We start from the raw sequence: 144179 nt of genomic DNA, 5'->3' as shown, positions 1-144179 counted from the left end.
GCTAGTGCGGCACAGAGTGCCGCGCTATGAGCTTGTAGATCTGCTATTTTTGAATAGCCCAAAGAAGTCTAAAAATGACACACGGATGCGGTCTTAAAGGGATAATGCTGAAGGAATATGCAGGGTCTGCCAGTCACATTTATGGTGTATAGGACTGGATCAGCGTTAAACATGCCTACGTATAGGTGAGAGGGACAATGCATGCGTTGGTTTGTGCATGTGTTAACAGAGTGCACGGCCAGTCAGAGCCACATGTCTGTGTGCGTGCCAGTATAGTGCATGTGTAAAGGACTCCCACACACACACACCACTCTCCTCCTGCACAGTGTCCTTCACTCCAGGCCCCTCCCCCCGATCTCACTTTGATTTCTTAAGTGCTTTGTTTTATCATTGTGTGTGTGTGTGTGTGTGTGTGTGTGTGTGTGTGTGTGTGTGTGTGTGTGTGTGTGTGTGTGTGTGTGTGTGTGTGTGTGTGTGTGTGTGTGTGTGTGTGTGCGTGCGCGCATTCATGCCTGTGTAATGATTGTGTGTGAGTGTACCTGAGTGGCTAAAGGCAGCTCTCCACCACACCGATTTCAAGCCGACTCAGCGGCTGCCAGATTCCGTGAGTGAAATAAGCGACCATGTCTATGAAAACAAGCCCAAAGAAGCGACCAGTTTCACCACTTTAAATCAGCTATTTTCAAAAAGAATCTTGAAAGCAAGCCGAAATAAGCAACTACTCTTCAGAAACAAGCCCAAACAAAAGCAACCTGCAACTATGAATATTTACAAGCAAACAATCCCAAAGTCGCTTATAATAAGCAGACCTGGCAAGAGGCATTAGCACAACAATGTGCGCATCGGCCGACAGTTTGTGCTGAACTAAATGCCAACTTTTGCCAACAGACTGCCAGTCTGTTGTAGTCTGTTGTAGTCTGAAGTAGTCTGTTTGGTGGAGAGTCACCTTAACACGTGTGGATTTCATTTGTGAAGTCTTGCGTATATGTGCGTTTAAGCATGTGAGCGAATCCTTGTGTGTGAGTGTATCTTTGACTGTGTGTATGTGTGTTTGTGTGCGTGCGTGCATGCATGCATGTGTGTGCGTGCGTGCATGCATGCGTACGTTTGCATGCGTGTCTGTCTTCCTGAGATTTCTATTTATGTTTTGTGTTATAGTCAGACTTTACTGTGCTGGTCACACATAGCCGCTTCCTGTTCCATGCTCAGTCACAAAGCCATTTCTATATAGTCCATCAAACTGGTTAACTTGGCAACTTACACCTTGTCTGGCCCATGTTTTATTAAATGATATATATATATACATTGTCCTAAGCCCAGAAAACACCTTTCTCTATATTCCCATGCACTTTGACAAAAGACTATACGTCTTTATGATTTACATCTCTATGAAAAATACAAACCTTTTGCCTCACTGCTTCGCTATAACTCTCTCACCACCCAAATAAGATGGAGAAATACAGCCAGAAAACAGCCTCGTCTGAGGGTAGTCATCACCTGTTTTTTTCCTCAGGCTACAGCGCTTCATTCCCCGTGCCCTCATCCGGACACAATGTTCCCCTGTCGAAAACTGCCGAACGCAGACAAAACGCTCACTTTGTCTGCCTAAGCAAATAATTACTCCGATTAATTAGCCATGCTGTGGATAGCTGGAGGCGAGCACTCAATTAAAAAGAAGTTAAACGCAGCAGAAAAACAGTCGTCACGTCACCACTGGAGGGCGCTACGCCGGTGACCTTCTCTGACAAGGGCCCAGGTAAAGTAGATAATGTATGGAAGGGATTGTTCTTTGGAAGCACACCGTGTTTCAACTCTTTGCACTTGACTTGTTGCCTCCCCCCTCCCCCCCCACCCTCTCCCACCCCACCCCCCAAACAGAGCAGAGCTCATTTAGAATGGATGGGCTTATACCGAATAGGTTCTTACCAACCCTGTCTTGTTGAGGCCCTATGTTGAACCCGTTGTTGAGGACAAGCAGATTTCTCCTGCGCTACCCACTCACAAAAGTGAAATATTGATTCTCAATATGGATTCAGCTACCATTTTTCTACCCGGCGGTATTGAATCATAAAGCTGTTTATGTGTTTTGTTTTCATTTAAGGTATTATGATTATCGTTAATGACGGCATAAGACTAGTCCATTTGACAGCAAATAACGGCAATCAAATTGGAGAGATGTTTGTACTTGTCTGTTATAAGGAGGGGCATTTTTGAAGAGAAAACCAGTAAGATAAATGACCAAATAATTATGTTTTTGCTGTGGATTTTAACTTTTTGTTGTTTTACTTTTGACTCATGGCGTTGCTAATCTCTGTCAGTGCCCCATTGCAAGTATGACGCTCTCAAACAAAACATACACATTCATTTGAATGTTGCAATCTCAGAACAAATGTTTGTTGCTGAAAGTCACTCATCTCATGGATGCACATTGCATTCTGCTTGCTTCTTCTTTTATGTAATACAAATCTGCATCGCAATTCACTGGGGAAATTGTCACTCTCTCAGCATCATCTGAAAAGCAATTTTCCACAAGAAAGCTTACTTTGGATGCAAAACACCATTAAAAGTAAACCTAATAGTGATCATCAAAAATCTATTGTCTAGGCATATTTTAACCTTTTCCGGGTGCTACCCAATTTTGAGGTTGATTTTTTTTTTGGGTGATATTATACAGATTTGTATTCATTGGCTCATTGGGTGGATATCACAAGCTTAACTGCAAAGAAAGAAGGTATTGTAAGATGAGAGCTGAACTATAAGAAACTGAGCCATGTGGCAGATAACATTATTTTCAGTGGTGAGAGCTGCTGAAATCCTGATGAATTGCAGCTGAGGTCTTTTGTCTGAATAGACTACTTTAATTATGTTGGATTTACCCAGTAGATTAGCGGCGTATAAAATGCTAAATGTTCACGGTTGTCTCTGGGCATTTCATGGGTATTGCCTCCGATGCTCATTATAGCCCCTCTAGCGGCTAAGGGTTCTAAGGATGATCATGTCGTTCAAACCGTCCCGTTCATCTGTCCATCACTTACAGTACAGTAACCCATTAAGACCGGGAACGCATCTCTGTCATTTTAGATTTCTTTGGCTATTCAAAAAAATAGCACATTTTCACGATAAAAAAAAAAGCAGATCTACAAGTTCATAGCGCGGCACACGGTGCCGCGCTATGAACTTGTAGATCTGCTTTTTTTGAATAGACAAAGAAATCTAAAAATGACTTTCCCGGTCTAAGTGGGTTAAGTCCCGAACAACAGATCTCAAAAAAACTACTGTCTGGATTGCGATGGAATTTGATTTGCACTCCATGCTCCCCAGTAGAGTAGACAGACTCCTGCCACAGAATTTTGAGACCGCATGGGGGGTCGCCCGCATATAGCTTAGAATAGGTCTGGTAAAAAAGAACGTCACTGGTCCCCATCCCGGTCTGCCCAGTATGCAGTGTCCAAGTGTCCTGAACAGACACTCACACACTTAACCCCTAACCCCCCCCCCCACCATTACGTCAAAGTGTGGGGCTCTAAGGACCAGTGGTGTAAAGTAACTTAAGTTCTTTACTCAAGTGCTGTACTTCAGTACACATTTTGAGGTACTTTTACTTTACTGGAGTATTTCCAATTGTCTATACTTTACTTTTACTCCACTACATCTCAGAGGCAAATATTGTACTTTTACTCCACTACAATTATTTGAAAACTTTAGTGACTAGTTACTTTGCAGATATAAATTATTACATTATAAAACATACATTAACCACTTTAGCGCTATTTTATACCTAGGCTATTTGAAAATAGCCAATCTACAAGCTTACAACTTCAATGGTGGCGATGCTACGCGTTGTGAAATTGTAGATCGTCTGTTTTCAAACATTTTAGTACGTTTCCTTTTGGTACTTTAAGTATATTTTGATGGCAACACTTTTGTACTTTTACTCAAGTAACATTTTGAACACAGGCATTTTACTTGTAACAGAGTATTTTCATATGGTGGTATTGCTACTTTCACTTAAGTAAAACATTTGAGTACTTTTTCCACCACCGCACGGGATTACTAAAGGTCTTTTTTCACCATTACGTCAAAGTGTGGGGCTCTAAGGACAGCAGTGTTGGTTGTTTCTAACCACTTTGGTCCGGTTATGTATAGCTATAGGTGTGTGTGTTGCTTTGTGTGAATGTGAGGGTGTGTGTGTTGCTTTGTGTGAATGTGAGAGTGTGTGTGTGTGTAAGCAGTTAATGCCCTGGTATCGTCCTTTCTCTTTTTTTCTCTACTTGGCCCTCCTGTTTTTTCTGCTGCCGTCTGGCACCATTACCCACTGAGTGACTAATGAGTCTTACAAATGTGTATTATTTGCATCAAAAGGCATGGCACATTTCAGCAGCGCGACAAGCCAGCGCCCGGCAAGGGAAGAGGCAGTTACAGGTATGGCCTGTTGATCTGCCAACAGGAGGGAAACAGAGGGGAATGAAGATACTGTAGGAAGAAGATCTGCAAATAATCATACTTAAACCCCACTTACCAAAACAAAAGATCATTTTAAACTCTAGATGTTTCTGGGTGCTTTCTCCCTCTGTCCACAGTTCTGAATGCCAATTGCGCGTGTATTGGCATTATTCATTTCAGTGAACGAACGATTTCGTTCAAGTTCAGGGCAATGATTCGCTCAAATGATTCGTTAACGTTCTCATTCAGTAGCGCTTCCGGTTTCCGGCCGGCAGCGAGTGCGCGCGCGGCGCGGTAAACAGCGTGCATGGTCCGGTGACAGGTCTAAGCTTAGCCCGCGCCCTACCGTCCTCCTGTGTGCGTGACGTGCGCGGGGGAGGTGGGGGGCATGAACGAAATCGTGAACATATCAGTTTCAGGAAGTGAACGAGTTCGTTCGCAGCAAAGAACTAGTTCTTATGAACGAATAATTGGCAGTGCTATTGGTGCCGACCACATACTGTACTAGGATGTGCAGCTTTATAACATAGCTACCTGCCTCTGAATGACGTGTATGGACATAAGGATAAGGATAATTCCTTTTAACAGGTCGTTCATGAAAGTCCTTGCGGTCTTGTTTCCAATGAGAACCTGTGAGCAATTGGGGTTAAGAGTCTTGCTCAGGGACAAATTTCATATCATCGGCACATATGCTGGGATAGCCTGGAATCGAACCAGGGGCAACCAGGGCCAGCTGGTTCCCTAGGCGGGCTCACTAACCACTCAACATTTACACTCACACACGCGTGCTTGCTAAATACATGCTCATCAGTGAGTGCATATGATCGTGCAATGATCATGCATGGCACCCTCATTCTAGTGTTTGGCATCTGTGTGTAACATGTAGCCGCTTGCCATTCCTCTCTGCTCCCTCAGTATTGTTCTTCCTTCTACCTGATGATGATTGGTGGTGGATTAGGATTGACAAACCCGGAACCAGACCATGGCCTGCACATGATTAATCCACAATCCACATCACCAAGAACTGAGAATGATAGCAGCAACTGACCCACCCCAAAACACAGCACTGATCTGGGTTCTGGGAGCGAGGGGTGTGTGTGTGTGTGTGTGTGTGTGTGTGTGTGTGTGTGTGTGTGTGTGTGTGTGTGTGTGTGTGTGTGTGTGTGTGTGTGTGTGTGTGTGTGTGTGTGTGTGTGTGTGTGTGTGTGTGTGTGTGTGTGTGTGTGTGTGTGTGTGTGTGTGTGTGTGTGTGTGTGTGTGTGTGGAATATGTGTGTTATATAGCACCAGCAGAAACAAACAAACTAGTGGCCAGTTAGAGCTGCCTGGTACACTCACTTTCTTTTCTTATTGAGTGAAAGCTAGCACTCCACCTGGTGGTTCTTGGTAGAACATCAGTCACCCTAACACACATTCACAGCTCTGTGTGTGTTTGGGGTTGGGTTAGAGCAGGGCTGTTCTTTGATCTCTGTGTGTGCCACAGTGGGTGAATGAGAGACAGGAGTTTGGGTCTGTGCAAGTCAACATCGCTGTGCTGTGCATGTGCATTTCGGTCTTTCTCTGTTTTCTGTGTGTGTGTGTGTGTGCTTGCTTTCATGTATAGTAGTGTATGTATCTGTGAATGCATGCATGTTTCTGCGAATTCACGTGTGCATATTATATGCAGAGATTGACGACACATCACATGACATTTTATTGTGTTGTGCAGAAAGACAGAAAACCCCTTCTTATCAAGTATGGCCAAATTATTTTTATATCCAGGGGGCCGAGCCAGGTTCCAGTTGGGGCCCAGTTGAACATAGTGGGCCAGCGGCCATCCGGGTGTCATGGAGGTAAAACACTGCACTGCAAAACCACCGCAGACCATTCCCAGAGGTGCCCTCTGCCTTGGCCATGCAGGCACTCGACAAACACCATTGTCCATGTTCGCCGATGGGACATCTGGGAACCCATTCTGTATTTCTATTCCCTTTTGTGTTTTGCCTCTGGGGGCACCACCTCCTTTTTTGTGTAGAAACAGGAACTCAGTTTGTCTCCTCCCCTTTCTTATTAGTCCACTTCCTCCTGGGTGCTTCTGCGTTTATTCCTACTGACAACAACTCTACATGTTTAAGGCAGTGGTGCTGACATGATTCTGCTGTTAGCCGAATCTGTCTTGAGTTGATTAGGCGATGGGAAACCAAACTGGCAGTGGACTGTGTCCTTGTCCCCTACAGGCTGGTTTGGGGACACCTGCTCAGCAGGGAGCGCACCTCCATGCACGTTAACGCCCTTCCAGCAAAAAAAAACTCGCTGTCGGGTGTAAAAGAAGCGGCATGGTGAGTCCATGTGTATCGGAGGAGACGTGGTTGTTCTACTCCCTCCTCAGGCAGTGACAGGGACCACATTATACACATGGGGGGGAATTGGCTACAACTAAATTGAGGATGGCCAGTATGTCTATAAGGCGTGATTTCAAATGAGCTACATTTTCACCATGCAGACCTGGTTGTTGTTGTTTTTTGTTCAGTAAAAAGGTTTAGGAATCACCACGATTGCCTCGCAGTAACTTGTCCACTCAATTTTCATCTAGTACAATACCCGAGATGGTCAGTTTGATAGTCGGAGAGCGGAATCAATAAGAATCCAATAAAAAAAACAGAGCATTTGTTTTGGCCGTTCAATAGATTGCAATTGCCCTTTTTTCCTTTTTTTCCCTTATTCTGTTGGTATAGACACCTACAGATCCAACCATCTATAGTAATTAGAGCCCCCGCGGCAAGTCAACGGATTTTGATGAAGTCAAATATCTTGTAGTCGTGTGTATTTGGCCGCAGACCCCCATCTGAAAATATTTTGTGCCATACAGGATTTGTGTTATATAAATATTCCAAGATTTCTTTTAAGATTTTTTTGAAAATAGCACACGCATCTGTGTCATTTTAGATTTCTTTGGCTATTGAAAAATAGCAGATATACAAGCTCATAGCGCGGCACCGAGTGCCGCGCTATGAGATTGTAGATCTGCTATTTATTTTTTTTTATCTTGAAAATGTGTGCAAATCTTTGTATAAATATATTTTTAAAGCGAACATTTGAAACTCAAATCTTTGCTTTTCCGGGCGTCTTAATGGGTTAAAGTGGTTAAAATGATTGTGCTAGTAGGCTATATTAACTCATTTGGCTGGGGACCCCGTGGAAACCCCTTCCAAGGACCCCTGGCGGGTCCCTGGACCCCACTTTGAGAACCATGCGCTGTTCCGTTGCTCTCCTGGAGAGAACACCATAAATGCCTGGCCATGGGTGGTTTGGCAATGTAACCAAATGATATGCGCTACAGTGAGATGCCTGGCAACCCTCACCACGGAGGTGGCAAAGGTAATTTAGGGCTCTAACAGGTATGACAGAACTCTCTGTGTGTGTGTGTGTGTGTGTGTGTGTGTGTGTGTGTGTGTGTGTGTGTGTGTGTGTGTGTGTGTGTGTGTGTGTGTGTGTGTGTGTGTGTGTGTGTGTGTGTGTGTGGTTGTGTGCGTGCGTGCGTGCGTAGTGGTGGAAAAAGTACCCAAATTCTTTACTTAAGTAAAAGTATCAATACTGCAATATAGAAATACTCTGTTACATTTACTTGAGTAAAAGTACAAAAGTATTGGCATCAAAATGCACTTAAAGTACCGAAAGTAAAAGTACTAAAATGTTTGAAAATAGCCGATCTACAAGCTCACAACGCGTTGCATCGCGACGCGTTGTGAGCTTGTAGATGCATAAAATGGGGTTAAAGTGGTTAATGTATGTTTCATAATATCATAATTTATATCTGAAAAGTAACTAGTAACTAACGTTTTCAAATAATTGTCGTGGAGTAAAAGTACAATATTTGCCTCTGAGATGTAGTGGAGTAAAAGTATTGGAAATTGGAAATACTCAAGTAAAGTACAAATGCCTGAAAATTTTACTCAAGTACAGCACTTGAGTAAATGTACATACAGTAGTTACTTTCCACCACACACTGTGTGTGTGTGTGTGTGTGTGTGTGTGTGTGTGTGTGTGTGTGTGTGTGTGTGTGTGTGTGTGTGTGTGTGTGCGCGTGCGTGCGTGACCATAGGAGGTGGGAAACACATTCAGTGACATTCAGTGTAATGAACTGGAGGTCCCTATTCTGCAAGCGTCCTGCAAAAATTGTATAGGTCACCTACTATATGGTATACTGGCTGGTGTGTCAGATTCTCTTATCACCCCATACATCTGTTACTGTAAAGATATAATGTTAGCCCACACACTAATTCATCATGAAAACCTATCCTGTAGCCATGCGGTACCACGATTGGATCTTTAGGTTAGGGCAGCGGTTCTCACAGAGGGGGTCCGAGGACCCCCAGGGGTCCTTTAAGGGGTCCCAGTGGGTCCCCAGCAAAATCTATTAATATAGCAGTTTTAGTTGTTTTTTTTAGCTGATCTGCTATTTTCGAAGAATTGTGATAAATATTGAAAAACATCGGAATCATTTAGAAAACGTTTTCCACAAATCTTATCTTATGGGGATCCCTGGCACAAAGTCGTTTCAGTTTGGGGTCTGCGGCCAAATACAATTTTGGGGGGTCCTTGACATGAAAATGTTTGAAAAGCAGTTGGTTAACCCATTCAATCCAGTAAACACATCCGTGTCATTTTAGATTTTAGCCATAACCATTATTTTATACTTTGGCTATTCCAAAAAATAGCAGACATACAAGCTCATAGCGCGGCACCGAGTGCCGCGCAATGAGCTTGTAGATCTGCTATTTTTTTGAAAAATCGTGAAGATGTGTGCAAATCTTTGAATATATAGTTTTTTTTTAAGCAAACATTTGTATCTCATATCTTCGCTTCTGGGGGGTCCCTGGAACAAAATATTTTGATATGGCGGTCGGCGGCCAAATACATGTCATTTTGGGGGTCCTGGACATTTTGAGCACCACTGATATAGAAACATAAGTTTTTCAGAATACTGTTGGGATTCAGAGGACATTTGTAGATGCGTTCCCGCCCGAATTGAATGGGTTAAGGGATGAGTCTGTGTGAGGCTCTCTGACCTGCACCAAACCATCACCTATATATATATTTCCTCTCCTCTGTCCTCCTCTCTATTCCTCTCAATCCATTAGCCGGAGCGCTGGATCGCTTCCCCCCCCCCCCCCCCCCCCCCCCAGCCACAGGAGGCGACGACGGCGGAGGAGGAGGAGGGCCGCCTCGATAGCATCCGCCATCTATTTTATTTTATTTTTTCTTATTCTTATTTTTCAATTTAGCGACTGGGGAAAGGTCAGGATTAGTTATCGACGCGGGCTGTGTCTAAGCCGGGAGACAGGGAACCACAGCCAACTGCCATGGGTCCCTTAAAGCCATTTTCCTCAGTCCCAGCAGTGGCCTAATCTGTGTGTGTGTGTGTGTGTGTGTGTCTCACACACACACACACACACACACACACACACACACACACACACACACACACACGCACGTGCCTTTGAGTATGCACTTGTGTGCAATCTCACACACATGCTTTTGTGTATACAGTACATAAGGGAGAGAGTTTATTTTTATGTTTGTGTACACACACACGCGCGCATGTGTACGTGCACGCGTAGTGTGCACACGCACGTACACAATGTAGCATGCAGGCTACATTGTGTTTCCCCCCAGAATTGCCGTGGAATATGTCTTCACATCTGTTGTGCCCAGCGCGTGTTCGCATGCATTTGACGAGTTATATTTGCATGAATTTGCACAGAAACTGAACTGCCGTGGAAAAGCCACACAGCATCCACAGTATGGGCAGCTTAGCGTTCCCCTATCGTCACTGTCGTTGGGCAGAAACCTTGTATCTCCATATTTCTGCCCGAAAGGCATAGCGAGAGAGTATGTTTTGCACCCTGTCCGTCCGTCCGTCCGTGTGTCCTGTCCGTCCGTTACCAGCTAATTTCCGGCACCGTTGGCCCGGTCGCTGCGAAACTGTGCACACACACTCCCTGGATGCCAATTCAGAACCTCTGTCCCAAATTCAAATTTTCACATGGGCCTGTTATAGCACCACCAGGAGGCTGATTTGTGCAAAACCCATTGTTTTACATTACTCCTACGGATTTCATCCAAACGCCATGCAAATCGGTACACAGTATCTCTATAGTCATGTGATCAACCGGGATCTGTCTGATTTTCCAGATTCCATCCTCATTGGCTAAGGTTGCCTTCCAAAGTTTGCAGGATTGGTCCGTTTTGAACAAAATGCCTCAAATCGTGATCGCAGCTTGCGATTTCCGTGAAATTTCACACGCACATTCCCACTAGGCCGAAGAAGAAATGCCACCCTTTCCACATTGCCCTGTTACAGCGCCACCAGCAGGTCTAATTTAGCAAAACACATTTTTGGAACAAAATGCCTCAAATCATGAATGCACTGTCCGATTGCCGTGAAAGGCCTAAGAAGAAATGCCACCCTTTTCACATTGGCCTGTTATAGCGCCACCAGGAGGCCACAATAACCTACCTGACCTGGCGGAGACCTGTGCTCCCAGGAGCACTTTTTCTAGTTTCCATTGTGGTCCTTTTGAGTGTAAGCATGTAAACTGAGTGCCACGTGTTGAAGGAGTTTTCGGGGGATTACATATCCCTTTCCAGTGGTTCCCAAAGGCCACCGTGTCCAATCTCAGACCGTCGGGTCAAACCCTGCTCTATACCTCAAGTCCATGGCATCTATTTTTTAAGCGGCGGTGTCTAGTCCACAAAACGGATTCCGCTCCCACCTCCCTATATATACCTTTCACTTCCGACACCCCCTTTGACACGTCTCCCCCCCATCTCGCCCCGCCTCGCTCCATCCCACCTCCCCAAATCCAGCGCAGCGGTGCTTCCCACTATGAGGGGAGAGGGGGGGATGGGGGGGGGCAGGGACGTGCACAGATAGACTCTAGGTGGTGCTAGAGCACCTGCCCTTTGCCCTCTTGACCAGAAGTGCCCTTTTGGAAAAAAAAAAAAAAAAAAAAAAGTTTATTTTTTTATTTTTTATTTTTTACAGTATGTAGCCCATGGTGACATCGATCAATTCTGGATTAAAAACTTCTAATATATTAACAATTCCCCAAAATGTGCATTGCAATTTTCTTCTCACACTACTAGGGCAGCTGGCGGTTCCGCGCGCCGCGCAAGGTGCCCTTTTTTTTTTACTTAGCACCTGCCCCTCAAAATGTCTGTGCACGCCACTGGGGGGGGGGGGGGGGCTGCCGTCTCTCCCAAGCCCCTGCCCTGTAGAAATGATGATAGAGGACGGCCGGCCCTTTACCCATCAGTCTTTATCCCCCCCCCCTACTCCATGCCCTCCCTTCAACCCCTCCCCCCCCCCCCTCCTCTCCCCCCAGTGCTATAGAATGAGCACTAGTTGTGGTCATTCTGACGGTGACTGATGCCCAGGGCCCGGGCAGAGGCTTAAGCCCCCCCTTTATCCCCCCCCCAACCTTCGCTTCACCCAAAACTCATCTCAGCCGGGCCACAGGGTTGGCCTCAGCCTATGAGCAGCCAGGGTCCCCTGAGTGGAACTCCCGGAGGTCAAAGGTCAGATGGAAGAAAGTGTTAAAAGGGGGAAAATTAGCACAGAGCAGCGATTCCCCCCACCTGTGTGTGTGTGAGCCGGGGCACACTGGTGGACCGCGAGGGTATTGCATGTGAGCCCTTCAAATAATAGGCAAAAACACTACGATTTTATTGATAATATAACCATTAATATAATGGTTATATTCATTGTGGTACCGATAAATAAGAACTGGGAGGGCTGTGGACTCCTTTGAACATTTTCAAGTGGGCCTTGATCCAGAAAAGGTTGGGAACCACTGGGCATAGAGGAAGGAAGAGGGGGGTGAGAGAGAGGGAGGAGGGATTGTTAACGGTGTAAAGACAAAGTTTGATGGCTTCCTGTAACTTCATTAAGCCATTAAGACCGGGAACGCAGCATCTGTGTCATTTTAAGATTTCTTCGGCTATTCAAAAAATAGCAGATATACAAGCTCATAACGCGGCACCGAGCTATGAGCTTGTAGATCTGCTATTTTTGAAAAATCGTTGAAAATGTGTGAAAATCTTTGAATATATATATATTTTTAAAGCTAACATTTTTAACTCCAATCTTTGCTTCTGGGGGGTCCCTGCAATAAAATATTTTGAGATGGGGGTCCACGGCCAAATGAAAAAGTTGTAGCGCCACTGATATCACAACATACTGTTAGGATTTAGATAACATTTTTAGATATGTATTTGGCCGCGGACCCCCATCGCAAACTATGTTGTTCCAGGGACCCCCCCAGAAGCAAAGATTTGAGTTAAAAATGTTCGCTTTAAAAAATATATATATATAGTCAAAGATTTGCACAAATGTTCACGCTTTCAAAAAAAATAGCAGATCTACAAGCTCATAGCGCGGCACCGAGTGCCGCGCTATGAGCTTGTAGATCTGCTTTTTTTTTAAATATTTTTAAAATATTTTTAAAATATTTTTAAAATATTTTAAAAATATTTTTTGAAAATGACACAGATGCGTTCCCGGTCTTAACGGGTTAAGCATTCTCGGCTGCCTTTGTTCCCCGCCATGCCCTCTCCTCTCCATGCAGGAAGTGGTTTTGTTTCTAAGCCGCTGGAGTGGCGTGTTATGTCCTCATGTCATCAATTTATATCCGTGTCGCGCATCACAGTATTTATACGGTGCTTATCTTAATTGCAAAATCACTACCTCGCAAGAGAGAGTGCAATGCCGGTGCATGAAATGGCATCCATATAATATCTCATCTATCTGCTCGTCAACAGCCTGTTCATTATTAACCGAAAGGGACGCGTGGGCTAGGAGAAGGTCTGGCAACGCCGATCGGATCCTCAAATATTTAATGTAGGCCGGTCCTCCTTCCTTCATCTCCTCTGATAGAGCTTTAAAAGACATTATCCACATACTGTAAGAAATAAATCAAAGGAATGGATTAGCGGGGCTAATAGTCGTCAGAGAGCCTCAGAGGCCTTATGAAGACGGATCTGCCCCTTATGGAGGCAATCAGGTATGGAACTTATGATAACACAAATTAAGAGCAAGGCCCATTCGTTATTTCACAACCCAGGGCTGCATTTCCATATAAAGTAATGGCCGAGTATATTATTCAGCCATACTGACTGGCTGCTGTGTAGGCTGACACATTATATACATTATTTTTATTTTTATATATAAGATTAATGATGTGCTGTATTTTGGGATTGCGCTGACCGCGGTAATATTTCTGGTATTTTGTGTTCAACCCTCCTAACCCCTGTATTTGCATAGAGGGGGTGAGTGATGAAGGTCCCTGGCAAAGGCAGATGTATGGGGAGTGGAACGGAGCCAGGAAACGGGAGATGTGTCTTCAACGCTATCACATTGCATAAGGCTGTCTGTTTTATGGCCTGTGAATGCAATTTTGAGGTTTATAAAAGGGGCAGATAAGGTGAGGACATGGCAGGATATTACTGTATCAGGTTAAAGCTCGTTTTTTTTCCTCGTATTGATGCGCTAAGTGTTCGTTCATTCGACATGTCAGCTGTAGATTTATTTTAGACCAGCCCTGCTTGAACTGTTGACCAGCCCTGCTTGAACCTGATGGCACACAGGGATTATTTGATCAAAACTGCCTCACTCCAGTTGGCGCCTGCTGGCAGTGTTTCCCAAATAGGGGTACCTCCTAGGGGTACGTGCAGGTAATTTTAACATTTTACTCATTGTTTAATTATAAAACACTGAAAATGTTTGTGTTAAAGGTAGGGTAAGTGATTTTTTTTCTTTTTGGTTGAAAAGGTTAAAGTACTATATTCTGATAGTAATCATTGCTACAGAGCGTTTGTTCGGTCACAGGGGTCTCTCCAGCTCTTAAGTAAAGAGAATATAGTACATTTTCAGGTAGGTGACAACATTTAAGCCAATCAGGAGAGAGCACTGAAAATGCATTTTCTGTTTAATAAAGAGCTGGAGAGACATGGGAGACTCCTTTTACTGAACAAACACTCTATAGCAATGAGTACTATCAGAATATAGACCCATTTTGCAATTATTTGAATAATCGCAAATCACTTACCCTAACCTAACGATTTGTATAGTATTGAACCAAAAAAAAAATGGACTAAAAGACCAGGGGTCATCAAAATGTCCGTACAGAGAAAATGTGTCCGTGGCAAATTCTAGATTTAGTTTTTACACACCATTGTAATGTTCTTTTGATCATAAGACCCAATTACTGAATGTCAGTCTCCAGGTTTTCTTCTGAATGTGTATGACGCCGATTTATTATGACACTGTGTATGGCACATTAGGAGTCCATAGGACAGTGGCTCTCAAACGTTGTATTTTCAAGGACCCTCTGAGAGTGTACAAATGTAACCAAATGGTCCATTTGATTACATTTGTACACTCTCAGAGTTACAGACCTGTAATGGTCATTTAATTGATTGAATACTTTATTCAGAAAAGACATGGAAACAGTACGTGGAAGCACAATTCACAATACAAGGTCCTCTAAACTGGATCGCTCATAAAAGCACAACGGCTTATTTAAAATGAGATCCCCACGCACTCAAATCATGATGACATTTAAGGAAACAGACAAATATACACTACATGCTGAACGTCATACAATCAGCTTACAGGTTACTGGTATGAAAAACAAGGAATATGTACAATAGACAGTTTGCGGAGGGGGGGGGGTGGGGGTAGGTTAAGACTTTGACAAGGGGAAGGTGTTTCTTTAGGGCAGTTTTGAAAGTGAATAGGGTTTTTACACTCCTATTATTTTTAAGAATTCCACATTTTTGTTGTATAGCATGAGAAAGAGTTCATTCCCTTGTTTTTGCCAAATCTGGGTTGAACATGATCAGTGGAGCGGCCATTTAGGGATAGCTCTGTATGTTTTTGTTGACGCATTTTGTATGTCCATGGCAAAAATAGAATTTTGACACAAATGTCCTCTACAAGCCAGCATGGTGACGACCCCTGTAAAAGACAGCAACTTGATATTGAGGTTGGCTGAACAACTTGCCATCGATATCAGGGAGTTGATGGTGCAGATGTACAGTATAGACCATATTCACACGGCGGCCATTTAGCTATTAAGTTAATGAAATGTCTCCCCGTTGCCACCCCGTTTTTTTTTTCAATGCAAAATGCCAACATGGCCGACCGTGTAAATATGGTCTATGGGTAATGGAATCAAGCCAAGAAAAGGAGATGTGTTTTCAACACTATCACATTGCATAAGACTATCAGTTTTATGGAGTGTGAATGTAATGAGGTTTATAAATGGGGCGATAAGCTGAGGACATGGCAGTTTATTACTGTATCATGTTAAGCAATTTTTTTAACATGATACATTTTATTTTTTACTGATGCGCTTCAACATGCCAGCTACAGATTTATTTTAGCCTAGTCCGACGTGAACTGTTGTCCAATATGGCCTGGCTCACAGGGGTTATTTTATCTAAACTACCTTGGGTACCCTCACTCCAGCTACCATCTGCTCTCAGTGTTTCTCAAATAGGGGTACATGTACCTCTAGGGGTACACGCAGGTACTGCAATGGGGTATGTGAGAGAACAATTGAAACATTTATTTTATTACTTATAAAATCGTATTTTCTTATTTGTAATGTCATATTCGTTCATAGCATCATGTTCATTATGCTAGCTATGGTTCTCTGTGCAATTTTCTTAGCAAAATGTCGGGTAAAGAGGGAAGGTCTTCTTGGATTCAGAAATCAAGGATAGGGAATACTGAAGAACCACTGCATAGAGTGTATAAACCTGGATATAACCACTGCACGTTGCCCTCTAGTCCACTAAAATGATCCTGAAACTAATTTGGAAAATAAAATGCTGAACCATGCTGTATAGATATTTGAGGTTGTACTGCGGCAATCTTTCAAGACAGATGAAAAGAATATGGCCGATGGGTTCCCAGATTGGTACTGCTGGTAGTATGTGAATCTTCTTTAAAATTTTAACTGGTATGTATTTATTTGAGAGGCACACAGTCCGTCCAACATTATGGTTCCAAACAACTTACCTGGATTGCCATGGAATTTGTTGTGCCCCAACGCTCCCCAGAGGATGATCACCTTTCGCAAAGATAGCTTTTTCCTGGTTTCAGCCCAATTATTACATAATTTATGACAATTATGCTTATGATAAAAGGTTGCATGCGTGATTAAAAAAACAATTGCAAATGAAAATTATGGACATCCCAATTTGACGGATAGGCCCTCTGAAAAGTAGGCGTGGCTGATTATATGGCATTGAGTCATTGTTATAAAAAAAACTAATGCATAGAATTAGATTCAGCGACCCCACAAACCCCCAATTAGACATCCCACAAGCTCATGTTGGCCAATTTATATTTGTCCAGTTTTTCACACCAGGACTTCTCAACTTTGATTGGCTCCCACGAAGTTTCCCAGATGAGTAGGTTTGGAATTAATTGAGAGGTGTTAGTGCATGATAACCCCTTCTTCCCATGTTGGTCTGCGATGAAACTTTCTGGAGGAAGAAGTCTAATGATTTGCGTGTGACCTCATGACCATTCCTTTTGTGCCCCCCTCGGGGCAAAAATGTTAACTTTTCACACAAAATATCTCATAATCTAAGGCAGCTGGACCATATGCAGGATGTACAATGCTGATGTTGGTGACCCCATGGCCCTTGGGGCTTTTACACTTGTTTTTGGCAAAGACTAAAAGTTGAATTTGCTTTCAATATCATGAAATTGACGGTCCAGAAAGTGTGTGTGTGTGTGTGTGTGTGTGTGTGTGTGTGTGTGTGTGTGTGTGTGTGTGTGTGTGTGTGTGTGTGTGTGTGTGTGTGTGTGTGTGTGTGTGTGTGTGTGTGTGTGTGTGTGTGTGTGTGTGTGTGTGTGTGGGAGTTTACAAAGTATTGGTATCAAAATGTACTTAAAGTACCGAAAGCAAAAGTACTAAAATGTTTGAAAATAGCAGATCTACAAGCTCACAAAGCGTCGCATCGCGACGCGTTGTGAGCTTGTAGAGCTTGTAGATCTGCTATTTTCAAATAGCCTAGGTATAAAATAGGGCTGAAGTGGTTAATGTATGTTTTAAAATGTAATAATGTATATCTACAAAGTAACTAGTAACAAGTTTTCAAATAATTGTAGTGGAGTAAAAGTACAATATTTGGATCCGAGATGTAGTGGAGTAGAAGTAGAAGTAGAAGTATTGGAAATTGGAAATACTCAAGTAAAGTACAAATACCTCAAATACCTTAAGTACAGTACTTAAGTAAAAGTACTTAGTTACTTTCCACCACTGTCTATTGTTCATTGAGGTACACTTTTTAAACTCACTTTTTACTCTGCTGTTGTAGCACTCTGATTCTCTCCCCAGGGGGATTAAAAACGTGTTAAGCTATGCTATCCTATTCCTATCCAAATATCCAGATTTGTATAGGTCACATACAGTATTTCATGTGATATCACTTCAGGAGGGCATTTCCCATATCTGTCCACACAGATGTGCACCTTGGTCATTCCCACAATGCAGAAACAATGATTGTTTTTGAGAGTCAAACCCGCAAAAAAAAAGGTAGACGGTTTGCATGGAGAAAATGTCATCACTGTAAAACTTCACGCGGACGCGGGGAAACCTTACGGGGTGGGTGGGTGGGTGAGGGGGGGTTGGGCACAGCAAGCCAAAAGGCCATTAAATTGTACGATCATTTATTTCTCCTACCTTCTCTAATCCATCTCTAGGGGGAATGGTTCTGTCCTTATCCACCCAAGGCTACCAATCTATTCTCCCGTCTGTCTCCATGCATCAGAATGAACCAGTGAAACAGTCAGATGAGCTTTCTTGCCCCTGTCTCGTACCCCCCCCACACACACACACACACACACACACACACACACACACACACACACACACACACACACACACACACACACACACAGAGACACCCGTCAGTCTCACAGCTGGCTTGACCCGCTTTCTCAATGTCCAAATGTCCATCTTCCTCACTTTCATACTCTCTTTCTGTTTCTCCTGTCTTTCCCTTTGGCTCTACTACCTCTCTCTCTCTCTCTCTCTCTCTCTCTCTCTCTCTCTCTCTCTCTCTCTCTCTCTCTCTCTCTCTCTCTCTCTCTCCCTGTCTCTCTATGTCTCTCTCCCCCCACATCGTTCAGAAGGAACCTGCCTAAATTAAATTCACATCATATCCACCGGGAGGAGTAGCTAACGTTACGTACGACACGACTTTGTCAATGGCAATTTGTCGCATCTCCAGCAAGGTGCGCATAGCGAGCCTGCTTATTCTGGGAAGCTGTCTGATTGCATTTGGATTTGTGCAGATCTGGATGCTGCTCACTTGAGAGGAGGAGGGAGGGAGGGGGGGGAGGGCGCCGCAGGAGACAGATGACTCATTTTTCACAATGTAGTTTGATTTTTCTTAGCTTCATCCTCTGATTTGTTTTTTAAATAAATGTTTTGTTTTTTGTTTTTCATTGCCGGGAAGGATGTTTGTTCAGCCTTTTGAAGGATTTCTTTCTAGGAAGACGGGATGTGGGCGGGGAGGGGGAGGGGGAGGGGGTGTCCTCCCCTAACCAATGGTGATAGAAGTACTCTGTTACAGTCAACAGTGTATAAAAAAAGTGTATAAAAACTCTAAAGTCCTGTATTCAAAATGTTACTTGAGCAAAAGTACAACAGTACTGGTATCAATACTTAAAGTACCAAAGTAAAAGTACTCAAAATGTTTGAAATCTTTTGAAAGTAGGCGATCTACAAGCTCACAACACGTCACGATGCGACACGTTGTGAGCTTGTAGATTGCCTATTTCCAAATAGCCGACGTGTATAAAACCTTAATTGGTTAATGTATGTTTTGTAATAAGAATCTAAATCAACTAGTAACTAACATTGTCAAGTAATCAGTGGAGTAAAAAGTACATTATTTGCCTCTGAGATGTAGTGGAGTAGAAGTATAAAGTACCTCAACATTAAGTACAGTACTTGACTTTGCACCACTGCCCCTAGCCTTGTGTTTTGGGAGGGAAATAATAAGAATGGAGGGGTATGAAGCATGGGGAGGGCATCATTCACTGCCTCACTAGATTATGGAAAAGCCAGAGAATAAAAGTAACGCCTGAAAACCAAGGTCCAGTTCCCCATCAGGCCTGTATCTATCCTCCAAGGTTAGCCACACCATCGCGTTGTCACGCGAAGGAGGGGAATAAAAACCGGCGTTGCCATGTCCGCGTATTCTAAGCGACTTTGGGCTTGTTTTTCTGTAAAGTTTTTTCATGTGTGGTGGTGGGGGGGGGGGGTTTGGTACGAGACGGGGGCAAGAAAGCTCATCTGACTGTTTCACTGGTTCATTCTGATGCATGGAGACAGACGGGGGAATAGATTGGTAGCCTTGGGTGGCTTATTGTCATGTCAAGTACCTTCAAATTAATATGTATTTGTCCTCGAACCCCCATCTGAAAATGTTTTGTGCCAGGGACCCCCATTCAAGATTTGTGTATTGTGCATTCCAAATGCGAAAATAGCAGATCTACAAGCTTGTAGATCGGCTATTTTCAAATAGCCTACGTATGTACGGTTGAAGCCGTTTAACTGATTTACTCATTTTGCTGTCATGGGGACCTCCTGTGTGTGTGATCACGCGACCTAGTCGCTTCTTTTGGCCTTGTTTTCAATAGACCTGGTTGCATGTTTCTCTTGCGGAATCAGGCAACACTGATTAAAAAAACTCCTGCCCGCCGCCTCCTCGCTGACAGCCACAAACATCTTCGGCAAATGGCTGCCTCAAAGTCCTGCTAAACACGGGGGTGAATATTTATAGACCATTAATAACCTATGTGTAAACCGCTAGTGTCACCGACCGGGTGGAGCAGATGATAGGAAATTATGGCCGGGGCATTAATATTGGCTCAGACTTTCCCAAAGGTAGATAAATGGGCAGGCTGTATCTCGGACTTGTGTGCGCATCGGGATCGGCTGCCAGGAATCCCAGACGGAGGGGTCTGTGATCCGGGCCCGTCCAAACTCCATGAACATAATTGGTGTAATCATGTGATGAATTGCAGCCATTTAGTTTTTTTTTCTTCTCCGCTCTCTCTCTCTCTCACCCATCTTCATGCAGGCTTCAGCAATTTTCCATTTTATATATAAGTTGAACTGGCTGACTTCGCCCGGGCCTCTTCATATCAGCGAGTTGGGAGAGGACCCGGGCGATGTTAAGTACGTACAATTGGGCAGGTAATTGGATTAATGAAGTCCTAAATGAGCAACAGGGCAGGAACTGTGACAAAAAATCCCTCATCCTTTGAGAGTTTGGAGTGAAACATACGAGGCTATCCGTTCAAAGTACAAATGGAGCCTGAATTAAGTTTCCATGATGTAGTTATACACTCCCTGCCCTGCCACCACTTACTCATCACTCTGTGCATCAGACCAAAGCAAGAGCTGTTCAGCAGACGTAATAATGAAGCAAAAACTTATGAAGCTCTGTGAGAACGAAAGAAGAATGAGTCCCGTACGTAGTGCTTAGCTCTGCTCAGTTACAAGATAAGATAAGATAAACTTGTATTGATCCCCGGAGGGAACTTCAGGTGTCAACAGCGGCAACAGCAGTGAGAATGAATGAATGAATGAATGCATGTATGTATGTACACGGTCTGTCAACAGAACTTGAACAGTGTGAGTATCTGGATGGTTATACTAGTACGTACAATCCATCAGTGGTGTAAAGTAACTAAGTAACTCAAGTACTGTACTTGAATTCAATTTTGAGGTATGTTTTACTTTACTGGAGTATTTCCAATTTTCAGTACTTTTACTTCTACTCCACTACATCTAAGAGGCAAATGTTGTGCTTTTACTCCACTACAATTATTTGAAAACTTTACTTACTTTTCAGAAATTTTTACATTATAAAACATACATTAACCACTTTAGCCCTACCTAGGCTATTTGAAAATAGCCTATCTACAAGCTCACGACGCGTTGTGAGCTTGCCGATCTGCTATTTTCAAACATTTTAGTACTTTTACTTTTGTTATTTTAAGTACATTTTGATACCAATACTTTTGTACTTTTACTCAAGTAAATTTTGAATTCCGGACTTTCACTTAACGGAGTACTTCTACATTGCAGTATTGGTACTTTTACTTAAATAAAAAAAACGTAGTACTTTTTTTCCACCACTGCAATCCATTAACAGTCTATGAATAAATATGAGTAGTCTCTCAATAGTTATCCTTAACAGGCATCAGTCATAGTTTGGATAGATGTACATCCTAGTAGAAGAAACAGGTTTCATGTAAGATTTAATAAATGTTTCACATTTGGTGTAATATGGATCGTCTTCTTTTCTTTTTCCTCTTTCTACTCTAAGCCTCTTCAGAATCTGATCAGTGTTGATATATGGGCAGAACAGTCCAGATATTCTACAAGAAATGGAGGAAAGTCCAGTGGGTGCATATAGACAGAAAAAAGAGTGGAGAAAAAAAACTAACATTCAAGAAAGTGAGATTCAAAAAGCCAGATGTAAAAGGGGAGTTTGGATGCTCACCCCCACCAAAAAAAAAGAACATGTCATGTGCTTCTTATTCCAGCCTCATGTTTACATTCATATCGCTTCGCTTCCCCTGTGTCACACTTTATAGAAACGAACAACATCTCTCCTCCTGCTGCTGCTGGGTCAATCAATCTGATTTGAGCTCCTTCCCTTGTAAATGATTTATTAAGCCAATCAATATCGGTATCCCCCTGTACCCATTGCGTAGTGTACTCGGATACAGTATTGTTTCTCATGGCCCTCTGCAATGCAGATTCAAGTATAAGACCAGGAGATAAGGGTGGCTCCTCTCCCCGTTCTATGCTAGCAAGAGCCCAACTGTACTTCTATTCAAGACTGTGCCCTGTTTTCCAGGTGTGATAGACAGCAGCAGCAGCCGCGATCAAGCTAATTGAAAACCTAACGCTGACGAGAATAAAACACACCTTTTCAACTCCATTACACGTACAATGTAAATTGTATGCGTTTTTCTTTTCCAAAACGCAGGTCTGTGGGTCATTTTGATTTTTGTAGAGCCCATTTAACATTACATTCCCGGTATAAGCGTTGAGCTTTTAAAATGCGTGTGTGAGAAGAATAACATTTCCACACTCCTGATTTGATGATGCTAGTAGAAAATTGGGGTTATGCGGTGGTCACATGCATATGAGCGCGGCAGCGTGCACTGTCTTTTGAAGATATATTTCCCTATCACTGATGTGAGTCTATTGTTCCTCCCCGCTTTAGAAACCCAGCTCGAGCCGTTACTGGAGAAAACGGTACAATGGGACAAATGAAGGTTTAGCAGGCATTAGCAACATGAAAGTACTATAGGAGGGGCCCCGGCTCCTTGGGGGTCCGAGATTTTCCTCGTAAATGCAAAACAATATAGCGCAGTGGGATAAAATTTTTAAAAAAAGGAAGGGATTGCATCATCAAAGGCACCCCCATACTTCAGCTCGTGTGCCTTCTTTTTCTTCTCCCTCTTTTTCTGACCTGACATGGATTAATTACAGCGCCGCACAATTTACACCCTGCTGGAACAGTGGCAGAGAATAAAGAATGGTTGAAATGTGAGCCCGGTGACAGGGCGTTAGAATGCTGAATTGCTTCGTGCTGCATGTTGCCACGCCACAATTCCCTTTTGCACTGTGCAGCGAGCATGTTTATGAGCCCCTGCTCCGAGGTGAGCTCCCGGCCTTTAACGTGACAAAACATCCTCGCTTACTTCCAAGACAGACCCGATGTTTCACATGGACCTGTCCCGATTGTGGTCCCAGCATGCATAGGCTGGGCTCATATTTCCTTGCGTTGAAAAGGCAGCATGTCTCTTTGCATCTCCCCATCACTGTCTACGCGGCTTGCCTTGGAAACTCAACTAGGGGAACGTGTGATGCGTGCCAGACGAAACGCGTGCAACGTTTGCGATCATACAGCACACGCACTGAGAGGAGGCGCGCACAGTGGGTCGAGGCAGCGGCAAGCCTCAGACAGGCATTAGCGGGCACCTCTGCCAGTGTCAGCCTGGCGCTGCCAAGGAGGTGTCAGGAACAACTGGCACAGAAGGCCCTCTGCCAGCCCAATGCCTAGCAGGCCCCTGCCTATGAATGGTGTCTTTGTCAGACGGAGGACAGTTGAGAGGGGGGGCCACAATTAACACCTGCTAAAATTAGAAAGCATTGACCCCTGTGTGTTCTCACTTCTTCTGGATTCTATAGAGGGTTTTGTTTTCTTGGAAGTCCTTCTAGAATGTACCTTTGCTCAGACTTTTTTTCTTTGCTGAGAGAAAGTGTTCGAAAAACCAATAATTCTGACAGGGTCAAGCACAGAATCATGTACATGGGAGGGAAGGGGGCTGCGGGGGGCACATCAGGGGCAACAGGCCAGAGGGGCCCGGGCAGCAGTCGCTGTGTCTGTTCAGGTTAAGTGGATGGGGCTGTGCGGGAGGAGGAGGGAAGCCATTTTGACACCAAGTGACCGATGGATCAATGCACTAAAAGGAAGAGTCAAAGGTCAAGCTGCTCAGTGGCAGTTCAGGGATTCAGAGTGACAGCCACCAAGGAGGGGAGAAAGTCACCACCTATATGCAACCACACTCACTCAGTTTATATACAGTTTATATACAGTATATATACAGTATATAATTATATATACAGTATATATATATATAGACCTAGAGAGAGAGAGCGTCGGATCATCTGATGACAGCTGTGTCCAATGTTGGATAAAGAGGGAAACAAGGAATGCTGAGTGATAATTTTTTTAGCACATACTGTAGTCATAACCTTATTTATTCACAATAACATTTGATCAACACTTTCTATGATCATAAAAAGATTAACATTACTGACAAAATTGTACAATCCTGTTGGGATTTCCCAACGTTGTGGGGAGGGAGTTGGTTGAGAACACAACAGGTGCTGCTGGCACTCGTCCTTGTTGGTACATAGCCATATTGTGAACTGTCGAAGGTTCACAATATGGCCACTCTAGAGTTTTCCACTCTATTTTGGTTCCTTAGTTTGCGCCCAGATAAACTCCAGTGTCTCCTCATCTGAGAATTCAACCACAACCATCCACAGCGACCGTGTTTAACATGGTGAGTTCCTTCACAGCAAGGTCACTTGCAGTGACAGTTCAGCTCACTTCCAGTGACACTTTAGCTTGTGTTGATTGGTCAGCTGCCGTATCAGCCCTAGAATGGATCACCCTGACCCTCCAAGTCCTTGTATATACCCTCCACTCAGGGCTGTCTGTCTGTCTGTCGACGTGGTCGTTATATACAGACGTGGTCGAAGGTATTGGTGGGTAGGGGTGCCAGGGAACATAGCAAAATCACAGGGGAGACACAGCTTACAAAGAAATCAGTATTTATTAAATAGTCTAGCAAATACACAACTCATAACCAAATAGCCTAAGGGTGAAACACAGGTGAACTATAACTAACAACAATAATACAGGGAACCGTCACAGAGATGTATATAAAGTATATTTATTTTCTGCTTTGGGATTGGCCTTGTTGGTGCATTAACGAGTTGCACAAGATTTAAGCCTTTAGGAGTCAAATGGTTCTTTAAAACAATCTCCCTGGAAGCCAGTCCCAATATCACTCATAATGATGAGTTCATAGTAATTAATTTCATGTAAAATATCTAAAAAATTGATTTGAAAGCATCCTCTAAGTCTATAGCAACAAATCACTGTGATGTAATAATCCTTTGATATGCCCTCTTTGATGGCCAAGACCTATAACTGTGTAGCGTTAGTAAATGACAGAGTTACAGAGCTAATGAGCTTGGATCAGTATTTGCTGGTGTATCTCTAAACTTCAGTGTGGTCAGAGTGAACATCCTGCCTGCACAAAATGTGGATGATATTCGTAGACAAAACATTACAAAGTCATCCAAGATAGTATTGTATGCATGAGGCAACAGGTCATCTATCTTCTCAAATCTCTCCTCCCCACAGATGCTGTGCTGTATTGGCTCGGGGGACAGAACTGCTGATATATTGGCCCGGACGCCTGCTTTGAATACATCCCACCGTTGAGTGGGATTCTTGGCACACGGTGCCCAAGGCCCCATAGCATTTCAAGTCATGGAGCCAACAAACATCCCATCCCAACAGTCACACACACTTTTTCTACCCTGAGAGAGAGAGAGAGAAAAAACAGGTGCTCTCACCTTTTCTTTCTTGACCTTTATCTTTTATTTGATTTGCCCCTATATACCACATATCTCAGTTTTTTTTCCCTCTGGTGTCTCTCTCTTCCTGTCTCTCATTTCCCCTCCTCTCCCTCAGCACTGACTATAATATCAAACTGTCTCACCGACACAACCAAATTATAGATTTTTTTTCTCTTCCTTTTTCTGTGTGATATTTTGTCTGTACGACAGACTTATGGCAGGAAATAAACAAGATCCCCCCCCCCCCCCCACACCAAACTGAAGAGTTTGACACATCCGCCCGCTGTGCATTCAAATTGGTGCGCGCCTGTTTGACAGGCACACTGTCAAGGCCCGCCTGTAGGATTAGGATAGCCCTGAGACGCTGTTTATTTGTGTCTGTTCACTCATGGATCTTGGATATCTTCACGTCTGTCTGTTGTGTTGCTTTTCATCCCTCCAGCCAACCCACCCCCATCACTGCCCGCCCGCCCACCCCTCTTATCAGTGGCTACAAAGGCTCTGTCAGGACGAAGCACTGACCCCACCACTCACTCCCTCCTTTTGAAGTCTTCCTCTCCCCTCTGCCACTGTATAGCTCCAAACAATCAGGGCCGTGTGTCATGCATCGCTGGGATTATCCATATTGCTTGACAGTTTGCGCTGTAAAGTTTGTTTAATGTCTTTGGAAATGTTGCGTGGCGGAATGTTATTGTGGGCATTTTTGGATTGCATTATTCCCCCCACTAAGTACACCACATGCTTTTTAAGCTTATAGATGCCGCACTTCCTATTTTACTTTGACGTACTGACTAGTGCGGGTTTACCGAAGTCAAGTGTGATTGTTGTATTTGCAGGATGATGAATTCATGTTCCTAAGTCTTTTTTTCATTATCTTCTATAAATCCATACGTTTTCTGGCTTTCGGCATCCGCTATGTGGCGTCTTCAATCATCAGTGCTGTATTATTGTGCTGGTCACAATCCATGCTGTAAATGATGCTGCAAAAGCATATAAGACTTTGCGCACGCACACCCCATGCAGCCCCAATTTCCCCGGGACTGCTGGATGCCGAACAGGCAGAGAAAAATGACCAGTATGCTTTCCTTGCTCCCCCGAGATGCGCGTCCTACACATAGGGATGGGGCTATTACTTATCATCATCAAAAAGTGCTTGTTTGGTGATAATAAGGGCGCTCGGATAGAGCATCTCAGCTAAAAGGGAGGGAAGGGGGGGACTACCTGGTCTACCGGAGGAGGAATCCTTCCACTGCTTAGCCAAGCGTTTTTTGCCTCCCTGCAAAATGGAGGGGCAGCTTTAAGACCCGGCTTAGCCCAGAAATAGAAGTAGATAGGAAAAGCTGTTTTTAACTATGGTTTCGGGGGGAGGAAGACATTAGATAAAGAATAACAGACAACAACTTCAAATGTGCTTACCGCGCAGGAGACAATCGCTGGGGGGATAAAGACAGAGGCAATAAAGAATTACAGTATGTCGATGATAGTGTCTTGTCTCTATCTAATACCGGGCACATCAGCAATGGCAAACGTGGAAAAGTGATACCGCTCGTGGCGGAGAAGAACGTGTCAATTTGTGCCGCCCGCTGCGTAGAGAGGGGCACGTTTTTTTTCTATCGAGGAAGCCGTGTTGTGTATTCCACCGGTGCGTATATATTCTCTTCCCCACAAGTATTCTGCCTGAACGGTCACGTCGCTAATAGCAAGCATTCAGCCCCAAGGAAAAGGCAGAGCACATACATTTCCATCCACCTTCTCTCTGCTGTGGGTCAGGCCCCCGCATGGACCCAGGGGGAAAGGCAAGACAGCTCGCAATTCAACGTGAAACATAACTCATGTCGCGCTACGTGGGGAGAAAGTTCACGCGGTACATAAATTTAGGGTCATATGTTATGGCTACAGAAAGGGTCAGGCTCGATAATAGCCCAATTGCGATGCAGGTGCGGCAGTGCCTTCCCTCCTTATCTGGTAAAAGTTCTGCTGGACTGTGTGTGTGTGTGTGTGTGTGTGTGTGTGTGTGTGTGCGCACACGCGTGCGTGACACAGCGCTTCCCTCTGCAAGCTGTTCACGTTCCTTGTTTGTTTTATCTTTCGCCATTCAGCTATTTGAGTTTGACATGAGGTTCACGACCACTCCAATTCACCTCCTACTATCTGATGATTCTGTCGCTCAGGCACCTTTAATGTATTCAGACGAGGTGGTGGTGGTGGTGGGGGTTGTTTCATGGGCGCATGCGTCCTTTGTTATTGCTTAAGCCATATTTAGACTTAGCTGCGCACTGGTGTCACACACACCGAAAATCCGATCTAAAAGCTCACAACGCATCGCGGCGCGATGCGTTGTGAGCTTGTAGATTTGCTATTTCCCTTCAGTTCGTTTTTCTTCTTTCTGATGAATCAGGCTAAAGTACATCAGACAGCTGAACCTGTTCAAGGGCTACTCCCCATCTCTGTGATGTAATTAATCAGAAAAGGGGCTTTGTGGTTGGTTAGTGAAAAGGACAAGTCTCAGACTGGATAACTGGGTTCTTACAGCGTGGAGGATGAATTCACTCTGTTTGCATACAGGAACCCTGGCTTCAGTGCTTTCTCCAGGGACTGGATAACAGTGATGAATTAATTGGAGGGTATAGATGGTCAAAGCTCATTTCCACCACAGAATGGATGTGGAATCATTTAGCGTTTTGTAAATATTTTTTTTATTTATCATCGCCTAATATTTAGGGCCCAATGCGCACTGGAAAATTATTAAAGTGGTTGCAGTAAAAAAAAGAAAAGACTGCATCTCTTTAAATGAAATATGGGTGCGGAGACAACAGAGAGAGAGAAAAACAAAGGCCTTGTAGATTAGCGGTGACAGAAAGACAAGTTGTGCCTCAGGCATTTCTCCAGTTTGTGGCAATTCCTCCAGCAGTCACAAGTGGTAAAGCTATAGGATGGAGAGAGAGAGAGAGAGAGAGAGGAGGAGGAGGAGGAGGAGGAGGAGAAATGGAGAGAATGAAATAAATATCTATTTAAAAATAGCCTCTCAGCATGGCGAGGAGAGATTTGAAGATATTATCCTCAAAGGCTTGCATTGAGTGAGGCCAGGAGAAGGAAAGGCTGTCTACGGTGAAATATGAAAGGCACATACTCGGTGACAGCCCATGGCTTTTCCTGATACTGCCAACACCAGCCATACCGGAGTGATCCATAGACTCTTTGTGGAGACTTGTGATATAAACGCTGAGGGCTAGATGTTGAAGATCCCCGACTGCCTCCTCCTCCTCCTCCCGCCTTTCCTCTGCCTCGCCTTCCCCTCGTCGTCATCCCGTGCCATCGCCTCGCCCGCCACATGGGAGAATTTGTTATGTTCCCTCTCCTCGCGTCCGCTTGGGGAAAAATATCAGGGCGCCGCGTGGCCAAGGGAGGAGTGAGGGGCACGTCGACGACTTGACTCGTCCTTGTGCTTTTCAATTTGACAAGGCAAGCAACCTTGGGGACTTTGGACTCTATTTTCAAATTGAACATTTATAATCAGTTTTCTAAAAGGAGGGTGGTGGGGAGCGTAACAGGGACGGTCCCCGTGTTGTTGTTGTTGCTGCTGCGCAGGAGAAAGGTGCGGAGGTTGGGAGCGGGGTGGTAATACAGCAGTGTGTTGTCAGATGTGTCAGCAGGTAAGATGAATGAAGAATAGTGAGGGGGTGCATGAAAGGGAATGCACCGGGTAGGGAATTGACCTCTATTCAAAGAAGAGGGGAGAGCGAGAGAGAGAGGGGGGGAAAGAGAAAGAGAGAGAGAAAAGGGAATAGAAAGAAATCTATATCCCCGAGCAAATAAAAACACGCAACCTTCCTTTGAAATATGCGGCACCTCTCTGTGAACCCACGAGCGCGGGGGGGAAGAGATGGCTCTAAAAAAAAACTTCCAGGAAGAAGATGCATCCGCGGTCCGATTTTCTATTTCTCTTCCCCTTTTTGACGCAAATGTGGCCGCATACATCAGCGCGCGCAAGGTCAGGCCGGCGTGGCGTGTGCACACGCGACGACGAGGGCCCCAGCCCAACGGGGAGGCCGATACGGTGCTCTGTCACGCTAGCCTGCCCACCAGCGCCATCACACGCTGACATTTCCACACAAGATGGCTCCCTCTGAATTATGTGGCCCGACGGAAGGTTAACCCTTTAAGACCGGGAACGCATCTGTGTCATTTTTTTAGATTGCATTGGGCTATTCAAAAATAGCAGATCTACAAGCTTGTAGCGCGGCACCGAGTGCCGTGCTACGAGCTTGTAGATCTGCAATTTTTTTTAAATACGTGGAAAAATGTGCGCAAATCTTTGAATATGTATATTCTTAAAGCGAACATTTGTAACTCAAATCTTTTGCTTCTGGGGGTCCCCTGGAACGACATATTTTGAGATGGGGGTCCGCGGCCTAATACATATAATTTTGGGGGTCTTTGACATGAAAAGTTATTATTATATTATAGCAACATACTATTTTTTTTTAACTGTTAGGATTTAGAAGACATTTGTAGAATCCCTCAAAAGAAAATATTTGAGTTACAAATGTTCGCTTTAAAAAAAGATATATATTCAAAGATTTGCACACATTTTCACGATTTTTCAAAAAATAGCAGATCTACAAGCTCATAGCGCGGCACTCGGTGCCGCGCTATGAGCTTGTAGATCTGCTATTTTTGAATAGCCCAAAGATATAAAAAAAAAATGACACGAATGCGTCCCCGGTCTTAAAGATTTAAGAAGGGAAGGCAGGGGAGAAAAAAAAAGCTCATTTTCTGGGTGTCTGCTCCTGACCTGAAACCACCACTTGTTTTTCATCAACGCCTGTTGCCACTTATGCAAAATGGCGTGCGGGGTAATGGGAGAACAATCAAGTTGGCCCGCTTGCTCCTTGCTCTCCACGCCACATGCCCGCTTCCCTCCCTCTCCATCTCTGGGGCAGAACGACACAGTGTCACCTCCACCCGCTGACCCCCATCCCTCCCAAATTAATCCCAATTTGGCCATTGAGCGTGAGGGCCATCAGAGCGGGGGGGGGGGGGGGGGGGGGGGGGGGGCGCGGTAGCCAAGTAATTGACATTCTCAGGTGCACGGGGTTTTTGTTTGTGTAGTGCTCAGTGGTGGAAAGTAACTAAGTACATTTACTTAAGTACTGTACTTAAGTACAATTTTGAGGTATTTGTACTTTACTTGAGTATTTCCAATTTTCAGTACTTTTACTTCTACTCCACTACATCTCAGAGGCAAATATTGTACTTTTTACTCTACTACAATTATTTGAAAACTTTAGTTACTAGTTACTATTCAGATATAAACTATGATATAATGAAACATACATTAACCACTTTAACCCTATTTTATACCTAGGCTATTTGAAAATATCAGATCTACAAGCTCACAACGCGTCGCATCGCGACGCGTTGTGAGCTTGTAGATCGGCTATTTTCAAATATTTAGTACTTTTACTTTTGGTACTTTAAGTACATTTTGATGCCAATACTTTTGTACTTTTACTCAAGTCATTTTTTTATTCTGGACTTTTACTTGTAACAGAGTATTTTTATATTGCAGTATTGGTACTTTTACTTAAGTAAAGAATTTGAGTACTTTTTCCACCACTGGTAGTGCTGCTGGCTGGCGAGCGAGGTTGCATTTTTTCGCCGCGGTTGGACGGCGGAGCCCCGTTTGCATACACACACCACTTGATTTGAGAGAGCGCTGCTTGCATGAGTGACTGCTCAGCCGTCCATGCCCCCCCCCCCCACCCCCCGGTGGCATTTCCAGCAGAGGACGTTTCTGTAAAGATCGCCTCAGGTGTCAAGCGCCTCGAAAGGTATACGGGGCGGCAGGCAGGCAGCTGGAGGTCGTTTGTCCGGCGCATTGATTCCGCCCGTGACCCTATCGCTCTCCTTTTAGCTATCGATCTGCTCCCCCCCCCCCCCCCCCCCCCCCCACAGGACCCCTAATGCACAATGCCCCCCCGTGTAGCATCGGGGAATTAGAGTTGCAGGTATCAACGTGGGGGCCAGCCATTTAAAAAAGAAAGCATGGCAAATCCTCAATAGGACGTCCCACGTCACTATATATGAAACGAGCATTGTGTGCCAGCCGCTTTCCCCCTAGAGGTCACTCTGAACGACGCAGGGGAGTCCATTTTGATTATTGAGATTCCATGAAACATGGAAGGATGTGATGGGGTCTGGGGGTGGTGGTGGGGGGGGGGGGGCTGTGAGTTTATCAACATGAGAGTGTGCTGGAGAGTGGGGGAATGACCGTAAGCCATTACAGGTTGTGGGGGGGGGCGGGGGGGGGGGGGGGGGGTTTGGCCAGCGTACACGGAATACCCTTTCTTAACCCATTCAAACCGGGAACGAATACTGTGTCATTTTAGATTTTTTTTTGCTATAACTGCTAGCTAGATCTGCTTCTTTTCTTTTTATCGTGAAAATATTTGCAAATATTTGAATATATATGTTTTTAAAGCGACATTTTAAACAGATTTGCTTTTTGCATTTACACATTTTAACGACTTATTTTCAAAAATAGCAGATCTACAAGCTCATAGCATTTTGAATAGCCCAACGACATCTATAAAGTGACACAGAAGATGCGTTCCCCGGGACTGAAGGGGTTAAATGCTTTACTAGGCAGATATCCTGTGCCTTTTAGCATGTCACCCAAGGCCATGAATCACCATTACAGCAGCTGCATGTTTACCTGGGCACCTCCAGGGCTTTTTCATTAGGGTAAAAGGGACCCCAGGCAGGCAAGGCAGGCACAAACGGTTGGCTGTGTGGAGCGCTGTGTGCGTGCATTGCTCGGTCGGTGGGCGGTGGGGGGAGGGTGGGTGGGGGACTCTGGGATTTGGGTTGGTTGGGTTAATTACAATAACAATGGGGGCGGCCAAAAAAAGCATCGCGGCAGGGCCGAACCGCTCTCATTTGTTTCAATAAGGTAAATTGATTCCGATGTCCTCTAGTGCCATTTGCATCGCATCCATTTAGCCGCGTGCCTCCCCCTACCCACTCCCTACCCCGTCCCATCCTCCTCATACCGTCCCCTCCTTTCTCACCCTCCCCCTCCCCTCCCATTCACTTCACGTGCAGAGGGCAAGACAACATTGATGGGGATGCATTGATCTTCTTGGACGGCGGACGGCCGCGTGACACCACCCACCACATGCGTCCACGTGTATATGCGGGCACGAGTCTTGAGCATAATATGCACACACACCTGGAACACATGCATTCTCTCTTAATGATGATATTTGACAGACATGAGATTGTGGACACACACACACACACACACACACACACAGTGGTGGAAAAAGTACTCAAATTCTTTACTTAAGTAAAAGTACCAATACTGCAATATAAAAATACTTTGTTACAAGTAAAAGTCCAGAATAAAAAAACTACTTGAGTAAAAGTACAAAAGTATTGGCATCAAAATGTACTTAAAGTACCAAAAGTAAAAGTACTAAATATTTGAAAATAGCCGATCTACAAGCTCACAACGCGTCGCGATGCGACGCGTTGTGAGCTTGTAGATCTGCTATTTTCAAATAGCATAGGTTTAAAATAGGTTTAAAGTAGTTAATGTATGTTTCATTATATCATAATTTATATCTGAAAAGTAACTAGTAACTAAAGTTTTCAAATAATTGTAGTGGAGTAAAAGTACAATATTTGCCTCTGAGATGTAGTGGAGTAGAAGTAAAAGTATTGGAAATTGGAAATACTCAAGTAAAGTACAAATACCTCAAAATTGTACTTAAGTACAGTACTTAAGTAAATGTACTTTCCACCACTGCACCCACCACATGCATCCACGTGTATATGCGGGCACGAGTCTTGAGCATAATATGCACACACACCTGGAACACATGCATTCTCTCCTAATGATGATATTTGACAGACATGAGATTGTGGACACACACACACACACACACACACACACACACACACACACATCAAAATCCATCTTTGGACGTTCACTTTACAGATGAATTGAGGTGTACTATTGTAAAAGTGACACAAAGTACAGCACTTTTCAAATGGTCCACGGGTTGGGGTGTCGCTGCTTTTGTAAGGGTTTGTGTATTGTGTTTGTGTGTCTGTTCGGAAACGGCTGAACACGTGTCCACTAGAGGGCCGCAAGTCATTGTGGTCAGAAAGGTGATCAATAAAAGCACTGTGGCAGCTGGCCTCGGGAGGACCGGAAAATTGCTGATATCTTACATGCACGCACGCACGCAAGCACACACACACACACACACACACACACACACACACACACACACACACACACACACACACACACACACACACACACACACACACACACACACACACACACACACACGCACGCACACGCGCACAGTCTTTGTGTTTTTGAACGGTATAATCGTCCTGTGTAAGCATAATCCTCAGAAGAGTATCTTGGTTTGGTTTTGAGTTATAGCGGAATGATTGTTTACCCCCCCAAGCAGCGAGACTTCCCATGTGGAAAAAGGTGTGTATGAAATGTAATGCAATCATCGGCATAGAAAACGATGAATACCTCCCAACCTCCTGGCGTATTTTTCTCCACAGACAGCGTTAAGCTCCCTCAGTTCTTTTTGTCAGCCCAGATACCCAGTACGACCAAACAATGACAAACAGAAGACACACAACGGACAACACCCCAGCCCCATCTATTTTCTAACGCCTGCTGCCCATGGAAAAAAATTGATCCATCACGTCAACACTATTGTCCTTGGTTCGGTGTGTGCCCGCTGCCCCCTCTAATACTCCTCTGGGCTATAGCCCGCCCAGCGGGGGGCGCTGCCCACTGGCCTCCAACTGAGGCTCTGTCCCGGGTGGCATCCATCTCGCCTCCCTTAACGCCTGCCTGCCTGCCTGCCATAGACCCCCTGCAGGATGACACACACTCCAGCACTAACACACACACACACACGCTCACACACACACACACACGCCGCCGTCATCAGTCACAGTCGGGGCAGATAGCAGCAGCCGTCAGGTGGATGAGTGACGACTGAACCTGTTACCTGAGTCCCCCCTGCATGACAATGGGGCCTGTGGGCAGACATGCAGAGACAAACGACACAACTCTTGCCACATACCTTACACACACATGCACAAACACGCACACGCGCACACACACACACACGCGTAGCCTTGAGACAACACAGCAAACTATCTTTATAACCTACTGTACAATTAACTGTCACCCGGTGAGATATAAGCATGTGATTTACAATACAGCCTCGCCTATTGGCATGTCTGCTAATGGTGTATGTGTGTGTGTGTGTGTGTGTGTGTGTTTGTGTCCGTGAAAAGTTTGTTCACCTCCCAGACTAGTCTACGGACAATATGTCCCTCTCGATTTTAATGGCTTTGGTCACGTATCCAAAATGGTGAAAGTACAGCGCGTTCAAATCTCAAAACCTGGCAACCATAACTGCTGCCTATCCATTCGAACAAAGCGGACAAATAGCGACAGATGTGTCCCGCATAAAAAAAGCCCTCTGCGACACAAAAAGGGACAGAATAATGATCGTGTGCATCTAATCCAGGCATTATTTCGGTTCCAGTGGAACGACTTTGACCAGCTCCCTGTAGATCTACTTAAAGTGTTGAATGTTCAGTTTAAACTGGACCGGACAAACATTCATGGCAGAATGAATTGGCAAACCAATATTACAGCCACTTTCTACTTGGCAGAGTTCGTAGCCCCCGCTAGCGGGAGGGGCACCATGTTGGTCAATCGGTTGGTCATCCTTCCAACACTCTAAAACCACTCACTGGATTCTTTTTTTAAAGATTATTTTGGCTTTTATGCCTTTATTGATAGGATAGTAGTCTGACAGGAAATGGGGAGTGACACACAACAAAGTAGGGTTGATTTTGACACATTTTTAGTTAGTTTTAGTCATAGTCTTTTGAATAAAATTCCATTTAGTTTTTTAGTCATATTTTAGTCACCTGAAATGTTTTAGTTATTGTCTAGTTTCATCGACTAAATATAATAAGATTACGGTCGACTAAATCTACAGTTGATTTAGTCGACTATAATGTATTTTGGCGGTGCCTTGATGGTATCGTAATGGCTGATTTTACACTTGAATGCTGAAAATAGCAGATCTACAAGCTCACAACGCGTCGCGCTGCGACGCGTTGTGAGCTTGTAGATCTGCTATTTTCAGAGCGCAACACCCGAGCGCAACCAGTTGAGATCTAGTTCTACTGGATCTCTTCTCTAGTCTCCACAGACGAAATTGACAATATATTTAGTCTTAGTTTTAGTCATCGTAGCTTTAGTTTTTATATGGTTTTCATTTTGTTTTGGTCAGTGAAAAACGGTAGTCGACGAACATTTTTTGTCATAGTTTTAGTCGACAAAATCAACACTGCAGCAAAGGCCTGGATTCTCACAGAATTTTCTGTGGACCTTCATAACAATCATAATAATAATAATAATAATACATTTAATTCACACACTTTACATTATTGCAAATCTGCAAGTGCTACAGGGTCTAAAAACATGGCATAAAACAGCAAAGGCAACCAAACAATTACATGGGATCCTACTAGGCTAAAGGGTCAAATAAAAAACCAGGGGAAAAAAGGCCCAAGAATAATTAACACATTGGGTGCCAGAGGTTTATTAAAATATTATACTTTGAGTGCCATGATTTTTAACCATTTTTGAACCTTTTTCAAGTAGTCACAAAATATTTTCAGTGATCACCGTCCTCACGGTGATCCCCTCATTACACACATACAGGTCTCGTACAATCGGGGGAAAAAAATTAGAAACATTCGGTAATCCGTTCCATAGTTGCAGCCAGTTGAAAATAGTTAAATTAACATTGTAAAAAAAAAAAGTACACAGGAGCCGAGATACAGGTTTTTGAAGTCATAAGTTAACCAGGAGGTGGATTGGAGTCTAAATCTTGTAGGAGTGATATCTCCTGTTGCTTTTTTTTTTTTTTTTTTTTTAAACGTATATATACGGTTTTGGCACTCAACGTTAGTATGGCCAAAACCGTATATATACGGTTTTGGCACCCAATGTGTTGAAAACGTTTTGTTAGAACGTTTTTTTGTCCATTTAAAAAAAAAGGCGGGTTTTGGGGCGAGGAGTTCTTTCATGCTCCCTGGAGGCTGAACATTACTGATTCTGATGATCCCATGGCCCTGATGGGGGGCCAGTATTTTTAGACTCTGCAGCAGTTATGTGTGGAAGGGGTTACCTACAATTAACTCTATTGTTAACTTTAAGTACTTTCATATACACATCTTTTTATTTTAGTTGTCTTTTACACTGGAAATCATGAATGTATTTATTATTGATTTGATTTGTCTGTAATACTTATCTCTGCGACCCCACTCAGAGGACCACAATGGAAATAAGTTCTGGAGCTTTGTGTTTTATATTTTGACACTTCAATCAATCAATCAGTTTAGGACTAATTTGCGGATTGCCAGGACTGTTGCTGAGTGTGTTCATGCTCCCTAGACTAGAGGACGAATCCTAAACCATTTGAGTGACCCTATGACCTTTCCTTTGGTGCCACTCTAAGCTGGAGTTTGAGTCAAACATACTGAAACACCCAGAAGATTTAGCACAATGAAAGTATGCAAACGAGTTCACAAGCATGAACTCTCCCATATCTGCTATTTGTTACCTTGGGAAAACAACATTATGGTCAATAGCCCAAACAGGTGCCAGGTGCTTGTACTGCCCAAGTTCAATGCCATCTGGCTCAGTCAAACCATCACAGCAAGCCCACTCAACAACAAATTGACAATGTTTTTTATCCAATTAGAAACACAGGCTTAGGTGTAGCATTATGAATGCTTAAATTGCTAATACCAGCAGGTAATTATTAAATTCCCCGCAACTCACCCCCAGCAGAACGTTTGTATTGCATTTTAAAACAATCGAGTCACAGGTTTGGGCGCCAAAGGATGATGATTATGGTAATCCAACAAAGCCAAAGCCCTATTGTATGTCGCCGAGTTTGTTGCAAACTCATGACCTTATTAACCTTTTTAATCCTCAACTGGGTACACATGATAAGGGGTTTATACGTAGGCCAACACGGTTACACACATGCAAACACCCCTCTCATACTTCAGCCACCCTCCTCACCTATTCCATCCCGCCCACACCTTTAGGTTCTCTTCTCAATATGACCAGAAAGGCATACCAGAGTCATCCAACGTAATTTGTGCTCCACCATTAGGCCAATAGCACAAAAAAAATGCCGTCGTTTTGGACCGAAGGGCTCTCCTGACACGGACACATGTTCAAAGCAGGTCTGATTGGTATTAACCCTTTAAGACCGGGAACGCATCTGTGTGTCATTGTTAGATTTATTTGGCTATTCAAAAATAGAAGATATACAAGCACGTAGCGTGGCACAGAGTGTCGCGCTATGAGCTTGTAGATCTTCTATTTTTGAAAAAAATGTGAAAATCTGTGCAAATCTTTGAATATATACATTTTTAAAGCGAACATTTTTAACTCTGTTACAACTTCTGGGGGTCCCTGGAACAAAACATTTTGATAAGGGGTTCCACGGCCAAATACATATAATTTTTGATAACCAATGATATTATAGCAACATATTCAAAGATTTGCACACATTTTCCAAGATTTTTCAAAAATAGCAGATCTACAAGCTCATAGCGCGGCACTCGGTGCCGCGCTATGAGCTTGTAGATCTGCTATTTTTGAATAGCCCAAATAAATCAAAAAATGACACACAGATGCGTTCCCGGTCTTAATGGGTTAAGTGGTGAGATTAAAAAGCCATCTCATAGGTCAGGTCAGCTGGTGTTCATTTGAATGCATTACGAGGGTCCGGGGCCTAGATAATTCTCTCATTAGCGCCACTCAAACCCTGAGTGACAACGTGGGTGAGACGGGGAGCATGTCGTACTACACTTGGAGTTAATTAGTCCAAGCGCACTGTTGCTGCCTCTGCCCCATGCTCCCTTACAACCAGTAGGACTGCCTGGTGGAGATGTCTTCATCGTTTACTGATTTAAAGATATGCTAGGGAGCTTTTCCTGTGTGGTGGGAGGTTAAGGGAAAGGACCTGCCCACAGAGGCTGCCATGGATGGACAATAGAGTAGCAAAGAAAAACATGTTAACATGACTTAGGGCAGTGGTTCTTTGCATGTCAAGGACCCCAAATTGCATGTATTGTATTTGGCCGCGGACCTCCACTTGAAAATATGTTGTGCCAGGGACCCCCGTAACATTTGTCTTGTTTAACATTTTCAAAATTATTAAACGTTTTTCAATATTTTTTTCTTCTTCCCCAAACTAGCAGATCTAAGCTGCTAAAGTGATTAAACTGATTTTAATGGTATATATTTTTTTTTAATACTTTTTATTGGAATTGTTAGTAACATGATAAACACAGTATAACAGCTATAAAATATAAAACAAGAAAATACAATGACAGATAATTTGGTATGAATTCAAATAAAATATACAACAACAAACAGTTATACAGATACAAACAAAAAACAGAACAACAACAGACACTCTTGCTCTCATACTCTCCCTGCACAGATCTTTTGTAAAAAAAAAAATGTAAGAAAAATAAAAACACTCCGGTTCCTTTTTTCGTTTTTTTTTCTTCTTTTTTGTAGGAGGGGTCAGCGTGCACTTATTGAAGTGGTCGATGAAGGGTTGCCAGATCTTGTAAAATTTGTCTTCCCTCCCTCTCGATTCAAACTTTTCCAATTGCAAATAGTGCATTACATCTTTCATAAGTGCAGTATGGGTTGGAGAGCCTGCACTTGCTTCCAATTCAACAATATCAGTCTGCGAGCCAGTAGATCACAAATGTTACCATGTTGTACTGAACACTAGCCAGTTTGACCGTAGGCTTTGATGGTATATTTTAAAGGTTCTATGACATTCATTTTCATAGTTTCACGTTTGAAGGACCATGACAAAGACTTTTAATGTGTTGTAAAACTGAATGTCATGAAACCTTTAAAACCATTGTTGGTTTGTCCAGTGATATGGATTTCCCCGTGGCATTCTGACGATGATAGCGTGCTCTCTGTGTGACATCATGTGGGAGGTGCCACCCTCCCTCCGGTATCGAACGGCTTCCTCCTTTTGCACCGGGCTGCCAAAACTACCCGGCAACATCTTCAAAACTAAAATACGATAGAAAAGTCCAAAAACAGAATGCGGTATGACTCCTTAACTCTTTAAGACCGTTGAACGCATCTGTGTGTCATTTTTAGATTCCGTTGGGCTTTTCAAAAATAGCAGATATACAAGCTCATAGCGTGGCACCGAGTGCCACGCTATGAGCTTGTAGATCTGCTATTTTTGAAAAATCATGAAAAGTTGTGCAAATATTTGATATTTTTTTCTTTCTTTTTTTGCGTACATTTGTAACTCAAATCTTTGCTTCTGGGGGTTTCCTGGAACTAAATATTTTACAAATGTTCGCTATATAAAAATATATAATCCAAGATTTAGCCACCAATTTTCACGATTTTTCAAAAATAGCAGATCTACAAGCTCATAGCGCGGCACTCGGTGCCGCGCTATGAGCTTGTATATCTGCTATTTTTTAATAGCCCAAAGACATCAAAAAATGACACACAGATGCGTTCCCGGTCTTAACGGGTTAAGTTGCTCCTTGCTTTCCTTTCAATGGCCGCCATCGATCATAACTGTCAAAGAATCCACTGTGTGTCTGTTAGGTATAGTGTGCTTTGGATGGGGATTTAAGAGCTGCAGCCTTTTTTCCACTAGTTCTTTGCTGAGGAAGGAGGCTGTGTTTGCATATTTAGAGCCAAAGGTTATATCCATGTCATTACTCTCTCCGCTTGGATTCAGCCCTGATAACTACATCACCATCAGCGAATATTCACCCTTGATTCAAAGCCTCTCTTGGAGAGGGCTCTGTGAACACTTCGTCTTTTTCCACTTTTCTCACTGATTTTGCCTCTCTCTCTCACGCTCAGACACACACACACACACACACACACACACACACACACACACACACACACACACACACACACACACACACACACACACACACACACACACACACACATGGCTGCAATTGTCCCCCTGAGACAGTGCCCAGCTCATTGGCCACCTTACACACACACACACACACACACACACACACACACACACACACACACACACACACACACACACACACTGGCCTGGCTGTCTCTCTCCCCACTCCCGCTGGGCCCTGCCACCATACCCAAACCCCCCCTGACTACCAATCCTGGTGTGTGCCCAGCACAAACCCCACACCCACTGTGCGCACACAGGGAAGGCAAAATATTCTTGGGGGCTTAAATTTTTCAAGCGGGGTCTATGAACCGCCTCCCATCACGCAGTGCCATCACACTCAGGGGAACTGAAACCTCACCAATCGTTAGCGGGGTCATCTTTAGTCTCTTGGGGGTGGGGGACTTGAAAGAAAAGATTTGAATAGCTTTTTTTGTTCTTTTTTTCCATTCTTTTCATTCTCTTCTCCCCCCTCTGCTGTATCTCTCTCTGTATGGGTTGCTCATAATTCCACTTCCTGTCTCCAAGGCCTTGGTAATATTAACGCCATTCAATCGTGTCTCTTGCTCCAAATTTGACAATCACAGATGAGGCCTTCTAAAGCGCCTCCCTCCCCCCCCCACCCATTTTTTTTAGCTCCGATGTCACGCTTCTTACGCCATCCGACAAAAGTGGCAACGGAGCTCCGAAGCATCACTTATATGCCACAGTAAAGCGTTTATCCACCAGAATAATGTACTGTGGCGTGCACGCGTGGGGGCTCAAATTGGGGGAAATGGCTTCCAGCTGAAAGAGAAGGCGGAGAAAGGGGGAGAGGGGGGGGGGTTGTCGAGGAGAGGGGAAAAAATGAAAACATTTCTTCCTCTGACTCTTTTACACTAATATGAATTCCCAGTGAAATGTCTGGCAAAGTAGGTCAATGGGATTTAGAAAGTTTGTGCTGTTTTTTTTTCCCCTCCCCTCCGTCCTCACACTCTGTTGTCAATGGAGAATGAACAATGCGATTATGAGAGGGGACGTTGATGAGCGAGAGACAGAGAGAGAAGACAGAGAGAAGGCATTCGACGCTTTTGTGAGCTTGTAGATCGGCTATTTTCAGCACGAGACACCGTCATACGATGGAGTGTAAATTAAGCAAGAGAGATTGAGAGATTATGAGAGAGATGGAGGGGGGACGGGGGGACGGGGGGGGACGAAAGACAGCCGGAGCGTCTCCCTTGGCCTCTCTTGAGTCCCTCACCAGCTGACAGGGTGGGAGGAGAGGAATGAGAGAGGAGAGATGTTGTGATATAGACGAACAAGTGATCTCTCATTGCTGCTGAGGAGGAGAAGGAGAAGGGGGGGGGGGTGGATGGCATCTCTTCATCTCGATACCAAAGCAACAATCTAATTACACCGTTTCCTCCGGGAATATGCATATGAAGGTGGTCGGTAAATAGAAAAGGTAATTATTTGCCATGAAGTCGCAGGCTTTGTACCTGTAAGCACTGTGTGCTGATATACCTAAAAATCTAGATTTCCCTATAATTCATTATGAAGAAGATGAAGTTTATTAGCAGTTAAATTATTCACTTAATTTATTATAAGTAAATGACTTCCTCATCTGTTGAATATTTTATTGTGCCTGTCAAAATAGAACGAGTTAAATTTGGTCAAATACAAATGGCCTCCCAGGGTAATTTGCCAGAATGTTCCCCGGCGCAAAGATCTCTGCCAGCGAATGTGATTGAATGTTACAATTAAACGTACTAATTCATTGTCAAAAGCAACTTATCTATACACATGATATATTTGGTGTTTAATTGGAAAGTGCATTTGGAAATGGTTTCTTTGGTGACTTTCTACATCACAGCCTAATCAGAATAAATTCTCGTCCCCAGTAATGAATTGAAGCTGTATATTCGTAGTTGGGGCTATTAAAAGAGAGACTGGCACAGTGAATTATTTAAATACTAATTAATGTTTCAGCTTTCCAATCTGCAATAAGCACATATTATTCCTCGCCTCTCACAAATGGCTAGACTCGATATTCGCCAATCGCGAGAGGTACTTTTTACTCATATTCCATGCAGTGAATTGCACAGCAATGGTGCCTATTTAACCACTTAAACTCGACTTTGTTTAAAAGCAACGTATGCACTGTGAACATGCAGCTCTAGACTACTATTTGTGCAGAATGTTTGCCTGTACTGTCGCCAAATGTTCACCTGTTTCCGCCTAATGTCCGGCTATGACATTCAGTAGATTTATGTGGTCGAGTCATGCATCTACCACCACACATGTCACACAGAAAAATTAACTCTGTCAATAATGAAACACAGAATTAACTTGACAGTGATTGTTCAGTTGCCATGAGTCTACGTGTCGGGTAAAAAGAAGTTTGGTGTAACTTGTGTTCGTCTTGATTTAGCTGCACACCCAGTGGTTAGAGAGCATCTCATAATGATTAACCTGAGGCGATTCTTAATTTTTTTACGTTTTTTGAAAAAAAAACAAAAAAAAAATGTTCAAGATTTTTCAAAAATAGCAGATATACAAGCTCATTGCGCGGCGCTCGGTGCCGCGCTATGAGCTTGTATATCTGCTATTTTTGAATAGCCAAAGAAATCTAAAGTGACACAGATGCGTTCCAGGTCTTAATGGGTTAAACTGATTCGGTCCCTACAAAATCCATGACAGTGTCCTTAAAGCAGGGGTCTTCAACGTCTTTCAGCCCAAGGACCCCTTAGTTGAGAGAGAGATGAAGCAGGGACCCCCACTACATATACATTGTATTACATTGTGTTGCAGATTAAACTTTTTCATAGATTTCATAGATGGCTTCATAGACTTTTTTTTAACACACATTATCTCTTCTATCAATATGTTGGATTCATGTTAATGTGTATTTTTCAGACAGTTAACCTTTTAAACCCTCAATATTTAGTCAATTTGACCATTGGCTCTGTACTTGGTCTGCTCTTTTCCCCTCTACACCAGGGTTATTCAACTAGATTAGGCAGGGGGCCACAATTGTAAAATTACTTGAAGTTGGAGCCACAAGAAAAGTTCATGGTTTTACCGGAAAACGTTAAGAAATGTGTAACTGGTTGGTTAAACGATTAATGTATTATGTTGTTTTATTTATTTTGTGGTGCAAAGGTACTTCCCCCTAAAGTGACGCCTGGAGGTAGCCGTCCAGCCGCCATGTAACAAAGCTGCTCCATGACTGCTGCCCACTTCTTCCTTGCAAGTTATACATAGATCAATAAACTGTGGTTTATAAAGTACTTGAAAGTTATACTTGAGTAAGAGAACAGATCTGACTTCAAGTCAAAGCAAAACAGCCAGAAATGTGTTTTTTGTTTCTCTCCTCGCTTTAGTAACTGGTTTTAACTTTTTTTAAATGTTAAAGGAATAAAGAGACAGCATCATTTGTCCCAGTACCCAAGTATCTTGTGACTAGATTCACTTCTTTCAGAATGATGTAGCTACAGCTACTTTTTTCACCATGTAGATGGGTAGCTTGACTAAAGATACATCCCTACATTTTCAGTGGCACATCAACAGGGAAGAAGAAGACAATGTGTGTTTTGAGTGCAGTTCGTCCATTACATGCCATCACCCTCAATTTGTAGCTACCTATTTTCGAGTTTTGAGTGAACTCCAATCACCCAGTTGTGGCCCGGGCTGAATGTCGCCGTAACCTTAACTAATGGAAGCTGTATGCTCAGGGGAACATGCTGTGTCGCAATTTTAGCATGTGCTCAGTACCGGTGAAGATTTCACTCTTTAAATCTTTTTGTACACCTCTTTATACTGCCCACCTGTGGTGTCGCTACAAGCAAGGCAGCGTCAGACGACTCACAGTGGCTTATAATGACTGTATGCGGCTGCTGCTGAGAGCTCCACGAAGCTCCAGTGCAAGCCAGATGTTTGTTAGTGTTGGGGTGCCCACCTGCTCTGCTGTGCCACGCAATCTTATGTATAGATTTATGTGTAGGGCATCTGAGTCAGTAAATTACATCATTGCTGTCATAATTAACCCCTTGCGTAGTTCTGTCAGGTTCTCATCTAGATTGTGGAACCATTGGCGCACTTGTCTGTATGTTCGAAACTGAACATGGTGGAAGTCTTTTTTATTGTATTTCTTTTTCTGTTTAATGCTGTGTTTTTATTGTGATATGGATCCCCCTAGGCTCTGAAATAAAGATTGAATTGAATTGATAATGGTTCATGAAACTGACCAATCTTAAAATGAGCATAGTGCGGACCAATTATATGAAGATAGGCTGAAAATCGGCGAAGTAGTCCTTGGTTGGTGGTCCGTGGTTAACACACCATCTCCGTCAATGTGTAGCTATTTCTGAGTTGTGGGTGGATTTTGACCATCACGTCAAAGAAATGATTCTCCATGTACATCCATTAGCTTTTAGTCGTCATAGTCATAGACATAGTGGTATGTTTCAATCACTCAAGAGCATCCGGGGCAGTTGAATATCACTGCTCTACACCAACTCTCTGAAAATAGCAGATCTACAAGCTCTACAACGGCTCGCAGCGCGAGGCGTTGTGTGCTTGTAGATCTGCTATTTTCGGCTAATGTTCCCCATCGCGCAAAGATTTGGCGGACCCCCTGTAGTTACTCTGAGGACCCCCTGGGGGGTCACGGAACCCCCTGTTGAAGACCCCTGCCTTAAAGCATGATACTGAAACCTTACCGGATACAGGTGAACTGGGCTCTAAAACTAAGTGGGCTCTGGAGAGAACAGGGCATTAAAACCAAGTGGTCACTGAAGAATACATGAAGCTGAATTATTTTATGAAACATCCTTATAAGTATAATTGTATTTATGACTATGCAGTATTTTTGAACTACGTGTCATGAGAATATTCACACAATGCGAATAGTAAGCGGCGATAAAGCTACAATGTTTATTCGGAATGTGTTTTTTGTTTGGATGAGGCATCAACTACAGTATAATGGTATCTAAAATGGAAGCGTTGAAATAAATAGTACCCAGTTCTCCCTAAAAACAGTGGCCAAATTTTGTTTTAAGCACAATCTTGGGGAAACTATGCACTATATTTCGGGAGAATATTTTAATATTTTAGAACTTATAATTATAGTTGATGCATCACTCACAAATGTACCACATTCCGAATAACAATTATCGCTTCATTGCCGTTTGATATTTGCTTCATCTGTGGGTGCTCTAATGACAGTTACAAAAAACATTGATATAGATACAATTATATAATACTTAAGGATGTTTCATAAAATAATTACGCTTAAAGGGACATTTCGCCGATTTTGCATCAAACCCCTATTTTTATCTAGGTCTAGGACCCATAAACATGATCCTGGTGTGTTTTTTGTGTTTTATCTGTATTTTTAGATTTGTATCCATATCCTCAGAGACTATGAGTAATTTGACTCATAGTCTCTTTATCTCGCCTTATTTCCTGACCACAATGTAGACCACACCCCCACGCAGTCTCCCCTCCTCACAAGGAAGGGCAGTGCCCCAAAGCATTATGGTCATTGTAGTAATGCAGCAGTCCAGTCAAACCCTAGTCAAACACACAGACTTCTATATTTTTCTGGCCATAGGGTGCAAATTTCAAATTTTGCTACTGTTATCTACTACAAATATTATTAACATTGGGTGACTGTAAGTTCTTCCAGGGGTGAAATGCTCCTTTAATGCTTAAGACTTTTCACCTGCCCAGTTCTCCAGTGCCTACTTTGTTTTAGTGTCCATCTCTCTCTAGTGCCCACTTAGTTTTAGTTCCCAGTACTCTCCACAGCCCACGTCTTTTAGTTCCCAGTCGAACTGTGTTCTTTGGGTTAGTGCCAAGTTGTAAAACAAAAAATAAAAAAGGTGCCCAATTCTCTCAAGTGCCCAGTTCTCCGGTCGACTCTCTACCTGCTTGCTTATTACATGACGCTTTAGAAAAGTATCGGCTAAATGCACAACACGTACACGCGAGTGCATCTTAAATGACATGGGAAACACTGTTCAGTAATCACAAGGCTGCGCTATTTATTTTCTTGAGCTAGAGATCTGTCAAACGTGCTAATGTTTAATGTCAGTGTGTTAGATTGTGATTGCGTTATCCTCTTGCTCGTGTTTTTTTTCTTACTCGTAATGTAATGCATTTCTATATGTGGTTACAGTGACTTGTTTTGAAGGGGATGAGATGTGTGGTTCAACTTTGTGTTTATAATAATAGTCTGCAGAGAAGTTCAGATACAGGCTGCGGTGGCATTATTCATTGCAGCACAATAGCTTGTTATTCATCATAAGACAAAAGAGAGACTCACTCAGTTTGACATAGATGGAAGAGAGCCACAAGGGCATTATTCACATCTGTTGAAAACAATATGCACAGCCAACTGGATGTCACGATACACCATGCTTATTAATGCAAACAAAGTCTCTCAACATGGAATATAAATGACATTTGCCTTCATATCGGAGCATAAATATTAATTGTGTTAAATCCGTGATATATTATGCTTAGGGAACTGCTTTACTTGCTCGTTGTTATGGCGGTAACATGCATTTTATTCATCAAATGCATTGTGTGATACAACAGTATTAAATGCTCCAGTGGTGCTCTAGTCTGGGCAATACAAAAGCTGTAGTCCCATTTCATACCACACAGTGGCACTCTAGGCTCACAAAAAAATCCAATATCATCTGAACCTGTTCATGTGTTTCCACAGTGTGTCTCATACTAATAGAAATCAAGTTCTATACACAAATGTGCACATTTCTAAAGAAAACAAATCTTTTTCTCTTACGGTATGAGCATACTGGTGTTGTTCTGCCTTACAACAAACGGCTACACCCACAAGCTTTGTAGATTTTACAGTGCATTGTTCAGCAGTTCATATTATCCACCTTAAACGACTGTTACGTACTGAGAGTCAACATGGGCCCTGAGGGAGGACTTTTCACCTTGTTCTGTCGCTCCTTTCTCACAATGGGGAGTTTGCACAGCTGTGGGCAAACACATGGCATTACCCTCTCTCTCTCTCTCTCTCTCTCTCTCTCTCTCTCTCTCTCTCTCTCTCCCTCTTCCTGCAGAATGGCATCTGTTGATCTCAGTTGGCATCCCATCTGAAGCCGGTGGAGTGTGGTTAATCCAGCCTGACAGTGTTATAATAGCTATCCGTGTAGATCATAGGACATCGTATTTCTTCTGAGATTAGAATAAAGTCGGGTCAGATACATTGATAGATGGAAATGACTCAGCAAGCTTGTGTTTTGGTAAGGCAAGGCAAGTTCACTTGTATAGCGCATTTCAACATTAAGGCAATTCAAAACGCTTTACACAAAACATTAAAAGCATTAAGATGAAGTGCAAAAGAAACACATTATAAAAGGACATTTAAAAAAAAAGTTAAAGGGAATAGAAATTTAAAGCTCAAATAAAATGAGTGAAATCTAAATATGAGAGTAAATCTAACAGACAGTGGACACAAAGAGAATCTTCCAAATGCATTTCAGAATTTGCAACATCTTTCAGGCATCTGTGAGGGCTGTTATCTATGGTTTCTTTGTTGTTGTTTGTGATTGATTTCATGCTTTGATGAGTTTGATGACATAACTGCTGCATCAACAGTCTGTAGAACGAGATGCTAAAAGTTGTTGTCAATACAACAACAATCCTAATAAATAGCCTTTTCGTTCATTTCAAATTGTTGCATCTCTTGCACTGTTCCTGACTTTATGGAATGTTTTCTTACCCTCTGCTTGACACCATCGCTGCTCTGCTGTGAAGTTTGATCAAAGCGAAAAGAACATCATTAAAACCCGACATCACTGCTGCTGTTCTTTCTGAAAATTACTCACAAACATGGCAGAATTGATTTCCCCAGTTCAGCCATGCTGACGATCAAAAAATGACCCCTTTTTCACACGCTTCTTGGATTATGTATAAGTAGCCTACATGGACGGGGCTTGAACTTTGAGTAAAGGACTTTTGTCTGGTTTCTTTTACATCTCTATGCAGTTTGATTTTATCGAGTGTGTATGTGGGCATCGAACATTTTGTTTAGATTCCCAGCAGAGTCCGCAGACATCATTGTGCATTGAACGTTTTTGATGGACAAAGGTATCTATAACCAGATCCCAGAACATAATCCATAATCCTGACACGAGAACCTCGCTGGCACCACTCCGTACCATATTACATCAAGCTACCAGTCAACCTGAACGTTTTACAAGGTACAATAGGGGGTATTGTGGTTTCAGGCCAGCATGAGGGTTCATATTGGGGGGGGGGGGGGGGGGGGTTTATGAGACATGTTATACAAGCAGGCAAACTATGTAAACACAGATATATGCATACATGCGTATTATGTACATATGGTGCACACATGCACAACTGTACAATTTAAGGACGCTAATACCACTGATGCTACTACTGACATACTGAAGCAGTGGTTCTCAAAGTTTGGGGTCCTTGAGGGGCCCCCAGCTAAATTACTTAGTATAGCATCACACTCCGTTTAACCCATTAAGACCTGGAACGCATCTGTGTCACTTTTTGATTTGAGCTAAAAAAGCATTATTTTACACTTCGGCTATTCAAAAATAGCAGATATACAAGCTCGCTATGAGCTTGTAGATCCGCTATTTTTGAAAAATCGTGAAAATGTGTGAAAATCTTTGAATATATATTGTTTTAAAGCGAAACATTTTTACTCAAATCTTTGCTTCTGGGGGTCCCTGGAACAACATATTTTGAGATGAGGGTCCGCGGCCAAATACATATCGTTTTGGGGGTCCTTGACATGAAAAAGTTTGAGCACCACTGATATAGAAACATACGTTTTTCAGAAAACTGTTGGGATTTAGAAGACATTTGTAGAATCGGCTTCAGGTCTACTGCTTGGAAATTCAAAGATAGCCTATCATCAAGCTTGTGCTTGTAGATCTGCTATTTTCTATATCAATTTGGGGGTCCTTGACATGAAAAAGCTTGAGAACCACAGTACTAAAGCATATACACACATGTGTGCACACATACATACTATTACTTCTACTTAGCCTCCACCCACCCTCTTATGCTGGCAGCAGCCAAGTGACTTGGTCTGGAAGGCTTACAGCTGGCTTGGCCCACTGTGTAGGGAATTCTCCCCTCCTCATAACCCTCCTCGTACAGATTGACTGGGAATTGGGCAGGATAGAACGCTAGTAATTTCCATTCCGTTGAATCAACTTAACACCGTTTGGCTGAGTCCTTACCTCCCCTGCCAAAGTCAGACATTCTTGCAAAAGCAACCGACTAAGCTTTCTTTGGTTTTTACACAACTTTTTTTATTCTTAAAAAAAAATCAAGTGAAGCAGCATTGTGTACTTTTTTATCATAAAAATAAATTGTGAAAAAAAAGTGAAGCAGCTTTGTGTAACAATGGTAGGGATTTAAGATAGGGATTTACAAGGAACTGACTGCCATTTGGTTTGTTGAGCTGTGTTAGGCTAGTGAATCATTCTACAAACGTATTGTACTGTATATCTGGCTCTGTATGTGTAAATGTGTTATTTATTATGAAGAATATGGAAATAAAACTAAATAGCAATTTTATATGACTTCAGACTTTATACAATAACCTTTTTGGTGCTAGCTAATATGATCTGGACTGGCCTGAGATCTGTATTTGGAGATGATCTGTGCATACTCCCGTCCAGAGCGATATATGGTACGAGTTCGTTCAGGCTCAGAGAAATCCACATGGAACAGTCCAAACCGAGTGCTGAAGCCGTCAGCCCATTCGAAGTTGTCCATGAGTGACCAGGCAAAGTATCCCCGAACGTTGACTCCATCCTTTCCAATAGCTGAGCATTGCCACGAGTGCAGAGAAGAAGAAAAAGATACACGTGACATGAGAGTTAATGCAAAAGTTCCATTTTGACTGACTGATGTTTAATTGTACTGCACACCGTCAACAATCGTTCTATTGTGTGCTGGTTGCGATCACCATCTCTTTCACCCATGACCCATGGCATGACACGCATCCTCTAGATTATCATGGTACCATAGTTGGGTTTTCTAAAGCATACCAATGGGATTAAGTACTTGAATCCTAGTGCCCCTATTCTGGGGCGGGTTAGACTAGGGTTAGATCTACAACTTTCACAACGCGTCGCATTGTTGTGATTTGGTGTAGAGGGAAATATTAGAGTATCTAGTGCAGAGCCCTGGGGCACTCCAGTCGACTAAGTATATATGGTTTAAGTGGTCAACTTATCGGCAACTTTGCTTGTTGCAGATAAATAATAGAAGTTTACAAATGATAGAAGTGCACAAATTAGATTTCAGAACCGAATCCAACTAAGAAGGACTTAATTGAGTGTGATACAAAAGAAACTATGGTGTTAACTACTGCATGGTCCGTTGACATTATTACATTCTGCTCATTAGAAGATGCCACAATTTCCGTCTATTCACTCATTGGTGGGTTATGGACAGTTCAGAAACCTGCCTACCAATGGCATCATGGATGGGGATTCAAAGCTACAGCCTTTCTCTTCCTGGAAGATTAGCATGCTAAGAGAGAAACTATTGTTCTAGCATTAATACATGTTTTAAAAAAAAGGTTTGAAAGCCCTCCACTGATATTTATGTGCGTATGTGTATGTAACAACACAATGAACAGGATTAATTGGTTGTCCACCGTGGTTGCACTGCACAAACTACTGTAAATGAACTGAGAGAAACATTGCCAGGAGGATCAATGCACAGATGGTGGGGTTTAAAATGAAACTTCTAATCAACATACCTTACTATGTTAAGAGGACATAATGCGGTTAGGTCTACATGGGTTACACAATACACACACACACACACACACACACACACACACACACACACACACACACACACACACACACACACACACACACACACACACACACATAATGTACATATAACCAGCATTTACCATTAGCCACTTCATTGATGGTGTCTTGGTAAAATCTGCAACGATCGCTGTCCTCCATTTGCAATGGCCCCATCTGGGCAAACCCATTCTCTGTAATGTAGACTTCTGGATTGTTGAAAGTTTCCTGGAAAGTGACGGGGCAGAAGATACTGTCAAACAAACTAGTGAGAGGCGGGCAAGGTCTACAGAGAGCCATAGCTGCATTTCAACCTTAGTCACAACATCAGGAAATAGTTATCAGCCAAACTCCTTCACTCGATGTGACAACAATGATTTATGAGGCATGTTTCTGGGGGTTTTAAGAGAATGATTACTGCATACAAAATCAGTGTTAAGATTAAGATACGATGTTAAACAAATATCAGAGCTCTCTCATTTGGTTGAAGCCATTTTGGCTTTTAGTTCGGCAATTCAATTTTAATACAAGTGAAAAAACATAAGAATTGTTTCGACCTGGAACTCATCTGTGTCACTTTAGATTTATTTGGCTATTCAAAAATAACAGATCTACAAGCTCATGCTATGAGCTTGTAGATCTGCTATTTTTGAAAAATCTTGAACATTTTTTCTTAAACATTTTAGATTTTTTTTCAAAAAACTGTTAGGATTTAGAAAACATTTAGAAAACATTTGTAAGAATCGTGGGTTAACAGCTAACTGAATCAACAGCAGTCTTGTTAATGACATGGATGCATCCAGTTGTTTCCTTATGATGAGGTCAATTCTGACTACATTCAGCCTATGAACTGTGAATATATCACAAATTCACAATACACATAATATACAATGTTATGGGAGCTTCACGACGTCCATCCACCCAACATGGTAATACCTGTCTATGAATTGAATACCAAGGCCCTCATTGGAAACAAGACCGCAAGGACTTTCATGAACGGACCTGTTAGACAAAGTATTTTAAATGTAACTGTGCTGTTTTACATTTAAAAAAAAAACCTTGATATAGCTGAGAAGTTTCCTCAAGCCATTTGGTACCACTGCAAGCCAGGACACCCCGGACACAGGCCAGGATGGATCCATAACGCCTTCTGCATTCTGGTCACTCTTTATACACAACGTCTGTCCACTCCCTCTTCCTGGCTTCACTTTACGAGATGTGTAGTAGTTTAACGCAAAGAAATCGGCCGAGCCAAGAATGGCGGGTTCGTCTTTTGAGAACGTGGGCAGTCTACGGCCATCGCCGTATCCCAGCTTCTTGCTTTGAGCGTCAATGGCAGCCCTCATCATTTCCGGATAATCCCCGGTAACGAATACCGGCCAAGCAAACCACCCGAGCGTAAATGCAAGATACCGCTCAGTTGCGGTGACATCTTCAGCGTTAGACGGGTCTAATGGTTCGGCCCAGTCACTGTTGATCGCTAACGACACGGCGCCTTTCTGCTTCGACCGATAGAGGGTATCGTAGCTGTGCCAGGCCATGGCGTGGGCACGCAGCATGTTGTGACCCACCAGGTAAGCGGCGGTCCCTGGTTCTTTTACGCCTGGCGCGTGGATGCCGTCCTCGTGCCCCAGTTTGGCGCACACGTACGGCTCGTTGATGGTGATCCACAGCTTCACGCGGTCCCCAAACGTTCGGAAGCAGAACCGGGCGTAGCCGTCGAAGAGGCCGGCCATATCGGACGACTTCCAGCCTCCCCGGTCCTGGAGAGCTTGAGGCAAGTCGAAGTGGTAAAGCGTGACCACGGGTGACACTTTGCAGCCCAGCAAATCGTTAATGACCTTGTTGTAGTATTGCACACCTGTTAAGACGGATAAAAAGATGGTCATAGATGGCAATGACAAGGTAATTCATATATTCTGAGACCACCCACCCAGTTTCATTGTTTAAAAGTCCACTTAACAGATGCAGTAATCTCTACTACAAGGATATGGTTTTAGAACAAATCTAGATTATTCAAAATTTTCCAAATATTTTTCAGAAACTTTCAAAAATGCTATTTCTGCTATTTTTACATGTATAGAAATTATTAAATATGTCAATAATTTCTTTGTATATTTCAGTTATTTGTCATATCTGCCCTGTGCAATTTTTGATTACAAAGCCTACAAGGCTTCATATGTACCACTGTTCAATGGCCAAACACACAATTAAAATCGTTTATCGCAATTATTTGAGTGACAATTCATCGTCAACTTAAAATGTGTAATGGTGACAGTCCTGACTGGTAGAAATAAATGGAATACCTTTCTCATTGACATTCTTCGTGGTCCCATCAGGGAGCAAGCGGGCCCAGGAGAAAGACACGCGATAGTGGGTCAGCCCGAGCTGCTGGACACAGTGCAGGTCTTTATCCCACATCTCATGGCTGCTGCAGGTCACATCTGCATTCTGCCCTCCAAACACTCTGCCTGCTTCATCACTGTGGCAAAACGTGTCCCATATACTTGGACCTTTGTTTTCGGAGTCCCAGCCACCTAAAAAAAACACACACACACACACACACACACACAAAAAAAATACTATGGTGTTTGACTGTTTGTAAATAATTTAAATGTAAATGGGTTTGCATTTACTACAAGCCTGAACTGTATTTGTATGTTGTGTCATTCTAGTTGTTTTGTTTACATAGCCTCACAATTAGAAAATAATAGCCAGCACTCCGAAGTCAAGTCGTTACAGTGGTGTAAAGTAACTAAGTACATGTACTCAAGTACAGTACTTGAGGTATTTTTTCCTTTTTTCAGAATTTACAATTTTCAATACTTTGACTTCTTCTACTCTACTACATCTGAGAGGAAAATATTATACTTTTACTCCACTGCAATTATTTGAAAACTTTAGTTCCTAGTTACTTTGTAGGTTTAGATTATTATCACAAAACATACACGAACCACTTCAGCCCTATATACATTTCGGCCATTTGAAAATAGCCGATCTACAAGCTCACAACGCGTGGCATCGCGAAGCATTGCGAACTTGTAGATCTGCTATTTTCAAAAGATTTGTATACATTTTGAAAACTTGAAATGGGACATTCTGCATAATAATGAGTACTTTTGGTACTTTAAGTACATTTTGATACCAATACTTTTGTACTTTTACTCAAGTACATTTTGAATTCCGGACTTTAACCTGTAACAGAGTAGCCTCGGAAACCCATGCCTTTTTTTTTGTTACAAAAGAAAAAAAAGTAACGGAGTATCTCTACAGTGCAGTATTGATACTTTTACTTTCCCCACCACTGTACACTTGTTTACACAGCCTGAGCCTACCTTCTATCTGGTACGCTGCAGTTGCCGCTCCCCATGCGAAGTCACATGGGAACATGGTGTCTGTATGTTTCTGGAGGCCAGATCAAACAAGTAGCCTACGCTTTTGTACACTGATGATTTTTAGTTTTACAGATTACTCGTTACTACTGCCTCTGTGTCCGCAGGTTTGATCCTTGCCTCAGAACAGAACAACCCAGACCGCATGCTCTATATCAGTGTTGCCAGATTTTATGAGAGAAATAAGCAACCAGGTCCAGGTCTGTGGAAACAAGCCCAAAAGAAGATTGAATACTTTTAACAGTTATTTTTTTAAAGCACAGAAAGTCCAGTTCAATACAAAAGGATTAAGCCCAAGAGAGAGCGCTCTTCGCCCTTTAAACATACATTGGCTATTTGAAAATAGCGATGTGACACAAAACATTTTCAGATGGGGGTTACCGTTAGGGGACAAATACATATTAATTTCGGGGTCCATGACCTGAAAATATTTGAGAACCACTGGTTAAAATAATTTAAAAATTGTGAAGCAAGCCCAAATAAGCAACTACACTTTAGAAACAAGCCAAAAAAAAACCTGCAACTAGCAATATTTACAAGCAACTTTACAGAAGAACCAGGCCAATGTGGCTTATAATAAGCGGACATGGCAACACTGATTCTGAACAACAGGCAACAGTGTAGACTTGTGCGTTGTGACGTCACGAGGAGCGCGAGGTGTTCACGGAAGTCAGCGACGCTCTGATTTACTGTTTTGTGTCAATAAAGATGTAGTAAATCAAAAAAGAGGGGGGGTGTTAATGTCGTAAATCTACCCTCTGTGCAAATTGGCTTTTATTTTGGTGGTGAATCCTATCAAGTGGTGAATCCTATCAAGTTAACGGAAATTTTAAATAAAATAACTGGTCTAAATAAACAGTAAAATACTGTTCTTTTTCTTTTTTGAGAGTTCGGGGTCCAGATAAACAGTCAAATACTGTTATTTTTCCTTCTTTGAGGGTTCAGGGTCCAAATAAACAGTAAAATACTTTTATTTTCCCTTCTTTGAGGGTTCAGGGTCCAAATAAACAGAAAAATACTGTTATTTTTCTTTCTTTGAGAGTCCAGGGTCCAAATAAACAGTAAAATACTGTTATTTTTCTTTCTTTGAGAGTTCAGCATCCAAATAAACAGTAAAATACTGTTATTTTTCTTTCTTTGAGGGTTCAGGGTCCAGATAAACAGTAAAATACTGTTATTTTTCTTTCTTTGAGGGTTCAGGGTCCATGTTTCTTTCTCTGAGAGTTCAGGGTGCAAATAAACAGTAAAATACTGTTATTTTTCTTTCTTTGAGAGTTCAGGGGACATGTTTTGTTTGCAGACTGGCTTCATCATGAAGGCACCCACAGGTTAGCCCTAGAATGTCTGTGACAGTGATATTACATACATTTCATGTATTCAAAATACTATATTTGGATATTTTGAATACATTAATGTATGTAATATCACAGCCATTCTATGGCTATACCACAGGTGCTGTGTATTAAAATCATATCAATAATGCACAGATGATCATCTGCCCTGTGGCCAACGAGCGCTCTACTTTCCAGGACAAATACTCAGCTAGTATCATGTAACCAGTGATGGAAGAAGTAGGCTACTCACATTTTTTACTTAAGTAAAAGTAGCCTATCAATTCTATAATGCAGAAATACTCTGTTACAAGTAGGCTACAAGTCTGGTATTCAGAATTTACTTCAGTAAAAGTACAAAAGTATTAATTGGCATCAAAATCCTACTTAAAGTACAAAAAGTAAAAGTACTCATTATGCAGAAATCTTCAATTTCATGTTTTCAAAATCATTTTCAAAGGGGCTGAAGTGGTTAATGTATATTTTGTAATAACAATCAACATCTACAAAGTAACTAGTAACTAAAGTTTTCAAATCATTTTTGTGGAGTAAAAGTATATAATATTTGCCTCTGAGATGTAATGGAGGAGAAATAAAAGCATTGAAAATTGGAGTAAAGTAAAGGAGTACAGTAAAGTAAAGTAAAGTACAGTACTTGAGTAAATGTATTTAGTTACTTTACACCACTGGCATGCATCATGTAACAGGAGTACATTGTTTTGCTGCCCATATGATTCTCCCTTTTCTTCCTGTGTTCCATGGCTATTCCAAAAAGCAAGCCAGTCTGAACTTGTTTGAGGGGAGAAGGGGCTTTTGTTGTTTGCTCTGCAGAGTGCAGACATCCTCCAGCCCACAGGCTACAGAGATCCAGAGAAGAGATGGTCTCTACCTGAAACGTCCCAGCCTTTGTACTGTAGCTAATTATACAGTAGAGTGGGAGATTTGTATTCAATGAGGACGATTCCGCCGATTAACTCAAAAACGTAACTTCAATAAGTAATGTCCCCGCTTTGTTGTTAAAAATGTTACTTGAGTAAAAGTGCTAAAGCATTGGCATCAAAATATACTTAAAGTATCAAAAGTAAAAGTACTTTAATGTTTGAAAATAGCAGATCTAGAAGCTCACAAGCATCTAGTAACTAAAGTTTTCAAATAATTGTAGTGGAGTAAAAGTACAATATTTGCCTCTGAGATGCATAGTGGGGTAGAAGTAAAAGTATTGAAATGTGGAAATACTCCTGTAAAATACCTAAAAATTGTACTTAAGTACAGTACTTGACTTGAGTAAATATACTTAGTTACTTTACACCACTGCCAAGTTGTAGGCCAGAATCTTATGTCTTTATTTTTTAACACTTTTTTATTTAGTGAAAATTATGTAAACCAGTGGTAAATAAACTAAGCGATATGAAAGAGAGGCATGTCCATTGATAGCCATGGTCGTCATGACGCTTGTATACAAGCGTCATGGTGCCGAGTCCCCCTGGTTTATAGCGGTGTTCGATTTTTTTACATTGACAACTCTCACATGTACATAAACGTTCAGATTTCAAATATAAAGTGCTTACCCCTGAGCCACGGATGTTACAAGGCAACCCGGACCACGATAAGTACCCGTATCTCCCGTATTGTTAAATAAAAAGCATTTTAATCCGATCGCCGGCCATTTTCTCTAAATTTTCTCCAATACTTTCAACCATGCGACACTAATGGTTGGGAGGTGTATTGCACTCTGATACATTACCAAAAAAAAGAAAATGGCCGGTGATAGGATTACAATGCTTTTTATTTAACAATACGGGAGATACGGGTACTTATCGTGATCCGGATCGCCTTGTAACATCCGTGGCTCGGGGGTAAGCACTTTATATTTGAAATCTGAACGTTTATGTACATGTGAGAGTTGGCAATGTAAAAAAATCGAACACCGCTATAAACCGGGGGGACTCGGCACCATGACTGTCGGTATGACAGTCATGTTTCGGGGCTAGTCCATTGAGAACTTGGAGTGTAGTACAACAACCTGATAGGGCTGGCTATGTCGCGTCTGCCGTCTTGGCAAAAAAGAACAGATCTACAAGAAACCGACGCGTTGCATTGCAGCGCGTCGATAGCTTGTAGATCTGTTATTTTTATGCCAAGCGGTGACGGTGACGTCACGGGTGTAAATGCAACATGGAGCTCAGCCCGGGGCAGGTCTCTGTGTGTGTGTGGGGCACTTCTCAATGGAGAGAGAAAGAAAGGAGAGACGGATTGAAAGAATAAACGACTAGCTGAACTTTCTTTATTTTCCCTACTTTTTTTTAAACAAGATATTCATTTGCTCCACCCCTCTATCCTCTCTCTCTCTCTCAATCACTCGTGTTTTTCACAGTAAAGATCATTTACTCCTAGTCTTGTGCTAAAAAACAGTAAACCAACCAGCAGGAGCTTTACATAGAGAGCAATCGGCCAAAAAAAAAAGGGATTTTTTTTTGTTGTCTGTTCCTGAGAGATTACATAGAGAGACAAAAAAAAGTTTACTTTATTTTATTTTTTTATTATTATTTTTTAAAACACGACGACACACACGGGGCTCCTGGAAACATCCGTGGGAAAGTAGTACAAAAAAAACCCTCGATCATCAGATTTCCTGAAGTTTGTTGTGCTGGGATCTCTGGGATGTGATTGTTACCGCAGCTGTCTGTGTCCTCTCTCTCTCTGGTGGAAGGAACAGACAACATTCCCCACTTCTTGGATCCGAAACGATCCAAACAAAGAAAGAAGTCCTGCTACCACCAAAAAGGAGAACTTCTTAACAACAACAGTAGATCCTACTACTACTACTACTACTACCACGACCCCGGGCGATCATCATCACACGTTTGAGAAAGGGGAAAAAACAACCAGGAGCATTAACAACGAGGAGGAAACAGAAACATGGAATTATAAATGAGTTCTCTCTCTCTGGCTGGCAAACAAAGAAGGATCATATACATGCTGGATCTGATATACCTTACCTACTTACCGCCGAATAAAGCGAGCAAGAAAGGGAAAACGTGGGGGTCGATCGAAGGAGAAAAAAAAGGTTCATTTTGAACCAAGCCAAGCTATTCCCCCCCCAACAACAACATGGAAAGAAAATGTATTTTTCGTCTCCAACTGGATCCTTTGAGTCTGGATTGCAATTCTAAACGTGCTCAACGCAGCAGCTGACCCTTTTTTTTCATAGTAAATCTATTCCTTTTCTTTGCCAAATGCTGCAGTGGATTTGTGGATCTGCTGTGTGAGACAAAATGAGGGTGGATCATGTGTTGTTGCAGTTGTTGTTTAATAATATGTGTGTTGTTGTTGTTGTGCTGATGATACTCGGATACTCGGCGGCGTCGTCGTCCGATTGCAAGACGTACGATGCGGGGAAGAAGGTGGTCTGCAGCAACATGGAGCTCCATCAGGTGTTGCCCCCAGACTCGTTCCCCAACATCACAGTCACTTTGTGAGTACTGCTCGCCATTCATCACACTAATGTCATGTCATATGCTCTGTCCACACTGCTAAAACAGTGGTTCTCAAACTTTTTCATGTCAAGGACCCCCAATTTGACACTTATTAGCCCGCGGACCCCCATTTGAAAAGATAAGCCAGGGACCCCCATAAGAGAAGGTTTTTTACGGCTCTAGCAGTGATTCTCAACCATTTTAATTTTAAGTACCCCCAGTTTGACATGCATTAGGCTACAGACCCCCATTTAATGGCATTTCTATCTCTGGGACCCCAATTCATATTGTAAAATCAATGTTAATTTAACTCTGAGAGTGTACAAATGGAATTTGTACACTCTCAGAGTTACAGACCCATAAGGGTCCATTTGGTTCCTATCCATCATTTAGCTGGGGACCCCCTCAAGTACCCCTGGGGGTCCCCGGACCCCACTTTGAGAACCAATGTGCTAAAAGACACACCTCTCACAGCCAGTGGTGGAAAAGGTACTCACATTTGTTACTTTTTAAGTAAAAGTCTCAATGTTAGATATACTCTGTTACAAGTAAAAGTCCGGAATTCAAAATGTTCTTGAATAAAAGTACAAAAGTATTGGTATCAAGATGTACTCAAATTACCAAAAAGTAATGGTCATTACAGAATGTCCCCCACAATTTTCAAACGTATAAAATATATACAAATATTTTGAAAATGGTAGATCTACAAGCTCACAATGCAAAGTAACTAGTAACTAAAGTTTTCAAATAATTGTAGTGGAGTAAAAGTACACTATTTGCCTCTGAGATGTAGTGGAGGAGAAGTAAAGGTATTGAAAATTGTAAACACTGAAGAAAGAATAAATACCTCAAAATTGTACTGAAGTACATGTACTTAGTTACTTTACACCACTGCCTCTCACAGCAGGCCCGTTCGTCATATTTTAACCACTTTAAGCTCTTTTATATTTAGTAAAAACAGACCTGAGTTGCACTGTTGGTGACTCTTTTTCATCTTCTCTATGCCCATTCTCTTTGCCCAAACCGATCTGCTATTATAGATCTATATAATAGATACATATGCTGTTTTTATATATTCACCCCAGAATAGGGATGCCTGGCCTTGGATCAAGAGTATCATACATCATACGTGTACATCATACATGTATTTTATCGAGTCTGACTTTTACTTTCGTATCATAGATATGCACATGTAAAAATCAATCAAATACGTTTATTGTAGTCTTGATCCAAGGCTATAGGGATGCTTACACTTATCACGTTGGTTCCTCAACCAACAGTAATCCACTTCATGGACACTAGACTTATACAAATCAGTGTTGTTGCTCTTTTGTGTCTGGCATATGGCTTGATCGACCATTGCCCACTTCAAGACTTCAAGTTCATAATTTATCTTTTTATACATAGCTTTATCTGCAAATATACACAGTCAAGCTGCAGTGTATGTGACTGACAGACAGTGTTAGTTAGGATGTAATGTAGACTTTGATTTGACTGTTATTTTACTTGTCAACAAATGCGAAATTCACTTCTATATTTATCAGTCACCAGTTGTGTGTGTGCGCGTGTGTGACCCATGTACACGTTGGCCTAACCGCATTATGTCCTCTTAACATAGTAAGGTATGTTGATTAGAAGTCTTCTACTATTTCATTCTAAACCCCACCATCTGTGCATTGATCCTCCTGGCAATGTTTCTCTCATTGCATTGACTGAGAGTACATTAACAGCAGTTTGTGCAGTGCAACCACAGTGGACAACCAATTCATCCTGTTCATTGTGTTGTTACATACACATACGCACATAAATATGTGAATGAATGGGCATGAATGTCACCCACTTCTACACTTAAAATTGGCTTCAGTTGTTTTGTGAGATCCATTCCATACTGTTCTTCCAAAATGGTGTAGTTCAGTGGTTCTCAACCAGTGGTCCAGGGACCACCAGTGGTCCTTGAGGGAGTTCCAGGGGGTCCCCAGCTAAATGATGGATAGGAACCAAATGGACCCTTATGGGTCTGTAACTCTGAGAGTGTACAAATGGAACCAAATGGACCCGTTAATTGGTTCCATTTGTACACTCTCAGAGTTAAATTAACATCGATTTTATAATATAAATTGGGGTCCCAGAGATAGAAATGACATTAAATGGGGGTCCGTAGCATAATAATGCATGTCAAACTGGGGGTCCTTGAAATTAAAATGGTTGAGAATCACTGCTAGAGCCGTAAAAATCTTCTCTTATCGGGGGTCCCCTCATATCTTTTCAAATGGGGGTCCGTGGGCTAATAAGTGTCAATTTCGGTGTCCTTGATGCGAAAAAGGTTGAAAACCACTGGTGTAGTTGAAAGGATGGCCCACACAGACAGTTGAGTTACAGTTCAACATGGTCCCACATGGGGATATTGGTACAGTTGTCAGTTTGAGTCAGATGGGTGATGGGTGAGGGAAAACAACAGCCTGTGGGCAAACATTGTCCCTCCGAAGTTTTATATACTTCACGGACTGAGGTAGTAATAATTTGATGATTGATGATGAGGCACTCCTGAACTGAAGGAGTTGGGGGCGTTTGAGAGCCCTGGGGAACACGAGGGCTGTCCATGAGGAAAGACATTGGTTATCATCAGACTGTGGGGAGGATAACGGAAAGGAATGGCTTGCACACACAGCGAGAGTTAGGATATTAATGGTTCGAGTCTTGTTGACCTATTTCGCAAACCACGCTTACCACTCAGTTCTTTCCTCTGTCTTGTTATAGGTCTATCTATTGTTATTGGATTGCTAAAATCATACCAGTCAGTGACCAAAATACTTGCAGTCCGGATGTTTGCTTTGTCTGTATATCTGTGGGCTTGGAGTCTGTCATTGTTGTGACAGTGATGGATTGGAGAGGGGAAACGTGTTTCTCATGGTTTAACATTGAGCCGAAGCACTCTGATTGAGGAATGTCCTCTACTCAACAAAATATCTAATTATCCAGCCTAGGAGGCTCACAGTGGAAAATTCTCAAGCATTCCACTTGGTTCCCTCTTGCAGTTCCACTTGGTTCCCTCTTGTTGAACTCTTACTCAACATTATTGCCCCCCCCCCCCCCCCCACACACACACTCCTAAGATTCTTTTTTAGAACGGCAAGAAGTGGTTTCAAATCTCCTTCCAATGGACTCTTTGCAATTCACTGTGGAAGAAAGTGGCAATGAAATACGCAACTCCCTTTGCACCGTGGTTTTGGGGTGTTTATTTATGATCTGTAAAATGGCCTTGGCCTCCCTGGAGAGGTACTGTGGTCCAGGGGCAATTTTATGGCTCTCCTGTTGTCTCTCGATTAGGTTGAGAGCGGCCTGCCCTGGACACAGCTGGTCTGGACTATGGTGAGCTGAGGGAATGGCTCCTAATCAATGTTCTTGAGACTGAAAAACCTCTGTTTGGACAATGTCATTCAGTTTGAGAGCATCTCAAGTTCACACTGCCCTACCACGAGCTGCTGGAACTTATAAGTGCAACTGCCAGAAAGTCAGCCTATGTGACGGATTGATGGAAATTAAACCAACCCAGAAATGTTTGGATAGCATTTGGTTTTATTTGAAATTCAATAAAAATCTCATTAATTTGAGTGAGGCCAGCTTTATTTGTCTTTGACCTTTTGTAAAGAGATGTGTCAAAAAGACTGTTCTGTGATTTGGGTTTCTGAAGCCATGTTCTTTGCTCATTACATAGACCTAGGCATAATTATGTCTATATGGCCAGCATATCCATCCATCATTAGCCGGCAAACAAACATCTCTCCTTGGTTTCTGTTGGAATTTATCCACAATTTCCATTGGGCCGTTCCATATGCATAACATTTGCATTTATGAATGACTCCTCTCTAGTCCAATGTTGTGTAGTTAATATTGTGGCAGGTTTCGGTCCCTTGGTATTTGGTCGGTTTTCAAATTGTACATTGACACGCCTTCTTGTCTTCTAATTAAAGGCCCCAGCCAGACACGATAATACAAGTTAGGTGTGATTAGAGACTCATTCGTCATACCTACCCTCTCTTTGGGCCAACTACTTCCTGTTATGCATTTACACAGTCTGGAGTTTGCCTCACAGAGAGAAACTTACCAAACCAAAAATACAGTCCGTGGGATATTTTCATCAATGTTCTTGATTGTATGGTCAAAATTCCTAACCCTTAGACTGAGGCTTGGTTTGATTCCATGCGAGACAATGTATCGTAAACAAAGGCGAAACCAACCGAGAACTATGATACGTTTGGCCTTAATGTTGGCGTGTCTTGTATTTTGATTATGGTCTGTCTGCACACCAGTCGGTGACAAACATCATTTTGTCTGGCTTAGCATTGAGGGTTTTACCATCGTTTTTTGCCAGATGTGGATTTTGCCTGCAGTTGTCCATTCCAGCTCTTCTAGTTAGCCCGCTGAATGCCTCTCTGTAGAGAAAGGATGAGTGATGCATTCCCTGCATTTGTGGTCTTAAAGTGATACCGCATGCCTAAGTAATGTGAGAGGAAATGACACAAATGTGTTTACAGCTGGCCCCCACGTCAGTGTAGGACTCGGGCCGTAATGCAAGGGCTCGAACGTAACCTTTGCACTCGCAGTGGGATCAATCATTGCGTGCGTACTACACGGTGTGTAGGGGTGTGTGTGTGTACAAGTGTTTATTCCTGTGCACCTATTCATGTTTCAGCCTACATGCCATGCAGACACGAACAGGAACCGACTATATATAAGCCTGCTGTTCTTAGTCTACGGTTACCCCTGCTCATATGTCTTTTTGCAGGACTTGTTGAGTGTAATCAAGAACCATTCCCACAAGCACCTGGGCTGCACCCTGCAGTCAAGGCACACCTGGCTCTGGCCCCCGCCAAGCAGCATAGGATTAATGTCAGGAAGAGGCAGGGATTTCCTGCCCACTGCAGGAAAAAGCATGCTTCGCCTGATGACACATTGGAGTGCAGTAAACTGGCATGGTTCACTGCTGCACAAGGAACCATGAGTTAAGGTCAGATGTGCATCTGGTTTCCTGGAGCCATAATTTCCCTCATCTGCGACCGGCCACAACAGAGTTGAAATAAGCCCAGTGAAACATCTCTAGTGTAATCATAAGTAATCGAAAAAAGTGATTGCCACCATATATCGTTGTTAGGGATCGACCAATATGATTTTCTCAGGGCAGATACCAATTATTAGTGATCAAGGAGACTGATAACAGATATTAGGAGTCGATGTGCATTTTAAATTAACAAAATTTACAGCAACACAATTTTTTTTTGCAGAGAGCTACCACTTGTAGCAGCATTTCTTATAAACTGAACTGAAATTCTATAAAAATAACAAGGTAACAACAAGGTATTTTTATTATATAAATGAAAATAAATAATAATAAACATGGTTAATAAAAGTGGTTGGTGTGCCCGTAATGCACATTCCTGCACATATAAATGGCAATATTGGCCGTTTTTGTCCATCAAAACACGTTACCGATCATTAAAAAAAAAAAATTATATCGTGGCCGATAATCTGTGGCAAATCTACTATCTGTTTTCGCCGAATGATCACTCCAGAATAGGGACGGGGGACGCTATAGGGTTCATGTGGTTAAGGTATCATTGTTTTAGAAATCAGGATCCTCCCCTAGCTCGATCATCATAATTGTTTAGCTACCCGGACATGAAAAAAGTGATGCTGGCATGCTGGAAGCCTTTTAATGCTTGTGTAACTAGTACCCAGGTGTCCGCTTTCATGCATGTCCGGTGGTTACAGAAGTTTTGTTTTTGCCTTCTAGGCAAGCCTCTGGACTAAAGCAATGTATATGCGTTTTCCTTTGCGATTTTGTGATGTTTGCCAAAGAGACACCAGATCCCAAAGGCTAGACTCTTGACAGCTGGGTATTCAGTCAGTTCACAGTCTTTCATTACAGTCACAGACCGGTTGAGCTTTTGGTTTGCCAGAAATTCCAGGTGTAAGATTAAATATTGATATATTTTTGTATGGCAACATTATGTTTTGTGATACGGTATTGATTCTCAAAAACATTGTATTGACGCTTTTAAAAAAAAAGAAAGAAAAGAAGTCAAACAGGACAGGATAACACTTTATTAATGCCCCAGGGGGGAATTTCAGCATGCTACAGTAGCAAAGTAAAAACATGCACAACAATAAGCAATAAATAGTCTCTCACAGGTCCACACTCATATATGCACATGCACACCTAGCCAAAATAAATTCAACCATAAACAATTCTTGCACACAAGCACACACACACACACACACACACACACACACACACACACACACACACACACACACACACACACACACACACACACACACACACACACACACACACACACACACACACAATAGCCTACTCACTCGCCAGTACATCCAGATACTATGTGGTTTGTTCTTTATATTGTGATAGTTTCCCTAAAATTAGATCAAATAAAAAAAAGCAATATATCGCCTTGCTTACAGTATTGCAATATAGCCTATAGCTATTGAATCATAACCCCTGTATCGCAATAATACGTATAGTATTACTATATTCTTACCATTACACAGCTCCCATAGCCAAGTTGTTCATTTACGTGCAGGGCTGTGAGATAGTGGCGTTGCCTTCCAGTTTCTGTTCACTTGCTGATCTCTGCTTTTGTTATTGTGTTTGCATGCATAACAGATCATTTTCCCATTCAGTCAGAGGAAGCTACCTATGGTGAATGCATTCTATTCTGTCCGTCCTGAGACGTTGGCTCGCTGTAAGTGGAAAGGGGATATTGTTAGGCTTATGGCTATGACATCAGGAGTGATGGGGCCGAGAGAGCTTGTATGACAAGTGCCCTTTTCAGCTCGCCGCAGGCAAAGCCAATTCTCTTACAGGGCCTAGAATTTTTTCTTTCAACAGGAAGACTGCTTTGAGTTAGGTGTAAGTAGCTTAACTTGTAAGTAACTGATCAAGACAGCTAAACCGGTGATTAGGTAGTAGTATGAGAGTCAGAGGTAATTTTAATTTAGTATATTTGCGTGAGACGGCATAGCAAATGCCCATGTTCTGTGAAACGTGAGCCTTTTGTAGCCAATGTTCTTAATAAATAGGCCTACGCGGCTAAGTATCTTTGGAGACAAATTTGTTTCGGGGAAGGGGAAAGTCTTTGAACGTTACAAGAAATACCGTGGCATGTCCCAGCACCTCAGCCATGTTGTTGACCAACTCCCTTTTACCACCTGAGCTGAGCTCCACTTTGCCATTCATTAAACCAACACAGGGAGTCACTTTAGCCGAGTTTTATGAGCTCAACTGAAGTCTGAAACTGTGTTTTTTTAAAAAACCCCCTTGAAGGGTTACAGCTCCAGCTCCCCACTCTTGGGAGTTCTTTGTCTAAAGCCTCCTGAGCATAAAGAAAGTGTTGAGAGAGAGGGAGCACCAGTTGGCTTTGTCCTTTTAAAACCCTGTGTGCCTGTGAGGGGGTTGTGCAGTGGCTGGCGTTTTCTAGTTCACAACTGGTTAACGTTTAAAACCTGTAGTCTATGCTTTCAAAGGCAAGGTTCCTTGAATGGCAGGTAGGCAAGGCCTCTCTTCATGGCTGACGGCGTCAAGAATACTCCCCTTTGTAGACCATACGAAAAACACAAATAGCTCTGGTTGTAGGATTATTTTAAATGCTAATTAACCACATGAACCCTAGCATTCCTAATCTGGGGTGAACATTTGGCAAACATAGCAGAAATACAAGCTCACAATGCCTCACGACATGATGCGTTTTGAAGCTATTTTCGGCAAAGAGATTTGTTATAGACTATAGAGGGAAAAGGGAGGGAACCTACTAGTGTAGTCCCATGTGAGACTCTGGTCAACAGCGTTTAAGTGGTTAAAATAGACAGACATTTTAATGAATTTGAGAGCACTTACATTACATTGGGAGCAGAGATTCTGGGCCTGGATGACTCGCTCTTCTTTGCTGCCCTTGAGATTTTTTTTTTACCTCAGGGCACATTAATGTGAGATTTGTATGTGGATCTTCCCCACTGCAGTTTGATCCTGGCTTGAAGACAAGTGCGGGGCTTATCTTATGCATAGAGATAAGGGGCGACTCCCTCCCCCCCTGTCCCACATCATTCCAGGCGTAGCCCCGAGGAATTCCGCAGTCTTGTCGTTTTAGAGCCAGCAGGGCTTGTCGATGGAAGACAGACGCAAAGGAAGCGGACGGTCTTAACCGCAGATGTCCCCGAGGGCTTAAAGATTCTGACACTAGGCAAGCAGATGATATTTATCAGGTATTAAGTTAACTGTAAATATTGGGCTGTAAAAGCACAATACACCTACTGTAAAACAATCGAGGGAGTTTAGGATTTAGGCTATATTTGCACTCATATTTTTAAGTCTAAGTAGGACGATGGAGATCTTCAGATCAGACGGAAAATATTTGTTCTAATATTTTTCATTGTGGGGTTTCCAGTCTGTACCCTTTAGCTTGCGGAGTAACAAATCGCTGTTGGAGGCGGCGCTGTGTGTGTGTATGAGGAGTCAAGTCAATAGTTTGTTTGGTGGTGACAACGACCACACAGTTTCTTTTTAATAGTTTGTTTGGTGGCGACGACCACATTTTTATTTATTTTTATAGTTTGTTTGGTGGCGACGACCACACTTCTTTTTTTTTTGTTCTGGGCTATGATCCCATAGCATGGGAGGACGCCAGTCGTTCGGAGTATGGGGAAGTCTCTGGGAAGTCTCCCCATTGGCTTAAAGGATTGAAGGACAGCCAATGATGAAAAGGTCGCTAGAAAGAGTTTAGAAAGTGTTTAGTAGTTGATCAGTCTCTTCCTAGACCAGGCTGCAAGCAACCTGGTAAAAATCCACCGTTGTCATGTAATGAGCAACTTTCTGTGAATAAGCCCTGTGCAGTCATGATTTCTGCTACAGTAGGTGTTTGAGTTTAGAAGCTCTCCTTGTAAATCACTCAACGTTCTGCGTACGCCACCTGTTTCTAAATTGCGCATATATGCAATGTGGACTATTCTATTTCATGACTTGAGGGTATTGCAACTTAGAGATAGCATCTAAGTTGCTTGCGGCTATGCCTTTGGGCACAAGTTTGAAAACCACTGACTGAGCTAGGCTATGATGCCCATTCAAATGCCCCCAAAAAATGATTTGACAAGATGTTTCACCTATGAGAACGAAATTATCCTTTTGCCGAGACATGAATAATATTATGGGTCAGCAGTTTTTAATCTGTGCGATGGAGCAATGGATGCATGCCTCTCGAGCAGCTTCCGACACAGAGGTCACCCTGCTGTCATGTGGGAGCCGAGGCAAGGAAGGAGGGACCGAGAGTTAGAGAAGGAAGGAAGGAAGGAAGGAGGAAGGAAGAGAAGCGTGCGAACGAGAAAGGGATGGAAAGAGGGCAAGGAAAGGGGCTCATGACTCTCACAGGAGGAGTCTCTTACATAGATTTATTATGACAGTCAGTGGAGGCACATGATTTGGAAGTGTGTATATTTATGCAAGCAGGACTTGAATGGATTCTCCAAAGTTGGTGTATATTTATTCGGTTGTGGTGTTTTTTTATTTAACAATCTGTGCCCTGTAAACTTAATTATATAGATTTCTGTGAAGATAAGTGCCAATATCCTGTGTGTGTGTGTGTGTGTGTGTGTGTGTGTGTGTGTGTGTGTGTGTGTGTGTGTGTGTGTGTGTGTGTGTGTGTGTGTGTGTGTGTGTGTGTGTGTGTGTGTGTGTGTGTGTGTGTGTGTGTGTGTGTGTGTGTGTGTGTGTGTGTGTGTGTGTGTGTGTGTGTGTCAGGAAGCTGATGCTATCACAAGCTAATGGGTATCCTAATAAACTCAACAAACAATAATGGATAAACTTGCCTGCTATGCGTTGCACTGGACATAACCTAAAATGAACAAATTCCCGTAAGACTCAGTTCTTATTTATGTTAATAACCAAGTAAACCAGAGAAAATCTGAGCGGCGATTTGAATTAAGCGTCTCTCTGATTTGATTGAAACCGTGCCAAATGTCTTATAGTTCATACAAGCCTCTCTAGTAATCCGTCTTTGTTTTCATATGATAAAGTCATCATCCACGGTCCCCCAGATCTTCACCGCAGCAAATTATTTTTCAATGCAAATAAGTACTTTAGTGACCAAAGCCGCTGTGGGAGGCCCCGGCGTCTCTGCCCGATGTATCATCAGTCCTCCATGTGAGCGCAGGGCAGGCCCGGCCTGTGATCAGGGTTGCCAGATCTGCTTATTATAATTTCCCTGCAAGATTGTATTTGAAAATAGCCAATCTACAAGCTCACAACGCGTCGCATCGCGACGCGTTGTAAGCTTGTAGATCTGCTATTTTCAAATAGCTGATGTATATGCTAAAGTGCTCATGTGGCCCAATAGTCGCTTCTTTTGGGCTGGTTTTCCTAGACCTGGTTGCTTGTTTCTCTCACAGAATCTGGCAACACTGGCTGTGATAGACTTTGCAGTCCCGTGCCTCACCACGTTCTAACATCTGTTGCTTCGGCACACTGGAGCGCCCGCACAAGAGCCCGGCTGTGAAACACAGCCCCGTTTGTGTGTCTGCTTGCTCTGAGGGGTTGTGGGAGCCAAAACGGCAAATCTCCCTATGAGTCTCTCGACTGGCCAACCCTGTAGTAAAACAACCCCTTCAACACCCTATAATGATTCCAATCTGGCCCCGGGTTGTGGGTGATGTTAGCATGTATGTCACCCACAACATCCCTTCCCCTGCTGGCCAGAAACACACACCGACCGCAGTTCCCTTGCTCTATCTTCTCCTACGAGTTGACATCACTATTCATTTATTTACCAGGCCTTCTGGGAAAGGTCTCAGAAAGATGGGGCTGCATATCCCCTAGCCTAGGGACATGAGACCTGGAGCTGGAATGGTAGCTCTTAGTTTAAGTGTGTGTGTGTGTGTGTGTGTGTGTGTGTGTGTGTGTGTGTGTGTGTGTGTGTGTGTGTGTGTGTGTGTGTGTGTGTGTGTGTGTGTGTGTGTGTGTGTGTGTGTGTGTGTGTGTGTGTGTGTGTGTGTGTGTGTGTGTGTGTGTGTGTGTGTGTGTGTGTGTGTGTGTGTGTGTGTGTGTGTGAGACTGTGTAGAGATGCCAATGCTTGTGATTAAGGTCGATAAACCCCATATTACCTGGTATCCCTGGGTCAGCATTCCACATTTTGAGCCAGAAGTTGACCCACACTGTCTAATTAAAACAAATATGATTGTTAAAGTTGGAAATGGACACAATTTTCTGATACTGTAGTAGTGTCTCTTAACTCATTCAGTGCAACTGGACGTCTAAGTCCGTTGTATCATAAGCCCTGTGCCACTGGACGTATAAGACGTCCAAAAAAAATATATATATATATATATATATATATTTTGGGGGGGGGGGGGAATGTTCAGAACCCAAGATATGATGATTTGAAAATGTTCTGCTCCATTCACTTCTTGTTTAACTTCTTACTGAAAAAGGCTGTATCTCGGCTCCTAAGCACTTTTTTTTTTACAATGAATTTTGGCTCTGGCACTCAGAGCCAAACTGCCAGAAATAAGTCAGGCACTGAATGAGTTAATTTCTTGTTAAGAATAGGACTTTATTGGATCCAAAATGGTGTTCTATTCCTCTAGGGCTAGGCTCTTATTTGTCTAACACTGACTACTTTTCACACAGAATGTTGTGATGTTGATATTCAATAGTATGCTGCAGTTTTATTATTTTCCATTTTGAACTGCCGTAAAGGTTCCTCTTAAATATCAAGCTTTGAGAAAGTACTTTAAGTTTAACCCATTAAGACCTGGAACTGTCTCATTTTTAGATTTGAGCTAAAAAGCATTTTACACTTTGGGCTATTCAAAAATAGCAGATCTACGAGCTTGTAGATCTGCTATTTTTGAAAAATCGTGAAAATGTGTGCAAATCTTTGAATATATATATTTTTAAAGCAAACATTTTTAACTAAAATCGTTGCTTCTGGGGGGTCCCTGGAACAACATATTTTGATGGGGGTCGGCGGCCAAATACATATCATTTTGAGGGTCCTTGACATGAAAAAGATTGAGCACCACTGATATAGAAACACACGTTTTTCAGAAAACTGTTGAGATTTAGGAGACCTGTAGAATCGGCTTCAGGTCTCAATGGGTTAAGTCTTATGACCAGATACCCAACTAGATACCGCCTTTGATCAAGCATATCCCCATTGGCAGATTAAATGACCTCATGTGGCGGTTGGAAAAACGATCAGCAAATGTGTCACCAGTGAGTCACCACAGCTTTGGATCGAGTTATGGTACCTTTTATATGCCTCAAAGCCAAGGGGTTTCATGGAAAGAATGCATTTTTTAAAATCTCATGCTGGCTACCTGGCTGAAGGGTACATGGCTCAGATGCTACCAATTTAACATCATTTAAGAAAATAGCAGGCTGGAGATCAAGTTGCCCCGGCCCCCTGCCGCACACACACACACACAGTAACTTGAAATTAGGAAAGGTTAAGGGCTTTTAAACAGAATAAAGACATACACACAGTGTTACTTTTTGTTGACAGGCTACAAATGCTGCCATCGATTCTAAATGTTTTTTTTTTTAATGCTGCTTCTACGCTTGTTTTTCTTCACAGAACTTTAAGCAACAACAAGATTCAAGAACTGAAAAATGGATCTTTCATTGGATTGTCTACTTTGGAAAGATTGTGAGTACCACTATTCTTTTATTTGCTTTTGAACTTATTTGCGTGAATGGACAACAGACACTGCAATCATGCCTCTACTTAACATTGACATGGTTTTCAATACAGTTAGTCTGTGAATGTTCATCTATGCTGCTTTGAACATTTCACACTTGAATACGTATGGCTATTTTGATAGATTTGTAATTGCAAAATTGAATTGTGTTACATGATGTGGACACAGTTATTCATTTCTGAAATTCAAGTCACAATTTTGGGTGGAAAGAAAGGTTTGATGTTGTTGAGAGATGATTTTCTTCAGCTTCACTTCTGGGCCAAGGAATCTATATAGCATCAGAAAACATGAGCCTATTTAAAGATCCATCTGATTCGACGTTCCCTCGTCTGTTAAAAGTCGCAGGTGTGGCCGGTTGTGATTTAGAAGATAGGCAGACAGAAGTCAATATATGGGGAAGTAGCTAATCTTGGACCCAAGTTTTACCACCGTGCATTCCTCACCAGACATCCCAAAGTTATGTGTCCGTGAAAGATTGTCCATGTGTTATGTTAGCACAGTTGATCTAGATCTCAGAGTCTGACGGTGAGGCTGTATTTTCCTGTTCCACCTATACCAGTGCATTAGCAGGAACTATCTATCACGCCACAAGTGAAGTTTGTGGGGTTGGGGCCTCGTAAAATACACATTGGCCGTGTGCCAGTGGAAGGTCCAGGTCATAGAAAATGAGCGTGCATACCACCTAGCAATTAGCCTCAGTTAACCCATTAAGACCTGGGACTGTGTCATTTTTAGATTTGAGCTAAAAAGCATTATTTTACACTTTGGGCTATTCAAAAATAGCAGATCTACAAGCTCATAGCGCGGCACCGAGTGCCGCGCTATGAGCTTGTAGATCTGCTATTTTTGAAAAATCGTGAAAATGTGTGCAAATCTTTGAATATATATATATTTTTAAAGCGAACATTTTTAACTCAAATCGTTGCTTCTGGGGGTCCCTGGAACAAAATATTTTGATGCGGGTCCGCGGCCAAATACATATAATTTTGGGGGTCCTTGACATGAAAAAGATTGAGCACCACTGATATAGAAACATACGTTTTTCAGAAAACTGTTGAGATTTAGGAGACATGTAGAATCGGCTTCAGGTCTCAATGGGTTAAGAATATCGGTCAAATGGTGGAAGACCTTGGGAATGGTACTAGGAAACATTCATTATAGCGGAAGCCTTCAGGGTATAGCGTGTTGTCTACCTCGATAGATGCTCTGAACATTCTGAATGATGGGTGGATGGATGAGGCCTTCTTGCTCCATAAAGGTTCAGGGTTCAAATCTTTCTTGTCCTGCAAGGGAGATTTTATTTGCAGCTGGGGTTTAAAGTCACCCTAACCTAGACAGAAATCAATTGACTTTATGACAAAAAGTATTACTATGTAAGAGCAAGGTCAACAAAGCTACATTTCAGAATTAGATGCATGATCATTGGCAGGCGATTGTTGTTGCTGAAGATTTAATAGCTTGTGGATTTCCGCTTGGAGGGGAAACCGTTCACTTTGAGCTAGAAAGCTGTGTTACAAGGGAATAGAGGCAGGCGGAAGAGAGGGAAAAATATCAGCGCTTCGCTTCATTCCAGTGGACGGGTGAAGAAGACATTTTATTGAGCGCTGGTGCATGTTGTGGCTGGCAGCACTGCAATGCACTTTGGAAGGATCGTGTGAACCCGCGGTGAGATGTCATTCTCGCCGTGGAGCGAAGCAACTTGGACTTTGGGGTTTGGAATCTCATCACCCATGTCCCCCTCTCCTCTCTCCCCCGTCTTCCTTAGATTCCAAGGAAATGGCTCTGGGCCCGTTACGCAGGGGCCGCGGGTGATTTATTGCACTGGAATGGCTTCATGCTGATAAAATAACCAGACCATTAATAGGCAAGCTTTTACCCAAAGCTGCAATAACTCGTGACTGCATCGATGCGGAATTCTAAGGGCATATTTTCCCTGTCACTTCTCCAGGTCTTGTTAAAAAGGCCAGAAGTCTGTGGGAGGTATATTAGGCTAGGTTTTGGATATTGCCGGCCATCTGGTATCGGTTCAGCCACCACTGCCAAAGTGGTTGAATACGGAGCACAAACATGCCTTGAATGTCTCATAACTCGGTGAGAGTGGATGTTTCTGCGTCTGCTCCTTCACAGGAGAAATTACAACAGTTTTTTTTTTACAGCATGGCTCCTAAGGGGCGGTCTGTCTAGAAGAGCGTTTGTGTGTGCATGTGCATGTGCATGTGTGTGTGTGTGTGTGCGCGTGTCTCTCTGTCCGCGGCTAATCTGTCAAACCGCTGGACCAATCAGCGCCAAATTACTTGTGCACACAAGTGCATAAGGAAGAAAATGTGATTTCCCCCTTCTCCCCTCCCCCCACGAATACCTTTAACATTTTGTGAATTCATGATCTCATTCCCACCGTCCCTCCATATTTGGACAAGACAGACAGAGATCCACAGGGAATGCCATGCCGCTATTTGATCCTGTCTTTTTGTTTCTTTTTCTTCTCTATAAACAGTCAAATCTAAAGTGTGAAAGTTGAAACTCTGGATTCTACCGTGTACCACCTCCATGAATATTCTGATTATTGGTTGGATGTTTGTTTAACACCATGATGTTATGTATTTGACTACTACTGCATATTCTTGCTTATGCGTTAGCTTAGCATATACGCAATACGCATGAATTTACTTCAAATATTCACTGGTGGTGTGTTTAGTTCAGCCTGTGCCTGTCCTTGTGTTGACTCCCATATCCCATTAAGACCTGGAACGCATCTGTGTCACTTTAGATTACTTTGGCTATTCAAAAATAGCAGATATACAAGCTCATAGCGCGGCACCGAGTGCCGCGCTACGAGCTTGTATATCTGCTATTTTTGAAAATTCTTGTTTTTTTTGTTAGGATTTAGAAAACATTTTTAAGAATGGCCTCAGGTCTTAATGGGATATATTAGTAAGATATTCACCATCTCCCAGATTGATTTGTGGATCTGTAGGAAAAGCTCCCCCCTGCCTCTTGAATTGGGTCAGAGAGATGTTAGAGAGTTTTCAAAGCTCGGGCCGAGCAGTTAAACATGAGGCTGCACACCGGATTCGCAAGTGTAAAGAGAAAAGCTTTGATCTCTCTTTGCAGAGGAAGCCTTCGAGGCGCTATACTGTGCTCTCTCTCTGCCAACGGCTGGTCGTTCAGGCTGCAGGCTTCAGCTTCAGCCTGTCTGTCCATATAGGCTAGTTTTACCTCCAGAAAGCAGCTCCCATTGTGACGGCCCTAGACTCTCTCACAGCCCCACCCCAAGTTCCACCCACATCCAGGGAAGAGCGTTTGCTCTGCTTGCTTTGTTATTGTAATGAGGCCAAGCCAAGGCCAGAGGTGTCGGCAGCGTGATTCACACACACACACACACACACACACACACACACACACACACACACACACACACACACACACACACACACACACACACACACACAATGCCAGCTCGGCTACATGCTGAAGCCTCTCCCCCTTTCATTGGCTCCCTTGCACTCCCTCCCAGCATCACACTTCTTGCTTGCTTTCTTTCTTTCTTTCTTTCACAGTAAAGAAAGAGGTTTCTTTTACAGTAAAGAAAGAAGGTGATTTGGGTCCCCGGGTCTGTCTATATATATGCTCCTACGGTATCCAGGCTTTTCCTTGCCACATTCCTTTCTCCAACCGTTCTTATCTTTTCACAATTTTCTGAGTCAAACTCCGGTTGACAAAAGGAAGAAAGTCTCCCTCAAACTGCCCTGTATGCAGTTGTGAACACTGAGGCAACAGCAGCTGCTCTGAATGGCATGGGGGAGAATCAATTAACCCTCTCCGGCGCCCAGCGTGAAATCGCAGAGTAACTGTGGAGACCGCTGTTTCTTCGTCGGGGCCAGAGGTGTCGCTGAATTAAAATACGGGGCCTGCAGAAAAAGCCCATTATCACATTCTCCTCACAGAAATGTATTATGAACCACGGCTTGGACAAGAGTTGCATGCTAATTCTTTTTACCAAATTCAGTGCTTTTGGAGCAATGCTTCTAATTGAAAATGCAGCGAGGCTCTTGTGCCTGTGTTGCCCGCTGAACTGATTAGTAAACTGCACATGGATATACACCTCTGTACAATTATAAAGTCTGTGTGTGAAGTTGCCATTTGGAATGTGTGATGGGTTTTTCTGCATCGTACCGTTGAGGTGCAGCATTTTCCGTGAAGGATAGAAATGTGATGTACCTGTATATATTTATTTACTGTTGGAGCTAAGGTGAATTTCGCAGACGATAGAATGAGCGGGGGTTTAACAAGTAGCAATCCATCATGCCGTTCTGAGCCGCTAGAGTTTCTCTTTGCAGTGGGAGTTTTCCCTCTCATGCCAGATCTGGAATTCAGTCTCATGCTAGAAGAAAATCTTAAAGAGGTGGTGCCATGGTTTTGCACTTTTTCTGTTTTTCATGTGTCTATGAGGTTGATAGAACTTCATTAACACATTGTTGCCAAAAACGGTCCGGACCCATTTTTGAGAATTGTATACGTGGGGCCCACGTGGGGCGCTCTAACGAAACTTTGGGATCATCCAAGGAGTCTCTGAGAAGGAGAGGCCGGATGTGGATCCATGTCAAAAATCCTTCCGGTCGGCCTTTCCGATGTTAACTCCTTGACTAAAAGCTTAATATCTCCATTTCTTTTTAACGTGGTGGAAGCGAGCCGTTTTCGATCGGCGATCACTCTGCAATGGAGGATCGCGTTAGAAATATTATTGTTCCAGGCGTTAGTCGGGACCCTCCGCCGTCTCGCACGCACGCTTTGTTTACATGCACTTCCGCGTCGGGGCTTCTACAGCACGAAACGTATCAGCGTAAGTGGATGGAAGAATAGCAGGCACTGAACGTATAATATTTTAATAAACCTCTGGCACCCAATGTGTTAAGCCCCCTGGTGGTGTTTTTATGGTGTTTTATGTCTTCTCTGACTATTTTGAGTTTCTTCCTGGAGGCTGAAACCTTGAGGGTCAAACGTGCAAATAGAAAAACAGCATTTTATGACACAGTAAAATTATACCCTCCCCCTCATTATCATAACACAACAGGTGTGGGCATGAGGAGGGACTAGGACAGGTGGGTGGTGCTAAGGTGGTGGAGGAGGTCCTAAGGTGAGAACCAGGTATACTTAATGAACTGGAGGCGTGTCCACATAAAACATAATTTTAACACTTTCTGTACACTTTTTTGAAAAAAAAATCTTCCTCCTAGTATAACCATATTACCTGATGATTATGTTTTAGGGGGGGGGAAACATCACTGAAAATCACGGCACCCCGTCTTTAAAGATATTGTATGGGTTCATTTGCACATATCATGGATTTTTTGCCCCACTCTAATGTTGTTGTTGCTATGACACCTGAGTTTATCTCCAGGGATCAATAAAAGTTTATCTCATCCTTATCTTATCTCTTATGGCAAGGTCCATCCAGCACTTTGATCCCAAACAAGGATCGTTCCTCAATAATTGTTGTACTACTGTCTGTTCTCGTTTTCTTGTGAAACGTCATCAGACGCAGCCCAAGTATTGTCCCAATTCAAACGCAACTAGTCATGTTCAGTCCAAATGCCCAGATGTGAACTTTATCTGCCCAATTTAACCCATTAAGACCTGGAACTTTTAGCTATTAAAAAATATTTTTTGAAAAATCTTGAAAAAAAAAAGTTTAGATTTTTTTTCAAAAACTGTTAGGATTTAGAATTTTTTTTAGAATCGCCTCAGGTCTTAATGGGTTAACGAGGATGGATCCGCAGATGACTTCTGTGGAAGTGGAACAAACCATATGCCAGAATGCATTTAGCACCAACAAGGCCACAGTGGTGGAGGTCTGGAGAAAACTCAAAGCTAGTGTTTGAAATACTCCTGTTGATTTTCTTTGGCAAGAATTCAGTTGTTTTAAACTTTAAATCTGTGGTCATTTATCAAGATGTCCAGATTTATCTCTGGACAATGAACCCTAACTTCCTCTTTCCTGTGCAGTGCAACCCTCCTGACTAAAGTCAACTTTGCACATATGATATCTCACGATCTGTTAATGTTATGCCCAAAACACATCTATGTCTAATTGAGGCACTTAATACAACCTCTTGGCTTTGCGCCTAGCGCCAAGCTTTTCGCACTGATAATGTGCCATTTAAATCGTGAAATTGTACAACGCAATTGCATGCAGCATTTTAGACCATGTGTGGACCATAGTAGATCATCTCTAAATAGGGCCCTAAAGGTCCTTACACACCGGCGAATATGCGAATATACGCAAAATTGACTCGTTCCGAATAATTAAGACGCTTTTTTTTCGCTCCCCGAAACTGGTGTGGAAGCTTGCATTGACTTTATAAGGTTTAAAAAAAACCAGTATTATTCGCATGAAAAAAATCGCCCCGGTGTGTAAGGACCTTTAGTCTTGCTCTTGGAAGAAATCTCAACACAAAATATATGCAGACAGTAAAACTATAAAAAAAAAGCCAATGTAAATACGCAGATGAACCTGGCAGAGCTTTAATTTAGTTATTTTAAAAATCACAATGAAGAAAAAATCATCAAGTCACAAAATGTCACACTATAAACTATACAAGGAACAGAGACATTCACAGAATGAGCAGCCTCTCAAAATAGCTGCATTGGAAATTTGGAATCTCCAAAGCACGAGGAGATGGACAAACTCAAAACTATTTAGCCAGTAATTGTCTTTACAGAGTGTGAAATTAAGCAATCTTGACATGTTCCTTACTAATATAGTTTATAAACGTGTCAGCAGGTCAATTGTTGGGTTCAACCACAGGCTGTTACTTTCCCACAATGTTATCTGCAAGTCATTCCAACAACAACAGACAAATGACATGACATTATTCATTTCTTAATTTACTGCAAAGCTTTCATCCATTTTAGGTAATACAGCCAGACAGACTGATCGGGTGCTGTTAAATAATGGCTGAATTCTCACCAGTTGAAATCTGCCTTTCCCAAGGCTCACTACCATCAAAGGAATGGTCGGTTTGGTCACAATGGTGAATTAATCTGGTACATGTGATGTTTTGCCCTCTCTCTGAGCTCCAATACCACCAACATACTGTGGAACTTGAAGAACAAATGGGAGTGCTGCCCTGGGCTGAGAACAATAGTGTTGTAAGTAAAAAAGAAATCGGGTGCTGTTCTAGGATAGGGCAAGAAGTTAAGTAGTGTTAAAAACAAGACATGACTCAGTCATGTATACCAGCTTGCAAAGGACGCTACGCAGCGCGTATGCAGAGGTGTAAAGTAACTACGTACATTTACTCAAGTTCTTTACTTAAATTTTGTCCTATATATTACTCTGTGTCACGGCGATTTGAACCGACGGCAGGCGTGTATAGTAGCCTTAGAGGCGAGAGGCGTGTCTAGTACCATAGCTTGGGAGGACGAGACCGTCCGTTCAGAGTATGGGAAAGTATCCCCATTGGCTTAAAGGACAGCCAATGATCGAAAACATGTCGAGAATATGTCGTGGATGACTAGTGCTCAGTCTCTTTGTAGACCAACTCACTTAATGGAAGTCCATGGTAGTGGATGGCAGTCAAAAAACAACAACAATGGCACTCAGATTGTTATAAAATGGAAATCATTTCAATTCGGTGAGTCAGAGTATAGGCCTAATGTACTTTGGTGGTAGTATACACCTTATGGCAGTGGTTAGCAAACCTTTTAAATTCAAGGATCCGGCTCCTCCAGGCTTGGTGTCGAGGTGTCCCGAAGACACTGAACCGCTAATTGCTCCCAGCGTGCTCACTTGGAGCAGCACACTGCTCCATACAGGATGGGTCAAGTAATTTACCCTTGGGGATCACTAGAAACACCCTTTATCTTTTTTGGAAGGGCATTTATGATATTATTATGAATATTTATTACTTACTTCATTTATTGATTGACTGAATGCTGTCTCTGGCGAGCAGGGAAGTGTTCTTTAGCTGTGAGTGATACAGAGAATTTCAACTCATTTTCACAAACGACAAACAAATCGGCAAAACACAATATAATGAACAGCATATTAACACATTCGGTGCCAAAACCGGGATTTCTCGTGTTTTCAAAGAGTAGTGGTTGAGTGCCGAACACGGGAAATCTTGTGTTTTCAATGTTTTTTAGTTTTTAGTTTTTTTCCACAAGGGTGGGGAGGGGGGGGGCTAGCGCAACTTTGGAATCACCCACCGTGCCTCTTAAATGGAAGGGACAGATGGATCACCGTGCCAAAAAAACTGTCTTCCGTCCACTCCCATTCTATCTCCTTGATAAAAACCTCCGGATCTCCTTAGCTTTTTTACACGTGGTGAAAACGAGCCATTTTCGGCGCATGATCACTCCGCAATGGCGGCTCGTGTGAGAGATGTTATTGTTCCAGGCGTTAGCCTGGACCATCCACCATCATACACGCATCCATTGTTTACATCCGGGTGCTTGTCGTGGAGTCTACAGCTCTAAACAGCGCAGTGTTACAAACGTATCGCTGGCACTAGACGTATACACTGTTTTAATAAAACTCTGGCACCGAATACATTCCCTCTTTAACAGTATAGGCTACATTCCAACAGTATAGGCCATTCGTCTCTCAACAACCCCAGTTATGCTAGCTCACATGAAAAGCCCATGGCTAGCGATAAGCCCCCCCCCCCCATCATCTGTGAGCTATCCGAAGCCCAAACCCTCACAGTCCAGCCCCCTCATATCCTCCATTTTCAGGATGACAGCTCCTTAACATCAAACAGCCTTTAGAGTTGCCCAGAGGGGCCTTTTGTATACGGGCTCAGGTGGCGACTCGCTCAGCTCCCTGAACCCGCTCTGTAATGAGTGACTCTGCAGTGCCAGCGCAGGTGAACGCTGCAGGTATTCTGTGACCACAAAGCCTTTGAAGCTCCTCGAGGAGGAGGCTCTGCCTGGCACTGTGTGTGTGTGTGTGTGTGTGTGTGTGTGTGTGTGTGTGTGTGTGTGTGTGTGTGTGTGTGTGTGTGTGTGTGTGTGTGTGTGTGTGTGTGTGTGTGTGTGTGTGTGTGTGTGTGTGTGTGTGTGTGTGTGTGTGTGTGTGTGTGTGTGTGTGTGTGTGTGTGTGTGTGTGTGTGTGTGTGTGTAAGAGTGAGACAGACTGAGAGACAGAAGAAGCCCTCCTCTGATCCCGGGGGGCCAGGTTGTCGGCTGTGTGGTGATGATTGATTGCATTGGGGGGGGGGGGGGGGGTGGTCTTGTGCTCTTCTAACAGGTGTCTGCTTGGGGGGTCTGATGGGAGGAGAAGTGTGTGTGTGTGCACCAGGCTTTTTCTGCTGTGCTCAACAATTAACCATAGCAGTGAGTGGGTCAGTGGAGCTACTGGTGGTCTCTAGGTCACCGTTTCCCAGACAGTGGGTCGGGACCCATTTTCGTGGGTCACGAGTGAATATCCCTTTATTTTTTGTTTCCTAAATGTTGTCATTAATTACTATTATTTTTTTTTAAAAACTCAAAAGAAAATTCACAAATTTTCATGAGTTGGAAAAAAAGTTCAAAAATAATTTCATGAATAAAATAAGAAATTCCCTAAATTAGGAAGTAGCGAAAATAGCAGATCTGCAAGTAAAGTGGCACAAAGTGAGGCGTTGTGAGTTTGTAGATCTTGCTATTTTCGCTAGTCTGGGTCCCGGGCAAACGTCTGATTTCTCTTTTGGGTCTTGAGCTGAAAGGTTTAGAAAACACTGCTCTAGGTCTCTGTTTGGCTCAGGGCACCCCTGTGAACAACTTTTGTCATCCACGGCACCCCTGAATTACATTGTTACTTTATAGCTTACACCTTACATGTATGTCATATTACGGTACGTAAATATGTAAATCTTTCCCCCTAAGATACAGTAGCCTAAGTCACGACAGGAACACTTGAGAGAATGTCCGTTTCCATTATAGGATAGATTGAAAATAACTTTCTACATGACGTTTAACCCCCAGCATCCCCATTCTGAGGGGAAGCATTCGCCAAAAATAGCCGATCTACAAGCTGTGAGCTTGTAGATCTGCTATTTTTGGCGAAGAGATTTGGTGTAGACTGAAAAAGAACGCACCAAGTGGTGGAAAGTAATTAAGTACATTTACTCAAATACTGTACTTAAGTACAATTTTGAGGTATTTGTACTTTACTTGAGTATTTCCAATTTCCAATACTTTTACTTCTACTCCACTACATCTCAGAGGCAAATATTGTACTTTTACTCCACTACAATTATTTGAAAGCTTTAGTTACTAGTTACTTTCAGATATAAACTATGATATAATAAAACATACATTAACCACTTTAGCCGTATTTTATACATAGGCTATTTGAAAATAGCAGATCTACAAGCTCACAACGCGTCGCATCGCGACGCGTTGTGAGCTTGTAGATCGGCTATTTTCAAATATTTAGTACTTTTACTTTTGGTACTTTAAGTACATTTTGATGCCAATACTTTTGTACTTTTACTCAAGTAAATTTTTAATTCTGGACTTTTACTTGTAACAGAGTATTTTTATATTGCAGTATTGGTACTTTTACTTAAGTAAATAATTTGAGTACTTTTTCCACCACTGAGTACAGTGCAACTCAGGTCCGTTTTACAAAGTCAAATATGATCAAAGTGTTCCGCGGCACCCCTGGACCTGCGTCACGGCACCCACTTTGAGAAACCCTGCTCTAGGTTACTCTGGGTAGGCAAGATCTAGCTTTGTGCACTTTTCCTTGCTTGCTAAATTACAATCAAGAAGCCTTCATGTATGCCTTCCAAACTGTATAATAAAGGCAATCCCCTCCAAGAAAAGCCAAAAGCTCCATACAAGAGCAATTCTCTGAAGATGATTGGAGTTCTAATCCTAGATCGAGTTAATAAATCCTCTATTGGTGCCAGACATGGGCTGGACATGTAGGCTCCCATATCCACACTTTTTGGACTTGTCCAAGACTATTATTATTGGACCTCTCTATTTGAGAGACGTTTACTGACATATTTAGTGTACTACTCGATCCCTCTCCTCTAGCAGCAGCTTTCCTGGGTTTTTGTTCCAAAAGACTTATCTTTATCCAAACAACAGGCTGACGTAGTAGCTTTTGCTTCCTTGATTGCCAGACGCCTAGGGTCTGCTGGGTCTGTTCAGTGGATTAGGGATCTTATGCAAATCTTTCACCTAGAAAGAATTGAATACACTCTTTAGAAGCTCAACTGATCCATTTATTATTTATCTTATGTAGATAGAGTTAAATTGAATTCCTTTACCTTAAAGTTGGGGTCTAGGTTTGGCCGATTTTCTGTTGGACTGTATACAACGTTTTGATCTGGACTTATATGTCCAATATGGATGGATGTTCTCTTACTATTGCTATCTCTTTAGCCATTTTTTCGTTCTTTCTTTTTTCTATTATTATTTGTTGGTACTGTATGTCTGGTTAGATTTATCATTATCTGAATAATAATAATAATTATTATTGTATTTGTCTTGTCTTGGTTTATAAAGAAGTACTGGTGTGATATGCTTATGCACATTACGCAATATCTCTAAAATGTACAAATAAAGTTGTCAAACTAAAAACAAATGCTCCGAATTATGGAACAAAGAAGAAAAATATGCAAATGAACTCAATAAAAAAAAAAAGAAACAAAAAATATCCACCAGCATGCTTCAGGTACCTGTCTTCATGGAATGCACAGAGTCATAACTTACTTCTCTCTCTCTGTTGCGAGGGATTTTGAAATGTGCTTGAATAATGTGATCCTATTTATGTAAAAGAAGAGCAAAAAATAGAGAGGAATGAGAAATGGCAGTGTGTAGCTTGTGTTCATGGCCTAAAACCTGAGTGTTTGTTTTTCACAGGGACCTGCGGAGCAACGTGATCAGCCACATCGAACCAGGAGCATTCCTTGGCCTGCCAGCACTCAAGAAACTGTGAGTATACCACCAGCTCATGTTAGCAGCACCCCGGTGGTGTAAAGTAACTGGTGTGTAAAGTAACTGGTGTACTTTACGTTACGTAGTAACGTAAAGTACATTTACTCAAATACTGTACTCAAGTACAATTTTGAGGTACTTTTTTTTTACTTAACTGGAGTATTTCCAATTGTCTATACTTTTACTTCTACTCCACTACATCTCAGAGGCAAATGTTGTACTTTTACTCCATTACAATTATTTGAAAACTTTAGTTACTAGTTAATTTGCAGATATAAATGATTACATTATAAAACATACATTAACCACTTTAGCCCTATTTTATACCTAGGCTATTTTCAAACATTTTAGTACTTTTACTTTTGGTACTTTAAGAACATTTTGGTACCAACACTTTTGTACTTTTTATAACTTTTAATTCCGGACATTTACTTGTAACAGAGTACTTCTGCATAGCAGTGTTGATACTTTTACTTAAGTAAAACATTTCAGTACTTTTTCCACCACTGGCAGCACCTCCTCCTCTCTGTGCACGTCTGTATTGAATAAATGCTACATGCATTCCACGTTTTTACGATTGCAACTAAAAAACACTTAACTGCAAGTTCTTTCATTTGCTGGGCATTTTTACTATGGTTTGGTTTCTGTTTATGTTCCATGGTGCTTAATAAAACTTGTTGAAAGACCAGAGTTTAACAACTGGCCTGTTGACCAGTGTTTTTGTTAGATTAACAAAGTGTTAATTGTTGTTTTCTTGTTTATGTGTGGTAATTGGTCAACATTACAAGCGTGCTATTGTTTTTTTTCTTTTCTTTTTTCTTTTCGGAATTGTGGGAACCATTGGTTTGGAAATATATTTGCGACCACAAATTCCCAGAGAGGCTGCACATTGTCTGAGTTTTAATGAGGCATGTGCGTAAGCAGTGTGTGGTTATGCGTTTTGATGCGAGGCAGCCCTTAACTGTCTGTTATGTGCAAAGAAAAGTAAGATTCTTGTCACGTTTCTGTGGTGTATGAACCCAGCTGTTGATAGTGCAGGTAAAGCCGCCTGCTGTGCCCCTCCTCGCCGGTCTTGTAGTGCAGTGGTTCTCAAAGTGAAGGGGGTTCCAGGGGGTTCCCAGCAAAATGAGCTAATATAGCATCAACATTTTGAGCTATTTTAGCCACTTTAACCCTTTAAGACCGGGAGAAGCATCTGTGTCATTTTTTGATTTGAGCTAAAAAGCATTATTTTACACTTTGGCTATTCAAAAATAGCAGATATACAAGCTCATAGCGCGGCACCGAGTGCCGCGCTACGAGCTTGTAGATCTGCTATTTTTGAAAAAACTTGAACATTTGTGCAAATCTTTGAATGTATATTTTTTAAAGCAAACATTTGTAACTCAAATCTTTGCTTCTGGGGGGTCCCTGGAACAACATATATTGAGATGGGGGTCCGCGGTCAAATACATATAATTTTGAGGGTCCTTGACATGAAAAAGTTTGAGCACCACTGACATAGAAACATACGTTTTTCAGAATTCTGTTGGGATTTAGAAGACATTTTGTAGAATCGGCCTCAGGTGCTAATGGGTTAACCGTATATATGTACATCGGCTATTTGAAAATAGCCGATCTACAAGCTCACACCGCGTTCCAATGTGACGTGTTCGTCCGGGAAGCTTGTATTCTCTCAAATCTTGAAACAATTTGAAACATTTGGAATATTCTTTATTTTAACCGACATCTTGGCACGTAATATTCTCTCAAGTGGGTCTGCGGTCAAATACATCTAAATTTTTGAGGGGTCCTCCTTGACATGAGAAAGTTTTGAGAACCACTGTTGTAGTGTGTATCCTGTGTCTATAAGGGAGCGTGGTCAAGCAGCAGAGAGGGGAGCCCACCCCTACTTCTCCTCCGCTCTCTCTCTCTTTCTCTCCGGGGCCCGGCTGGGCCCCTGCCAGGGACCACTCCAGACAGCATGAGGCCCCTATCCACTTTCACACACGAAAAGGAAAAGGGGCTGGGGATGAATAAGTCTGTGTGTGTGTGTGTGTGTGTGTTAGCCCATTAAGACCTGAAGCCGATTCTACAAAATGTCTTCTAAATCCCAACAGAATTCTGAAAAACGTATGTTTCTATGTCAGCGGTGCTCAAACTTTTTCATGTCAAGGACCCCCAAGATGATATGCTTTTGGCCGTGGACCCCCCTCTCAACATTCTTTGCTTCAGGGACCCCCAGAAGCAAAGATTTCAGTTACAAATGTTTGCTTTAAAAGAATACATATTCAAAGATTTGCACACATTTTCACGATTTTTCAAAAATAGCAGATCTACAAGCTCGTAGCGCGGCACTCGGTGCCGTGCTATAAGCCTGTAGATCTGCTATTTTTGAATAGCCAAAGTGTAAAATAATGCTTTTTTAGCTCAAATAAAAAAATGACACAGATGCGTTCCAGGTCTTAATGTGTTAGACTGTGTGTGTGCCTCAAACCATAAGCCTAAGTGTGTGTGTGTGTGTGTGTGTGTGTGAGAGAGTAGTGTACCTGCCCCTGTGTGTGTGTGTGTGTGTGTGTGTGTGTGCGTGCGTGCGTGCGTGTCTCAACACAGTGTGATTTGGAATGATCCGATATGAGCCGGTGACTGCCAACATAAACTTGAGTTTGGCTGCTGGTGTGGAGACAGGAAGGCTTCAGCGTCTTGGCTCAGACACCGCTTTATTCCCCCTCCTCTCCACATATTCATGCCCATTTCTCCATGGATTCATACCAATCTATACGTCCTTTGTATTTCAAAATAAGTCCCACACACACACACACACACACACTTGCAGAGACTTTGGCATTCGTAGCATGCACGGTTCGATCCGGGGGCTTTGTGCTAAAACGTGACTCTGGTGTTATTTCTGCAAAGCGATTCTGTCCCGTTGTCTAACGCAGTGGTTCTCAAACTTTTTCATGTCGAGGACGCCCAAAATTATATGTATTTGGCCAAGGACCCCCATCTCAAAATGTTTTGTTCCAGGGACCCCCAGAAGCAAAGATTGAGTTACAAAAAAAATATATATATTCAAAGGTTTGCACAAATATAAACGATTTTAGTGCCGTGCTATGAGCTTGTAGATCTGCTATTTTTGAATAGCCAAAGTATAAAAGGTAAAAAAAAAATTGTGATGCTATATTAACACATTTTGCTGGGGACCCCCTGGACCCCACTTTGAGAACCAATGGTCTAACGGGTTAAAGAGTTGAGTCTTGCGCCCCCTATCGTGATTAATTTCCAGTGGCACTCGCTTGTCCGTTAAGCTGCCGAGGTATTTTCCACGGGTAGAAGAAAAGGAGAAAATAAGCAGGGAGGAGGAGGAGAGGATAAGCGAGGGAGCAGATGAGGTAAAGTTGGCCGTGAACCCTGTGGTCGGGGTATTATTCACCACTTGAACCCCTATAGCATCACTATTCTGGGGTGAACATCAGGTGAAAATGGTAAAGAGGTTTGGTGTAGAGGGAGAAAAGGAGCAGACTTAGTTAGTATAGAGCCCGGCGGTACCCTAAGTATACAGGATTTAAGGTGGTTAAACCTTGCGCTGAGCATTTGGCATGTTCACCTGCAATCCCCGCCCTTCCATTTTTCCTCTAAGTCTGGCACAGGGCGATGGTGTCAACTCATTCAGTGCCACTGGACGTCTAAGACGTCCGTTGTATCATAAGCCCTGTGCCACTGGACGTCTAAGACGTCCGTTGTATCATAAGCCCTGTGCCACTGGACGTCTAAGACGTCCCAAATATATATATTTTTTTTAAATGTTCAGAACCCAAGATATGATGATTTGAAAATGTTCTGCTCCATCCACTTCTTGTTTAACTTCTTACTGAAAAAGGCTGTATCTCGGCTCCAAGCACTTTTTTTTTACAATGAATTTTGGCTCTGGCACTAAACTGCCAGAAATAAGTCAGGCACTGAATGAGTTAATTGGCAGCGTAGTTCAGACTCTTAATGCTCTCTCTCGCTCTCTCGTTTGGATGTATCCTTCTCTTTCCATCTTCTCTCTCTGGCAAATATTTTAATTTCTCCTTTCATTTGCTCTACCTCTGTCTTCTTCTTCAGAGGAGCCTGATTAGATCTGTGTTTCGTTTTGAGACGTGCCACTCGGAGAGCCTTAGTCATGCTGCGACGGGTTGTGAGCTTGTAGATCTGCTATTTTCGCAGAACGTTCGCCTGTTTTCACCAAATAAATGTTAGTTTATTTATTATGACATGCCCACAATAGGGAATATGCTAGGGTTCATGTGGTTAAAGTATCAACGTCACTCCTGTTTGACAGGACAGACAAAACAGGCAACCTCTTTTGGCCCCCGATATCCTAATGGCACAATGGACAGTCTCAACATCACGTCCCGTGTTTTTATGATTCTTTGGTTTGAATTCAAAGTGGTGATATTGAAACCTATTCATAGAACAGTCACACCGTTCTTGCATTATAATAATTTTAAGTGAAATGAAGTATGGTGAAATTAAACTACTAATTTGGGTGGGGGGAAACGTGGGGATCTCTGGACCGCACTTTGAAAGCCACCTGTATGCGATCAATACATCAAATGCTAGCCTGATGTACGAATTTTCACTTTTTTCACTGACGAAAACTAAATAAAAACTATGATGACTAAAACTAAGACTATTTGTTGACAATTTCGTCAACAAATAAAAACTAGACTAAAATGTTAGTGAGGGACGAGTGGAGAAGAGATCCAATAGACTAAAAGACATTGTATGCTTGGTTGCACTCGTGTGTTCTGAAAATAGCAGATCTACAAGCTCACAACGCGTCGCAGCGCGACGCGTTGTGAGCTTGTAGCTCTGCTATTTTCAGCATGCAACCAAGTGTAAAAATCAGCCATTACGGCGCCATCAAGGCACCGCCAAAATACATTTTAGTCGACTAAATCAACTGTAGATTTAGTCGACTATAACCTTATGGTATTTAGTCGACTAAAACTAGACTAACAGTCAAACATTTCAGGTGACTAAAATATGACTAAAAACTAAATGGAATTTGATTCAAAAGGACTATGACTCAACACTACGTCGAGCTAAATTGAGCCTGGCTAGGCTGAAGCTGATGCCTCTGTGTACGCCCACCTCCCTCGTGACAGAGCTAACATCCGATCCAGGGCTAGCGAGAGATGGTGCCTGGTGGTTCCCAGTTGTCTGGGGTTCATTATTAGGGCTCGGGGGGCCCCCTCCGCGCCGGTGTAGGATATACTATAGCCTCAGGGCGAGGCCAAGTCTGAGCGCCCTTTAACCCCCCATCCCATGACCTCTTCACACTCATGAATAACTGCGGTGGTGCTCACACTAATGCATGCATATACACGCACACACGCTTTGCTTCCTCTGTGTCGCCTTTCTCTCTCTCTCTCTCTCTCTCTCTCTCTCTCTCTCTCTCTCTCTCTCTCTCTCTCTCTCTCTCTCTCTCTCTCTCTCTCTCTCTCTGTGGGTGGAAAGTAACTAAGTACGTTTCTCTCTCTCTCTGTGGTGGAAAGTAACTAAGTACATTTACTCAAGTACTGTACTTAAGTACAATTTTGGGGTATTTGTACTTTACTTGAGTATTTCCCAATTGTCTATACTTTTACTTCTACTCCGCTACCATCTCAGAGGCAAACATTGTACTTTTACTCCACTACAATTATTTTAAAAACTTTAGTTACTGGTTACTTTACAGATATAAATTGTTACACTATCAAACACACATTAACCACTTAAGCCCTATGTTTATGCATAAGCTATTTGAAAATAGCAGATCTACAAGCTCACAACGCGTCGCATCGCGACGCGTTGTGAGCTTGTAACAGAGTATTTATTTATTTATTGCAATATTGATACTTTTACTTAAGTAACGAATTTGAGTACTTTTTCCACCACTGCTCGCTCTCTCTCTCTCTCTCTCTCTCTCTCTCTCTCTCTCTCTCTCTCTCTCTCTCTCTCTCTCTCTCTCTCTCTCTCTCTCTCTCTCTTTGACTGACTCACTCTCTCTCTGTCAAACACTCACACACACACACACATCCCATAAGCATCCCACTCCGGCCACAGCCCCCCCCTGTCACCCCCCCACATTCCAGCAACAGCTGAACAGCCATTGACCGGGGGCTGGCTAATCACGTGGGGCTATTTTCTGCGTTCGCTTCTCCATATCTTTGCTGTTGTCGGGCAGAGACCTCGTATCTCCATGTTTCATCTTTTTAATTAAGTGTGCCTGCCATGTAATGGCAAAACACTTGTTGTATTCCGCCATACTTATTAATACATGTCGCCACAAAACTTTGTCCGTCCGTAACTACCGAACGGTTTACACTACCCCGGCAAACTATACATCAAAACGTGCGGCTTGGCCGGGAATAGTGTGCTCGGATAGGCCAAAACTACGTAACCACGCCCCCTTTTTGGCCCCCATCGAAACCCATGTTTAAAAAAAAAAGTGCCCGAAACGCTCCGAAAGTGGGGGTCTGCGAACAAATACATTGGGCCTCCGTTTTGGTCTCAGACGACCGGAAGTGGGTGAAACAAGCACTTGAAACCATTTCCGTAATTGTTTAAATTGTTTGTCCTTTTTTTTTTTTTATATTATTTTTTTTCTTTTTTTTGAATTTTCAAATTATTTCTTTCCTTTTTTTTTTTTTACCCTGGTACTTTGTAGTGACACTATTTTGGGTCCTCCAGCCAGCTGCAGGCACACTTAAAAATCCGTAGAAATTTGGTTTCTAGTGTTATTTGTTTTCAAAAGTGATTGACCTATTTTTTACAGTCCGGCATTCAGTGTCACGCAAAAAGTAGCGGAAAATAGCCAATCCACAGGCATTACAACGCGTCACACAATTTTCCGCTATTATTTGAAAATTAGCAAAATGTTTTGCCAGTAATGAATGACATGCCCGAAATCGGGACGGCAGGTTGAAAGTGTTTACGTCTGTGCGTGGGTTTTATAAATATTTAACCCTTTAAGACCGGGAGAAGCATCTGTGTCATTTTTTTGATTTGAGCTAAAAAAGCATTATTTTACGCTTTGGCAATTCAAAAATAGCAGATCATAGCGCGGTAGATCTGCTATTTTTGAGAAATCGGGAAAATGTGTGCAAATCTTTGAATATATATATATTTTAAAGCGAACATTTGTAACTCAAAATCTTTGCTTCTGGGGGGGTCCCTGGAACAAAATATTTTGAGATGGGGGGTCCGCGGCCAAATACATGTACATTTTGGGGGTCCTTGACATGAAAAAGATTGAGAACTACTAACAGAGTAACATTTTTTTAATATTTAATATCATATGGTGTATGTCCCTCAAACCTTTTTCAAAAGTTTGAGCCTAAATCATCACTCAGATATACTCATCCCAAGTCAATTGTGTCTGTTAATAAAAAAAAATATTTTAAAAAAATATAAAAAAAAAAGAAAATGGAAAAATTCTGCATAAAAAGAAGCATCTAAGAAAAATACAAAATCGAAAAAAAAACACTTTGAACATTTTTGAACAATTCCACCAAGTGTTTGAGGTGCCTGTTTCACCCACTTCCGGGGGGCGGAGCCAAAATCAGAGCCCGAAGTATTTGTTCGTAGACCCCCACTTAGGGGGGGTAGAAAAAGTTTCGGAGCGATTCGGGCACTTTTCATTTAACATTGGGTTTGCCATCAATAATGTTTGTGACCTCATAAACATTTCTGGAAATCCATGAAATGAGAAGGAATGACTGAATTAAAAATAAAAACATTTTTTGGGGTACAAGAGACACTGGGGACCCCAAAAAATACAAAAAAACAAGAAAAAATTGATTTTCATGGTGTAGACCCTTTAAAAAAAAACAACTGTTAGGATTTAGAAGACATTTTGTAGAATCGGAACCTCAGGTCTTAACGGGTTAACCAATGAAAAATATTAAAAAGAGCTTGTGACTAAATCATAGCTACATCATCGGATCCACTGGAACACGAGTTCTTTTTTTCTCTTCCATTTGCTGAATAGTAACTGTTTTGGACATACAAGGTTTCAGCCCCGACAGTATCGCTCACAACAACAACTGAAACCGCTGCACTCAAAAAGCTGCTCTGTGCTGCCTGTGTGCAACATGCCTGTGGCCCAGAAAGACAGTGTTGAGATTAGACTCTGGCATTGAGTACTAGTTGACTGTGAAGAAAACCAGAAGAGGAATGGAGAGAAACGACCACTAATAGCTTCATAGCATTTTTTAAAGTCAAAGTCTGTGACTGATTTATTTATATTATTGTTAAGAAAACGATGTTGTTGCCTATAGGAGGACGACCATGTTAACCACATGAACCCTGGCATTCCCATTCTGGGGCATGTCATATTAGGTGAACATTGGGGCGAAATAGGCGAGCGTTCTGTGAAAATAGCAGATCGGTTGACCAGAGTCAACTGAAGTATATAGGGTTTAGTCCGGGAACACATCTACAAATTTCTTCTAAATCCTAACTGGTTTCTGAAAAACGTATGTTGCTATATCATTATATATATTTGGCCGCGGACCCCCATCTCAAAATATTTTGTTCCAGGGACCCCCCAGAAGCAAAGATTTGAAATGTTCGCTTTAGAAAATATATATATTCAAAGATTTGCACACATTTTCACAGAAAGAAAATAGCAGATCTACAATCTCATAGTGCCGCGCTATAAGCTTGTATATCTGCTATTTTTGAATAGCCAAAGTCATCTAAAATGACACAGATGCGTTCCTGGATTGAGTAGGTTAAGTGGTTAATACAATAAGATTTACCGTCTCTGCGATAATGACAGTTCCATGTAAGGATGTTGTAAGGAACTCTCTTATTTTGCCTTGATTAGTGTAGTGCCTGTTTGAAGCTGGCCGGTTATGGAGAACCACTGATCCGATTGGACTTTACACCCAGACTGTGCTTCCTTTGGTCCTCAGCAATACATCCACCAAGTGTGAAGTTGATCAGATGAATGGTTCTAGACGAGATATGCCAAGGAAATGCATTCATTCACGCATGCATTCATTCATTCATTCATAATTCACAATTCCTTTAGCCCATTAAGACCTGGAACGCATCGGTGTCACTTTTTCATTTGAGCTAAAAAGCATTATTTTACACTTTGGCTATTCAAACATAGCAGATCTACAAGCTCGTAGTGCCGTGCTACGAGCTTGTAGATCTGCTATTTTTGGAAAATGTGTGCAAATCTTTGAATATATATTGTTTAAACTTTAAACAAAAATGTTCGCTTTAAACTTTAAAGCAAACATTTTTAACTCTATTCTTTGCTTCACATTTTGAGATGGGGGTCGGCGGCCAAATACATATCATTTTGGGGGTCCTTGACATGAAAAAGTTTGAGAACCACTGATACAGAAACATACGTTTTTTTCAGAATACTGTTGGGATTTAGAAGACATTTGTAGAATCGGCTTCAGGTCTTAATGGGTTAAAACCCAATGGTTAAATCCCAGTAATGTTGCAAGATGAAGGTTTATCCCTCCAGCTAAGGAAGTAACCCACAGCTTGTACACACACACACACACACACACACACACACACACACACACACACACACACACACACACCCCCCCACACACACCCCCCCACACACACACACACACACCGTTGCTGCCACTGTGTTATCCTCCCCCCCGACACATAATGCTAGCACAATAATTTGGCAAGCCCACAAAAGAAGGCTTTTTTTCTTCCATTCCAAGCGGAACTAATAACCTCGTACTGTAAATTCCCCAGCCGCCACCGTAAGGACCAACAACAATAATTAAGCATGTGCGCTCGGATGTTAGCGTATGCCTTATGGTTATTTTTCAGCTATCACTTTGTGTCATTTTTTTTGCACACCTGAGGCACTTCAGGATCTCGATGAGCCTCTGGGATTTGAGCAATGGTGAAAGTTACATACCAAATGTTTGTCAATGTCTGGCAACTGTCTTTCTCAAACCTTGCGTAAGCTTTGCGAGCTGTCTTTCATACGTTATTTTCTGATTCATTCACACCCGACATTGTTTTAACCCATTAAGATCTGAAGCCGATTCTACGAATGTCTTCTAAATCCCAACAGTTTTCTGAAAAACGTATGTTTCTATATCAGTGGTGCTCAAAATTTTTCATGTCAAGGACCCCAAAATGTATATGTATTGGCTGCGTACCCGCATCTCAAAATATGTTGTTCCAGGGACCCCCCAGAAGCAAAGATTTGAGTTACAAATGTTCGCTTTAAAAGAATACATATATTCAAAGATTTGCACACATTTTCACGATTTTTCAAAAATAGCAGATCTACAAGCTCGTAGCGCGGCACTCGGTGCCGCGCTACGAGCTTGTAGATCTGCTATTTTTGAATAGCCAAAGTGTAAAATAATGCTTTTTATCTCAAATAAAAAAATGACACAGATGCGTTCCAGGTCTTAATGGGTTAATAGATGTTTTCCATGTTCCCATATTTTCCATGTTTCCATATTTTTTCCCCAAAAGGCCAGAGGAAACCTGGTCTACCAAATCCCGACTGACATTTGCCAGAGACACATGTGTCAGGTCCCATTCCAGGGAGAAAACAGACACGTTTGACGTGTTTGACATTAATCAGAGGAGATTAATCGCCTCCCAGAGTGTTGCTCTCACTTTGATGTACTGACCCCGACCCCCCGAGGCAAACCTAGACATATATGAAATCAACCTAAGAAGTTGTAAATCTGACAGAACTGAATTTCTTTTGGGCTCCTTGCCTCGACCTGTCCCCGACGCTGTTGAGGCCCTGCTTTGGTGTTGAAAATCCTGTCTGGCTGTATGTTCGGCGACCTGAACATACGCTTATCTGGAATTTCAGACTTTTTTTTTCCATGCTAGAAATGACATAAATTATGTTACATAGGCCTTTCTCGAAGGTTGTCAAAGTAGGAACTTAAGAGATTGATGGCCACTCGGATCGCAGGTTTTCTAAGTGGGGGCTGCCAGGTGCCGTTATGGAAAAGGACAGTTGTGGAAAAAGTACTAAAAATGTTTACTTAAGTAAAAGTATCAATACTGCATATAATATATACTGCGGAATAAAAAATTTACTTGAGCAAAAAAGTACAAAAGTATTGGTCTCAAAATATGCTTAAAGTACAAAAGTACTCATTATGCAGAATGTCCCATTTCACAAGTATTCAAATGTATAAGAATCTTTTGAAAATAGCAGATGCAACGCGTTGTGAGCTTGTAGATCGGCTATTTTCAAATGGCCGAGATGTATATAGGGCTGAAGTGGTTAATGTATGTTTCGTAATAATTATCTAAATCTTCAAAGTAATAATCGTAGTGGAGTAAAAGTACAATATTTGCCTCTGAGATGTAGTGGAGTAGAAGTAAAAGTGCTGAAAATTGGAAATGCTCCGGTAAAGTAAAAATACCTCAAAATTGTACTTAAGTACAGTACTTGAGTAAATGTACTTAGTTACTTTACACTACTGGTAAAGGAGAGGTGCTGCCATGATGCGTTGTACTGTAGTTGATGAAACGAGTCACCACTCACCGTGTTCTTTTTTTCTTTCTGTTTGTTTGACAGAGACTTGTCCAAAAACAAAATTGGCTCGCTCAGCATTGATGTCTTCAAGGGCCTGACGAATCTGGGAAGATTGTAAGTTGTTTACATTATTAATGTTGTTGCTGTTCGCCCCTGTAACTGCATTGTCACAATGCTGCATGCTCTCCAGGAAGTTTGAATCGTAGAATTCCTAGTGTTTGCTCGTCCATTATCGTGCAGAGTGCTCAGATGTTAGCTCGTTGTCTATTGGTGATTTTGCTTTGTATCACTTTGTGTCATTTTTGCATGCCTGAGGCACTTTGGAGTTTGAACAAAAAAAAGGGAAAGTTGGATACTAAATGTTTGTCAGTCTCTGACAACTATATTTCTTATACCTTGTAGAACCGTTGCAAACTGTCTCTCTCAAATGTTATTTTCAGATTTATTCGCACCTGACACATTGTTTTAACCCATTAAGACCTGAGGCCGATTCTACAAATGTCTTCTAAATCCCAACAGTATTCTGAAAAGACGTATGTTTCTATATCAGTGGAGCTCAAACTTGTTCATGTCAAGGACCCCCAAAATTATATGTATTGGCCGCCGACCCCCATCTCAAAATGTTTTGTTCCAGGGACCCCCCAGAAGCAAAGATTTGAGTAAAAAATGTTCGCTTAAAAATATATATATATTCAAAGATTTGCACACATTTTCACGATTTTTCAAAAATAGCAGATCTACAAGCTCATAGCGCGGCACCGAGTGCCGCGCTATGAGCTTGTATATCTGCTATTTTTGAATAGCCAAAGCGTAAAATAATGCTTTTTTAGCTCAAATCAAAAAATGACACACATGCGTTCCAGGTCTCAATGGGTTAAATGCTCTGTCTAGTCAAGTACTAACAGCGTTCAGTGCAGTTCACAAATCACAACCTGCTGCTTTCCATTCAAGACGTTTTTTCCCCCCCTGCTAGTTATCTCTAAATGTATAAGCATGAGGCGTAATTTATCGAGGCAGGGTCCTGTGTTTTTTTCCACGCTCATTCCTTGGCGTCCGTGGACGGTTTTTCCACAAAAGGCCAGAGAAACCCTGGGTCTACCGAATTTGCGACTCGACGTTTACCAGAGACATCGTGTCAAGTCCCAACCCGAGGAGAAACACACATGTTTGACGTGTTCAACACCACATCGCGGGGAGATGAATCACCTCCTCCGTGTGTTGCTCTCCCTTTGATGTGCTCCCTCCCTCCCCCCGAGGCGAACATATAGACATCATCTGAAATCGTCCAGAGAAGTTGTAAATGTGTCCACGTCGTCGAGGGCCCTGCTTTGGTGTTGAAAATATACTGTCTGGCTGTATGTATGTCGGCGACCTGACCGACTGCTTCCTGGAATTTCAGCCGTTCTTTTGCAGGATGATGTCTGATTTTCCATGACTTTTCTCAAGGTTGTAAACAGCGGCGTACCCACCGTAGAGGCAGGGCAGGCGGCTGCCTGCCCAACTAAAATCTCGCCTCCGCTAGAAAAAAGTAAAAGACTGACTGAAAAGCAGGCAGTGAAAAAAATCCAAACTAAATAGTTGCCGTCGGACCATTAGCCCGTGTCCTCGTCCATTCACGCGGGGCAGTGTTAATTTTGACAGCAAATTTTGATTTAGTCTTAGTCTAGTCGACTAAATATCAAAAACCTTAGTCTTTTAGTCTTAGTCTTAGTGAAAAACAATTACACTGCAGCAAATTTTGATTTAGTCTTAGTCTTAGTCTTTTGAAAAACACACCATTTAGTTTTAGTCCTACTTTAGTCTTCTGAAAATGTTTAGCCATAGTCTTAGTCTAGTCGACTAAATATCAAAACCTTCAGTCTTTTAGTCTTAGTCTTAGTCGACAAAATTAACACTGGCGGGCAGGCAGCTAATCACCACCGTATCCATTCAGCAAAGCGACCCTCAACTATATAGTGATGCAAATGTGGCCTTTGTCTTCGTGGGGTACTAGGAGTGCCAGGGGTGGGGGTCTGGGCCATCACCTGTACTCACCTGGCATAAAAGGGGCTCTGAGAGCAGCTTGAGCCATTCATTACTAAACTACAACATGAAGAGACCACCGCTGAAGAATTGATTGATTGATTATACTTGCGTATTGTTTTTATTAACGTTTTTCAGTTTTGTAGTCAGTGTAGTGTTGTTGTTAACTTGTTTCTCCCGAGATTTTCCCCCCGAGTACCCCGGAATTCTCGCCTGCCCTAAATGTAATTCCTGGGAACGCCACTTGGTTGTAAATGTATGAAAATGTGTTGATGAACACGCAGATGAGCGATGTGGCCGTGATTTGCTCTATGGTGGCGATGAAATTAATCACAATGCTCTTTTTTTCTCTTCTGTTTGTTTGACAGAGACTTGTCCAAAAATGAAATTGGCTGTCTCAATGTGGACGTCTTCAAGGACCTGACAAGTCTAGGAAGATTGTAAGTTCTTTAAAATAGTGTAAGACTGTTGTTAACCCCTGCCGCTAAGGCACTGTTGCAATGCTACGTGCTCTTCAGCAAGTTTGAAATATAGAATAAATATTGAAACATAGAGGAGTGTTTGCTTGCCCATATCATGCAGACGTGCTTCAAATAGTCGTTCCAGCATTAGCGATTTCCTTTTTTTATCTCTCTTTCCATTTCTGTAAAAGGCAATAGCCAGTGGTGGAAAAAGTACTCAAATGTTGTACTTAAGTAAAAGTATCAATACTGCAATGTAGAAGTACTCTGTTACAAGTAAAAGTCCGGAATAAAAAAATGACTTGAGTAAAAGTACAAAAGTATTGGTATCAAAATGTACTTATAGTACCAAAAGTAAAAGTACTAAAATGTTTGAAAATAGCAGGATCTACAAGCTCACAACGCGTCGCGATGCGACGCGTTGTGAGCTTGTAGATGCAAAGTAACTAGTAACTAAAGTTTTCATATAATTGTAGTGGAGTAAAAGTACAATATTTGCCTCTGAGATGTAGTGGAGTAGAAGTAAAAGTACTGAAAATTGGAAATACTCCACTAAGAAATCCACTACTCAAAATTGTACTTAAGTACAGTACTTGAATACATGTACTTAGTTACTTTACACCACTGGCAATAGCTTACGTGATGTGTTCTCTCCCCAGGATCCTGTCGGGAAACAAGTTCTCCTCGTTGACCCAGGGGAACTTTGACTTGAGCTTGGGGTCTCTGAAGACAATGTAAGTATGGTTAGGAATCGACATAACTAGAGTGATCCAATAAGTAAGCATAGCCTCACGAGGGCCGAATGAATGTATGCTCTGCAAACAGTGTGAGTCACGTGACTTTCAACAAACATTGTTAAAGTGATAGCTAAAGTAATCAGATATGACACAGATTTAACTGCTTGGCCTCAAGTCTCAAGAGGATTTATTTGTTAATCGATGTAGTTTCCCGTCTCATATAGAGGCCGTCAATAGACTTGGGTCTATATTCAAAATTGCATATCGCGATGTAGTCCCACCGACATTTCACGATATGTGATATTTTGGTTATAAAAAATACATTGTGCGGTGGTTCATCTGAATACATACATTCCTGTATGTATCACAGTATTGCGATAACTGTGATGTAACCAAAATATTGTGATGTTGCGTAATTATCACAATATTCGATATTAACTCATTTCCTGCCATGGACGCATAAAGTCGTTCTATTAAATAGTCCACTTGCCCGCCAAGACGCATAAAGTCGTTCTATTAAAAAAATGAGGCACGCTGTTTAAGGCACCCTAACACAGCTTTGTGATGATCCATCGTCCCTCAGAGAAGAAGTATGTGGATGTGACATCATTCCATCCGCCCTGACTATGGGATTTTCAGAAAAACACCTCTAACTCAGTTGCTGTTTTTTTGCATTGAAAACCACCGTTTTCAGCGGGCCGTGGCCCCAAAATGGCGGATCGCGGTTGGAATGTTGTTGTTCCCTCCGTCTACCCATGGGGACTATTTCTTTTGGGTTTTTTTTGTACGCAATGTCGCTTCCACGGCGTTTCAAAGATCATCGGATTAAGGTAATTACGCTGGCAAGGGGCGATGTTTAATACCTTGGCGGGTGATGTGTTAATGGATATTGGCCCGCGACCTAGCAGTGCAATGGAGCTTCATATTGATAATTGCCATTCCCTCCGCAGAGAGTTTGACACGGGCTACCTGCTGTGCGACTGCAACCTGCAGCGGGTGCTGCGCTGGATCAAAGTCATGAAAATAGGGGTGAAGGACACCAAATGCTCCTTCCCACGCTCAATGCAAGGCAAGCTCATTACCTCAATCAACCCTGAGCTGCTCACCTGCGGTAAGGACCTAACGCACAGAAGCGCACATTTCACATACATAAGGGATATATATCGATGCAACTTTTTTTCCGACCGCCAATAGCCGTTTTCTGAGTACGAAGTGTCAACGGAAGTTCTCTCCAATCTGTTCTGAAGGGCTGAAATTAAGTAATACTCTGTATATATATCAGTTTTGTCAAAACGGCACGCTGTCCCTTCAGATTTCTTTGCTCCCTTCCGTCGGGAGCGGCTGATGGTGGTGTCTGGGGGGAACAGGAGCTTGTGCAATGAGACGGGAGATAAGAGTACGGTCGCGCAGGCCATAGCGCTGCCTTTGTTTGCACTCGCTCATGTCTTATCAGTTTGGCATTCGTCACAGGGGGTTATGAAATGCACTAGCACAAGCCTAGCGAGGGCCAATCGAATCGCATGACACAAAATGACAAATAAAACTGCTTTATTCACACGATTCCACAATTCAGGGCGCTATCTCCCCTTCCAAAATATGCCATTGAAAGCAGTTTCTTAGATAAATGTGAAAAATTGACCATATAATGACATTTTATTGTGTGACAAGAATGGGTTATTTTTTTGTTCAAGAAGTCTGTATTTGGCCCGGATCGCTGGCCGAGCGGTCCGGGCACTTAGGCTCAATGTAGCCTGACAGCACGTTTGCAGGGTTCGAGTCACGTTCCCGACGACCTTTGCTGCGTGTCTCTCCCCGTCCCTCTCTCTCTCCCTCTTTCCTGTCCATCTTCACTGAAAACTATCAATAAAGGCGGAAAAGACACACAAAAAAACTTTAACCTGGGATGCATCTGTGTCATTTTTAGATTTGAGCTAAAAAGCATTATTTTACACTTTGGCTATTCAAAAATAGCAGATCTACAAGCTCGTAGCGCGGCACTCGGTGCCGCACTATGAGCTTGTAGATCTGCTATTTATGAAAAAACGTGAACACGTGTGCAAATCTTTGAATATTTATATTCTTTTAAAGCGAACATTTTTAACTCAAATGTTTGCTTCTGGGGGGTCCGTGGTTAAATACATATAATTTTGAGGGTCCTTGACATGAAAAAGTTTGAGCACCACTGATATAGAAACATACGTTTTTTTTCAGAAAACTGTTGGGATTTAGAAGACATTTTGTAGAATCGGCTTCAGGTCTTAATGGGTTAAAGGAAGTCTGTATTTGACCGTCGCCGTCTGCTGAAACTTAATTTTTTAATGTGGTTATGATGACTGTTGGTTTTTAACTGATTGGCTATATTTAGATGTGTATGTATGTGCCAAAAACCTGAAACACACGCTCTCATCCTGCTAAAAAGTAATGTCCCACGTCCCTGTCTCACCCATGTCCCTCTTCTGTCTCGTCTCATGTCCTTACCCCTCCCCCCCCAGACGCACCACTAGAGCTCCCCTCCTTCCAGCTGACTCCGTCCCAGCGCCAGGTCGTCTTCCAGGGGGACAGTCTGCCGTTCCAGTGTCAGGCCTCTTTCGTGGCCGAGGACATGCAGGTTCTGTGGTACCAAGACGGACGCATGGTGGAGCCCGACGCCGCGCAGGGCATCTTCATCGAGAAGAGCATGGTGCAGAACTGCTCCCTCATCGCCAGGTATGGTGGCGATCAGTGGTGGAAAAAGTACTCAAATTCTTTACTTAAGTAGAAGTACCAATACTGCAATATAAACATACTCTGTTACAAGTAAAAGTCCAGAATAAAAAAATTACTTGAGTAAAAGTACAAAAGTATTGGCATCAAAATGTACTTAAAGTACCAAAAGTAAAAGTACTAAATATTTGAAAATAGCAGATCTACAAGCTCACAACGCGTCGCATCGCGACGCGTTGTGAGCTTGTAGATCTGCTATTTTCAAATAGCCTATGTATAAAACAGGGCTAAAGTGGATAATGTATGTTTCATTATATCATAGTTTATATCTGAAAAGTAACTAGTAACTAAAGTTTTCAAATAATTGTAGTGGAGTAAAAGTACAATATTTGCCTCTGAGATGTAGTGGAGTAGAAGTACAAGTATTGGAAATTGGAAATACTCAAGTAAAGTACAAATACCCAAAATTGTACTTAAGTACAGTACTTGAGTAAATGTACTTAGTTACTTTCCACCACTGGTGGCGATGCACACGTTCACTCACTGCTGTATGCGTGTTTGTATCGACTTGAACCCTCGCATCTCTATTGTACGCGTTGCAACCATCCATAGACTGTATAAAAAGAATGGACGAAGCTACGCCATTGGTTTCTTCAGACCGTAAATGAAGCCGATTGTTCAGGAATTTCAAATCCGCCATCTTTCAATATCGCGTCATATCCTGCAGAATGCAACCAGACCAGTATTGGTTGGGTAGCTTGTCAATCAAGAGCGGGGGGGCGGGGAATGAATGCTATTGGTTGTGTAGCTTGTCAATCATATCATCCCGCCCCTCCTAGAGCATAGGCTACTTTATCGTCAATTTTAAAATAAATGGGACCATAGTTTACCAAAACGCATATCATGATGATTGAAAGGAGACTTTAAACTAGCGACTGGAAGCATATAGTATTTATGACAATGTTTATTAAGGTAAGAAAATTCGTCAAAAACCCATCCGCTTGCATTGAGATAAATTCTTTCTGACACCAGCAGGGGTAAAACAGCGAAACTACAGGCCATTCCATATGAACTGTCTCTTGAACTCTCTTCCTTACTCGATTCAATCTCAAAGCAGGAAGCTGGGCCCTTGGTTGCAACGTGACATGTTGTTTGCTTGTAGATCAGCTATATTTTGGTGAAGAGATTATGTGTGGAGTGGAAAAAGAGAGGACCAAGTGCAGAGCCAACTCGGGTCCAGTTTACTAAGTAAAGAGAGTTTAACCCATTAAGACCTTAAGCCGAGTCTACAAAATGTCTTCCAAATCTCCCAACAGTTTTCTGAAAAAACGTATGTTTCTATATCAGTGGTTCTCAAACTTTTTCATGTCAAGGACCCGCAAAAAGATATGTATTTGGCCGCCGACCCCCATCTCAAAATATTTAGGGGACCCCCAGAAGCAAAGATTTTAGTTTACAATGTTCGCTTTAAAATAATATAAATTCAAAAATGTGCACAAATTTTCACGATTTTTCAAAAATAGCAGATCTACAAGCTCGTAGCGCGGCACTCGGTGCCGCGCTATGAGCTTGTATATCTGCTATTTTTGAATAGCCAAAGTGTAAAATAATGCTTTTTAGCCCAAATCAAAAAATGACACAGATGCGTTCCAGGTCTTAATGGGATAAGTGGTTCATTTTAGAATGCTTCTGTGTTCAGTCATCACGTCCATATACACAGAATGAGATGTTCGGCTCTCGGCGCGTGCAGCGCGCCTTGCAGTCTAGTAGTGTCATGCGGTTCGTTTGCATTGAGTCATGCATTCTCGGAGATGTAGGTATTATTGTGTGCCAAGATATCTATACGTCCATTCACATGCTAAGTGGGATCATGGGACTTATAAATGATGAAGTCGTGATTTGAATGGTCTCTTAGTCATTGCCGCACATGCGGCATGATTCAGACATTCCACAGCCACGATAAAACTTTGGTGAGCAGATCTGAGTGTAAAGAACTCTTCCTGGTTCTCATTAAATCTAAATGTTCTGCCCGCTGGCCTTTTTAAGCAGGTAAATGCATTAGTTTCAATATGCAATCCAGTATATATCCTCCTTCCAGTGTTCTGAGTTAATATTAATAGAAATTTTTCCACATTGTTTTCCCACCAGCGCCTTGACCATCTCCAACATCCAGCCCGGGTCCACAGGGAACTGGGAGTGTCGGGTCTGGACCAGCAGAGGAAACACCACCAGGACGGTCCACATCGTGGTCCTGGAGAGTTCCGCGAAATACTGCGCTCCGGAACGCGTCTCCAACAACAAGGGGGAGTTCAGGTCAGCAAACGGAACCAGAGGAAGAGAATATGTTCTCAATGGTTTACAGAATCACAGAATCCCTCATCTGATCTGTGCGATGATCACAGATCTACAGAACACGTTTATATGTATATATATATAATGTTTAAACCATTAAAGGGGAATACCACTCATTTTCAACATTGAACTGTCTGAAATGTCTTTAATACACCTTAGAGCTTAGGTGTACTTTTGGCTCCGCCCCCTCAGCCAAAAGTACACCGTGCGCATGTCACTGATCACATGACCTCAATCAATTATCCAGTTCTAGGCAACATAGAAGGGGGGGGGGACTTTTCTCTTATTACCACAACAGTTTTCCAACAGCTCTAAGGTGTATTAAAGACATAGTTCAATGTTGGAATTGAGTGGCATTCTCCTTTAAGACGAAGAGGCCGATCCTAAAAACGGCTTCTAAATAAAAAATAGATAAATAAATGATGTTGCTATATATCGTCTCTGTTGGGTGGAAACCTTGTCCAAAACTGTTACTTTTCAAGATTCAAATTCAAAAATAGCAGATCTACAAGTGCAAAGCTTCGAGCAGATCTTCTTTGAGCTCGCATATCTGCTATTTTTGATACTTATGTGTGATGCTGTAGTATGATCAAGTAGGGCGTTAATTTAATTTATGAAAAAAACACAAAAACTTAGAATATGGAGAGGAGAGGTTTCTGCCCGACAACAGCGATATATATTGCAACAACTAAAATGACACAGAGGCGTTGAAAGGTATAACAACTTATAGGTGTAACAGGTCTGAATGTTTACATAATATACAGTAAGTGTTTGAAGGAACTTAATTAGCTGAGGTTGTGTTCTACTACCTAAGCAAGCACAGTTGCACCCCCTTGTGGTCAGATGGCAAACCAGTGCCATAACTTTATTCCAGTTTGACTCTGATAGAGCAGTGGTTCTCAAACCTTTTCATGTCAAGGACCCCCAAATTGACACTTATTAGCTCGCGGACCCGCATTTGAAAAGATATGCCAGGGACCCCCCATAAGAGAAGATTTTTACGGCTCTAGCAGTGATTCTCAACCATTTTAATTTCAAGGTGCATTTTAATGCAGTTTGACATGCATTAGGGCTACGGACAGGGATGCAATGCTCACTGGACGGCCTTGCACGCCGTGCCGGAACCTATTTGACCAGGAGCACACGCAGGCACACGCATAGATTTAAAACTACTTTAAATTCGCACCTCAACAAAGTTTTCAAAGGCTCCCGACTCACACCTAGCGAATTAACATAGGAATAAGCCTAGATGCATATCAATTGTCCATTGTGTGACTTGCAGTGTAGGTGTTAAGCGACGTGCACGTCACGTCATTGAAATAGAGTGCAAGAACATACCAAATGAGCATTGCATGCCTGGCTACGGACCCCCATTTAATGGCATTTCTGTCTCTGGGACCCCAATTTATGTTGTTAAATCAATGTTAATTTAACTCTGAGAGTGTAACAAATGGAACCAAATGGACCCTAACGGGTCCATTTGGTTCCATTTGTTACACTCTCAGAGTTACAGACCTATAAGGGTCCATTTGGTTCCTAACTATCCATCATTTAGCTGGGGACCCCCTGGAACGCCCTCAAGGACCCCTGGGGGTCCCCGGACCCCACTTTGAGAACCAATGTGATAGAGGACACTTAAAGTTGCATTTCAGCCTCAGTTCTAGAATATTTGACATTGTCTGCAGGCCTGAGGCCGATTCTACAAATGTCTTGTAAATCCCAACAGTTTTCTGAAAAACCTATGTTTCTATATCAGTGGTGCTCAATCTTTTTCATGTCAAGGACCCCCAAAATGATATGTATTTGGCCGCCGACCCCATCTCAAAATATGTTGTTCCAGCGACCCCCCAGAAGCAAAGAATAGAGTTAATTTTTTTTCGCTTTAAACAAAATATATTCAAAGATTTGCACACATTTTCACAATTTTTCAAAAATAGCAGATCTACAAGCTCGTAGCACGGCACTCGGTGCCGCGCTACGAGCTTGTATATCTGCTATTTTTTAATAGCCAAAGTGTAAAATAAAGCTTTTTTTTTAGCTCAAATCAGTCGGCTGACTCACATCTCCTGTGTTGTTGCCTGCTTGCCTTTACCTCCAGATGGACGCGTACCCTGGCAGGAATCACGGCCTATCTGCCCTGCAACCGGCTATCGGGGAGCGCGGGCATCTCCGGCGAGGAGCAACGGGCGTGGCGGCGCTGCGACCGTCGGGGCGTGTGGGCGGAAGACGACTACGACAGCTGCCAGTACCAAAAAGATGTCACCCGGTTTCTCTATGTCATCAACCAGGTCTGTGATTGGTAGTTTGTGATTGGCTAGTTTACCTTGATCGTTAGGTTTAGTTGTGCAATCAGCGCTTTGACCACTGGTGGGAAAAAGTACTCAAATGTTTTACTTAAGTAAAAGTAGCAATATCAAAATACTGTGTTACAAGTAAAAGGCCTGTGTTCAAAATGTTACTAGAGTAAAAGTACAAAAGTATTGGCATCAGAATATGCTTAAAGCTTTCATGACATTCACTTTTACACCACATTCAAAGTCTTTGTCCTGGTCCTTCAAAAGTGTACAAAAAGTTTTAAGTGAAAATTCCATTCCAGTGATCAATGGCAGGTGTTTTTCTCTCACATTTCTAAAGCCTTTTCAACTGCAATGAAAAAAGAAATCTTTGCCTGCGGGTGTCGCTGGTGAGGGATTTTGCCTGTCAATCATCGCCTTTGCTCCGCCCCCCCCAAAGGAAAGGATAGGGGAGGGGAGGGGCGAGGAGGAGAGTGGGCGGGATTAATCGACTGTGACCTCTCTGTCGAAGGGCCAAGCTCAGATTACTTTTCAGCCTAATTATTCAGAAAACCCCAGACCACAGAAAATCCACTGAATGTTCTAAGTTCAGGTTTTTTGGGTGTAATTGAGGTCATAAAACCCCAAATAAAACATTGAAAATAAAAAAAGTGAAAATGAATGTCATGATACCTTTAAAGTACCAAAAGTAAAAGTACTAAAATGTTTGAAAATAGCAGATCTACAAGCTCACAGCGCGTCGCGATGCGACGCGTTGTGAGCTTGTAGATCGGCTATTTTCAAATAGCCTATATATAAAATAGGGCTAAAGTGGTTAATTTATGCTTTATAATATAATAATTTATATCTGCCAAGTAACTAGTAACTAAAGTTTTCAAATAATCGTAGTGGAGTAAAAGTACAATATTTTCCTATGAGATGTAGTGGAGTAGAAGTAAAAGTATTGAAAATTGGAAATACTCCAGTAAAGTAAAAAATACCTCAAAATTGTACTCGATTAAATGTACTTAGTTACTTTACACCACTGGTTTTGACATGTGTCTTTATAAGACGTATAAGACTTTATAAGACGTCATTGTGACTGGATATGAGGTTCTCTCACCACACTCTGAACTAATTGATGCTTCCTGTGTTTGATTTGCGTGCACACTTTGTGAATCTCATATATTTTTCTCTCGCGTGTTGTCGCCTCCTTTAATCTGCCCGTCTTTGGTCCTTTGCCTCGCTATTATTAATAATACATATATTAGAAATATGATACAGAGTTATATTATTCTCTTTTACCTCTCTGCTTGGCCTGATCATTGTACACATAAGGACTTTTTACATGGGGAGTGACTGACATGCCTAGTAATACATTTTCAATGAGAAGAGCACAGGTAAGGAGGGAGGCACAGGCATTCTGACAGGTGTAGCGACAATTGGGCGCGATCGTGTGAAACTGTCACGTTCGCTCATCAAATGTTAAACTTTTTGGTACGTGACATGTACAAAACACATATGTTCACCAGTGGTGGAAAAAGTACTGACATTTTTTACTTAAGTCAAATTATCAATACCACAATGTAGAAATACTCCGTTACAAGTAAAAGGCCTGTGTTCAAATTGTTACTTGAGTAAAAGTACAAAAGTATTGGCATCAAAATATACTTAAAGTACCAAAAGTAAAAGAACTGAAATGTTTGAAAATAGCAGATCTACAATCTACAAGCTCATAGAAGCTTGTAGATCTGCTATTTTCAAATAGCCTAGGTATAAAATAGGGCTAAAGTGGTTAATGTATGTTTTATAATATAATAATTTATATCTGCAAAGTAACTAGTAACTAAAGTAAAAGTACAATATTTGCCTCTGAGATATAGTGGAGTAGAAGTAAAAGTACTGATAATGGGAAATACTCCAGTAAAGTAAAAGTACCTCAAAATTGTACTTAAAGGTAGGGTAAGTGATTTTCTTTGGTTAAAATAAGTGTTAAATAGCTCTATATGCTGATAGTACTCATTGCTATAGAGTGTTTGTTCAGTAAAAGGAGTCTCCTTGTCTCTCCAGCTCTTTATAAAACAGAAAATGCATTTTCGTTTCAGTTTCAGTTTAATTTCCAATTTTATCCAATCAGGATAGAGAACTCAATCAGGATATAGATTAAACAAGTGAAATTGGAAGTGATGACACTAAGAAATTAGCAGGCAAAATTGGAACTGGAACACTATAAAAGTGAAGCTTAAAAATGGGTACTTTCTCCTGATTTATTTTCTGTTTATTAAAGAGCTGGAGAGACGGGGAGACTCCTGTTACTGAACAAACACTATAGCAATGATTACTATCAGAATATAGTGCTTTAACCTTTTAACAAAATACTTTTTGTTTTAACCAAAAAATATCACTTACCCTACCTTTAAGTGCAGTACTTGAGTAAATGTACTTAGTTACTTTACACCACTGCACGTGACATGTATAAAACACGTATGTTCGCGGATCCAAGTGAGTACGAAGGCTTAGTGTCACTCTCCTCGTGAAAAGAACTATTGTGTGCGGGCCGGAGTACGTTAGTTAATTATTTCTCTAAACCCTCTATCTCTCTCTCTCTGTGCCCACTAGATGCCATTGAATGTGACCAACGTGGTGACCAGAGCCCGTCGATTGCTCGTCTGCACAGACAATGCTGCCAACTTCTCCGACAAGATGGACATCATCTTCGTTGCCGAAATGATCGAGAAGTTTAGCAAGTTTGCTGAGAAGTTCAAAGACGTAAGTACTGGCTGCCTCGAACGTCCCTACAAGCCTGCTGTGTTCCCAGTTTGACAATATATCATTTAAGATAGTTTTGATATCACACCTTGCCCTAACGGCATGCATAGAGCGTGAGTGTCAAACAATGAAACATGACATTCTCATTATAATCTGTGCCCTAACAAGCTGCGGGCCTCTTTTGCCCAGCTTGTTGACTGATGTCCTGTCACTATTTTTTCTTTTTTACATGCGGGCCCGCCTAGCCCTGTTAATGTAACAACCTTGGGTTGTCTTTTCCAAAGGATAGTGTAATGCTCCTTTAAGAATTCTCCATACGAAGGACAGAGATGTTTGTAAGGAAAAACCTGTTGTTTCTTAGTTAACTTACAGTACACAAATATTTGTACTTAAACCTTCGCTTGTCTACTTCCACACTGCTGACAGACACACAGAAACCTTTAGCCTAGTTTAGCATAGTTACTTACTTTAGCATAGTTAAAGACGGGTATACCCAAAATCTCCATTGTACCAAAAGCAAAGATGTCTGACAGATTCATCGACAATGAATTTGATTGGTCTGTGGTTTATTTGTATTCACTTGAAGTGACGGCCCGACTGCAGCCTTGACATTCAATATGAACCTGATGATTCTGGTTATTTGCTAATTCATTTAATTTCAAATGTGTAATAATTTTCAAGGCAGGGACTTTTGTCATGGCAGAGAGAGCAGCTCCTGAGCCACTCTTCACGTTGCTTTTAATTTACACATTACTTTTAAACGCTACAGCCACAGAGAAAAGGAAAGCCGAGTCATACTTCTTGTATGTTTCTATAATCTTCGTCTTGCAGTAAAAATGCAATGCTGGTACTTTTGGTGCACCAGCAGGGTTCAAGGACGAAAAATATTTAGCTTTCAAGCAGTAGCCCCCTTGCGGTGGAACGAGAAAGGTGGGGTGTCTCGTCAGGATTTTCATTTCCTGCATAGTTGTAAGTTCGTAGACAAAGCAACCTTGTCCTCCAGCAAATCCACAGGGGGAATCAACATGAGACTGGGGATAAGATAGGATCTGGAATGAGAGATTTTTTTTTTTTATGAAGCTGAGGGAGGGGAATGTTAGATGGGATCAGGTTCCCCCCCGCTGCTGCTGGACTCTGCTGTAGGAAGGCTTTCAGTGTTGCGCGCCGCCTGCCCCAGACAGGTCCTCACTGGGGACGGGTGAGAATGTGACACCAATGAGAGAGAGAGAGTCCTGTGGCTCTCTCACTCAGCACTCAGCAGAGTTATAACATCCTGTGAAGAGGATGGTGATAGATTTAACCCCTTAATCCCCTATATACTTTGTTGACCAGGGTCCCCCAGGGGTATACGCTTAGTGGGTCCCCTCCTTTTCCCCCCCGCCTCTACGCCAAATCTCGTCTTTGTCGAAAATAGGCCGTCTACAAGCTCACTGCGCGCTGTATTGCGATTGCGTCGTGAGCTTGTAGATCTGCTATTTTGGCAGAATGTTTGACTATTATGATATGCCCAGAATAGAGGACGCTAGGGGTTCTGTTTCTGCTGGATTTATCTTTGTTTAAGATGTTATGCACTGAAGGTTCAGTTGCAAGTGATGAGTCATTGATGGGGTCGTCAGAGGCGAAACAGAGTTTGAGGCTTCCATGACAAATTGATTCCCTGCATCCTTTCCCAATTCTGCTTTATAAACAAAACTTTATGTATAGAATTGGGTTTAAAAAATTCTCCACTGGAGTCATTTACGCTCCGGTGGAAATTTGGTGCTTCACTGGCTTAGGAGGTAGAGTGGCCGGCTTGGAATCAGACGGTTTCCGGTTCGATCCCGGGCTTTCCCTGGCTTCACGTTAAAGTGCCCTCGAACTAGACACTGGCGGGGGTAACAGTTCCAACAGAGGAGCTCTAGACTTCCCTTTCTAGAGCAACATTAGCAACTTCCTCCCGGGGGATCCAGAGGCGTTCCAACTCCAAGGCCAGTGTTGGAGACATAATCCCACCACCTGGTCCTTTGTCTGCCAGGGGGTCTCCTCCCAGTAGGACCTCCCTAGGGAGACGCTCGGGACTCGGTACCAAATGCCCGAACCACCTAAGCCGGCTCCTTTCCAAGCGAAGGAGCAGCGGTTCTACTCTCTAGTCTCTCGCGGATGACCGAACTTCTTTTTTTTACATTTTTATCCCACGATTTTTTGTAACCAATTTTTTTCACCCAGTTCCAATTATATAAGTAATCCTGGGCGCTACACTCCCTCTGCCAGCCTAGGGAGAGCCTAGAGCCGAGCTCATGCCTCTGATGACCGAACTTCTCACCCTATCTCTAAAGGGAGAGGCCGGCCACCCGAGAAAACTCATTTCGGCCATGACCCACACTTCATGACCATAGCTGCGTGTAGCCTAATCGGCATGATGTGTTCGAATTGTCAGATGGGTACAAGGCTTGTACATTAAACTGTATATGCGTTGCTCAGTCCCACTGTATAGACAGACCGCAGTTCAAACTCACTGAATTTGAAGCATCATTCTTGTTTCTGACTCAGCAGAGTGTGGTTCTCTCACTGTGATCTGCTGCCATGGACTGACTAGTACCTTAACCCATTAAGACCTGGAACTTTGTCATTTTTAGATTTGAGCTAAAAAAAGCATTATTTTACACTTTGGGCTATTCAAAAATAGCAGATATACAAGCTCATAGCGCGGCACCGAGTGCCGCGCTACGAGCTTGTAGATCTGCTATTTTTGAAAAATCGTGAAAATGTGTGCAAATCTTTGAATATATATATTTTTAAAGCGAACATTTTTAACTCAAATCGTTGCTTCTGGGGGTCCCTGGAACAAAATATTTTGATGGGGGTCCGCGGCCAAATACATGTCATTTTGGGGGTCCTTGACATGAAAAAGATTGAGCACCACTGATACAGAAACATACGTTTTTCAGAAAACTGTTGAGATTTAGGAGACATGTAGAATCGGCTTCAGGTCTCAATGGGTTAAACTGTATATGCGTTGATCAGTCCCACTGTATAGACAGACCGCAGTTCAAACTCACTGAATTTGAAGCATCATTCTTGTTTCTGACTCAGCAGAGTGTGGTTCTCTCCACTGTGACCTGCTGCCATGGACTGACTAGTACCTTAACTGTATGTAATCTTCTGTTTTGTCTCCTCCTACGTGGTCTTTCTCTCCCAGCTGGGTGAGGTCATCGTCAGCATGGCCAGCAACCTGATGCTGGCCAACGAGAGGGTGCTGTGGATGGCCCAGCTCGAGGCCAAAGCCTGCACCCGCATCATCGCCTGCCTCCAGAAGGTCGCCGCCAACCGCCTGGTCACGGCCCAGACCTTCCCCCTGGTCAGTCCAGTGAACAACAGCGGTTCTCAAAGTATCTTATCAGCATCTGTGTCATTTTAGTTTTTTTGGCGTTGGCTATTCAAAAATAGCAGATATACAAGCTCACAGCGCGTCACTTCGTGCCGCGCCGCGAGCTTGTACATCTGCTATTTTTGAACATTTTGGAAGATTATTCAAAGTGTGAGAACTACTGATTTAGAAGGCATTTGTTGAATCGGTCTTAACACATCGACCGCCAGAGGTTAATCTCATAATGTACTCACCAGTGCCAAGGTGTTTTTGTTGTTTTTTTGTTTTTTTCATGTCGCCATAGATCTTGTTAAAATCCTTAAGATTGAGCCGTAAACGGTCTGTTTACATCCGCGACATCTCAACGTATCTCCCAGTGAAAATCACGTGTCAAACGGGGCATCCATGTTTGAGTTAGAGCGGATTACGTTAAACAGTGAAATGCGAGGATAAAAAACTACAGGAAGAGAATTGAGTTTCAGTTTCGTCTGTAGAATGGGAGCGGACGTGATCGTCAAAACCGGATCCCAAATAATTCCGTTTCCGGTCATCAAACCGGAAACGGAAGTGGATAAAAAAAAATCCGAAAGTGAACCCGGACCGCGCATGCGCGAAAAGACCGCAGCCCGTAGGGCTACGGTCTCGGCGCTTAACAGTTGGATTTAACGGACCGTAGGACTACGTTCTTGGCGGTTAATGTGTTAATGGGTTAACCCCAGTGGCGTACCCACTGTAGAGGCAGGACAGGTGGTCGCCTGCCCAACTAAGATCTCGCCTCCCCTAGAAAACCCAAATAACCCGGAAAGGTGTCATTGCGTGCTTAATGTCCTCAAAGTCACGCATCCAACAAGCTTTGAACTGAGCAGATTGGACCTTCCGTTCCAGAGATAATGGCCAAAACATCTTGAAAACGGCCACTTTCGCCGGTTTTCGATCGCCGATTTTCGAGGGGGGGGGGGTGGCAAAAATTACAAATTATTTTCAGATGGGGGTCTGGGGCCAAATACATATTAAATTGGGGGTCCTTGACATGAAAAGGTTTGAGACCCATTGTACTACAGTAAGGGAATTCAATGCAGATTTATTTATGTATTTGTTCATGAGATCACTTAAAATTAAAATTAACTGCAGTAGTTTTATAGGTGATGCGGTTGCACGTTTTGTTTGACTTTGACAATTCCTGTCCGAAATGCGTTCAAGAATGAATAGATTTGTGTTTATGTTTATTTGTCCAGACCTCCACCAACATAGCGCTGGACGCGCACATTGCCAGAGCCAGCGACTGGAACGGCATGACCTGCATGCTGTTCCAGAGGCCCAGCCCCGAGCGCAGGACCGACAGCGCGGGACCACAGGACCGACACCTCACCTTGAAATGCAACACCACCTTCTCCAGCATCCTCCACAAAGTGAGTCTGTCCTAACCAGACCTGAACACACAATCAATACAACGAGACTATAATCATAGAAATGATAGTATGATAGTCGTTAGAGTTAGAGTACGTAACCATAGTATGATAATCAATAGAATGATATAACTATAGTATGATAGTCAATAGAATGATAGTAACGATAGTATCATAGTCAGAATGATAGTATATAACGATAGTATGATAGTTGATAGAATGATAGTTTAGCCCATTAAGACCTGAGGCGATTCTTAAAAATAGTTTTAAAAAAAAATCCAAAACATTTTTTTCAAGATTTTTCAAAAATAGCAGATCTACAAGCTCATAGCGCGGCACTCGGTGCCGCGCTATGAGCTTGTATATCTGCTATCTTTGAATAGCCAAATAAATCTAAAGTGACACAGATGCGTTCCAGGTCTTAATGGGTTAAAACGATATGATAGTCAATAGAATATTATGTAATGATAATATGATAGCTAATAGATATATAACAAATAGTATATGAAATAAAAATATAAAGTATAACATTGAGGCCCAGACCGCTGGTGTAGCGGTCCGGACACCTAGGTTCCAAAGTAGCCTGACAGCGCGTCGCGGGTTCGAGTCCCGACTCGACGGCCTTTGTTGCATGTCTCTCTCTCCCCATTTCCTGTCAGCCTACTATCCTATCAATAAAGGCATAAAAAAAGCCCCAAAAAATAAATGTTAAACAAATAAATAAATAAAATAAATATAACATTGTAATTTCAAACCTTCTATTCTCCTCATTCTATCTACAGAACACGGTAGTGGAAGCCACCCTGCAGCTTCCTCAGTCTCTCCTGTCCCAGGCGGTGCAGCCTGCCGGGCAGGCGGACGAGCCGGTCTACAAGCTCCACCTGCTGGCCTTCCGCAACGGCAAGTTCTTCCCCTCCACCGGCAACTCTTCCCTGCTGGCCGACGGAGGCAAGAGGAGGAGTGTGGCTACGCCCGTCATCATGGCCAAGATGGGTAAGGGTCCAGGTCGGGGTGGAGATCCGCTCGACGTGCGTTTGGGTGTGTAGTACAGGGGGATCCCCCATGCTTTTCCAGATCCAGACACAAAAGAGAAATGTGTTGTTTCCCCCGGGACCCAAACGTACAACAATAATTAAATATAGCCCTATACAAAAATGGAAAAGAAACAAGTTAACCCCATTAAGACCAGGAACGCATTCTGTGTCATTTTAAAGATTTCTTTGGGCTATTCAAAAATAGCAGCTATACAAGCTCATAGCGCGGCACCTAGTGCCGCGCTATGAGCTTGTAGATCTGCTATTTATTTTTTTTATCGTAAAAATGTAGGTCAATCTTTGAATATATATATATTTTTAAAGCAAACATTTGTAACTCAAATCTTTGCTTCTGGGGGGATTCTACAAATGTCTTCTAAATCCTAACAGTTTTTTTTTTTAAACTTATGTTGCTATAATATCAGTGGCCAAACTTTTTTCATGTCAAGGACCACCCAAAATGAGCATTAAGCCACGGACCCCCATCTCAAAATTTGTTGTTCCAGGGGACCCTTCCCCGCCCCCCCCCCCCGAAGCAAAGATTTGAGTTACAAATGTTCGCCTTGTATATCTGCTAGTTTTGAATAGGCCAAAGAAATCTTAAAATGACACACAGATGCGTTCCCGGTCTTAACTCATATAGTGCCAATGACGTCTTTTGACGGCCGTTTTCAGTGTGCCATTAGTGCCAATGACGTCTTTTGACGTCTCCTAAAAAAAATTTTTTTTTTCAAAATAAAATTTTTAAATGTTTTTTTTTTTTTGGTTATTTTTTTTTCTTTTGAATCTCAAAGGAACTAGGAGAAAACGATTTTCAAAAAGTTAATTCTCCATCCACTTCAATGTTAAAATGTAAACGGAGAAAAAAATGTCTCCGTTTGACCCAAAATGCCTTTGGCATATGGATCAACTAGCTTGAAATAAGCCTGGCAGTGAATGAGTTAATAAGTTAAAAATCACTTTATTTCTCCTTGGATCAATAAATGTTATCTTATTACGCATGCTGAGTATCTGAATATAAACAGTCCCTCCAAATTTTTCCATCATGTTGGGGAAAAACAAAGCGTTTTTAAACAACCCCTCTCTATCTCTGTGGTGTGTTCAGACGGCGTGCCCCCGAGCGCCCTGCGGAGCCCCGTCAACGTCACTCTGCGGCGGTTCGCCCGCGGCTCCGACGCCGTGGCCGCCTCCTGGAACGGCAGCCTGGCGGGGGGCCAGGGGGGCTGGCAGACCGACGGCTGCCGCATCCTCACCCATCACGACAACTTCACCACCGTATCGTGCGACTCGCTGGGCAACTACGGCCTGCTAATGGTGAGTATACCTGAGAAAATACCCCCCCCTGCTGCCCACAGCAATGCGTGTCAGGCTATTGTACTCTCTATCAACAAAATGAGACAAGAACAGTGGATTTTCATTAACCCCTTGAGCCCTAGCAAAAATAGCTGATCTGCAAGCTCACAATGTTCTGCTATTTTTGGCAAAATTCTTTCTAGTATTCTAGTATAAAATGAAAACAGGGGGCGGCCTGGTATAGAGCCCTTCGTAATCCGGTCAACTTAACTCATTGAGTGCCAGATTTTTTATTTATTTTTTAACGTTTTGTTTATTCGTTTTTGTTCTTTTACATACTAGGTAGTACAATTGAGTGCCAGAATTGCCAGAATTATTTCTATATTATTATGTTGTTTTTTTTCAAAGTAAAAAAAAAGTGCTTAGGAAGCGAGATATAGCCTTTTTCAGTTATACGTTAAACAAGGAGTGGATGGAGCTGCAAATCTTCAGATAATGATATCTTGGGTTCTGAACATGTTTTTCAAAAAAAAAAAAATTATAATAATTAATAATTAGTAGAGACTATTACATTTTGGATCAAAAAGGTTAAGGTCATGATCCACGTCAAGATCAGAATAACATAATCCCTCTTATCTCAGGAATGGAGAGACATAGAACATGAGATGTTGCTCTGGGCATGGTTTGTACCTCCAGGTGTTTTTTTGTTTGTTTGTGATGATGCCTATGGGAGGTCCTGATCGTTTTCGGCTTGCGTGGTCGGCGCCAATGGTGGAAAAAGTACTCACTTTTTGTACTTAAGTAAAAGTATCAATAATGCAATGCAGAAATGCTCTGTTACAAGTAAAAGTCCAGAATTAAAAATTTACTTGAGTAAAAGTACAAAAGTATTGGTATCAAAATGTGCTTAAAGTACCAAAAGTAGAAAGTACTCATTATGCAGAATGTTTTCAAATGTATACAAATATTTTTTAAATAGCAGATCTACAAGCTCACAATGCGTCTCATCGTGGCGCTTTGTGAGCTTGTAGATCGGCTATTTTCAAATGGCCAAAATGTATATAGGGCTGAAGTGGTTAATGTATGTTTTGTAATAATAATCAAAATCTACAAAGTAACTGAAGTCAAATAATTGTAGTGGAGTAAAAGTACAATATCTGCCTTTACTATGTAGTGGAGTAGGAGTAAAAGTACTGAAAATAGGAAATACTCCTGTAGAGTAAAAATACTTCAAAATTGTACTTGAGTAAATGTACTTAGTCACTTTACACCACTGGTCGGCGCCATGGTAAAAGCCACTCGTCACTGCTGTTGCTCAAGGATGCATTTCAGTGGGTGGTTTAAACTGCACTCGCCTTAAGACAAATTGCCCAGCGTGGGACAATTAAACCCAAACTGAACTCGTATGCCAAGTAAAATCAATGAACACTCATTGATTTTAGTCTCTGTGCTAAATATTGTCCACCAGTGTTCCGACCAGCAGTCCATTAAATTGGAATACTTGCCGCAGCGCTGGACTTGGCCATAAGTGCAGTCCATGAAAATAACAATGGTGCGGACTGTTTTTCTTTTTTTGTAGTTTATAAAAAAGAGCATAGCTGTGTGTGTGTGTGTGTGTGTGTGTGTGTGTGTGTGTGTGTGTGTGTGTGCGTGTGTGTGCGTGCGTGCGCGTGTGTGTGTGCGCTTTTTAACCCATTGTATTGAGACCTAAAGCCGATTCTACAAAATGTCTTCTAAATCCTAACAGTTTTCTGAAAAAAACGTTTGTTTCTATATCAGTGGTTCTCAAACTTTTTCATCTCAAGGACCCCCAAAATTATATGTATTTGACCACAGACCCCCATCTCAAAATATTTTGTTCCAGGGACCCCCAGAAGCAAAGATTTGAGTTAAAAGTGTTCGCTTTAAAACAATATATATTCAAAGATTTGCCCACATTTTCACGTTTTTTCAAAATAGCAGATCTACAAGCTCGAAACGCGGCACTCGCTACGAGTTTGTATATCTGCTATTTTTGCATATCTGCTATTTTTAAATAGCCAAAGTGTAAAATAATGCTTTTTTAGCTCAAATCAAAAAGTGACACAGATGCGTCCCAGGTCTTAATGGGTTAATTTACAGACATGTGACATTTAACGAGGAGTCTAATTCAACTCCATGTGTCTCTCCTTCAGGATCTCAGCAGCGTGGAGTTTTTCTCCCCCAGCATCCAGCCCCTCCACCCTGTCATCTACGCCACTACCATTGTCCTCCTCATCTGCCTCCTGACCATCATTATCAGCTACATCTATCACCACAGGTAAGAGTGCTTTCGTGACCGATGTGCTAAAGAACAGCAGGAAGTTACACGTGCCATTGATTTTTGTTTTCGTTCTTGACTGACCTTAACTCGACCATAGTGAAGCCATGGGCCAATTTCCAGGTGATGTCTAATGTTTTAAATGTAGGTATTTAGCACACACTATTATCCAGAGTGACTTACAAAGTGCAAGATCAGGGTAAATTACATGATGAACCCTAGTCAATAAACAACCGGGTAATGGACAAGTGAATGGAGTGCAAAGAAATCAATTAACACATGTTAACACCAATGACACAATAATGTTAGAAAGGTTATAGCTAATAAGTAATAACCTTTCAACGTATTGGCCTTGTGGCCCTTTTATGTCAACAAGGCAACCTTAGAGGTGTGTATTATTATTTTAGACTGTTCATCATGTGTCCACGTCACCAGGTCGGTCCGCGTCAGCCGCAAGTTTTGGCACATGTTGGTCAACCTCTGCCTCCACATCTTCCTCACCTGCGGGGTCTTCGTCGGTGGCGTCAACCAGATTCGCTATGCCAGCGTGTGCCAAGCAGTGAGTATACACCCACTGTGCCTCAACACCTCCAACCAAAAGAACTAATTTCTAAAACTCAGCAGCCAAAGGAAGCGAGTGTCTAGGACTTCTTCTGGATCTTGCTGTTTTGCCAATGGCAAGGTACCACCCAGCGTTGGGACTTGATGAAAGTACAGGGAGGGATACAGAGAAAGATACAGTTTCCGTAGCTTAACTCTTTAAGACCGGGAACGCATCTGTGTGTCATTTTTAGATTTATTTGGGCTATTCAAAAAGAGCAGATATACAAGCATGAGCTTGTAGATCTGCTATTTTTGAAAAATCATGAAAAGTTGTGCAAATATTAGATTTTTCCCCTTTTTTTTGCGGACATTTGTAACTCAAATCTTTGCTTCTTGGGGTTCCTGGAACTAAATATTTGACAAATGTTTGCTTTTAAAAAATATATGATCCAAGATTTTGCCACGAATTTTCACGATTTTTCAAAAATAGCCCAAAGAAATCTAAAAATGACACACAGATGCGTTCCCGGTCTTAATGGGTTAAGGCGCCCCCCCCACCTCTTCTCCTTGTTGTGTCGAGTCATCTCGCTTATTAATTCTTCCTCTGCAGGAGGTGTCTGGTTTTGAGGAGTTTGTTAGAGAACTCTCTCCCCCCTCCCTGTTCCACCAGGCATTGACCAGATTCACACCGTGGCCATTTTGTGCTTACCTCACACTCAACCCCAATCTGCGCGCTACTTGGAATACAGCGAATTACAACGTGAATGAGGAAACGTTTATTTTCAAAGTAGAGAAGCACCGGCTTTACTAGGATAAAACATCGAACATATGGTGTTCATCTAGTGGTCTGTTTTTACTGAAGGTTTTAACATTCAAAAGACAAAGATAACGCACATCCTCCACCTTCGGTGCTCAGCCAAACTGCAAGGACGGCAAACTCAGAGACGAAGCAAAGGGCTCACAACTCACTTTTAAATGCTCCAAGCTTTATTTCCAGCAGCAGACAACATGTGAACGATGCAGCCGTCAAGTGACTTGACAAACTTGACAAAGGTCAGGTCGAAAACATCTTTCACTCGTTGTCTGCTGCTGGAAATAAAGTTGGCAGCATTTAAAAGTGAGTTGCGAGCCCTTTGCTCGCAACTTTGCTTTGTTTTTATTGAAAGGAAATATTTAACAGAGACGGTACAGTAGGAGTAGGAGATTGTGTGTGTTCGTGCTGTAGCAATCAATGAGTTGTTTATATCCCTAATTAACCCTTTAAGACCTGGAACTTGGTCATTTTTAGATTTGAGCTAAAAAGCATTATTTTACACTTTGGCTATTCAAAAATAGCAGATATACAAGCTCGTAGTGCGGCACCGAGTGCCGCGCTACGAGCTTGTAGATCTGCTATTTTTGAAAAATCGTGAAAATGTGTGCAAATCTTTGAATATATATTTTTTTAAAGCGAACATTTTTAACTCAAATCTTTGCTTCTGGGGGTCCCTGGAACAAAATATTTTGATGGGGGTCCGCGGCCAAATACATATCATTTTGGGGGTCCTTGACATGAAAAAGATTGAGCACCACTGATATAGAAACGTTTTTCAGAATACTGTTGAGATTTAGGAGACATGTAGAATCGGCTTCAGGTCTCAATGGGTTAAGGGATATCCCCAAATTTATTCTGCTCCAATTTGAGTCAATCCCCGCTTGGCCTGGGGAGATCAGTACGTTCTTGTCAACCAGTACCTAATCTCTCAAGAACAGATTCAGAGCTGCGTTACTGAATCTGTCGGGGAGCCCCGTTCAGAACGTGTGAGCATTGGCCTACAAGTGGGCAGTGCCTTCAGATCAGGAAGCAGGCCACGCTTTACCCAATCAAATGTAGTGGGCGGGATTTACATCTGTGCGTTCGCTTCCCACTGGAAACAAACCCAAACTCATTTAACAATAGCGTCCTCGGAGCCGACAAAACAACGGAAAGTTCATCATAGAAACAAGTGGGCTCATAACCAAAACGATCCATGTTCCGTGGGAGAAATGGTGTTAGTGTTCCGTGGAGAAATGTTGTTAGTGGGAATGAAAACATAGGCGCACCACCGGAAGTGGAGGGCTGAGGGCAGACCAAAACCCCGGTTTCCAGTCATCGTCGTTCTATTTAATCACTCCCCCCAGAGTCAAATGCAAAAGTGAAAAACGCTGGGGACGATTTTTTTCCTTTTTCTTTGACGATGGGTTCCCAGATTGACCAGTACCTGACATCAGGGTCTAAATTTCTCAATGGAAGAGTAGGGATACTACCTCCAACCACTGCAGATGTGTTCGTTATATTGTATTAACATACAGATTGGTTACAATAATGCTTTATTCATTAATATAAATTCCGGACTGCAGCTTTAAGCTGCCGTATCACCACCTCATGATCACCGGAGTTAATAGGTGATAAATTACACATGGTGCCCACAGTGGTACATTGAGGTGACGGGGAGACAGGTCAGCTCCGTTGACACCAGATTAATGTATTATATCTAACCCATTAAGACCTGAAGCCGATTCTACAAATGTCTTTGTCAAAAAACGTATGTTTCTATATCAGTGGTTCTCAAACTTTTTCATGTCAAGGACCCCCAAAATGACATGTATTTGGCCGCAGACCCCCATCTCAAAATGTTTGTTCCAGGGACCCCCCAGAAGCAAAGATTTGAGTTACAAATGTTTGCTTTAAAAATATATATATTAACTCTTTGACTGCGGACGACGCGATAACGCGTCAAGTGCTACTTTGTCCAGTTGGCCGTCGACGCGTTCGACGCGCTGGACGCGCGTTCATTGTTTAATCTCTGATTGCGCTATGCTGCTTAATATTCAATGTTATTCTCGAGTTCCACTTACTTCACGGACATCTGCATCCGGTTTCATGACCTGGATTCCGTTTCCGGTTTTAGATTTTTTTCCCCAGTCATTTTCGTCCAAAATAGGTAAATAAACGGGTTTTCACACGGTATAACGGACAAACGGACAGGTTCTCTTCTATAATCTATGGTCTGGGTGACGATCAGTCATCGCCGTCGTGTATCACATCGTAATTTTGGCCGATCAAAACAATCTGGGACGACGTCACATCCGTTTTCATGTTTTTCCCTGTCTAATCTATCAAGAAGGGTGAGAGAGACCCAACGACCTGATCAAGCTGTCATGTGCTGCTCTCTAGTGGCGGATTTGTGCTGGGTCTTTAAATTATGTGTCCTTAAATTATTTTCATGAGAAAAATTCAAAATATAAAAATAAAAAAACACGAAAATTGCTGGCACTGGGGGAGTACTTTATGAAAATACTCTGGCAGTCAAAGAGTTAAAAGATTTGCACAAACTTTCTTGATTTTTCAAAAATAGCTGATCTACAAGCTCATAGCGCGGCACTCGGTGCCGCGCTATGAGCTTGTAGATCTGCTATTTTTGAATAGCCAAAGTGTAAAAAATAATGCTCTTTAGCTCAAATGAAAAAGTGACACAGATGCGTTCCGGGTCTTAATGGGCTAATATGAGAAATGGAAGAAGATGGCAAACTCATTACATTTTATTTGAAGAGGGAAGCTCAGCAGGGATTGATCTGGTTGGATTTTAGCAATTTGTCAACTGTGGAGAATAGAAACTTGAGAACTATTTCATCATTTATCTCTCGAGAGATGTGAAACTGTCATGAAATTCAAATTTCTTTGTTATAGCTGTGGAGTGTGTTTTTTTTTTGGATAGATGGTGGTAATAATGGTAATTCTTTTCCAGGTGGGCATCCTGCTGCACTATTCCACCTTGGCCACGGCGCTCTGGGTGGGCGTGACCGCACGCAACATCTACAAGCAGGTGACGCGCAAGGCCAAGCGGTACGAGGAGCTGGATGAGCCTCCACCCCCACCGCGACCCATGCTCAGGTACAATAACTACATCTCCCACAATGCAGTATTTCAAGTCTTTAATCCATTAAAGGAGAGATCCAGTCATTTTAGGTGTTTGCTTTGATGTGTCGCTAATCACTCACCAACATACCAGGGGCAGTTGACTTTTTTCATAGAAGCCCCTGTTGTCCATTGTGGAGACCCCTTCCACTGGCATAATGGAGTAATGTGTATAAACAAAATATTTTGCCTATTTTAGCAGATCCAAAGTTCGTTTTTTTCCCCACTAATCCTCATCATGCAGTGTCTTGACACTCAAACATGCACTGAATGTCCCTTATGAGCTGCCGTTCATGCAGAACGACATGGAGCTGGTTGCTTGTTTCTCTCACGGAATCTGGCAACACCGAGGACTAGCTTCCACGTCGTTTTTGAATGCTTGACTGAAATAGAAATCAATGACTTGATTATTCATACACTTGATTGACATTGATTAGCTTTCTGGTTGTGAGGCTTTACGAGTGAAATTCTGCTCTATAAGTAAAGGAAATATTTATATTTATTTGATTCTTTCTTATGGCAGAAGTAGCCTGCATTGCAATGTTCTTTTCAGTGTTAGGGTTAGATTCTGCCACACGGTGTCAGCGTAGAGACTGTGAGGGTCCAACGCACCTCTATCTCTAATTCTACAGTCTCACAAGAGAGCCGAAGGTTAGCACTTCTCCTGTGAACATCCATTCCTCTTGCCAACAGGTTCTACTTAATTGGCGGAGGTATACCCATCATTGTCTGCGGTATCACTGCGGCGGCCAACATCAAGAATTACGGCAGCCGGACCAATGCACCGTAGTAAGTAGTCCCTCTCAGCTGTCACTGTTACGGAAAGCAATTAAAAGATGCTAATACTACAATATGTGCTCATGGAACTGCTGTCACGGTTTATCTCTGCACCACTGTTTGTCTATTAAAGAACCTCACCCAAAACGTTCGCATTCTGTCCATAGGAGAAATTGCTTTCATCAGCGTATTTGTCGTGTGGGTGTGTGTGTGTGTGTGTGTGTGTGTGTGTGTGTCTCTCTGTCTGTCTTCCCTTATTGCTTTAGTAAATACTATTTTTGGTGAGATGGTAGGAGAAGTTAAGTCCATAAAGTTCTGATTAGGCAACTGTTTTATTTATAGTGCATGTTTTGGTGCCTAGCAACCAATACCCCCTCCCTCCCTCACCCCCATCATGTGGCAGCTGTTTCAGTTGACTAATTGAGAAATCTGGACATGTATCTGTCTGAAGTCTTTGGAGTTTAATTAGTTTCTAGCTAGAGAGATTAAGTCAGCCTGTACCGTGGAATGCAGTGGAACGGATACTCTTGAAATAGGGAGCAAACCTTCCGATCTATCTTGAATGACTCCTTATTTGTTATGTTAATATTGTGTTATTGTATTATGTTTTGCTGTTGTAAAAAAATAGGGAATTTGGGTACAAATTCATTCCTATCAATTACTGTTTTATACCTGAAGAATTGCCTCACAAAAAGTGGAGAGTCCTAGGGTTCCTAAGGAGGCAGAAATCCAATGCAAAAAACTATGGAGGAGGGAGACTGTACAATGCAAAAGAATAATTTGAATGCCTTCAAACTGCCATATTTTACAACTTTTTTGTTTAGGCAAACAAACAAACAATTAGTCATTTTGGGCGGGAACCCCTATTTGTAACTATAACTTTCAGGACGGGAAACCCTTTTGGGGTTCTTGTTGCTATGTACAGTATATAGCAACATACATTTGTTGTAATTTTTGAATAAATATTCAAATATTTTTCAGAAAACGTTTTTAGAATCGGCCTCAGGTCATTCAAATTATGTACAGTGGTCTCCCTCCTCAATTGTTTTTTTTTATACATACCAGAATAATTACTTTAACGTTCCATCTCTGTGTTTGTCCTTGCAGTTGCTGGATGGCCTGGGAGCCCAGCATCGGCGCCTTCTACGGCCCAGTGGGATTCATCATCTTCGTGGACTGCATGTATTTCCTCAGCATCCTGCTCCAGCTGCGCCGGCACCCCGAACGGCGCTACGAGTTCAAGGAGCTGACGGAAGAGCAGCAGCGGTCGGCGCTGTCCGCCAACGACGCCGCGGCGGCGGACGGCGGCGCCGGAGCCCACCTCCACCCGCTGACCCTGCAGCTCCAGCCGCACGACGAGGCCTCGTCCTCCACGGTGTCGGCGGCGCCCCACCACGCCGTCGTGGCTCTGTCGGCGCTCGAGAACGAGCACGCGTTCGCCGCCCAGCTCGTGGGCGTGGCGGGGGCGCTGGGCCTCTACGCCGCCCTCTGGGTGTTCGGCGCCATGGCCGTGTCGCGGGAGCACCCCGTGGACCTGGCCTTCACCTGCCTGTTCGGCGTGGCCGCGCTGGCGCTGGGCGCCTTCCTGGTGGCGCATCACTGTGTGAACAGGCAGGACATGAGGCGCCACTGGTCCCAGGCCTGCTGCTCGGGGAGGCGGGCCTACACCGCCCAGGAGGACGTCCTCCTCCCCCAGACGGGGGAGGAGGCAGGGGCAACGGCAAGCAGGGGCAACGGCGAGGCCGCCAAATGCGGCCACAGCAGCGCCGAGTCCTCGTGCACGAACAAGAGCGCCCGCAGCGTGCGGAACTCGGCCCAACAGGGCAGCAAGCTGACGAACCTGCACGCGGAGGCGGCCCAGTGTAAGCCGGCGGTGCCCCTGCTTCCGGTTCCCGCCAACAACGGCGCCACGCTCTTAGACAACAGCCTGACGGAGCATTCGTTGGACAACGAGATCAAGATGCACACGGCGCCCACCGAGGTCCCGTTCCGACCCGCGAACAACAACAGCAACAACCTCCCCACGTCGTCGTCGTCGGCGCCCAACGGACAAGCGGGCGTCAGGCATCACAAAAACCGGGCGCGGGCGCACCGGGCGAGCCGGCTGACCGTGCTGAGGGAGTACGCCTACGACGTGCCCACCAGCGTGGAGGGCAGCGTGCAGAGCGCCCCGGCGCACCACCGGCGCCACCACCAACACCACCACGACGTGGCCGCCCGCAACAGTCGGCGGGCGGCGTACATGGCGTACCGGGAGCGCCACCAGAGCCAGCTCCGTCAGGACAGCAGCGACAACAGCGCCAGCCTGCCCCGCCGCCCGCCGCGCACCGGCGCGGACAAGGGAGGGGGCAAAGCGCTGGCCAACGGGGTGGTGGTGGTGGTGGGAGGAGAAGGAGTGATAGTATCCATAGAGACTGAGCATTCGCCCGCCACCGCCGCTTCGAGCTCGGCGAAAGACAATGGTGCTGTTTTACAGCACCATTGTCTTTCGCCGAGCTCTTTCGCCGAGCTTTCGCCGAGCTCGAAACAGTCTGGCAACGTGGAGCTGGAGAGCCAGACGAAGTCGTACGGACTCAACCTGGTGACGCAAAATGGCACGCCGAAGGGCAACGGACAACAACCCGTGCCTTTAATTAACACGGAGTGCACCGCCGGCATAAAGACAGGCTTATGGAAACACGAAACTACTGTGTAGTTAACTCCAGTTTCCCCCGTTTTTTTTTTTGGTTGAAAGACTGCAGAGTAAATTGTGCACTCTCCTCCTCGACTGTGAAATGTTTTTCTACTTTTTTTTTTTTTTTGGTTTTGGATTGTACATTTTTCTTAACCCATTGAGACCTGAGGCGATTCTTTAAAACAATCTAAATCCTAACAGTTTTTTTGAAAAAAAATCAAAAAAAAAAAATCAAGATTTTTCAAAAATAGCAGATCTACAAGCTCGTAGCGCGGCACTCGGTGCCGCGCTATGAGCTTGTATATCTGCTATTTTTGAATAGCCAAAGACATCTAAAGTTACACAGATGCGTTCCAGGTATCAATGGGTTAGGGGGGGGACGGAGAGCTCTTTGAAAAAATAATGATTGGACAAATTAGACACGTTATTTTGAGTTTGCCATTCAAACTTTTGACATGTTTTTTTTGTAAATGGTCTATTTTTATATCATTTAATCCCAAACCCCCCCCCTCCCCCCCCCCCCCATCACTCAATTTGTTGAGTTGTGTGTTAGGTGGATCTGCATGGTCTGTGCTGTGGCCCTGTGCGTACCCTTCTGGGCTTTTTTTTCTCTCTCCCCACCCCCCCACCCCCTGTTTTCCAAGTTTGTTTCCAACATAATAAACTAAAAAAGTTCCACTCACGTAATGAACGCTTGTATTCCTCTAAATAACATCCACAAGATCTGCTCTTGGCTCTTCGGAGCCGCGAGTGCAAAGGTGAGTCACAATTGCTTTGTTCCTCAAGAACTGTACTGTACTGTCGCTGGTAATTGCCAGTTTCCACTGAACCTAGGGGTCATCTCAAGTACCCCCGAACCCCCCCAAAGAGGCCTCACTTTAACCCATTCAGACCGGGAGAGTATCTGTGTCATTTTTAGATTTCTTTGGCTATTCAAAAATAGCAGATCTACAAGCTCATAGCGCGGCATCGAGTGCCACGCTACGAGCTTGTAGATCTGCTATTTTTTGAAAAATCGTGAAAATATTTTGTTCCAGGGACCCCCAGAAGATTTTGAGTTAAAAGCATTTTTTTTTCCAATTATATGTATTCAAAGATTTGCACAAAAGTTCAAGAGTTTTCATAAATAGCAGATCTACAAGCACGTTTTAAAATGTTTTTAATGAGCTTGTAGATCTGCTATTTTTGAAAAATCGTGAAAATGTGTGCAAATCTTTTTAAAGCGAACACTTGTAAAATATTTTGTTCCAGGGACCTCCAGAAGATTTTATTTAAAAATGTTGTTTAAAAAATATATATGTAATCAAAGATTTGCACAAAAGTTCAAGAGTTTTCAAAAATAGCAGATCTACAAGCACGTTTTTATATAGCCCAAAGTATAAAATGATGGTTATAGCATAAAAAAAATCTAAAATGACACATGAGTATGCGTTCCCGGTTTTAATGGGTTAATTGAAGACTGCAGTGGTTGGACGGGTTATTTCTCGCTGCCCATTTTCTAGCTTTGATGGGTGTCCTGTACACTCTGGGGTGACAGACAGTGATTTGATGCCTCCGTCTGTGACTAACGGCTGACTCTGAGGCCAGTCGGTTCTACCATGAAAAGAATAGATCATTAGAGGAGTGTACCTTCACCTATACCTATATACACCTTCTCTCTGCACCTCTTCACTGAACAACAGGGCAGTGGTGCAAGAAGTGCTCTGATTGTTTACTTCAGTAAAAGTAGCAATACCACAAATACTCTGTTACAAGTGAACGGCCTGTTTGCTAAATTAGACTTGAGTAAAAGAACAAAAGCATTTGAATTACGTTACCAAAGTAAAAGTCCAAAAGGTTTATCAAAATGTGTCTATTTGTGGCTATTTTCAAATGACCTAAGTATAAAATATAGCTTAAATGGTTGATGTACTGTATATTTTGAATTAATAATGATATCTAAAAAGTATAATATTTGCCTCTGAGATGTAGCGGAGTACAGTAGTAAGTGTAAAGTATTGAGAAACGGACATATTCAAGTAAAGTAAAAGTACCTAAACATTGATATCACAGGCTCAGCTTGCTATCACTGTTGAGAGAGACAGAGTTATGAGTTGACAGCATGAGCGGTGCCCCCGTGGCTCTGATAACAAAGAAGGATTATAATCACCATGTCTGTGAATGTCATGCAGTTGACTTGTTTGTCTCTATAGCCGTGGGTTTTTAATCAATGGTTGAACTGCCATTGAAATCAACGTATAGCCATTCCATACACAGAGTTGATAGTGCTAAAAGAAAATATTAGTTTGAATTATTCCTACTTTCTCAGTATAATGGATAAAATGCATTGTCACTTGTCAGGCAGAAAGGTTGATGTTTAAGACCCATTTTAGGTAATTGTAATGACAAATCTTTCCCCTATGTTCCTCCCCCAGCGTATACCCTCCTGAACCTTGGAAGGTCATGCTGGAAAGCATCCTCTAAAACATGGTACATGTTATGAGATTGATTATCACCAACTGTCATCAAGTCACCCGTATTCTGAGAAGACACATGGAGCACAACCGTGACCCTGATTTTCCCATTAATGGTAGTTTAATAAAAAGCATATTTCACACAGGCAGAGATGTATTGCCTGGTCATCTTGGATATGACGAACTATAATAAGACTTTGAATTATGTATGGAGCAGTTATGCTCTGATTAGTGGTGGCTTTGCAGATTCCCGGCCTACAGTGTTGAGAGAGTGATCTGAAAATGATGGCCAAGCTTCTTTAGCGATCCCATCTGTTATAAAGTTCACTTATCGCTGTCTGCTCGTATATAGGGGGATTACAATCTTGGGTTTATGTGCTGGGGGTGTGCTTCTGCTTTGAAGAGGCAACTAAATTGATAGTATCTGCTTGATGATTCCAGGGACACCTTGAGAAAGAATCAATACATTATTTTGCTCATTTAGCTCCTCTTTCCTTCAAATCTGTCTCAATAAGGAGGGATCAAGCACCGTTTTTTTAGATTAACCACCCTAAAGTCAGGGGGGAGCAATAGTTATTTACCGGCTGCAACACACAACTAACATATCCCTGGCTAGGCAATCCAGCCTGGCAGAGATAGGCGGAGCGCCCTTTTCTAGTTTGGTCTTTATTACCCCCACTCGTGAGAGCGTAGGGATCTAATGATGGCCATGTCGGTCGGTTCAAAGTCAAATCACTTTGGTCTGATTAGGTGGAAAGGAGCAGCACGGCCTCAATGCACCCCTAGCTGGGCTTTTGTCTTAACTCTAAAGTAGATACAAAATAAAGTGATATCGTCCCGTGATAGAGAAGTAATAATTCCCCATGACATCTCTCATAATCTCCCACTGTTAGCTTGAATGCACAGGGGACAACCGGCACGAGACAAAGTAATGCATCGTTTACATTTTCCAATCGCTGCCCATAGTGCCTGGATGAAGCATCTGGATGTGTTGTGGAAACGTGCCACTGCAATGAAGATTGATACCTTGCAGAAAGTTAAGCCATCTGTGCTCGGTGCAATTAGCCGTCCTTAACTGTCCATGGGAACCAAAATGTATTGCCTTGCCGTGTGTGATCTCACAGACTTCAGAGGCTGAAAATATAGATTAAAGCTTTCATTAGCATGCAGGCCTAGCGTGATTAGGCCTATTGTACTGCCAATTTGCTGTCAGCTGCAGTCATTGTAAATGTGTAGCCTACATTGAGAATGTGTGGTTTTGTAGATTACAACGAGGAGAAAGCAAAACGATATGCACATTTTGCTTTGGGTTCAGGCCAGGGTTCTACAAATGTTTACAACTTAAGATACAGTAAAAGATGAAACCATGCCTGCCCTGTACCAATCATTCTTTAAAAGACATGAATAGCCTACATAAATGGGCCATGGGGTCTAACTTAATACATGGTTTATGAAGATATGAATACATAAGGTGACTGTAACTTCACTTGAAAATAGTAATAGGCCTAGTAATGGTAAAATAGTAATAGCAGGCTACTTGCCCATCTTAAACCCTATATACTACTTAGATGACCATGGTCCCCCAGGGGACTGTACTTAAGTTGGCCCCCTCCTTTTTTCCCCTCTACACCAAATTTCTTAGACAAAAATAGCAGATCTACAATTCCACAATGCGTCGCAATGTGAACTTGTAGATCTCTATTTTCATCAAATGTTCACCGATATGCCCAGAAAAGAGACGCTAGTAGTGATGAGCGGGTCGACCCGTAACCCGCGGGACCCGCGGGTCAACCCGCGGCGCGGGTAGGTCGAGTCAGGATTTCAGAGAAAATTATGCGGGCTGAGGGTGAGCGGGTCAGCCGCTCTCCACGAAAAAAAAAAAAAAAAAACCTATTTTGACCAACATGCTTGTTTATTCAGCCCATGACAATGTTGTGCTACTGTAGACATTTAAAGGGACTTTGGGTACTTAAAAGAGCGCTATATAATATATATATATATTCCCACCGCGGGTCGCGGGGCGGGTTGAGCCATAGATTTATATATGGGTTCGCGGGGCGGGTTGAGGCGGGTCGCGTTCCGTCGCGGGTTGGGGCGGGGCGGGTCATGAAAAAACCCGACCCGCACATCACTAGACGCTAGGGTTCATGTGGTTAAAGGACCTTAGCTACCAGTGGTCTGGCTTGTTTAGCACATTGACTAGGCTGGAAATACTTTCCAAAACATACCATGGAGTATAGATTTATTAGTGAAATTCTAATATCAATTACTTATTAATTGCATTAAAAAACTAACATGCATGGGCTACAGCCAACCACAAGGCCAAGCTCCTTCAAATACGTCCTGACACACGTTCTCGTTGGCTCGCATTGTGTCGACTTGACACTTTTTCGCTAAGCTAGCAAAACTGTAACCTAAAAGGTTGGTTATTAACCTAATCTATGCCTTAACACCAAGGTGAGACCTCACGCCTATTAACTTAAAAACAGAAAAAGCAAGATACACATAATGTAATATATAACTATGTTTCTGTAAATCAGGAATACATTGAAAGATGACATTTGTGAACCAAAAATACATCAACATTGATTTCACACACACTCGCTCATCCCATGGCCTAGGGGGCCGTAGGGGTGTCATGGTGGATGCTTGAACGGTCAGGGATCTCCAGCGCTCTCGATCTTCTGCAGCGCGTAGCAGGGTTTGGAAGCTGCAGCCAGTCCATTCCTTGATGTTGTCCATCCAGGACTTTCTCTGCCTGCCTCTTCTTCACTTTCCCTTTACTGTCCCCTGTAACATTGAGTTACTGTATGCAATTTTTAAATGGATTAGGATATAGCTGATTCCCACCCCATCTGTATGCAACTCGGACTGCTCTGAGTCAACGAGAGCATCACAAAGAAACAAAGAGAAGAAAAGAATCACCAGCGAGTATTTAGCATTAAAACTACAAATTATAGTTGATGCTTCATTCATACAGGTTGATGCCTTTATTCATTGTGAAAAATGCCTTATATGGGCTAGTATAGGCCTATAACACTTGACCCTTAGGTCATACATAAAAAAAAAAAAATTCCCCCTGGATTCCTTGGATCATGATGGTCCCCATATAGACCACACCCATTTCCGCCTATCTACTAGTGGAAATGTGCTCTGAGGAGTGCACTTTTCTACTTCGGCTCTGTCTCTTGTTGAATTAAGCAGAAATGTAAAAAAAAACAGTACAGTCAAAACACTTTGTCTAAAAGGTACGTCCAAAAAAGTCCTTGCGGTCTTGTTTCCATTGGGCATTGGGGAAGAAGATATGTTCTTCCATTGAAGATATGACATCAATGGTAAGTTGCTCCCTCTAAGGAAAGCGAATGACAAATGTAGAAACCTTTCCTCTGACAGTAATGTGTCTGGTGGGAAGAAGAAAAAGAAAACAGCTCAAAAGTATCACTTTAAGATTTATGATCCTTGTAGATTATTTCTGAGGAAATAGGAGGATGTTTTTAGTTATTGTACTCAGCCCAAAGTTTTTGTCAAACATCCACTTCTGATGTGATGGATATTATGTCAAAAGCCATGTGTTGCCACTAAGGCTCAACTCCCCACATCATTATAGACATCTAACATTTCCATCAACTTTGACCTCAGCCTATAAATTCTTGCTGTGAAGGAGAGCTGGAACCATTATGTTCCCGTCATTGTCATTGCTAAAACCATCATTCACCACCACTGAAGGTCAGGCATTGTCCAGCCAAGAGAAAACTGATTGTGAAGAACGAAACTCAAGACTCTTGCCGTAGTAGTCCATCGTATCAATGCCCTTGATTGAGAACAATATGTTTGTCGTGGATTATCAAATTTCACCACTCTTATATTATTGGAGATGCAACTAATCGGTACGTATTTATTCTCTTCTGCCCTTGGCCGTAATGACAAAAGACTACAGAGAGTAGTACTGTACTTCAAGAATTTGATATCAGAAGCTCAAGTGACCTTTTACAAGAACAAGATGTACTGAAGGACCGATTACCAATGTTTAGGAGTAGCAAATTGATGATTCTTAGAATGCATGGATAGATGTTGATTGTGAGTATGGGACACCTTTATGATTTATTTCATTTAATTTGAGACAGGTGTCCAATGTAACATAAGTGGATGCCATATGATGGGCAAAAATCCAGATTCTGACAGTCATGCATGGCTTTAAGAATACATATTTTACACATTCTTTCCTTCAGGTCTGCAAAATCAATGAATTTCCACCTCTCTGCACCTCTCTTATTCTACCCACTCGTACCGAGTGCCAAAGTTTCAACCATGCCACAGTCTGACTTTCAGACAGGTTTTCTCCACTTTGGCAAGGACATTCTAATTCAATCATAACATAGTTTTGATGGATTAAAATAATCAGTCTAGTGTATTTGATAAGGGAAATGATTTGATGTTCTTAATTCCTATAATCCCTTTATCAAAACACTCTAGAGAGACCTTACTCCAAGTCAAGGTAGATGTCGATAGTTGATTGTTTTTTGGCAGACTATGCAGTCAGAGAGGAGCCTAGTGTGTCAGAAATAGATGCTCATTTGCTGATGTCAGGCGACCGGTAAGACAGGAAGAGGGTACTGTTAATGGTTCACTATCCCTTCTCAGATTGACACTGGATGGTGTGTGAAAGTGTATGTGTGTGCATGTAGAGTGACTTGGAAACATCTTCAGAACTAATGTCGACACAACCAGAATGATGATGGTTCTGTTATTGTATTTGTGTGAGTTTATGTGATGTAAATGTTCACGCATGTCTTATCATTATTTTATTTTCGCTTTTACCTATATAACTTAATTCACACATACTGTAAAATGCTATTTAATGATGCTATCAGTCCTAAATCCCCAGATACATCTTCCAGTGTCAGCTCCCTACTCTCATTAATAGTCCCAGAATTATATCTACAGTGTATCTACCTGTGCCAGTGTGTCTGAAGTGATTTTAGCTTCATCTTTTTGACCAGGTGCTACGTTATTTATATCCACCTCAAAAGTCATTGTTCTGTGACAGTTTCAGCAGTTCTGTCAGGCTCATCTCAGCAAACAAAGGTTTTTGTTCTGGAATTTCTTTGCCAGTGCCTCATACTAATTACAGATCATGATTTGACTATGGAATGGCATTCTTTGGGGTCTGGAATGTGTATGCACTGCATTGCACTGAATGTCACATTAACTCTTGAAAGTATAGCGTTAAAGCTGCACTATAATAGATTTTTTTTAACCGAAAATACAAATGTTCTTGAGTCATAGTGTTGGAGACACAGAGATCTCTGTATCTGTCAGTCCTTGCCCGCTCAGGTTATTCCTTTCGGAAGCAATTACTTCCTTTACCAAGACGGTTTTTGAGCTGAATATCACACTGGATCGACATTTGAAAACAAGCCTGTGTGTGAATATGTTAATCTGTGACCTACTTAAGTGATGCTGATAATTTTTAAGACCAAACCAGTACTTTTCTAATGCCAGAGTGACATTTTGGAAGTCACACAAACAAGCTACAGTATTAACCATCCAATAAACAAACCAACAGACAAACTCCATCCATCCAGCTTGTAATACATGTTTGCACATACTGTAATGTCATCCAAAGGACAAAGCTAGTATCATAGCATACTGTACTAAAGCCTTAATTCAGTCCTACCATCAATACATCTTGTCCATACACTCGCCTGCCTCAAAATATTACGAACTAGAAAAAGTGCTCCTCGGAGCGCAGGTCTCCATGTTCGGAATTCAGTCATTATAGAGGTGAGTGGAATCTCTAGAAGTTGAGGGCATAGTGTTGATGAAGTTATTGCACAGACACAATATGTTGATTTGTGGGATGTGCGTGCTAAGTTTCACGACAATCACACACTGTGTTCATGATTTGATCAATTTTGTTGGAAATGGACCACTCCTAAGCCAATCTTAGCCAATCAGGAGGGAATATGAAAAATCAGACAAAACCTCCTTGATAACATGACTATAGAGATACTGTGTACCAATTTGCATGTGTTTGGACAAAATCTCCTGGTGGCGCTATAACAGGCCCATCTGAAAGGTTTGGGGCAGAGGTTCTGCTCTGGCATCCAGGGAGTGTGTGTCTACAGTTTCACTTCGATCAGGCCATCGGTGCCGGAGATTAGCTGTTCACAGAGGGACAGACGGACGGACACAGGGACGGACACATGGACGGACGGACGGACGGACAGGGGGCAAAACATAGTCTCGGCCATGCCATGGAGACAATTTAAAATGAAATACATTTTTTTAAGTAGCTTAAGCAAATTGTGTCTGCATGTTTTAAATAAATTAAAGTGTGTTTCAGAATGAGACGTAGGACATTTATTCCCAGCGGTGTCTGGCAAACAGTTCTACACTCCTTTGCAAACTCTCTACATGCCACTCAAGTGATGTGCAGATTTTTTTTAGTTTTTGCGTTCAAGTTCCAATCATGGTGATATCTGTTCACTGCTTTCTCTCTATTTGCTGGGGAACTGTCAGCTTTATACGTTTTTATCCTTTGATCAGGCAATCTAGGTCATTTTGTTTGTTGTTTTGTAATAGGCATTGATGCATTTGGAAAAGCTTAACTCAAATTGGGGTCTTTTGTTTATTTATAGTGACTAGTGTATCTGAACGGCTGATGTGTCTTTTATCATGGCTTCAATTAGGGCACCCATCACAGGGCTCTTGGAAGTTGAAAGTTCTACTCACGTACTGGGGAATTGCTGGGGAGGATAAAGGCTGTTTAGTTCACAAAGAATGGTTATTGTTCACTTCTAGACCAGCTGCCTGTAAGAAGAAGAGCATATGCATAAGATTGACATACACTGTCATACATGACAACAGACAGCTGAAATAAACACAAAGGAAACTTTATGAATGTTTGTGTCTTTTGTTCATATACGTCACTTCCAATGCAGCTGTTATTGTTTGGGATGTCAATGTTATGACAACTTGACATTACACAATCTGTCATGAACATGATATAGCTTATAGCAGGCACACTTAAAGACACTATTTATATATTGTTTTACTGGAGTCCATCTTGGAAATGGACTCCGATATGAACAGGTGACTTGGACTCGAATAGAGCTGCAACTATCGATTATTTTCTTCGTGTTAATTCTATCAATAATTTTTTTTCCGATTAATGTAATAATCGAGAAGCACACTTTACTTTATATACATATATACATTTATACGTATATTATACGTATAAATGTATATGCAATTTATAAATCAACAAATTGATTAACCACTGGGGCATTATTTTATACTTAATGACAGCAGTCATAAACATTCATAAAGCTCACTTCATGTTCATTTTAAATGTCATGTCATGATTATGACAGTGTCATGTCATTCTTATGCACACCCGTTCAAATTGTGTTACCTTATCATTTATGTGGGTAAACGTTTATGCCATGACACAATTCCAGGAAGTAAAGAGTTTAACTTTGTCAGTGAACCAAAAAAACATTAAAAATACAAAAGTGGTAATTGATAGCAACTGGGAGATACATTTCCTCCCGTGTTTGCTCAGTGGCCAAGATGACATTTGAGCTGAGATGGAACTGTGAAAACTGTCAAGGGCTGCAGATATTCTACTCTTTCTATCTTTTTTTTCACTTAAAGCTGTGCTACTGTATGTAACTTTCCTCTTCTACCCCGGATTTGAACCCAGTTTCCTGACAAGTGCTGACATTTTTACCGTTGAGCTAATAAAGCCTGCCTGCTTGCTTGGGGGATACATTGAATCTTGACCATCAGGTCAAAATTCGTGTCAGATCCTGTGTCAAGGTGAGACATGACCTTTGACACGATCTAAATGTCTCAATAGAAGAACAGGTAGACCAAAAAAATACAACCACCCCAATTGTATAAGTTATATTGTATTAACATACTCTACCTACCGCACAGATTGGACAAAATTACATTTTATTCATTTAAAAAAGTTACATACAGTAGTGCCGTGTTAAATGAACCAACCACTTTCCAAATGTTTCTTTAACGCCTTAATTTACACACAGAAGAGTAACCATTGTTTTTTAATTCATTATTAGCACAATGATGTTAGTTCAGATAGCTACAGGTTCGATCCAATGAAGCACCTTTGCTATAATGTTAAATATATATTTTTTAGTAAAGGTAGGGAAGTGATATTGTTTTTGTTAAAATATGTGTTAAACAGAACATGCATTTTCATGTCAGGATACCAATCTTATCCAATCAGGAGAGACAACTCACACAGGGTACAGATTAAACAAGTGAAATTGGAAGTGATGAAACAAAGAAATGAGCAGACAAAATTGGAACTGGAACACTATGAAATTGAATAATATGGATAGGCTACTCTCCCAGTGGTGGAGGAAATACTCACATTTTGTACTTAAGTAAAAGTATCAATACCACAATGTAAAAAATACTCTGTTACATTAAAAGTTTGATATAAAAAATGTACTTGAGTAAAAGTACAAAAATATTGACATCAATACTGAAAGAACCAAAAGTACTCATTATGGATAAATGTCCCATTTAAAAAATGTATAGAAATCTTTTGAAAATAGCAGATCTACAAGCTCACAACGTGTTGCGATGGACGCGTTGTGAACTTGTAGATCGGCTATTTTCAAATAGCCGAATAGGGCTGAAGAGACACACACACACACACACACACACACACACACACACACACACACACACACGTCATCATCATTGCACGCTCCCGTGAACACGGTGCCGTGGCGCGCACTCGCAGCAGTCCAATCAGTGCAGCCTGTCAGTCCACTCGGTGTCCGTTAGAAACTTCCAACCAACAACAAGCACCTCTACTCTAGTCTGTACTGTAACTGAAGTCCTCCTCATCATCACAGAAGATCAACTCCGCTGAACGGATCGAAAAAACACCAAGTCATTTTACCATTATTATTATTTTACAAATCAACTGAACGAAAGGTACACGGATTTCGACCGTTTGTTTTAGTTTTTTGTGCCTCAAATAAATCTACAAACAACTATGGACGCAAAGAGAGTGAGAGACAGCATCTCTGGCAAAGTGGATCAGGCTGCAGGGTCTTCTCCTGGTGGTAGGAGGACTACGGTTTTTGATTGATTGATTGATTGATTGAATACTTTATTACGGGTGCATGGTTGTTTGTTTGTATTTGTTTATCTTGTTTGGGCCAGTGGTGGAAAAAGTACTACAGTTTTTTTTTACTTAAGTAAAAGTATCAATACTGCAATGTAAAATATATATAATATTTTTTTTACATGATTAAGTAATATACTTAAAGTAAAAGTACCCATTATGCAGAATTTCCCATTTAACAGGCTTCAAATTCAGATTAAGAAAATCTTTTGAAAATAGCAGATCTACAAGCTCTCAACAGTTGTGAGCTTAGATCTGCTGTTTTCAAATAGCCAACGTTTAAATGGGGCTGAAGTGGTTAATGTATGTTTTGTAATAATAATCAAAATCTACAAAGTAACTAGTAACTGAAGTGTTCTAATAATTGCAGTGGGTTAGAAAGTACAATATTTTGATCTGAGATGTAATGGAGTAGAAGTAAAAGTATTGAAAATTAGAAATACTGCATTAAAGTAAAAGTTTACTTAAGTACAGTACTTGAGTAAATGTACTTAGTTACTTTCCACCACTGTTTGTTTGTTTGTTTTGCATTTGTCTATCTTGTTTGGGTGATTCTGCTGATATTGCCAAGTTTGCATGTTTTAGTTTTTATTGTTGAGCTTAAACATACACATGATGAGCATGTGGTGTCTGTTGAGTCATGTCCACACTTTTGCCTTCTCTTCAAGAAAATGGAAACTTTATTGCTTTTGGGCTGACTATTGCCAGTTTGAACCACCGATACTTAATTTAGATACACAGGAATTTATTGGCCAGTAAAGTTGAGAAATAAAGCAAATAAATATTTTTTTCCAGCCATATTGACATGAATAGGGTAAACAAACACAGGTCAACTTCTTGTTTATGCCCCAAAATGACTGGATATACAGGTTTTGTAGCAATTTGTAGCAATTGTAGAAATGTTTAAGCATCTTCTAATCATCCATGTATACTTTAGTTTACTTAAAAACATTTTCCAAATATTTTATTGTTTTACATTTGGGGAAAAATTGCCAATTTAACACCGAGGTGCCCAGTCTTCCTTGGTGCCCACCTATCCTGTTACCTTTTCAGTGAGCCAACATGCACAATAACAGCACGATCCTGACTCTGTTTGACCCCCACTGGTCATTTTGTGTACATATTTACTTTTGAGGTGTGGATTTTATACTGCGTAGACCATTGGTTCTCAAGGTGGGGTCCGGGGACCCCCAGTGGTCCTTGAGGGGGATCCAGAAAATAAAAGAATGTGACTGATTTTGAATATTTTTGAAACATTTTAAAGTATTGTATGTATGGGCTGTGGCCTATGGAGCCGGCCGGGGGGTCCCTCTCCCTGGCAATACATATTTTCAGATGGGGTTCTGCAACCAGATGTATGTATATAATTTATAAATTTAGGGGTCCTTGAAATGAACAAGTTTGAGAACCACTGGTGTAGACATCCAGAATAAGGACTAGAACATCTAGACGACAGGTTGATGCTCTCCTGACTCCAGCTCCTGGCAGTGTTCCAGGATAATGCTTATTCTGTTATCGTTAGGTTTCCCTCAGGCTTCTCAATCTGTAGTCTCTCGTAACTTGAACAGCCGTTAACTCCTAATTACTCTCAGCTGAGGTCAGTGTTTGTTTAACGCGTTTGCATACATAATTGGCTTCTAATTATCCCCCCGTGACGAGCAGGAGTAGTTTTCAAGGTTTCCAACTAGTTTGAGTGGAAGGATGCGTCTCTATCCTAACATCAGCTCACTGTCCTTGGCAGTTTGTATTTTTTTGTGTTTTCTGGTAGATTTAGATTATCTCAGTATGAGAAACCATGTTTAAAGGAGTAGTTCACCCCCAAAAATACTTATTTTACATCAATTACACACCCCATGAAGCCTTGAATTCACAATGTTATTTTTTGTTTTCGTCGCATTCCTAAGCTAATCATTTGATGACCAGTGGAAAGATGCTAATGTCTCCGGTAGGAGACTCAAAAGAGACTCTTTGAGTCTCCTACCGGTAACGCAGCCGGTCATCAAATTATTGGCTTAGGAATGCGACGAAAACCCCCCAAAAAACGAAGAATTCAAGGCTTCATGGGGTGTGTAATTGATATAAAATAAGTCATTTTTTGGGTGAACTACTCCTTTAAGTTTGGAGCTAAAGAGTATAATATAATTTTGCCTTGTCTGTTGTAGTGGCAGCATTGAAAATGAGTGTCCACCTGGTGCCTTACAGAGGTTTAGGCTAAGTGTACCTTTTTTTCTTTTTACCACAGATGTTTTGACAAGTAAACACAGCTGAAATAAATAAATACTATTAATGATATAAGTATCAGAAATTGTAAGAATTGTAATTGTAGTAATAATACTTTCTAGGTGTGTTTCATTTAGGTGTCAGCATAGACAGGTCCTACGCAGTTAACTTCACGCTGACACACTGCATAGAAACATCTAAATGAAACGCATCGACAATTAAAGTTATTATTCAGCTAGTCTAGTGTTTAGTCTGCTGTGAAAGCCGGCCTTGATTAATGAAACACAAAATGAGTATACACCCATTAACTAAGAAATGAACAATATTTGTGGCTTCATGGTTTTTGAAGGGAATGAAATCACAAGCGGAATGGTCTATCTGGGCAAATGAGAGATTAATTCATAATGAATTCCTATTTGCTCACATTGTTGTTGATGGCTGTTGCTAGTTGCGTCAAAGGTTTATTAATAATTTCACTTTATTGTTTGTGTGAGAGAACCTGTGGTGATGTAAGTTTTTCTCAGTTACATATGCTTATCATAACTGGCACTCCAGACCAACTTTCCCCATTCTTGGAGTGCCAGTCTGTGGAGAGTCTCTCCAGGGAGTTGGAGACGAGACAACAGCATCCGGCTGTATCTATTTCTATATTGTCACTGCTGGCTATAGGCACAGGAACTTGTGCCTATAGAGGGAAATTAATGTATTCGGCAAATAACCGCCATCAGATTGAAAATTGCCTAGCCTTAATAATCCCCTCATGAGGACTGATAATGATGCATATTCAAAAAAAAAATTGCTGGAAGGTTCATATTAAAGGAGAATTCCGGACAAATTAAGTGTTATCTTTGATGTCTCGTTACTCACCTAACGACCTGAAAAGTGGCGTTCTTTTTTTCCATATATTCCCCTGTCGTCATTTTTTAAACCCCCTCCGTTGTCATAATGGGAGCGCGTGGGTAAGGGAAATTCGTCTATTATAACCGACGCAAAGTTGTTTTTTTCTCTACTAGTATTCATAGTAGAGTCTCATGATAGTCAAACATGCGTTGAAACTATCTGCGAGGCTGCCGTCAATGGCGAACGAGTTAACACTGGTTGCTTGTTTCCAGAATCTGGCAACACGAGTTGCCAGGTTCTGGAAAGAAACAAGCATCCAGTGTTAAATCGTTCGCCATTAACGGTGGCCTCGCAGGACATTTCAACGCACGTTTGACTATCATGAGACTCCACAATGACTAGCAGAAGAGAGAAAAACAACTTTGCGTCGGTTATAATAGACGAATTTCCCTTACCCACGCGCTCCCATTATGACAACGGAGGGGGTTTAAAAAATGACGACAGGGGAATATATGGAAAAAAAGAACGCCACTTTTCACGTCGTTAGGTGAGTAACGAGACATCAAAGATAACACTTAATTTGTCCGGAATTCTCCTTTAACAGGACCATACAAACCATATTTGAAAACAAAAAGTTAATCTAAGGAACAACTGTGTACTTGAATCTATATTGTTACTGCTGGTCACTCTGGTTAATATCTGCTCAAGTTATAGCGTTTCTCTCACTGCATCTCCTCTCCTCTCCTCTGTGTGCTGCAATTATGGTCACTCCCTTGAGACATTTTAGAACGGAAGTATCCCCCAGAAAAATGCCATATCCACCCATCCATGAGTTGAACCTCCCAAGAGCTGCTTCCTTGGGCACAATGATTGTTTGCATCGGTGCCTTACTACTCCCTCAGAACACCAATGCAATGCTACTCTCCTCAGTGCCTGCCAAAGGTTCCCCCAAGCTCTTCTCTCCCACTGCACCATATTTTGAGTTTCAGTAAAAGGAGGAATGAAGTACAACCTCTAGGTCTTATATACAGTATAGCTGTTGAACAGCTTTCAGGACCACGGCTAGCTCCATGCCTTTTTTGGCATTCACACTGTAGGACTTTGAGAGTAACCTTAATGGTGAATTTTCTCACTGCATTTGTTGTCTCGCTAGTTTTGCACCCTGTCCGTCCGTCCGTCTGTCCGTGTGTGAACAGCTAATCTCCGGCACCAGGAGGCCGCTTTTTGACAGTACTCTTATACATTTTGTCCAAATAGTCTTTCAGATTTTTCATATTCCATCCTGATTTGCTAAGAATGTCTTCTATAGTTTGCAGGAGTGCTCCGTTTTCAGCAAAATGCCTCAAATCATGAACACGGCATGCAATTTCCGTGAACTTGCACTCCTCTGCCACTTGAAAATTTGAAGAAATATCACTTGAGAAATGCCACTTGAACATTTTCAAATCAGCTTCATGGTGGCACTATAACAAGCCGATTCGTGTTTTTACCTTTAACTGCACCAATCTGTGTAAAACTTTGTATGTGCACTCCCTAGAGGCTAAGGAAAAATGTTCACTTCTTCCTTTTATAGCGCCACCAGGAGGCCGACTTATTAAAACATGTTTTTGGATATTACTCCAGATTTTATCTAAATTTCACGCAAATCGGTACACATGATCTCTATAGTCATGTGATCAAGACGGATCTGTTCGATTTTTCATATTCCATCCTGATTGTCTAAGATTGACATCTAAAGTTTGCAGGAGTGGCCCGTTTTGAACAAAATGCTGCAAATCATGAACATGATTGCGGTGAAACTTTGCACACACACTTGCACTACGTTGTGGAACAAATGCCACCCTTTGAACATTGCCCTATTATAGCGCCACTAGGAGGCCGATTTTTTCAAAACATTGTTTTTATATTACTCCTAAAAATGTTGTCCAAACATCACGCAAACCGGTACATATTATCTCTAGTCAAGTGATCAAGATGGATCCGTCCGATTTTACACATTCCAGCCTGATTCCGAACATTGCTGGCCCACACTAACCTACCTGACCTGGCGTGCTCCAAGGAGCACTTTTTCTAGTTTCAAATGGAACCATTACCACTATTTTTGTTTTGTATTTAATACCTAATCATAATCAATCTGGGAGGTGATGAAGCATTCCTCACTGTGGATTTATTGGAAATATTAAACCGCTTGTAAGAAAAGAGACAGAAAAGACAGATGACGTTTAGTTTTAGGTGGCTGCTCCAGATCTGTCAGACAGCAGAACATTGTGGATTTAGGATTTCAGAGGATGGTTTTAACAGTAGACAGTACTGGATCAACAAAAATGTTTCTGCTGCCTTTGTGACTGCAAAGGATTTTTTTGTAAAAAGACTTGTTAGCATTTTGCATAATATCCTGAGTCTGACAGACTGTGCAGAGTACTTCAGTGAGGCAAAAACAAAGACGGCAGCTAGAATTGCTTTGTTTTCAAGGATCAATTGAGCCGTCAATCGCTTGGAAGGTAGAGGTTTTGAATCATCACACATACTTTAGTTTAAAAAGAGCGACTTGTTTTTGAAACGGTGCCCAGGCCTCGTACTGTGATCAGCGCAACGCTTTCTAGAGTTACATGTATATAACGGTTACTGCTGCTCCACGACTGAATGCCGCCAAGACCTTCTCCCTGAGCGTTCCTTTGTGTGTATTCTTCTCTTGTTTCCTACCGTCTCAAAACAGAAACTGAAAAGTGAGCTACTCACTTTTCCTTTAAAATAAATCAAGGATGAATTTTGCCCTCTTGCAAATGATTAATCCACATTTCCTGCAAAGGAATGTGTCGGCTTATTTTCAC

General features: G+C 42.2%; 2 protein-coding genes across 2 annotated transcripts; one reads left to right on the top strand and one right to left on the bottom strand.

Moving 5' to 3' along the window:
- Positions 1 to 50205: 50205 nt before the first annotated feature.
- Positions 50206 to 55082, bottom strand: gba3 (glucosidase, beta, acid 3). The gene is made up of 5 exons (XM_080451429.1): positions 54953 to 55082; positions 53924 to 54154; positions 52676 to 53478; positions 51722 to 51845; positions 50206 to 50615 (listed from the first exon to the last, which is right to left on the bottom strand). Exons 1-5 carry the CDS (start codon positions 55005 to 55007, stop codon positions 50401 to 50403), a joined length of 1428 nt encoding a protein of 475 aa, XP_080307555.1. The 5' UTR covers positions 55008 to 55082; the 3' UTR covers positions 50206 to 50400.
- A 3465-nt stretch (positions 55083 to 58547) lies between these two features.
- Positions 58548 to 126684, top strand: adgra3 (adhesion G protein-coupled receptor A3; the record flags this gene model as incomplete). Its single annotated transcript, XM_080450908.1, has 20 exons — positions 58548 to 59815; positions 72459 to 72530; positions 84442 to 84513; positions 96080 to 96151; positions 98428 to 98499; positions 99180 to 99254; positions 100208 to 100368; positions 101750 to 101963; positions 104109 to 104273; positions 106411 to 106600; positions 109205 to 109354; positions 112533 to 112691; positions 113936 to 114109; positions 114889 to 115099; positions 116246 to 116454; positions 118608 to 118732; positions 119168 to 119291; positions 123043 to 123188; positions 123906 to 124001; positions 125097 to 126684. The coding sequence occupies exons 1-20, from the start codon at positions 59616 to 59618 to the stop codon at positions 126682 to 126684; spliced, it is 4275 nt and encodes a 1424-aa protein (XP_080307034.1). The 5' UTR covers positions 58548 to 59615.
- Between the last annotated feature and the right edge of the window lie 17495 nt (positions 126685 to 144179).

The sequence above is a fragment of the Gymnoscopelus braueri genome (assembly GCF_963280865.1).
Source record: "Gymnoscopelus braueri genome assembly, chromosome: 15".
Lineage (NCBI taxonomy): Eukaryota > Metazoa > Chordata > Actinopteri > Myctophiformes > Myctophidae > Gymnoscopelus > Gymnoscopelus braueri.
Note: the sequence above shows the minus strand (reverse complement) of the source record. Positions and strands in the feature narration are given on the sequence as shown.

Coding starts and splice junctions, on each gene's coding strand:
- gba3 (XM_080451429.1), bottom strand. CDS start 55,007: ATGTTCCCATGTGACTTCGCATGGGGAGCGGCAACTGCAGCGTACCAG. Junction 51,846..52,675: donor AACTTCTCAGCTATATCAAG/GTTTTTTTTTTA, acceptor GTCACTTTCCAG/GAAACTTTCAACAATCCAGA. Junction 50,616..51,721: donor CATCAATGAAGTGGCTAATG/GTAAATGCTGGT, acceptor GGCAATGCTCAG/CTATTGGAAAGGATGGAGTC.